Here is a 144179-nt window from a genome sequence, read left to right as displayed (position 1 = left end):
ATACTTACCTGCATGGTTAGTAGCCGCACAAGAATGCAATCTAATATATGCACGTAAGCGATTGTTACATGGACCTCGAATAAGGAAACACATAGGTTTTGCAAAAGTTGTTTCTTTATAAAAGTCGTTTAAAACTTGTTCAAAGAAATTTGTCGTTTGTAATGCGTTATACATACTCAAATGGGCTTTAGACACAGGACTTGACATGACACATATCTACTAGGACGCAACGCGAAATGTAGACTTAGGTTTGACTGACGCGACACTAACTTAGATTTGACGCGACACAGGGATGACTTTGACAGACTTTGCTTAAGTATGCGCAACCCCTAGCCAAGTGTGGGTGACAATGCGTATCAGTTCCAAAGGTATAAGAATTACAAGAATGATGAAGGCATATAAAGGCAAGGCATGAGCCATGGATCATCTGTCTACTAGGACTTCTTTCACCACCGTTTGCTGTAAAAGAGACCCCTCTTGAGGCACGATGACTTGGAGAATTGATCTAAGATCTTTGTCATTGTCCAGACCGAGTATTAGCTGGACTTAGAGGAATAAAGGAAGGGTGGCATCTTGGAAGAGAAGCCCCCAGGATGAGAAGATGACTCTAGACTTTGTAAAAAGAGACTGTGTGACAATAAGGAGCCCCCAGTATAAAGGTGTTGGTTGTGGAAGGGATGTTAATTGAGGTTGAAAGGTTGGGAAATGGAAAGGGCTGGTATTTGAGGTTGAAAGTTAGGATGGTTGTGTCCTTGAGGACTGCCTACGTATTCACGTGAAGTGAAATCAAACCAGATCGTAGTTCTGAGGCTTGGCTTTGAGAATTGAGGTTTAATTTTGTTTGGGTGTTGTGGTTGTATCCTTCTTGTGTAAGACCCTAAAAATTTCCTTGTCAAGTGAGCACACTCGAAAGTGGACCCTAAAGATGATATGGGTATGTCCCGTTCTGGGTAGCAAATTATTGAAGACTCCGTGTCTGGGTCAAGGCAAAACTGGATTGGATATTTGGAATATGGAGCTTGGTAATAAGAGGCTTTGATGAATAAATCTCAGGAGCTTGATTTTGTGGAGTTAAGGCTTTATGGGGCTATGGCTTGTAACGTGGCTTGGAAATGGAGTCTCTTGGCTTGATGTAGCCTGATCACATAAAGGTAGGTTAAAATGACGTGGGATCAAGTTTCCATGTCTTGGCCCTAAAGGATGGGTATATTTGACGAGCTTGAGAGGATTCTCAAAATTCCTAACCACCTCTTTATAACGGTCTCGGGAAGGACTTAGGGAGTGTGATGTGTGAAAGGCTAAGTGAGGGTGCCAGCTGACCATCTTCATCAATGTCTTGATTCTATATATACTTCCAGCATTGTTCTGTCTAGCCTTGTTCTTGATTCAGATTCACATTCTTGGTCTAGAATATATCTCGGCTTTTGCTCAGATACTTGATTCTGGTTTTTTGAAGATAACATTGACTTTGGATATTGACAATGACTTGCTTGATTGAGCCTTTTTCTTTGTCTTGGATTACGGGCATAATTGTGGCCTTGGATATTGACCTCGGTTTCTCTTGATTGAGCCTTTGTCTTTGATCACGGCTCGTATTTGATTGCTACCATGGATTTGGGTTAGACTAGCACCTTTAGTGTGAAACGGGTTGGTCTTTTAGTAACACGGGTTGTTTATTGTGGGGAATGGGCTCGCCTTCCGTCATGGATTGTTAACAAGGGAGACGGTCTGGATTCGTCCTAGAATCTCTTGAGATAGGCTCGTCCTAAACTGGGTTATATTGTGGTTTCTATTGCCAGACATGGAATAGGTAAGGAAAGAACACGGAGTTTCAGGTCCTCTACAACTTGGAATGAAACATCATCTAAGTGCACTCACATCGACTGTCATGTGTTGTTCGTTTTAAATTGTCTCAAATCAATTCTTGTTGTCACAGGAAAAAGGATAAAGGATAAGATATGATAGAATATGTGGATTGAAAAGTGTGCTTTTATTGATATGTATAATGAATGTATTTAACATATATATGAGAAGACACGTGACTCATGGGACAGCCCCCAGGTTGTCACTAGAAATAGAAATGGACACAAAGAAAGACACTAGAAAAATTATGGGATAGAAAGCCTAAGACTCGGACTCGGACCTGGACTTTAACTCGATCTTGGATCTAGACTCGTAATCATCGGCCCATGCTTGAACATTTTCTCTTCCAGCAACTGGCTTCGACATCCGGCTTTGAGCATTCATCCATTTGAACACCTCGTCCTCATTATTGGGAACATTGGAAGGATAACAGTCAAGAAGAGTTTCTTGATAAGTGGTATATCCATGAGGATTGCCTAAGCTACCTTGTGGGTTAAAAGTTGAGAGGGACAACTTCCTGTTTTCGATCATATCCTGAATGACATGTCTTAATTTGTAACATTTCTCTGTATCATGCCCTTTGCCTCTATGGTATTTGCAGAAGGCATTCTCATCCCAGAACTTGGATTTCTTCTCTGGGTCAGGCGTAGGTCCTATAGGCTTCAACATTCGTTGTTCCATGAGTCTATGAAGGGCATCGGCGTATATAATACCAATGTTGGTAAATTTCCTAGGAGGTGTGCCCTTATTTTCGGAAGCCTTTGTAAATGACCTTGGAGGGTTGTTAGGTTTCATTGACGAAGGGTCCATGGGGTTGCCTTTGTTGATTTTGATTCTTGGATGAGAAGAACTAAGAATAGATTGTCCACTTGTTGATTTCTCCTTAGGACTGTCAAGTTGAGGGTGTGTCTGGATATTTTTCATCTTGAGAGGTTGGGCATCAAGCTTCTTACCCATTTCGGCGAACTGGTTTTCTATGTTGGAAAGCCGAGAGTTTAGGCTATCAATAGCTCCCTCTATTTTGGAAAATTTGTTGTTGAAGGCAATGGAAAGCATGAGCATTCCACTTTGGATATCGTCGTCTTCAATCACGTTGACATCTCCGTTGTCATAAGGATCGAGGAGATGAGAACAGTCTAGAGATGGTTCTTCGTCATGTTTAATGAATTAGACCCAAGAGGGTTGATCTTCTTAGATCGCTCGACAGAAGGTGGCATAGGAAGCTTGCCCTCTTCGATCATATCTTGGATGGTGTGTTTCAAGAGAAAACACTCTTCAATATCATGGCCTCTACCTTGGTGATATAAGAAGTATTTGTTGCCCTTCCAGAGGTTCACCTGTTTCTCTAAAGGTGGAACCGGAGTCGGTCCTATTGGATGTAGCTTGCCTTGGGCAGAGAGTCTCTTCAAAGCATCGGCATAAGACATGCCTAAATTGGTAAGCACCCTTTGATGCCTCCCAGGTTTCCTTTCGGCTGTTTTTGGCTTTCTAGGACGATGGTTATTGCAAGAGGTAGGCTTTGGACGGCCTAAGCTAGACGTTTCTCTAGGTGGCGTGTTCTTTTCCACCATCCCATTTTCAAGGGTGAGGACGCGAATGCTCAAATTTTCCACTGTAGCTTGATCTTGCAAGACCATGGTATAAATGTCATGGAGAGACACAGTGATTGTGGCTTGAACTGCTTCGTGACTTTGCTGACTGACAGAACTTGCTGGATTCCTACTGGACAGAAATGACGCGCATTACAACTCGATTCGACATGGGATCACGCATACTAAGGCAACAAACAAAGGAATGGACAAGATGACAAATCTAAACTTGACTTGTGAATTCATGAAATGTCGTGAGCGACTTCTCGTGTTTGAATTCACGGTGCTTAACTATAATTTTAGACTCGAGTGTTAACTTTGACGGAGTGACCCTCATATGATTGACTTTATTGACGGAATTGGTGACACGTGTTAATTCTAATTTGTGTTGTTTAAGACAGACTTGACTCGAGGTTCGGGTATGTGTGTCCCGAACGTGTCATTAGGAGAATTCAAGAAACGGATTTTGGAATGACTTGATGTGTTAGCCTCGAGTGCGTGAGTCGAGGTGTGGAAATGTTTAGATCCTAATTGAGTTGGGGTAGGGAGTCCAAAATGACGGCGTGACGCCTTAGGACTTGACTTGAATTTTGAAAAGACCCAAAATGTAAAGGAAGACGAGTTTATGACTCGACAGAGTTCCGACTAGGACATAGTCGGTTTGAACTTTGACTCTAACTTAGCCCAATTGAATTTACACATTTACATTTACATGTTGGAAAATATTTTGTTTTTTTTTTGTTTTTTTTGGATTTTTTTTTTTGGTTTCTTTTTTGTTTTTACGTTTTTTTTTTTGTATTTGGTTTTGAAATGGGTTTTAGGCCCGAAGTTTGACTCGACATATGGACAGAGTTTAGGCTAATTTTGCGCTATTTTGAAAATATTTATATTTTGAAAAGGATTTTATTTCACAAAATGGTTTTGTTTACAAAATGGTGATCACATATGATACAAACATATATACAGGCATTATAACGGGATGCTGAGTGCATTTAAAAGGGTTTTGGTTTAAAGGGTGGGTTGCCATACCGAACAATCAAACCCGGGGTCTGTGGAGAGGCTCGTACCAAACAAGAGTAAGGACGATTCCTAGTCCATTTTCTCAAGTAGTGAAAGTCCTTGATACAAACAAGAGTAAGTACCATGGTATGGATGACGTCAATCGCTATCCATCATTAGGCCCAAATAAGAATTAGGACCTTCTAGACGGGACGATTGGTCGAATGGGTTGGGTTGGGCCTAGGAAGGCCGAATGAAACGATCTAGGAAGACCGAGTTATGAAAACCGACAATTGTCTTGTACAAACTATTCCCTAACCTTGTTCAAGTTTCACCCTTTTGGCTACACGTAAGTGTATTATCCCCAGCGGAGTCGCCAAACTGTCGACATGGGCCATGGGGGCGCTTGGGAACAAGCGTTTGCATTTGTGGAGTCGCCACCAATTTATTATGGAAAATTGGAAACCGTTCGAATACCTCGTGTCATGTCAAGACACAAAGTAATGACATGAACACTAAGCACTCGTTACCCTTAGCATTCTATGTCTAGAATGACTCTCGTGGATGCCAATGAACACGGATGTTCACAGAGATCTGGAGTAAGGGGTAAGGGTACGTATTAGGAAGCTCTTTTGATCGAACGCCTAATCCCGCCCGCCTCGATAGCGGCCTCTACTAATGATTAGGGAAGTTATTCATACTCGATATATTGTCGATTATATGCATGCAATGCAACATTCATTAGATTAATCCTAGCATGTGAATTAACTAAGTCGGTGAACAAGTAATTAGCACATAAATTGGGGTCGAAGTGAATGTTAGATTAATTACATGTGAATGCCAAGTAAATAAATCATACATAATAAATACGAATACGAAATAAAGAAATAAATTACAATTGATAAACTTGAATTTACGTCATAAAAATGCCCAAAAGAGTTTTAGAAATAAAAAAAAGGATAAATGAAAATTAAAAAATTGGAAAAAATAAGGAAATTGGAAATTGATTTAAATTAGGAAAATTGGAAAATAAGGAAATTTGAAGAAAAGGAAAATTTGGAAAATATGGAAAATATGGAAATTGTGGAAATTATGAAAATTATGATAAAAATATGGAAAATTTGGAAATATGGTGATAATAAGAATAATGGTTAATTGAAATCCTAATTAGAAACCCTACGTCAAAATGAGAAGAGTTCAGAGGCAGAAACCACCTCAGAACAGGCGCAGCATCTGCTGCGTCCTCTGGAAGAGGCGCAGCACTTCCTGCGTCTATTCTTGAGTTTGGTTCTGACTGTGAAAGTCAGACTCGCGGTTTTTTAATGTTCGTTGGTTAATTTACATTGATTTATTGATTGGTAACTCGAGTAGAAGTGATTAATTGATTTACATGCATGTGGGATCGTCATGAAGTGAAAGAAAACAATTTAAAACGAATTATTATAAGTTAGATATTATTTACGATGTTGGAATTGATTTATTTACAAACTTGAAGTTAATGGTGGAAACAAAAGATTACGAATTGATGAAGAAAACAGATTTAAAACATGTATCAAAGATGAAATCAAGGGACTTGATATGAACGAATCGAGTCTCTAAAATCCGAGTTTGAATTTGTGACGAAAACCCACAAATATTAATTATAAGGGATTTAAGTCAAAAATTAGTGAAATGGATTCATAAAAACTAATTTGAAAATTATTAGGTGAAATAAGGGAAATAACGAAGAAAGAAAAATAAAAGACGAAAGGAACAAAAACCCGAGGAAGAAGAAGAAGTGCATCAACTGAAAGCAGCCCTTGGAAGAGGCGCAGCAGATGCTGTGCCCTTTCCAGAAGGCGCATCAGTTGATGCGATTCTTCCCCACGTCAGACTCGATGTTAGCGTCGCGAGATTTAACTAAATCGGTTTTTAGTGGTAACTCGACTCGATCTATAATGCAAATATGAAAGTGCCCTTGAAAAAGGATTTAAAAGCAAATTGAATTGATTAATTGAATATGGTGTAGTGGAGTTGGTCAAATTGGTCGGTCATGGAAAACGAGGCTGGTACTTGGAAGGATCCGAGCTTACGTGGTCGAAAGTTCAAGCACGTAGGCGCCAATAAGCAAGAGCGTGGACTAGAATGCAAAGGGAGAAGAGAAGGGCGGACACTCGCATGAGAAATATGAGGAACGAAGGTCCCTATTTATACTAATCACGGAATTAGGGTTTAGGAAAGGAGAGAAAGATCCGAAAATAACCGACTTAGGTTAAACACGGAAACTTGGACAAAAAGAAAACCTTGAGGAAAAGGCGCAGCAGGTGCTGCGTCCCTTGGAAGAGGCGCAACACTTGCTGCGTCCTTTCCTCAGCGGGTTCCTTCTGCGCAAGAAAGCGCGTTTGACAACTTCTGGTATTTTAGGCATAACTTTCTCTAAAAGACTCGGAAGAAGGTGATTTTGGTGGCGTTGGAAAGCTACGAGAAATATCTAGAACTTTCTGTGAAATAGGCCCGACCCAAAAACGTCGTTATCACCTCGTAAAACGGGCCTAAAGGTCGGGTTATCATTTTAGCTAAATGAAATGCACATTTTGTAATGTAAAATTTTAGTTTAGCCCAAAGAAGTGACATGGGACTCAAAATGAGATATACTCACAACATTTTATGACATCCTAACCTTTGGTAGACAAGCACATTGCTTTGACTCGAGATTTGACGGTTTTAGGAAATGAAGACGGTTTTTGACCCGGACTCCAAATGAACTCTAATTACTGCCAAAACGACCGTAATGACACCTAGATGACGACCATGAGGTAGACACAAGTGTGTGAGTTACCTTTTATTAACCGATTTACGAAACGTCATAAAATCGCGACATATGCTAAACATGCGGCCCAATCATCACTGGTTGTTTGGCGGGAGGTGCAGAAACGAGGTGTCTACACACGGACACGCCAATTTTTTAGCGTCCGCGTGTCGGACACCGTGTCCGACATGGACACGCCTTGGACACGCCACAAAATGTCCTGGACACGCCATAAACTATGTCCGTGGTTTTTATTTAAATAAAAAACGTGTCAGACACGTCCCAACCGCGTTGGACATGGTCCATTTTCAGTCGGACACGCCAATTAGGCCTTTTCCAGAACAAAAACAAGGCCTCTAAGGGCCCTGACTTTTCATTTTTTTCAATTTGTCGACATTATTTACTAATTGCAACAAAACCAAAACCCCTCAATCCTTATCTCCATCATCCACCATCGATACCTCGCCTCGTTTCCGGTCGCCGGTCTCTTCTCACTGCCGTCCACATCCAGATATGGTGCCTTCCTTTCTTAATTTCCCTAATTTCTCAATCTAGGGTTTCTTCCTGATTTTTTTTCTCGGTATAATGAGTATGCACAAATAAGCTTTTTAGAGTTGTGGGAGAAGTCAGAGGATGAAGATGGACGGCTGGTATGATGTGGGTTTGGATCGGAATAAAGTAATTGGTAGTATTGAAGAGATGTGTGTAGGGAAAGAGGTGGAGATAAATTCGAAATATTTGTGGTAAGGATTTAGGATTTTGTTGGTATCCTTCTTAAAAATTTGTCAAACATGAGATATAATATTTGTGGTAACAATAGGGTGTTAATGTTGATGTTGAAATCTTGGGTTTGTAAATTATAACTTCTAAGATGTATAATATTACATGAGATATAATTTTTTGATGAGAACGGGATAGTGACCGTTAAAGTTATCTTATGGGCTTTTATGACTTGGTTGTCTTTTAAGTGAGCAAAGTTCATGTTGGTTATAAAGAAGTCTAAATTCCCTTTATTTTAATATGTATATTGAATTTTTTTGCCGTGTACCGTGTCCTTAAAAAATCGGAGTGCCGTGTCCGTGTCGTGTCCGTGTCTGTTTTCGTGCAACCTAGCTTGAGAGTCACTATGACTGTGAAAAGTGTGGGAGTGAAATGGAGGAATTGAGTAATACGAAGTACTCGTAACCAGTAAAAAGAGAGTTTTAAACAAAGGTAACCGATAGAATAGGTAACCCTTCCATCTGTTCTATTATACGGGAAGGGGTGTATTAGTTGGTAGTATTCCTAGTTAATTCAAAGTGTGGAGTATTTTGAGAATGACTCTAATAGTTCAGAGTATTCTTATTGAATAAAAATATATATATATATATATATATATATATATATATATATATATATATATATATATATATATAGAGAGAGAGAGAGAGAGAGAGAGAGAGAGATTTGGGATCTGGTGAGAACCACCAACATAATGAGAACCGTGAGAACTCCACCTTACGAAATATTTTTTTAAAAAATAATGACTTATTTGGATTCGGCATAGAAGTTTATGACTAGATAACATATTTCTTGGACCAACAAGTATTAAACTATGGACGGAAATCGAGGCGAAATACGTTTTATAATTTTCCATGCACCAACTACTCATTTTCATGTATCTAACAATTTTCATGCACCTAGAAGTCGTTTTCGTGCATCTAGAAACTGTTATTGTCATGCACCTAGTAATCATTTTCATGCATGTAACAATTTTCATGCATCTAGTATTCGTTTTAGTGCATCTATAGCCGTTTTAGTATACCTAGTTGTATTTTTGTACATTAAGTTTATATTGTTCATAAAATCAATAAATTTTATTTAGTCATACTAAAGAATGTGTTTGAATAAAGGGATAATTCACATGGTGCCCCTGAGGTTTGGCTTAATTCACGTGGTACCCCTGCCTTTAGGAATGTGCACATGGTACCCCTGAACTTTCACTTTAGTGCACCATCTACCCTTATTTGTTTTTCTGTTATAACACCGTTAACCCCACCTTTTCTTTTCCCCCTCATCCTAACACCTTTTCCCTTTCTTTCTCATCCTAACCCCACCATTCACAAATTGATCCATAATTTCATAAACTCCATTAATAACCACCAAATTCACCACCATGGTTCACACTTCTTGGCTCACGACATCAATCACCAATTCAACTAATCACCAATTCAACTTCTCACCTCCGTGTTTCGTTTATATTGTAGGTAATAAATGGAGCAAAATCCGAGTGACGAAAATTGGGTCAAAGAAGGTTAAAAGAAAGAAACAGAGGAGCAAAGCAAATCAAAGGTTAACCTTGACCTTTAAAAACCAATTCACCAAACCATTTCAACCTTTGCTACTTTCGTTGCCATTTTCTTCTACCTGCATTTACCATATAACACCAATAACCATTCACATTCCCCATTACCCATATTCTCCCACTATCAAATACACCTCTCATGGCAGCCCTCTGTTACGACATGCGACATCAACCAGCCCGGAGTTCAACCACCACAAGTTCCCACAACGCAATCCACCACAATCGCCAATTGACCACTTTGATGCGGTGCTGAAACCGAACCCAACATCAGCTACTAAATTCACCACCAGATGCGTCAATTCCTAGCATCCATGGCGACAAACCCCACTATCAGTCACCATGGCTCGAGTTGGCGCACCAGCAGCAGTATCGTCATTTCACAATCACCATGGCTTAATTAGAGCCCCACAACAGCCACCTGCATTCACCATCTCCATCTTCAATACTGAACTCGGAATCAAAACCCGAGTCAAATTCACCAACAGCCACCGCATCACCATGACAAGTCTCCTCCGATCCTCCCCGTCAACAACAACCACCTAAGAGCAGCAACACCGTTCTCCGTCGCCACAGACTCGCACCACCAGAAGCCCATTGTTGCATCACCAAGCCGAGACCACCATGGCTCCGTATTTCAACCGTCGCCACCACTCATCCTTACTCTATTTCCCCCCATTTGACTCATGAAGAAATAAAAAGACGGGCCAACTTCATCAAAAATTTCTTATTCAATCAATCAAAAATTACGGTTTTGATAACCATCTGCTTGCTTAATAGTTTTCTTCCAAAAATCAAAGAAAATATCCCACAATTTCATAAACCAACAACTTAATTAATTCTTCAAATCTAAATTTTGGGATTTCAATAATTACCTAGTTCCTCAAATAATCAAATAATTGTTGTGCGAGGATGGTGGTGGATGGTTAAATTTGGGGAAGTCTGGTGGAAGTAATTGCGGAGATTGTAGAAAAAACGAAGGAAGCAAGGAGTCAGGGAGTCTACAATTTGGGTGGATTGATTGGAATTTCTTTATGAGTGTGAAATGGGGGGACAATAAAGTAAGGATGAGGGGGAAAAGAAAAGATGGGGTTAACGGTGTTATAACAGAAAAACAAATAAGGGTAGATGGTGCACTAAAGTGAAAGTTCAGGGGTACCATGTGCACATTCCTAAAGGCAGGGGTACCACGTGAATTAAGCCAAACCTCAGGGGCACCACGTGAATTATCCCTTGAATAAACTAAACTAATGGTAAATGATCCTTCAAAACTTTCGAAATAAGATTTGGTGGGGATTTAGTGAGGGTTCTCACGGTTCTCATTATGTTAATGGTTCTCACCGGATCCTGACCCTATATATATATTTATAGAGAGAGAGAGAGAGAGTGAGCATCCGGTGAGTCCAGCATCTTAGGTGAGTCCGTCCTATTAATCTCAACCATTGGATCTAAAGATATCCAAGGGCTTTCGTTGAGCCACGTCGCCCCAAATAATTTGACACAATAATAAAAAGCAAAGAGGCAGGTCATCGTAGTCTCATAAAATCAGAAATTTTCTCTCTCTAATAACCTACTCTCTCTCTAAACATTAACTGAAGCAAAACAAATCAGACGCTCGTCAAATCTTTGAACAACTTTCTCTCACCAGGAAAAACAACCTCCAAAAGCAACCAAATTGTTCAATAAATCTTCAAAAACATCAACTCAAGATCTTCAAGTTGTTCAATCGCGAGTCTATCTAATACTTCCGTTTCAAACATAATAAAGAGGTATAAATCGATTATCTTTATGCGAATTTTTTTTTGTGTTTAATGTTATCACATAATTTTAAATTTAATTTGTAAGTTGTTATTGTCCATTTTGAAGGATATGAAGAAAAAATTTAATTTGATTGTTGTTGTTGTAGATCTACGGTTAATATTTTGCTCGAACTGAGTAATTGATTTTTCGCCAAAAAATTAGGTTTAATTTGATTGTTGCTATTCTAGATCTATAATTATATAAATAAATTGTCAATTGATTGTATGTTCATTTTTTCTAACTTAGAAATTGAGAAATTAATTCTCGTTTCATATTGTTGTTATTGTTGTTGTTGTTGTTGTTGTTGTTGTTGTTGTTGTTGTTGTTGTTGTTGTTGTTGTTGTTTTTGTTGTTGTTGTTGTTGTTGTTGTTGTTGTTGTTGTTGTTGTTGTTGTTGTTAATGTCGATTTTATGCGTTCCAACTGTTTGTGCGAAAAAATTAGGGTTAAGACATGATAAAATTTAGTAATAATGTTCGTTTTATTTTGTACTTGTTAAATTGCGATTTATTAAATTAACTTTCGTAAAATACTCGACACCTATTACTGTAACATTGTTACTGTAACATTTTTACTGTAACATTATTACTGCATTCCATGGTGTAGTTATTATTGAGAACTCGTTCATTACTGTTGAACTGAACTTGAAATTTTGTTATAACATTGTATATTTGATATTGTGTGATTTAATCCAATTAAATTTGTTGGTATAACAATGTCATTAACTCACAAGAGATGTTGATCAATAATGATGGATTATTGACTTTCACATATATTTCAATCATTAATGGTCCAATGTTTTGTTTTGAATGTCAGGAAATTTGAAGAAGAAGGTTTGAGAAATGAACCAACATAAAACAAGTCGCACAAAGAGACGGTGTATACAAAGAAGTGAAAGACGCTGACAAATCAGTTATGAAGATAGGAGTGAAAAAAAAACTTTATTGAAGCTGAAATGCTAATAGAGACTTTTAACATTATGTGTGATTATGATGTATATTTGCTGTAAATGTTTCCCATTATTGTGATGTGAGAATGCAAAAACATTTTAGCATATCATGGTCGGCTGGACTGGTGTATATTCACTTGTGTTTTGTAGTGGAAATAATTTAAGTTTGAACTTTAAACATTATTTTCGTGTTACTTTGTTGAATCAATGTTGTTAGAGTAACATAATTAGTGTATCATTGTTACTTTAATGAACAAATGATGTTACAGTAACATCGTTACTTTAAATATGTTTAAAATAATCTTTACCATTACATTCAAGAACTACATTATACACTGTCTTATGTAATAAACGAAATAATTAATTTTTATTGTAATATTAATACAGTAACACTATTACAGTAATGTTGGTCTACCTTTGAAGAATTAAATAATGAAACGTAGATGTTATAGTAACATTGTGTTACTCTAATGAATGACTTGACGTTACTGTAACACTATTACTGTAACATGGCAGAATAAGGATTGGTTGTATCAGAATTAAGACGAACGCACAAAGTTCTCTAATAAACTAAAACAACAAAGCGGTATTGACCATACAATAAGCAACATTAGATTATACGGCCTGTTAGAAAAGTTGAAATACAATCTTAACGTAACTAGATAGGCCCATCATCCACTTTTTGGCGACATTCAAAAGAAAACATTATTTAGAGAGATGAAGGAAAGAAATTTGAATAATATCATCTTCTTCACGCTTATCTTCTTGATGACTTTTAAACGAAGAATATGCCCCAATCTGTATGTTTCTTCCGTCTTTCTTGCATTGCTATGTACCGTCTCTTTACACAACTAGGGTTTTTTGTCTGTATCGTCTCTTTGCTCAACTCAACTTTTTTGTTGGCTGATTTTCAAACCTGAATAATAACTATATTATTCCATGAAGTAATAATGTTACAGTTCGCAATGAAATCCACAACGAACTTAATGAACAGGTAAGTAACAACGCTAAAAATAGTTAAAAACTGACAAATCAAACAAAACGAGGACAAAGCAATTACATATATCAATTAAAAGTCAACAAAATCCAATCGCTGTAATTGTATAAGCATTTTAAAAGCAACTACAAGATCTAGATCTAGAAATAACCTATAAATTAGTTGAAGGTATGCGATCAAAATATGCAATTTTAATTAAAAGATCTGAAATCAGAGATTGATTAAGTTGTTTAAATCACTAAACTTATTCAATCTTGGATTGATTGAATCATGAATTACTTAAACTGATTAAACTAATGGAATCATGAATTGCTTGAATTGATAAAATCGACATTCTAACTTGAAATTAAAGAAAATGAAATTTAATAATAAAAACAATTAGTTGTAATTGAATAAGAATTACAAAAGCATATAGAACAAACCTGGAAATCGATTGAAGACGAGCGATCGAAGTTTGCGAAATAAGAGCTTAATTAAACTCGCTTCTCGATTTATTGAATCGTAAATCATAAATTGTAAATCCAATGATCTGAAATGCGAGTTTGATTGAATTGTTCAATTGATTGATTCTTGAATTACAAATTAACAATAGGTTTGAATAATTTGAAGGAATTTAAGTTACAGGAGAACGAAATATGGGTGATTATAATTAGGTTTAAAATTTTGGGGGAGTTGAGTTACTAGAGAGAGAAAAAAAGTTAAAGATCGTAATTAATTTAGAGAGAGATCAGAAGAAGAGAGAAAGTGGGAATCGGTTTATGGGTGCTAGGTTATAATTTTAGGTTTATATAGTATGAGATAGGATTAATCTCAGCCCTTGATTTGTGTTAGATCTGATGGTAGAGATTAATAGGACGGACTCACCTAAAATACCTGGAGACTCACCAGATGCAATTTATATATATATATATATATATATATATATATATATATATATATATATATATATATATATATATATATATATATATAGCGGGATCCGGTGAGTCCACCTAAATATTTGAGTCCATGAGTCCATCCACAATATCACGCGTAAGGCAAAAGAATATCACGCTGAATATTTGAAAAATGGCGCTTAAACTTCTAAAACCAAACAAAACCGTTCACTTTTTTTAAAACTGTTTCTCTCTCTAAAAATCACACCAAAACAAAGACTCCCTCAAAAATCTCACTAAAAATCCGCAAAAATCTAAAAATTCAAAGACGATATCAACTTGATATCAATAATATAGATTCAATCGTTCAATCCTTTGCATAATATCGTTGAATTTGAAATTAGGTTGAAAAATCGTCGAGGTACGCTCTAATTAGTTTCTATTACATTTTTGCGATTTTTGTTCATCTTTTGCAGTTTTAATTTGATTATACATATTGATTTTGTTCTTAATTACTGCAAATTGAGTTCAATTATATGATAAAAATAGCATTTAAGCACAAATTTTCGACTTGTTAATGAGTTTAAATGCTTACTTTCAAGTTGTTGTTGTATATTTATACAATGTCTTAGTTGTTAATGAGTTTAAACAGTATTCCGTGGATAACATGGATGCATTGAACAAAAAACTATGATCGATTGTAGTTGTAGAGGATTATTAGTTGTTTTGTTTGTTTCAATCGCGAAAAATAGGGTTAGCTATTGTTCAATGTGAAATTTAGTGTTAACCAAAGAAATTTGGACTTGTTAATGAGGAATGTCTTGTTTTTTTGTTGATACTATTAAGAGTAGGTAGTGATACTATTTAAATTGGATAGTTGTAGATGATTATTAGTTGTTTTGTTTGTTTCAATTGCGAAAAATAGGAATGTCTCGTTTTCTGTTGATACTATTAAGAGTAGGTAGTGATACTATTAAGAGTAGGTAGTGATACTATTGTTCAATGTGAAATCTAGTGTTGACCAGTAAATTTGGACTTGTTAATGAGGAAAGTCTCGTTCTCTGTTGATACTATTAAGTGTGATACTATTAAGAGTAGGTAGTGATACTATTTAATTTTGATAGTTTAGGTCAACTGAGAAACATTTCTTTAACCAAAGTGATATCTTGTACTGACATGAGGTGTGACACTGTTAAGAATTGGTAGTGATACTATACTGTAACTTGATACTGTTGTTTATATGATCTTATACTATTAACCACAGAATGTGATACTAATAAAATTTTAAATGCAGATTGTTACTAGCAAGAAAATGGAACTGGCAGTTACAGATGAACCTAACATAACCATTAGCGAAAAGAGGCCAATAGCAGCAATTCAGAATGTTGAAGAAACAATATTAAAGCAGTATAAACGTAGGAAAACAAAGAATAACAAGGAAAACAATACTATGGAGCTGGTAGAACAAAAAACGAACAAAGAGGTCGCAATTCAAGAAGTTGAGAAGACTAAACTACACAAAAAGAAGGGAACAGAATTTGGACTAAGTGTAGGCCAAAAAAATTGGTTGAGTTGATTAAGAACTTAAATGAAGAACAACAGAACGCTGTAAGGGATATTGGATTTGGAGGTTTGTTAATGTTAAAGGTAACTCAACTACCACATGGAATCCTGAATCGGGTCTTGAAAGCTTATGACTGTTCTAGCAATATGTTTAGAACAAAAAAGTTGGATTTTTCGCTTTCAAAGCATGATGTCCATGACATGTTTCTACTACCTAGGACAGGTGATAAAGTAACCACCACAAAAAGGGGGAATGCCACTACTATGATTGACACCAAAATGAAAAATGATTGGAGGATGAAGTTTGGTGTGAAAGGTACTTCTGCTCCAATTAATGTGAAGGATGTGCATGATAGATTGATGGCGTGTCGAGGTGGTGATGAGTTTAAGAGAATGTTTGTTCTCTATAGCATGTCCATTTTCCTAGCGCCAAATACAAATAAAACCCTAGATTTAAAACTTGTTAAGTCTGTTGCGGATGTGAATAAAATTAGAGACTATGATTGGTGTGACTATGTCTTTGAAGAGATGACTGCTAGTATTAAGGGATGGAAAGAAAAAAAGAAGTCGAATATCACCGGTTGCCTACTAGTGATTATGCTAGCCTACTTCCATAGGTTCAATTTTAAGGGCAATGCTATGAAATACACTCTACCGCTAATCCAACATTGGGATGATCGGACTCGGCATCAAGAGTTGAAGATGAGAGACAAACAACAATATTGGGGAATGCACCAATTTCGAAAATTGAGTACCCAATCTGTTTATCACATCAAGGTCAGGAGACAATGCAACATTCCTATGTATATTTATGATTAAGTACTCAAGCTGTTACAGTATGTTTCTTTGAGTCTTTGATGAAGATAAAATTTCATTGCTAACAAGAGATGATTAATTTTTCGGAAGAACCTAGGAAATGAGACTTACACAAAACCTCGAGAAAGATGATGGTGAAGTGAACCTGAAGCAAAAGAGGGCTACATCATGATTAAGCTGCCTAAAGGAGTTGAAACTGGTAAAGAAATCAAAGCAAGAGCAATGGATGTAAGTACTAATGTCTTTTCGTTGTCCTTACAGTTACATCTATTCCTTTTCTTCTTACTTTGATATTGTTTTGAACACATTGTGATACTTTTGTTTACCCAAGTTGATATTGTTTTACCATAATCTAAAAACTGCCAGGGAGACTAAATTTTGTTAATGATAATGATATTTTATCAAACTGTGATATTGTTCATTTCGAACTGTGATATTTATGGTGGCTATTTGTGATATTTTTTCATAATAGCAACCAATTGTAATGCTTATGATATTGATTCACAGTAAGACAAATAGAGTGATATTGTGACACATAAAGTGTGATATTGTAAAACAATATCACATGGGACACGTGATATTGTTTTAAGGAGCCACTGAATTTGAATTCAGATATGGTGAGACATTTCTACTTTTATCATTGATATTGTTATGTGTTATGTATGATATTGTTAGCAGTTAGTATTGATATTGTTCCTAAAAACAATTCTTAAATTCAACTGTGATATTGTGCATACTATTGTCTGATATTGTTACTTCTTAATTGTGATATTTTTTCATAATAGCAACCAATTGTAATGCTTATGATATTGATTCACAAAGAAGACAAATAGAGTGATATTGTGACACATAAAGTGTGATATTGTAAAACAATATCACATGGGACACGTGATATTGTTTTAAGGAGCCACTGAATTTGAATTCAGATATGGTGAGACATTTCTACTTTTATCATTGATATTGTTAAGTGTTATGTATGATATTGTTAGCGATTACTATTGATATTGTTCTTAAAAACAATTCTTAAATTCAACTGTGATATTGTGCATGCTATTGTCTGATATTGTTACTTCTTAATTGTGATATTGTCTCCCAAAGAATGAAAATGAATCACTTTTTTTCCCTAACATCTACAAGCAAGTGTAATGTTGTGATATTATTAAAGAATAATGGTGATATTTTTTCAATAAATTATGATATTGCTGTGATTAAATATTTAATACTCTTGTTTAATATTTTTATTATGTCATTTGGCAGAGTGCTCATGAAGCTTATCTGCGTATAAAGAGGGACAACGAGTTGTTCTTTTCAAGATTTGTACATAACATGAAGAAGTTCATCAACACGAAACCCAGCAATTCAATAGATGAAAGAACTACTTCTACCCAAACTGCTGCCACAAAAGACTGTAGTAAAGATGTTGAAACGAAAAAGAAGTCTGAAAAAACAACACCGATAATTGTGATACATCGAGAAGCAAGAACAAGATACTCCCAATACACAAACTTTGCCTTTCATGAAAGATATTGGATATCATGCCTTTATGGATGGGTTGGTAGCAAGGTCTTATGAAAGGGCGAAAGCAAGAGAAGGGCTTCCCTCGTTTGATGTACTAACTGACATGTTAAAAATTCAGTACGCGGAATTGAACAAAAAAATATGGAGGATGTACAGATCAAGATCTTCAAATCAGCAGTGATCACGAGGAAGAAGGTGAAGAAATTATTGATATTACAAACTTGATCTGCTGATGATGGAAAAAAAGATGATGAGGATTATGATATGTATTCAAATTTGAATGACATAGTAGACAATATTGTTTTTGGAGGAGGACGAGCTAGAGAGGATATGAATCGTGTTACAACTCCTAGAGCCAGCACCGAAACAGATAATGAAACCATTAATGAAGAGACAAATGTGTTGACTCGGTTGAATGAAAACGTTAATTTGGAAACAAATGAAGGTTTGGGAGTTATGAAGACAGTCCAAGAGGCACACAATGAGGTGGGTAATAATGGTTCAACAAATCAGGAGGACATTGAAAGAGAGGCTGGAAAAAATAACGAGAATGTTGAAGATGAGGTTATCAATAAGGAGGTAGATATTGCTACGGGGGAAAAAGCGAGAGAAGGAGAAGGACAAACAGGTTACAAATGTTGTGACTCAATTGGAGGAGGTTCTTCCAAATGTTGATTTTGGAGTAACACAGCCTGTTGAAGACAAAACAAATGAAGACGTTCATCATGATACAACATATCAGCATTGTGTTGAAAAAGAGGCCGAGAAAGAGAAGGCCAATGAGGTTCAAGAAGTGACGACTCAATTGCACAAGGCTGTTAATCAGTTGAATTCAGGGAAGGGAGTTGAAAAAGATGTTGTGATTGATAAGGAGCCTGTTAAAACAGTTGTTGTGGTTGATAAAATGAATGAGGATAGTAATGTGGTGACTAAATTAAAGGAAACTGGAACAAATGCTGGTTTAGATGCAGCAGGGAAGGGAAGTATCATTGAATATTTGTTGCACTCAGACAGAGTACCTGCTTCAGCCGATATGGTACCTCACAATTTGGGGTGTACTTTTCAGTGTGGTTTGCCAGTCAAAGATGATATCCTTGTATCGTAATCGATGTTGAAGCAGCAATTTATTTGAACTTGTCTTGAAGAATCGGAAGGACGTCATGGATTATTGCTTCCTTACGGACCATACATTCAAAGAATTTGTAAGTCACTCTTTAAACAATTTTTTAAATGTAAGACATGACTTAATTTGCACCATATTAGTACTTTAAAAAAATAACTAATATGCTAATATTTTTGCAAAATGGAATAGAGAAATATCGCAACTTTGGAACTTTCCATTGTATACAAAGGGAAGATATTGAGTCCTTGTTGCCTAACACGAAGATAGAAGCAGTGGTAATTGAAGCATGGGCAATATTGCTCAATGAGTTCCAAATTGCTCAAAAGGGAAACGACAAATTGACAAGAATTTTCTATGGCATTGCCCACTCGATATGGAAACACACACACATTTATCATCTTTTAAATTAGGTATTGTAGAATGTGTTTTATGGAGACTAATAAGATGCCCTTATGAACAACAGGGTGATATAGAAAAAATCTTAAAATTCGATGAAGATAATATTGATGAATTGGCAAAACTTAAGCAAACAGTATATGATACATGGGACACATGGTCAGCTCTTTTTAAGGAGCCGCTGAATTTAAATTCAGATATGGTGAGACTTTCTACTCTTATCAGTGATATTGTTATGTGTTATGTATGATATTGTTAGCAGTTACTAATGATATTGTTCTTAAAAACAATTCTTAAATTGAACTGTGATATTGTGCATACTATTGTGTGATATTGTTACTTCTTAATTGTGATATTGTCTCCCAAAAAATGAAAATGAATCACTTTTTTTTTCCCTAATATTTGACAGTGTGATATTATTATGTACAATGGTTGACATTATTTTATAGCTTCTTAAAAATAACAACAATCGATAGGGATTTAAAAGTCTGTTAACATTGATATTGTTTTAGTACAGACTCTGATATTGTTGGATACACTGGTTGATATTATTTCACAACATACAAAAAAACTTCAGAGGGACAAAAAATATTATTAAGAATGATATTGTCTAGTATGTCTTTGTGATATTTTTATTGACTTTTTGTTAAATTGTTTCCTAATATTATTTTCATCTAAAGGTGTTCATACCTTTGGTCTACGAAGAGCACTACGTCTGTATCTGTGTTGATTTGAAGAGGCGAGAAAATGTTCTATTTGGACAACGAGAGAGTATGATGAATTCCAAGACGAGAGCACGTACACATGGCTCATATGGTCGTAAGTACAATATTGAAAACAAAGAACTAATGGTATAATGGTTTTGTTCGATAAGCTTGAAATTGAAAAGTTGTTTACATTAATCATATACAGGCGAATCTTTATGGTGACTACCTCAACAAGAAAGGTATTGAAAGTGGGCTAAAGGTGAAGGACTACGAAATGAATAATGTGAAGTTTCATTGGCAATCGAAAGAGTTGAACCTGGATCGTGGACTATTCATGATGTTTCACATGATGTTCTTTGTTGGTGAGCCTTTCGATTGTGAACTAAGCGATGCAAACATGAGACAGATTATACGGGGAGAGGTGGCAAAGCAACACTCGTATTGAGTGATTTGAATAAAGATAGGAGTCGGTCCGGAAGAGAGTTACGACCTTTACGCCACAAAAGGTATACTTGTTAACTAAGTTCTTGGCAAAAAGACAAAGAGGGAAAAAACAAAGCAAGAGAGAAAAAGGTGGGAAAAACAAGGTTCGGACCCGCTATCAAAGATAAAAGGTTATATTTTTAAACACCGACTTCTACATTGAAATTTTTTATTATTATTATAAATACAAAATATATATTAAATCTTTGTAATATTAAACGTTTCTAGCTACCGGAGAAGATGGTTCGCGATTGTCGTTGGTAGCGGTAAAAGGGGAAATCCGATGGCCTTGGATGCACGTTGAAGCGTGGTGTGGTGATCCTAAATTTGAGTTCGTCTCAAGATTTATGAAGTTAAACAAGTCGCTGTGTGCAAACATGTTGACTACGAGGAAAGAAGTGATTGACTACTGCCTATTGGAGGACCCCGCTATCAAAAATAAAAGGTACTTTAAAACATATATTTTTCTGCAACTTTTTTTATTAATGGTCTGATAATATTTGCAATGATATCTAAGTTTGACAAAAGAATTACAAAAGGTGATATTGTTGCTAGTGTCATGTGATATTGTACGTTAATGGGTTTGATATTGTTTTAGAGTAGAAAGCGGTATAAAAGCATGATATTGTATATAATCAAGTGTCACATAAAAGAAAGTTGTTGTTCTGATTTTTGTACACTTTTTTTTGATATTGTTGTGGTACATAGTGTGATATTGTTACATACACAGTATGATATTGTTAAATTGATTTTGAAAAATAAGTAGGGCTTTTAAATTTATAAATGTTGCGGTGACATGTGATATTTTTTTAAATGATTGTGATATTGTTTCAAATTAGACACCTTTTAAATAAGTGATATTTTCTAGTATTGGGGTGATATTGTCTACAATCAAGTATGATCTTCGATAGTGGTTGAAGGGCACCGATATTATTTAGCGTAATTTGTGATATTATTTAGTGTGGACTGTGATATTTTTTATCGGGATCACCTTTTAAATATATGATATTGTTTAATTTTGATATTGGTTATCAATGTCACAGTTCATCTGACAATTTTTGAACATTGGTGTTAATGTTTTGAGCAGTGAGGTTGTTGCCAAGTTCAGTGATGATCAATACCTTGCAAGACGGGATATATTATCGTTGCTTCCAATCGTACATGTCAACAACAATGTGATTGAATGTTGGTCACTAATTTTGAATCACATTGAGCACACAGAACCCTGTGAAACAAGTTTATTGTTTTTTGGAATTCGACACATGGTAAGTTGACATTCTGTTTTGATTTATACATATTCACGCTTTGATTAAAAATATCAGTTATTTAAAATGTGATATTGTTGGGGTACATAGTGTGATATTATTGCATACACAAATTGATATTGTTTAATTGATCTTTGAAATTAGATAGGGATTTAAAATTGATAAATGTTGCCAGCGACAAGTGATATTGTTTTTAAATGATTGTGATATTGTATCAAAGTACACACCTTTTAAATAAGTGATATTTTTTAGTATTGGGATGATATTGTCTACAATCAAGTATCATGTTCTGATATTCGTTCACATCCTTACTGATATTATTTACCATGGACTGTGATATTTTTTAGTATGCACTTTGTGATATTGTTTATCGGGGCACACTTCAGAATCGTGATATAGCAAACGTAAAAGTGATATTGTTTATACATATTCACGTTTTGATTAGAATGTAGTAAATCTTAAATGTAAACGATTTCTTAACTTATATATATACATATATATACACTACAGGAATCAATAGTAGATGTTACTAAAGGCAAAGAAGCGAAGAGGGAAAAGATATTCGAAGAATGGGACAAATTCATAAGAAGAAACACAGTTCCATGTACCATGGAAGCAGATTTGGTTTTTATTCCGATGGTGTTGCAAGAACACTACTTCTGTGTTTGTGTAAATTTCAAAACCGAGACGATTGAAGTGTTAGACAATACAGAGTACGACAACGGGAGCAGATGAAATATACAAGGTCTGCAGATTCGGTGGTATGGTTTATTGATATTCTTGCTAGTGACATGTCATACAATTGTCTGATATTGTGGCTAGGATAGGTTTAGTGTATACAAAGATAAATGAATATGGTTCTTTGACAAAATAATGCCTAATAGTATAACTAATTATTGTAGGCCTATCACATGAGTGATTTCCTAGCAGGGAAAAATGTTGACAGAGTGCATAACGTAATAGATTTTGATGTTGTCAACACGAGTTTCAATTGGCAAAAGAAAGAAGCAAACAATACTGAATCGGGAAACTTCTTAATGATGCACATGATTCGCTATGAGGGGCGATTGTTTGAAGGCGATTTGCGGTCAAAAGTGCAGAGGCGCTACTATCTTTTGGTTAGAAATAGCAGCGGCATTACTTTTAGTGACATAAATAACATGAGGACAAATTGATTGGGAAAGTTAAAGAATTTACAAGGGAAAGGGAGAGCTTTTAAATAGATTGAAGGAAATGAGGAAGAATAACGAAGATGCAAAAGGCAAGGGCAATAAGATAAAAGCCAAAGATAATGTTGTTGAGAAGGACAATATCTTTGTGGAACAAGAAATAACAAAGGCGGAAGGTCCGCCAAAAGAGAAGCCCATTGTTCAAACAAAAGCCAAGGAGGATGCTACTAGAATGCCAACAATTAACACAGAAATACCCATTCTTCGCAAATCTCCAATCAAAAGGTAAAAACCAAAAACCCGACTTGTACATTTCTGATATACAATCATAGCATTACGTTTATGCTTTTATTTGAAACAGACACAAAGGTAAAAATTTGACATAGAACCATAACATGGCATTTGCATTTTTACAAAGGCTACCGAATCCAAACAAGATGGTGAAGATGATGCGAGAAAAAACCCCAATCCAAAGACAAACGATCAAGCAATCTGTAAACCCTAATAATAGAGGAAGAGGGAGAGGTAGAGGTAGAGGAAGAGGACAAAAGTAGGGCTAGGAATGTATTCTTTGGTAGGATGGACATGTGATATTGTTCGAAGTTGTGTGATATTGTTGTAGGTACAATGGTAGGAAATAGAACTTTTTTTTGATCAACTCTTAGTAAACTGTGATATTGTTTCAGGAGTTGGGTGATACTTTGCTTAAGTTGTTGTGATATTAGTTCTCGTAATAATAAAAGCAGTCAAGGTTCTTAAAATCTTTTTCTCTTTGATATTTTTTGGTACCCCAGTGTGATATTGTTCGCAAACATGTTGATATTGTGGTATTTATTCTCTAAAATAAATCAGGGGGTAGGGTTTGAAAATTCTGTTTAGTTGGATAAGTTGTGATATTATTGCACTCACTGGTTGATATTATTGCACTCACTGGTTGATATTGTCTAGTATGTCTTGTGATATTTCAAGGGTTTGACAAAGTATAACTTCTTTTTGTTCAACTTCGGAAAACTCGTGATATTCTTTCAAGGGTTGTATGATATTATGTTTTAGTTCTTGTGATATTAATCCTCGGGAATAACAACAAGTGGCTAAGGATATAAAAATCCTTTTGTTGTTTGATATTGTTGGGGTACATATTGTCATATTTTTGAGTACACGTGTTGACATTGTTTGAAAATTGTGATATTATTGCACTCAGTGGTTGATATTGTCTAGTATGTACTGTGATATTTCAATCATATTTTTGTAATATTGTTTCCTAAAAACATCCAATTGTAGTGGTAATATTTATGAATACTGGTGATATTGTTTCACTTGAAATGTGATATTCCTTAGAAGTATTGTACAATATAATACAATATAATAAAATACGTATACAAGCAAGTGTAATGTTGTGATATTGTTTAACTATTATGATGATATTGTTTTTGTATCAACTGTGATAAACCTTCAAATGAGGTGGGATAGTATTTAATAATGGAAACAAAACGACATTAGTAATTATGCGGTTTTTATAACGTTGATACCCAAAATGGAAAGAATACAAAATTGATGCCATTTGGAATGACATACAAGTAAAAATTGAATAGTATAAACAATGAAAATTCGATTCTGAAAGTTGATGATGTTAAATAAACTTCCTCAAAGATGTAGAAGCCCTTAATCACTATCAACAAGTGAAGAAATCTGCAAAACAAACGGACAAAAACAATGACATAACGTTAGTAAGAAGTTTGACAAAGTATAACTTCTTTTTATCAACAAGTAAGCGTGATATTGTTTCAAGGGTTGAATGATATTATGTTTTAGTTGTTGTGATATTAATACTCAGGAACAACAACAGTGGCTAAGGATATAAAAAACCTTTTGTTGTTTGATATTGTTGGGGTACATCTTGTGATATTTTTGAATACACGTGTTGATATTGTTTGGTTGATTCTGAAAATAGATAGGGATTTAAAATTGATAAATGTTGCAAGTGACAAGTGATATTGTTATTAAATTATTGTGATATTGTTTCAAAGTAGACACCTTTTAATATTGGGATGATATTGGTTAACAAGGCATCGATATTATTTACCATGGAATGTGATATTTTTAGCGTGGACTCGATATTGTTTATCGTGGTCACACTTCAAAGAATCGTGGTATAGCAAACGTAAAACTGGTATAATAAAAGGTGTAAGACAAATTACTTACATCGGATTCATGATCCAACGAGTGTTGTGATGTATCAACTTGGTGGATTAGGGCAATTCCGCTTATCATGATGTGCCATTTGTTTACAATTATTGCAAAATCTTTTCGGCTTTTGTGCCTTTGCAATGATCGATCTTTCTTGGACATCAACCTCTTGCCAAGTACCCTTGTTTTTTGATTGAACAGAGGTAGTATACGGACCTCGAGATGAAGACTTAACCCCAAGGAGCATCTCCAACTCTTGGTGTTTAGTCAATTTTTCAAAGATCGACTTGAAATTTTCGAAATGTCTTGATAATGAAGTCAATTCATTTATGCGATTTTCAGCAGAGATTTGAGCAGTGTTAATGTTGAGTAGAATTCAGACAGCAGTCGAAATCGAAGCTTAGTGACATCCGACGAAGTAAAATCATCCAACAATTGACCGTGAGCATCATACAAGGGCATTTTTTTAGTGTTCTTTGTCCACCCTCGAGAAGATACTTATCGGTATCTTTTTGATCCCTTTACGATAAAATCCAGATGATGTGTTTACATATGTAGCCCTTCCTCTCAAACAGCTTGCAGGAACATGTTGCATCAAATGTTGAAGGATTAAATGCGACAGTGTAACTCTTATTGAAGATAGAATCTTCAACTTCTAGGAACCTCAGATCGCCCTCCCTTGAAGAATCACCAAGACTACATGAGTTTAGAGAATCAACGATTTGCTGTTGGAATTCATAAAAGAGAGCGTGCGTATAAACGGTCGATGCATGAACCTCAAGGCTAAGAAGGGTTTTGGTTTGAGGTAGGGAGTGATCACTATCTCTGTCAAGAGATTTTGGGGTGTAGCGTTGCTGATCCATAGCACTTTGAAAGCGCATCCAAAACTCAACAAGTGTGCCATGAGGATTCTCAAACCGCTTAAAGAAGCCGTTTGCGCTCTCGAGCGTTGCGTTGTTCTTAAAAGACAACCAAGAGGAATATCACGATAATACGCTGGAATCCAACGTTGCCGCTTGGAAAACAGATATTGCAACCATGTATTATCTTCCAATTGAAATTCACTGATCAACGAACACCACCTTTCTTGAAGTCGAAGGCTCTAACTCGAATCCCAAACAACGAGAACTCGGACGAGTGACGAAGTCGATTTCTTTGGTCAATGTCGTGCCTACCTTTTCGGGTAATTTCTTCATAATATGCCACATGCAATAGCGATGGGCAGCATTCGTAAAAGCAGCAGGACGCAATTTTCATAGCAGGACATTGATCGGTAAAAAAGAAATGGGGTTCCTTCCCACCCATACAATCTAAAAATTTTGTGAAAATCCATTTAAAATTCTGGTCATTCTCCCTAGACATAAGCGAAGCACCAAAAGTGACGGACTTCTTGTGATGATCAACACCAGTGAAGGGAGCAAAGATCATGTCGTACTTATTAGTTGAATAGGTTGGGTCAAAAGTCACCGCCTCACCGTATAGAGCGTAATTACGACGTCGTTCACGCATCACCCAAAATACACGAAACAAACACTTATTTCGATCAATATCATAGGCAAAATAAAAACCTTCCCGGGTTTCATGAAGGTGTTCCAACTGGTCTACAAACATTTGAGCATCCTTAAGACCTATAAAACACTTGATTTCCCTTCCAAAATTCTTAAACTCGGTCAAAGAAGCTCCAATATTTTCATAGCCGTCAACATATTCCTTGACGGACCTGAAAGTAGAGGTTGGGCCAATATTAACCTTGCAATTATCAACGATGGTTTGTTTATGTTGCAAAGCAAGGTTCCTACATTTTTTCTGAAATTCTCTATACTTGAGTGGAGAAAGACGGTGGTTATGGGCAGCATGAAACTGATCAACAACAAAGAGTGGCACTTGAACTTGGTCAATTTCTTTAATAACAAATCTAAAGAAAATCCTAGCTTTACAACCAATCCTAGTAACCTTAGTCTTCTTCGGATTAGAGGCCTTGACCATTGGCTCCTCCTCCTCACCAGTAATGGGTAATATTGTCGGCTTAGAATCCCTAAATCCTTCCCGGTGACACACAATCAATTTTGTCCTAATATCTCCACTACTACGAAACCTTTTCGTTGAAGATTTCCTTGGTTCAAAACCACATGCTATTGCATAAGTCTCATAAAACTGTATACCCTCGTCTAACGTAGCAAAAGTTTGTCCTATTGTAGGTGTAAATTCAGTTGCAATATTTCGACCCACTCTTCGAACCTCCAGGCGTCACCATCAAAGAAAGACGATTCCCAACATGCACCTCATCAACGTCTATGCATTGTGGAGAAGGAACATGTACCACAGGGACAACAAGAGTATTTTCTACAAAGAAGAGAAGTTGAGTAAACAAATTATAACAAATATAACTAGATTATAACTATGACTATGATATTGTGAAGGAATGCATGTGATATTGTGCAACATAAAACGTGATACTGATGAATATAAAATAAATACGCAACCGTATTGCAGCCTATGATACTGTGACGGAATACATCTGATATTCTGGAGCATAACATGTGATACAAATATAACAAATATAACTAGATCATAACAAACTATGATATTGTGAAGGAATGCATGTGATATTGTGCAACATAAAATGTGATATCTTGATGAATATAAAACAAATACGCAACCGTATTGCAGCCTATGATACTTTGAAGGAATACATATGATATTATTCGAGCATAACATGTGATACAAATGCACATAAACCGATTACAAGTCATGTATCTTTGCAAAGATATGATATTGTAAAGGACTAAATGTGATATTGTGAAGCATAACACGTGATACTAATGCACAGAGAGTAATGACCAAGAATGTATGACCTTTGATACTGTAAAGAGTTCAATGTGATATTCTAAAGCATAACATGTGATACTAATGCACAAAAAGTAGTTGCGAGTCATGTACTAAAGCCTGTGATACTGTAAAGGACTCAATGTGATATTGTATAAGGGAAACTGATTCTAATGAGCAGTAATCAGGCTAACAAAAACTACAAAATGTGATACTTTTCATAATTAGTTATGATACTGTACTGAATAAAAAGTGATACAAAAGGAAACTGTTAAATAACGATTTAAACTTGAAGTAAACACAAGCAGTGAATGCAAAATAAACTTGATGATTAACAAAACTGACAATGAGTACATTATTTGTTATACGTCAATTAGAAGATGAAAAAAAAACAGATATTAAATTTGAACGCAACAAAAATAGCAAAAACTACATGTTGAATAAAGTATATAACCAGTACATGATTTTAATACATAAAATAGCACGAATTGATGAATACGTGACTGATGTTGATGAATTATAACATCAATTATAACAAAAAACCAGTAATTACACAACGAATTCAGTCGAATATACAATAACAATTAAACATCGTGCAATAAAACAGGAAAACAGAATGAAAAAAATTAAAACATAAAAATAAAGAAGCATAAAACGATGAATTACCTGACATTGAATATATTAAAACTGAGGAAATAATAGATGAAGACGAATGATGAAGAAAAAGTGAAGGACAATAAGCAACTGAGACGAATTTTGAAGAAATCGCTGGAAATCAATCACGAATGATGATGAACACAGGTGAAGATGACAGCGAGAGCGAAGAAGACAACTACGCGCGAAAAATTGACGGCGTGAGAATGAAGAGTGTGATTGCGGAAGAGAGAGAGAAGAGAGAGAAAGTAAATGAATTCAAATGGTGAATTTGAGCTGATAATAGGGTTTATATAAGAACTTTAGGAAATTACGAAACTACCCTTACTAATAGCTTGATATAAAAAAAGTATTGTTATGACTCATGTGTGATATTTTTGATGGACTCATGGACTCAAATAATTAGGTAGGACTCATGTGATCCTAATTATATATATATATATATATATATATATATATATATATATATATATATATATATATATATATATATATATATAGGCAAGATCCGGTGAGTTTGCCACTTTTCGTGAGTTACCCCCGCATTTATATACCAATGGATCTAACAAGATCAAGGGCTGAGATTAGACCCAAAAAAATACACACACTCCTTTTTTTCTCTCTCTTCTACATAATCTTACGTTTTCCCTTTTTTTCTACAACTTTCTTCATTCTTCACCTCTTTATTCTTATTTTCTTCAAATTCATGGCATAATCCAGTCAAATCTTTACGAAACCGGAGTAATTCAAGTCGAAAACACGAAATTAATTCATTATCTTCATTCAATTTGATTGATACACGCATCAATCGTCAGTTTTTGCCCAAAATTTGCAGAAACCCTAGCGCAAATCGACATAATAAAGGTAAGAGTAGATTATATAACTCAATATATGTTATTTTGCGAGTTATTTCAATTGCTACTCTGTTAGTATACTTGTTTATCATACCTTTGGCATTTGATTGATGATTTGTTATCATTATTCTGAAAGTTTGTTGGTAATCTAGAGTAGCACACCAAGTGCTTGTTAAAATGTCTAGTTGAATATAGAAACCCGGTTATTGTAATGAAGAAACGTGATTATTTAATAGTTATTCAAATGCGAGAAAATCGCTTTATTGTATTAAAACCCAATTATTGTAATGTAGAAGCTCTGGTATGTTTAATTATTGTAATGTAGAAACGCAGTTATTGTAATGAATAAATTGTGCTATTGCATTGAGATGAAACTCAAATATATTCAAATTTCTTGTTCACTCGTTACTTGTTGTAATATTACATCTCGATTATTGTATTACTTTAAGCCAGTTATTGTATTATTAAAACTCAGCTATTGTATCTTCCAGTTACTTCTTGAGTGTTTTGATAACTTATATTCTGCTTTTTGGTGATTTGCAGGTCAAATCATGATAGACGCGGGCGGATAATTGACGTTCAATGGAAAAATTGATGTATATACTTGGTCATTTTAATGATGAAATGTAGTTATTTTATAGTTAACTCGATTTGTTTATCGAGAATAATATTTTCTAGTATTTATAGTTATTGTAATGTAGAAACTCGATTATTGTAATGTAGAAACTCGATTATTGTAATGTATAAATTCTACTATTTGTAGTTATTGTAATGTAGAAACTCAATTATTGTAATGTAGAAACTCGGTTATTGTAATGAACAAAACATGTTATTTTATTGAGATGAAACTCAAATATATTCATATCTTTTGTTTGTTTTCATCTTATTTGATTGAATAACTAGTCATTTCCATTCAATCAATCATTGAGATTGATTAATGCAATAGGAAGATCTGAAAAATGAAATTATCATATATAACAAGGTTAAAAAAATCACTTACTCTCATTATATAACTATTTTGTTCCCAACACATTACACTTAAACATCTCCAACAAATTATATCTAAGCATCATCATCAACATTACAACTAAGCATTTCAAAATAATATATCTAACAATAGTAACATTACAAATACTACATATATTTATCTCCAATACTATGTCTAAAAGTAATTTTCCATCGAGAATTGTGTCTTGTCGTTGTTTTCACCCTTCTTCCACGAGTATTTCTTCCCGACGAGAAACATGTTTTGCCGTGAAGGAGAGGGTTGCACCAAAGAGAAAACAAAAGCTCACCGAAAGAAATAAAGCAAGAAAGGGGGTAAGTTATAAATAACTATGCAACTATAAGCAATTATATAAACCACAACCATAACTCAGAATTGAAATAACTAAGTTAAGACAATACAATAATTGAGATATAATATTACTATAACTAACTGATTATATAAGAAGACGCCATCTTACAACAACTTTAATTTGAAATAACTAAGTTAAAACAATACAATAACTAAGTTTGAATAATACAATAACTCGATTAAAGCAATACAATAACTTTTGTTAACAGATTAACATAACAAATAAAAAGTAACTACAGCATACAATAATTGAGTTTGAATAATACAATAACTCGATAAAAGTAATACAATAATCGTTGTTACATGATTAACACAACAAACAAAACGTAACAAATCAAAAAAAATGAAACGGATATTAGATAAGAACGATTATGAAAACGCACAAATCGGATCAGAAAAACAAAATTAGTACTTACATATATTGAAATTGAAGAGAAATACGAAGATGAAGCGAAATAGACAACGAAATCAAATGACGAAATCTCCTTAATTGATGACAAATTCGAACGAAGATGATGAAGATTGAGTATGAAGATTAAGTTTGTAGCCTGCAACTTGAACGAATTTGATGAAGACGAAATTTGATAATTGAACAAAATCAACGAAAAAAATAGTATAAAAGAAGAAATTTATTACCTAATTAGACGAAATTGAAAAGATGAAGTAGAACTGAACACGAAAAACAAGAAAGGCGGATAAGATCGAAGAAACAAGCACGAAAATCTGGAATTGAAATCGCAGTAGACAAATTGATGAAGATTGATTTCATAATTTTTATCGATTCTTTTTTTTTTGTTCTGGTTTGTTACAGGGTGGAGGGAGGAGAGAGAGTGCTTTTTCTAATAATAGGGGAGATTGAGGGAAAAGGGGGTATTTATGGGTTAAGTAAGATCTAATCTCATCCATCCATCTTAGATTAGATTAGTGGTTCAGATTCAGAGGGGTAACTCACCAAAAAAACCAAACTCATATGATCCTATTTCTATATATATATATATATATATATATATATATATATATATATATATATATATATATATATATATATATATATATATATATATATATATATATAGGATCCGGTGAGAACGATCTTTCGGTGAGAACGGTGAGAACGAAGTAGGTACATTGAAAATATATGTTAGATACACTTTTTTTTCTTTTTCTTTAAATCTCAGATACACTTTATAATATCATAAGTATGCTTTTTACAAGAATTCTAGATACATTTTATTACAATGTAGATACATTTTTTTACAATTTTTTATATACATTTAAAGTCGCTAGATACATTAGAATATATTGTAGATACACTTTTTTTTACCAATTCTTAGATACACTTTGTAATATTGTAGATACGCCTTTTTCCATTCTAGGTAAATTTTTCCCATGTGTAATACAAAAAATACGAACTACTTAGAGATGCAAAATATTATTTTAAATACGTAAATAACATGACTCATATTAAAAACATACATATAAAAATAGTACAGTATACTAAAATTACAATCCTTATTCTAAAATTACTAAAGTACACTAAAAGATCCTACAATTTATTCGATGATTTCATCAATTCCCTTCTTTAATTAATGAGAAGATTAACAACTGGGTTCCACTGACATTTTTCATAAAGCTAACTAATCTCACACTCCTTTATCAACATCACAAAACAACAAAAATTCAACCAAAAAAATTGCAATAACTTGATTACAACAACATTTACCACCAAAATCAAACAAATCTCAAATATTTACCTGATAATATCAAACTAATCACAGAAACATCGAAAAATTTACGAATAGATTTACATTGCAAAAGCTAAGCGATATGTTCCTTATAATGCGAGTTAAATTTCTGAATAGATGCCAGTTAAAAGAAGGAGTTGAATCAAATGTCGCCTTCATGAATGTTGTTTTTGTGGGTGGTGGGGACGATGGAACTCGACAGTGAATTAGTACAGTCGATGGGTAGCTAGTGATGTTAACGTTGTCGGTGATTTCTGGGGTAGATGGCGATGTCAGCGGTGTTGGTCGTGGTGGCTGCCGACGATGGGTGGTTGTGGTTGTGGCCATGGTAATAGCTTAGTCGGGTGTTAGTGAGTTATTGAGGAAAGCATTAAAAGTGATTTGTGGGATGAAAGAAAAGATGTGGGTAAATTGGGTGTAATCTCAGCCTTTTATGTCACCCTCATCCAACGGTGTATGAATGTTCTCACTGTTCTCACGAGTGGTCGTATATATATATATATATATATATATATATATATATATATATATATATATATATATATATATATATAGAGAGAGAGAGAGAGAGAGAGAGAGAGAGAGAGAGAGAAGTTCTTATAAGTCCCTTATATTATTTGAGTTTCTAAGTCTTTACTTGAGCATTTGGATCATCTAAATAGACCGTGTAGATTTGGAGCAAATATAGGCTTATTAGGCGTGTAAAAAAAGGGAAATAGGTTGAGCGTGAGAGAGAGAGAGTGTGTGCGTCAGGGAAATAACTATTACCCAATGTATACACACATCAATATACAGACTTCTTAAACTACCTTCCTCAACACAATACTACACAAACCCTACCAAAACATAATTTAAAAAAACCTCAACTTAGAAAATCCTCCTTCCTAACGATAATTTTTAGCAAATAAATATCCTACTTTCTTCCTTCATCTTGAATTAAATAAGAGGACCACGAAAACATACTTCCAACAACAACAAGTAGCCAAACGAAGACCGTATTCCAACATCAACAATGGCTGACTTGAAGATGATACCTTTTATCGATGGTAATTATTGGAACATTTATTCGTTTTAACTGCGTTATATATTCCTTATTTTTTTTATAAATAAATTAGGTTAAATATCAAAACTAGGTTAAATATGAAAACTCTCTGTAATTTAGGTTATTTAAAAGCTCATTTTTTTTTTATTATGTGAACTCTTTAATTTTTAGTTTAGACAATTTTGATTTTTAGGATTAATATTTATATGATTCACAATGTAGTGTTCAAAGAATACAAATATTTCATCGTTGAAGCTTATATGATGAACATTTATATGATTCATGATATAATTGGTCGTTAAAGTGAAAAAATGTAGAGAGTAGTGTAGGTTTTTTATGTTATCATAATAGTCATACTAGATCAATGAAGTTCTACGTTTAAAGAATTACACTGTTTGAAAGTGAAAGTTAGACTTATTGTATTAAAATCACAACTATTTTGTCCTATATAGTTAAAGTTACATTATTGTCCTATATAGTTACACTTGTTTTAGTTAAAGTTACATTTTGTTTTTGATATTTGTTAGAGTCACACTTTCCTTTATTAAAATTACTTGTTTTTTTGTTTAAAGTTACTGTATTGGCCGTTACAATTACTTTTTTCCTAGATAATATTAGAGTTGTTTGTCATCTGTTAAAATTACACTTATCCTTGTTGAAATTATACATTCGTTGATTGAAGTTACAATATTGTCCTATATAAATATTTTTTTTTTCCTAGATAAAATTACAGTTGTTTGTAATCTGTTAAAATTACACTTTTCTTTATTAAGATTACAGTCAACATAATAATCATTAAGGTACAGTTAACTGACTACAACAACACAAATAAAGTGTAACTGTAACAGACGAAAGTGTAATTCTGACAAACAAAAGTGTAATTCAACATGAAACAAAAAGTGTAACTGTAACAGACAAAAGTGTAATTTTAACAAACAAAAGTGTAATTTTAGCAAATAAAGGTGTAACTTCAACATGTTATAAAAAGTGTAACTGTAACCCATATGAAGTGTCCCTCTACGGGACTATTGACAGATAGAGTTGTTAATCATTGGACTATTAACAGATACAATTGAGGACAATGGAAAAAGAAAGCCGAATGAGGAAGAATTTTGCAGGGAAGTTGAACAAAAGTTTACCACATATGTTGGACAGGAATTTCTGGAAATCGTGGAGGCAGTGACATTTTATAAGATTTATGCTATTGCTTGAGGTTTTGATGTACGGAAATACACGAAAAAGAAACGGCATGGCGGGAAAATAAAATCTAAACAGTTAGTTTGCAACCGAGAGGGATTCACGCATAAGGGACAAATGGAGAGTAGTGGTCGCCAGGATTCGATTAGGAAACACAAAGTCAGATGCGTTGGGTGCAAAGCGAGGATTAGGCTATTTATGAAGAATGGCGAATTTTTGATTGACCGATTTCACAACGGCCACAACCACGTGCTCATATCTGCCAGGGACAGAGAGTTTCAAAAGTTGACATGCAACATAACTGATTATCACAAAATGATAATCCTTTATAATTCAAGGGTGAGTATTCTAGTTATTTATTACTTTGGCTAAAATTATTGGTGTTACAGTATTATGAATTAATGTTACACTTTGTAGGGTTTGCTGAAGTTACACTTTTCCTTCCTAAAATTACAGTTTTGTTGGTTAGAGTTATACGTTTATGGGTTTGTTGAAATTACACTTTTCTTTCTTACAATTACAGTTTTTTTTTTTTTTTTGCTTAAAGTTACACTTTTAAGAGCATGTTTGGCCTCGATTCTCAAAAATGAGTTTTTGTTTTTCAAGCTTAATTTTTCAAAAATGTTTTTCAAATGCAGAAACAACAAATATCTGCTTCTATTTCTATGGGCAAAAATATGGATTTTTAGCTTTTGAGAATTTTTGTTTAACTTTTAGAAAATGTTGTGTTTGGCCAAAAAGTGTTTTTGAGTTCAAAAACACTTTTACAAACTAGGCCATACACACACTAAATATTTCTAAAAGTATGTCATTAATTAACAGCTGAAGATAGGAGTAACAAAGACTTACAAAATGCCGAAGGAACACGTAAATGGGTTTCAAAACATTGGAAGCTTAAATGATTTTAGGAACTTTCACAGAGATATGAAATGCTACATTCATGAACGGGACGGTCAGATGTTCGTAGACCACTTTAAAGAGATGGCTGTTAAGGCAAGGGTTTTTCTTTGACTATGTTGTTGACTCTAACGGTAGCCTGAGTAAAGCTATATGGGCTGACGGTATCGCTAGAAGGAATTACTCTGTTTTTGGTGATGGAGTGTCGTTCGATCCGACCTATACTACCAATAAGTATGATATGACCTTCACACCGTTCAGCGGGGTAGATCACCATAAACGATCAGTCACGTTTTGTGGAGCGCTGGTTGCACATGAAGACACGGAATCATTTCAATGGGTTTTCAGCCGTTTTTTGGCTGCGATGGGTGGAAAGGAGCCTAAGTATATTATCACCGATCAGGATCCTGGTATTCTTAATGTGGTACCCCTCGTGTTCAAGACAACGCGGCACCGATATTGTATGTGGCATATCATGAACAAAGTGCCAAGCAAGTATGGAGTGACGAGAGACGATTATTCTGAATTTCTAAAGAAATTGAATGCCATTATATGGGATGAAGACATTGAAGCAGCAGAGTTCGATGCCAAATGAGAAGAAATAGGCAGAGAACACGCAGTTAATAACATTTATTGGTTTAAGGAAATGTACGCTAAAAGGAACCAGTGGGTTATGGCACATTGTAGGGACCTAGAGATGGGGGAGTGTTATGAGGACAACCCAAAGATCAGAGTGTGAAAATAGTTTCTTTAAGATATTTAAGAGCAAATCGGGAACGTTAGTTGAGTTTTCGTTGTGTTTTGACAGCGCTATGGACCAATAGAGACATACGCAGAAGAAGTCGACAACGATAACAAGCACACTTCCCCTTGAATGTCGACGCATCTGGCTATTGAGATGCGCGGGGCGAAAGTGTACAGTCATAAAGTATTCGAGGAATTTCAAGAAGAGGTCAAGTACTCAATCGATGCTTGTAAAAGTAGGGGGTTTGCCAAGGGAGACTCTATAGAGGTGACAACTGTAAGAGATGCAAACAGAGACAGGAATTATCATGTTACGTATTGCCCAGGTAGACTTGTCTATTGAAGTACAACATATCTGTAACTTGTTGGAGTTACACAATTATTCATTACGGTTACCATTTTCTTTATTAAAGTTACACATCATAAAGTTACACTCTTTGTTCATTAAAGTTACATTTTGTTTGGTTAAAGTTACACTATTTCTAACTCTGTAAACTAATATTTTACTCTATATTGTTGATCTAGTTACATTTAAAGCAAGTTGTAGCTGCAGAATGCTTAGAAGGAAAGACATTCTATGCCGGCATGTAATATGGATTTACTCATCTAACGGACTGAAGACTATACCGGAGGAGTGTGTTGTGAACAAATGATGTAAAGATGCAATCCGCTCCAAAATGTTCGATCGTAATGGTGAAGCAGCGGAGAACATTTGATATAATAGATGGAAAACAGATTACGATGTCAGTAATGTGCTCAAAGGTTCATCAGACAGTTGGGATGTTTTTGGGTAAATGCAGGCTGATCATTATAGACCTGGCAAAACGGGTCAACGGGTCGGGTCGGGCCAATTCGGGCCGGGTCTGTTCGGGTCTCTCGTTGAGTTCAGGTTAATTCGGGTCAGGACGGGTCTTTTCGGGTTTCGGTCCTGTTTCGGGTTTGTTGTTGTCTGCATTTCGGGTCAAGCGGGTTGGGTTGTTTGGTCGGGTCATTTTCGGGTCAATGAATAATAGAGAAATAGTCATTTCAGGTCTTTTCGGTTCAATTAGAGTTATATTTTGTCGGGTCATTTTCGGATTTGGTGATTTCGGATCAGGTCATTTTCGGGTCGGGTCAGTTAGGGTCAAGAAAACACGGGTCATGTTCGGGTCGGGTCGGGTCAATTCGGGTTTTTGGGTCACATTCGGGTGATGTAGTTCGGGTCACTTCGGGTCTCGGGTCAGTCTTTTCGGGTCGGGTCAATCGGGTCGGGTTACTTTTGCCAGGTCTAGGCTGATGCCGACAGCTTTTCTACTCTAATTAGAGAGTTTAAGGAGAAGCTATCACCCTGAGAATCACCATTGACTAAAGAACAACAATTGGAGCAAATTCTTTGTCGTTTTGCTAGTCAGGAGGTAACAATTTTTGCCCCCAAAAAAATCAAAAAACAAGGGAAGTGGAAAGAGAATGTTGTCGCTTAAGGCAAAAGCAGTTGCCTTGGCAAGCAAGCCAAAACGCATGTGTGAAAATTGCAAGCGATTAGCTAATCATGACAAGAGGAACTGCCCTAACCCTTTTGCAGAGCACCCACCATTGTCACCATCATTAGAGGAATCGTCGGGAGAAGATGAAGAAGAAGTGGAGGAGGAAGAAGATGACATCTTAGAATAGGAACTATATTAAGTTATTCCACTGATTAATTTTTTTGGATGTATTATGTACCATTTTCACGGAACATCAAACTGCACTGAAGTCTTTTCTTTAGACATCAAGCTACAGTGAAGTCATTTGATACCCGTTGGTACTAAAGCTGATTTTGTTGAGGTCTTATGTTTTTGACAAAACTATTATTAATTGTAACATCAAATTACTGTAATTTGCAAAATCAGAATTACCTGAGGTATCACTTTAATACATAATCTTACATACAATTTAATGTTATGCCAATTACAGTTACACTTTATCTGATTAGAGTTACAGTTTGTCTGGTTAGAGTTGCAATTTATATTATTAAAGTTACACTTTGTCTGAACTAAAGTTAGATAAGACAAAGTTAGATACACCCACATAGTTCTCAGATAACTTATTGAAGTACCCTGACAATTTTATGTTCTACAAAATGTTAATTACACTTTTATGTTATAGCAATTAGTGTTATACTTTATCTGATTAAAGTTATAGTTTATATGACTAAAGTTACACTTTATCTATAGTAAAGCCTTTTGACAAAGCTTGGTAAAACTACATAAATATCATTTAGAAACATGACATTGTCTTACAAAATAAGGCAAAGATACCAAGAAGGATCTGCTATCTTTGTTTAACGAAATTAACCGCCCAACGATACCATATATCAGCAAGATATTTACATACACAAGGCATATTACAAAAAATGGTTATCCACTAGCTTTGGATTGTTATTTTTTTTACAACGACCCTGGATATTTTGCGCTTGAGTTGTAATTCCTTCCATAATTTGTCTTTGTTGTTAATAAAAGCTTTGACCTTTTCCAGGACACCTTCACGTAAGACGTTCATGTCAGCTAGAATAAGGGTAGCTATTAACTGGATCACCAAATAATGCCTTGCTTTCTTCTTCTCTAGGTTCTCATGCTGAAAAGGAACACCCTGATACAATGGCATTGCCATCATGGGTGAACAACCCAGACTCTTATAGGTTGAGAGTAGGTGAGCCTCCGCTAAAAGGTATCTGGCGGACCGCAAAATCGGGAATTTCTCTTTCTCTAGTGTTATCTCTGGTTTGATCTCGTGATTCCAAATAATCACTCACTGCACTAGCCTACATATGTACGAATTTACGTCAAATTCTGATCAGGGAAAAAACATTGTTTTAAAGAAGATATTGGACGAGAACTTACAATTAAACGCGTCGTCTTGCCCATGGGTGACTTCTGCAAATCAGAATGCCGCTGGTGGTCAAGCAGGTCGATCGAACGTGATTTTTAATTTATACATACGCATGAAAAATGGTCGTTGATGCAGAATGGGACAAAGAGGAAATTCGTTTTCAAGTTGACGGTTTGCCCACTGTCCACAATGAAGGTGTCCCAAAGTTGGTAAAGCTTATCATAGATACTGTCGTATTGTGTGTCTGGCTGCTAAAACGTTCCAAAAAATACCAATAGAAGCTCCTAAAAAGGCAAGGAGTGAACATGCTTAAAGTGTTAACTTGTAAACAGGCAAGTAGTGAAATAATAACTCTGACGAACGTAAGTGTAACTCTAAATAACTAAACTGTAATTCTAGTGAGAGAAAGTGACACTTTAACAAAGTGTAACTGTAACAAAGAAAACTGTAACTCTAACAAACAAAGGTATAATAGTAGTGGATATCAGTTTAAAGCAGTTCTTTATCAGTACCAACATGTCACATTAATTTCCAACCACTATAATCAAGCTATTATGCAATGGTTAATGGCAGTACCATGTGACGTATACCAAAGAATGACATCCTTGCAAGATCGCCATACTCCCTCCTTTTCTAAATGGTTCAGCAATATCGACCAGAACTCGATGACATTCAACGACATTACATTTTCAGGGGCCAGGGACATAATGTCAGCTCTCCGTAGCATAGCGTGTCAGCTGAACTAAACCAGTTGTTCACTGCACTTATAATATTAAAGCACTCTTTGATTAAAACATAACTAAATGTGGAAAGCGTATTTTAGAGTATTATTAATTCAGAACAACTGACCGATCATCAAAATTGTGGTCATCTAACAAGCAATAGTCAGCAACGTCCTTTCTCTGCGTTTTAATATCATTGATTAACGCTTGGTTGTTCCGGAGCAGCTTCTACACAACATGAGTACTGTAACCCCCATACCGCAGTGGAGCGAGCAGCCCAAACCGCCCCCTTTCCACGAGGCTAGCGCTTAACAGAGGAGAGAGCTTTACCAGATAGAGTCCGCATGGTAACAGGCGTCGCTTTCATGGCGAGCTCTTCAGAATAAGGAGCGCGGGCACGTTTTGTGGGACTCGTTCCTATGTCACCATCTGTTTTTATCTTACCAACATTCAACTTCCTCGTCAATGGATGCCCAACAACCTCTCTGAACACATCAATCCAACGCAATATGTCTCGCCTTTGAGTGTTAATGTCACAAAGGACTTGGGTCGCAGCAATCTCAGCACGGTAAAGGTTCATAGCCTCCTCTTTACCGATGTCACATTGAAAAGGCTTCCCGCGGTAAAACATCATATGTAGCATCATGTAAACACCACAGTTATTTCCGGAATACCCGATGCCTTGCCAATTGAACTCAATGTTGATGATCTTAAACACGCTAACCTTTGAGTCTTTAGACAGACCTTCCGACAACAAATACTTCCCCATTAAGTTTGCCTGAACATGAATATACGTCTATGTGTTAAGAATATGTACCTTCAAACAAATAAGAAAGAAGTCCTAAATATTGGACATCGAAAACTTACCGAAATACGTGCAATTCCTCCGTAAGGTAGCTTTTCTATTGGATCATCGTATTTTCGGTTGTAAAGGTAGCCAATCTTCTCGGTTAAGAAGTTTATACAGCCACAACTGTAATGATCACCATCACCAGATAAGACAGGCAGGAAGACCTGCATCATATATTGCGTTAAATCAAACATTGTAGTCCGTTAAAATGCCACATATTATCTATTTTGGTATATACCATGTCCGTGTCAAGCTGAAATGGTGTAAAACAGGATTCAACCCAATTATCCCAGCCACCAAAAATGTCTTCATCTTTCTTCAACACTTTTCCAAGCTTTTGGGCCTTCCAAATATCCCGCACGGGGTCCTTTTTTTTGAAAAAATAACAGTGTTTTAGGGGGACTTATCATAAAGTTAGAGTTAATTGGTTACTATTATAATGAAGGTATTTGTTAAGTGTAACTGTAACAGACGAAAAGTATTACTTTAACAGGGAAAAGTATCATTTTAGCCACAAAGAGGAGTGTAACACCCCCGTATACCAAGGTGCCTTACCAAGGACCACCCCAGTGTATGAAGGTGTTACCATCTCGGTTGCCCGAGGTAGTAGATCAAATAAACAATAAAAGAACAATTACTAAAATAGTTTAAGTCTTTACAACATAGAACAGCGTGGCAAGATACAACAGGAATAACTATAAAGACTACTAAGCTTGAGTGTCAGAGACATCTACTCCGGTAGCGTGGTAACTCGATTCCCTTCCAAGCCCGCAAGCAACAAGACCAACTGTACCTGCTAAACCAACTGCTCAACATCCCGGAATAGATCACCACAGTTTTGAAAACACAATACGGGGTCAGTTTACTGAATAACCAAAAATAAGACAAGTACGAAAACACAAACAGCTGCTCTTCATCCACCTCCAACTCCCAATCACATAAAGTAACTGACTACACACTAAAGTGTGTAGCCCTGCCAGATTACCCATCGCAACGGATAATCCTCACCGCCAGTGGGGGACCGCAGCCTTTCCCACCTAAGCCCCGCTCATCAACGAGCGATAACCCTGTTAATTAATGTGCACATCCCCTTCTGTGGTGGGTTCCACAGAGTGCGAAACTATGGCGTGAAGCCACTCCCGTAAGTGATTCCACTCAGCCGAGGACACACCTGGTAAACATCATCATCAACCATCACAACACCAACAACAATTACCACACAATCTTATAACATTTAAACAGTAAACCGAGTAGGGAAACCCTACCTTATCGCTAATCCATAAAAATGCACCCAACAACTAGCCAGGCAAGAGTCCGAGATGAATCCTACAAACGATAACCACATCCTATTACAAAACTACCCCAAAGGCCTACTGAAAGACAGCAACGAAAGGATAACTTACCTTGAGACGCGGACCGAAGTCGACAAAGATGACATCCATACTTGAATACTCGACGCATAAACCATTCCCCCTTCTTGGGCTAAAGTCTAGGCTAGGTGAGAGTGTATAGAGAGGTGGGTGATAGGTGAGAGAGAGTGGTGTTAGGGTTAGAGAGATAGGGAACCGTTGAAAAATGGAATAAGATTTACCAACTTGCGTTTTATAATAACGCGTCGACAGCGGCTATACTCGGTCAAGTACTCTCATACTCGGCCCAGTATGCCTTTCTCGGTCGAGTGTTACCACTACTCGGCCGAGTAGTCTCTACTAGGTCGAGTAAACAGATATATAAGTCCCTTATCCTCTCACCTATCCCCTCCTAAGGTCTTCTCTGATCAAACGGTCGGTCAAGGGGTCCTTAAACAAGGCGGGTATTACGAGGAGAACTTCATCAGTGGCTAAAAAGTGTAACTTTAACAATTAAAAGAGTAATTTTAATCAGAAAAAGTATAACTTTAGCAGGTAAAAGTGTAATTTTAGTCACAAATAGTGTAACTTCAGCAGCTCAAGATAAATGTAACTTTAACAGGAGTTAGAGTAATTTTAGACAAAAAAAGGATCACTTACAGTGTGATTAAGGCCAAAGAAACAACAGGGAATGTCCGAAGGTTTCATGATATGGTTGAGAAGTAAGCACCAACCATCAATAACACTAGTCATGATTTGCTCCCCAGGATTCAAAGTTCCAATCTCTTCCCGGCTTATGAAATAAACTTTGCTAAATGATACCAATTTTTCCCTACAACATAGTTATTTAATTAGCAAACCAAATTTAAATAATAAGGAATGATAAGGACTCTTTGCATAAAATAATTGACTTACCATTTGTTAAACGCATCTGATTGATTAAACACATAGTCAATAACATATTTCCTTTCACTAAACACTGGCGCGACGAGCTGCTGACTAAATGTCAGGCTTCTAGTAGGAAAGCATTGATCAAGAGCAGGTGCCCCACAGTCAATCGAACACCCGATGTTCTCAATTCAAAGACGTGATCCATGCACAATAAGGGCTCGCTTGAGTGAAGTAAGAATGGATGGTGGTAAGATCACTATGAGGGACGTACGGTTTTGGGATAGGAATCTCCACATGGTCTGACTCTGGTAATACAGCAGAAGTTGCCTCGCCATGATCCAAAGCCCCTTTATTTTTTTCCGCAACCCCATGGAAAGCCTCGTGTAATTCTGTAGCAAAATAAATTGTGCTTGTAAATTTTAGAGACTTGACGGCCGCATCCTCCGCTGCCGCATCTGTAACAATAAAGGAAAATGTCAGCAGACCATAAATTGTATTTTCATACAGAATTGAATTTTCAACCAGGGAGAAAAAGTGAAATACTAAATCCAAAGAGTATAACTTTAACAAAAGAAAATGAAATTTTTAACAAAGAAAAGTGTAACTTTAACACAAACAAGTGTAATTTTAAGACAGAAGAGTGTAAATTAATCTGTCCAAAAAAGTGTAACTTTAACAACAAAAATAGTAATTTTAGTGGAGAAAAGTGTAACTTCATCAGGAAAAAGTAAAGTGTCACTTCAAAACTCTAAACTTCAATGGATTACCTCCATGATCCTTCAGTGCCGCATCAACCACCACATTCTCCACCACCTCCTGAGAAGTTACATCCATGCTTGGTCAACATTCTGCCCCCTGGCTAATCGAGAGCACAACAAGATTTTGGGGCCCCTTGATAAGAAGCGTTTAATTTCGCACTAGAATAGAGGGTACTTGTCTATTCTAGGTCCATCACATCCTTTCCCTACACCATATTCGTAACTTCCGGCACCTCGACAACCTTTACCGACAACTCCCTGGACACGTTGCATGGGCCGGGTACATGTACCTCTCCAGATCCTTGAGCTTTTGCTACGGACAGTTCAGCTGTGCGCTGTGCTTCACTAAGCTTAGCAGATGAAAATAAGAACTGAGTTACAGGGGGCTCAGATTCCGTGGACTTAGCCTTCACAATTCCATTGTCCGCTTATTCAGAGTCCACCACAACAGGCCCCATTAAAATTACAGATGTTGGGGCCCCTTGATAAGCCTCGTCTAATTGCGTACTAGAATAGATGGTACTTGTCCATTCTAGGTCCATAATAGCGTTATGTTCCCCAATCTGGTCGACATCCTTATCCATCACAACATTCGTAACTTCGGTCACATCATCAACCGTTCCCGACAACTTAGCGGACACGTTCCAAGGGGCTGGTACATGTACCTCTCCAGTTCCTTACTCTTCTGTTATGGGTTGTTCAGCTCCGCGCTCTGCTTCATTAATCTCAGCACTCGTAAATAAGAACTGAGTTAGAGGGGGCTCAACTTCCGTGGACTTAGCCTCCTCAATTTCCTTCTCCGATTTTTCAAACTCCCCAACAACAGGCCCCTTCGTAATTACAGGTTGCTCTTGTTCCTTCTGAGCCGCAGTAATCGCAGCGAACTTCTTCTCATCTTCATCAACCTCTTCTTTTGTATAATATTCTTCATGAGTGTCACGATCAAATAATTGTGGTGCGTGTGAAACTGGTTCTCCAACATCCACCGATTTTTCAACTACTTTCGGCCTTTGATAAATGCGATGAATTTCCCGAGTGTTATAAAAGTCCAACGAGTGCACGTTACTCTCCTCCACTATGTCATCGGCTTCGTTAAATTCAGCCGTGTTGTAAAATTGCACCGCCTCCATAATCTGTTTTGTAGACACTTCGCACGCTTTAGCATTGACTGCTTCATCACATCCAAGTGAAGCGGCTACGCCGCCTTCCAAATCTCTGCCATCATCTACATGAACCTCTTCCTCCTGCTCCTCATCCTCATCCTCCACTTCCTCACCCTCCTCCTCATTCTCCCCCGCCTCCTCTTCCTCCTCATCACCCTCCTCTTAACCCTCCTCCTCACCCTCCTTAACGTCGACCTCCTCATCCTCCTCCTGCTCCCATGTATTCACAGTTCCTGACCCACCTTGTTGCAGCACATGTGCTGATTTCACTGAATTATTTATTTGTTCAGCTTTCTCTTTTCATTTCCACAGCATATTCCTTCATCTTTTGGCTTTGAAAGAATGGTTGGGTGCATTGTGTAGGGATGGGGTCACTTGAAGAATTAACACCAGATGTTAACCCTTTGAGCGTCATGACTGCATCTGCATACCATGAATAGAAGACGATAGCATTCCTCTGCATCTTTAAATAATGCTCATGGACATCCTACATTCAAAAAGAGACCAGAAGATTAACTCCAAGAGGCTTGATTCAAATAAAAAAGTACAGATAAATTAAAACTGTAATAGAGAAATAGTATAACTTTAACAAAAAAAAAGTGCACTTTTAGTGCAGAAAATTTTAATTACAACACTCCTAAAAAAGTGCAACTCTAACTAAAATAATTGTAATTGTAGTGAAGAAAAGTGTAACTTTAACCATGATAATTATAATTTTAATGAAAGAAAGAGTAACTTTAAATAATAAGTGTAATTATAATTGACAAATGACCAAAGAACACTTACATCAATAGTCCGAGCTTTCAACTCTTCATCATCTTCAACACCCAATGGGAGTTCATTCTCGAGGAACTTTTTCTTTTAGGAAGTCGAAGTCAGCTGTTTTGCCGCATCAGTAACCACATTGCCGATGGCCAAAACTTTGTTATCAATGGGCACACCACCAATGGTTAACACTTCGTTTTCCAGGAATAGAGGATACTTCACCGCGGACCAAGTTTGGCGACCAAAAGGATTATTGTCTAGCTCACCATGTAACCTTGCAGAAAGCTTTTTTCGGTCCCAGTGCTTAATGAGAGGGAGGTCGTGGGGGCAGCTCTTACCACGGAAATCAAAACGTTGAAAATATGTAATCATTAAGAAAGGGATACAGCCAAGCAGGAACACTGTTTTTTCACCAACAGATGCCGTGGCCTTAAAAATGTTTTCTCGAATATAACTACACTAGTCATACTGCGAAATAGCCTTCATATCTTCAGTGGCTTTCAAAAGCTTGAAGTCAATCCCGCTGTATGAAGTTGGAGTGAGGAATGATGACATGGTGAGCATAATAAACAGCCTGTAAAATTAAGGACCTCCATCTTTGTATTTTTTTTGTAAGATATCTTTGAACACAATCCCTAAATTTACCGAGTCGTTACCCCTTTTAACATAGTACGCTTTCAGCCATTTATCTTTCAAACGCTTGTTCTCCGGAGCTTGAGAATCCTTTTGGCGGCCCGTAGGTACTAGTTCAATGGTTTTAGGGCCAAGCGGTAACATGAAACAGTCATATGCACCATGCTTCGTGACCATAAACTCTTTCCGTTTAGAGGCCCGAAAAACATACGACTCATCACTAAATGCATTGAGAAATTCTCGAACATAACCCAGCGGATATGATTTGAGCTTAAGATCCAAAATCCCTCCAAAACTAATCCTCTGTACCGCCGCTCGCTGAGCATCATTAAGCTTTTCAACTAGCTCAGCAAGCTGCTTCGGGCGGCACTTGACAAACACCCTAGAAGTAGCTTTTTTGACTTATTTCGCCTCCTCATGATCTGACATCTAGTGAAGAAAACAAAAATTAAATTACAAGGTAAGAGATTGAAGTTACATAACACAGAAAATAACGTTTTCAGACGAGCATAATCATAAAGTTCTGATTAATCGATTACTACAACACAAATAAAGTATAAATTTAACAGACAAAAATGTAATTTTTGCCGACAAAGTGTAACTTGAACATGTTATAAAAACTTTAATTGTAACAAAATAAAGTATAACTTTAACAGACAAAAGTGTAATTTTAGCCAATAAAAGTGTAACTTCAACATGTTATAAAAATGTAACTGTAACAAAAATAAAGTGTAACTTTAACAGATAAAAGTATAATTTTAGCCAATAAAAGTGTAACTTCAACATGTTATAACAAGTGTAACTGTAAAAAGAAGAAAGTTTAATTTTAACAGATAAAAGTGTAATTTTAGTCAACAAAAGTGTAATTTTAACACTTAAAAGTGTAATTTTAAAAGAAAAAGTGTAACTTCACGGGTTATAGTTATAAAGTAAAAAAGACCAGTGAATTGTTCTGACATCATCAACTAAACCAATAATAATGAACCTAAACTGAGAAAAACTGATGTTCATAATGTATAAATTTGCAAGTAGACTAAAATTAATAGAATAAAATTGAAAATGTATCAAAATTGGAATAATGGCTATAAACATAACAATGGCTAATGAACATAATCAACTTTCAAAATAGTACAACAACGAGTATGAAAATGTGCTAAACAATCTGTGTAATCTGAATTAATATGAACATAACAATGGCCAATAAAGTAACCCAATAAAATAGTACAAGAACGTGTATGAAAATGTGCTAAACAATTTGGGTAATCTGAATTCATATGAACATAACAAAGACCAATAAAGTAAAACTACAAAATGAGCAATTATTAAAAATCGATAATCAAAATAAATGAAGAAAAAAACCCATAAAACTCTAAAAAGCAAAAAACGATTACCTTTATAACCTAAAAAAAGAGTAATCTGAATGGAGAGGTTCTTTAGTGAGAATACGAAAATGGCAAGTTGCAAGTGAGTGAAGAAAATGAAGAAGAAACCGGTACTCAAGTAAGAAAAATGTGATAGAGTGAGGAGATTTTGAGAGTAGTTTATTTTTTAGAGCAGTAGAATTTTATTGGGGTTTAATTTTGGAAGGAGTTTATTTTGAATAATTGAGTGAAATGAGAAAGCAGGGGGAAGATAATGGGACGTGTATGATGGTTGATTGACAACTTGCATGCATGCTCATGACCTATGAGAGGTAGGATGAGAGAGGTAATTACAATAGCCATTATAATAACATTATTAGTTGCTTTTTACTTTTCAACTAAGCCATCCATATCCAATATCCAAGGGTACACAATGGTATTTATGGACTCACACTTAGTAGAAGGAGTTAGATGATCCTAATACTATATATATATATATATATATATATATATATATATATATATATATATATATATATATATATATATATATATATATATATATATATATATATATAGATAGATAGGGGCGGGTTCAGGTACGAACCGAGTTACGGTGCAAACCGTACGAACTAGCTTTTTGTTTTTCAGATACACTTTGTGTAAATTGTATAAAATGTATCTAAGAGCTTTTAACACATACACTTTTTCCACACTAAAATTCTAGATGCACTTTTACACTTTTTTAATACTAATTTTTTTGGGAGTTTTAAGATTAACTCCCAGATACGCATAACAGTATTACCAGATACACATGTCAATACTTCTAGATACACATATTGTATGTGTATCCATACTTTCAGATACACATATAGTATGTGTATCCAGTAGTATTCATATACGTATCTAGTAGTATTCATACACGTATCCACCCCAAACACTACTTCCCACCACCATGCACCACCACCACCAACCACCAACACCACCGACTGCCACCACTACCACCCCACCACCGCCACAACCCCACCGCCACCACCACCACCGTCATCGCCATCACTACACCCCACCATCAGCTCGTACACCAGTGACACCACAACCTAACCTGCCGCCACAACCACCACCAGCCCTACACATTTCGTATCCAGCACTACCATTGACTCTCTCATACCAGAACAGTCACGCCACCAACGGCTGCAACAACACCAACACCGGCACACGACTGATGTCGCTCAAGACATCAGCAACCACCGCCATACAAACTCACCATACACCACGACTAATCGGTATACACCACGACTAATCGGTATACACGCCGGAAACTTCACCGGTAATAAAAAAACATGAAAACATACCACCATCATCACTTTGACTGGCGTCGGTGTGTATACTGAAAATGAAGTAGAAATTCGACTCAAAATGTGCCGACATGGCCATAATTACAACTTGTTTTTCGAATTTCTACTTCATTTTCAGTAGATCTATAGTTAAAATTACAATTTTTTGACTCACCTTATCACCGCTCCCCTCATCTTCGCCGACCATCATTACTAACTCAACGACGACCACCCAGATCCGCGACATCCCAAGAGCAGTCAACCTAGGACCTACCTCACCACAACGAAACCTTGAACCACCCTACCACTGACCTTATCACCATCCTTCATCGTTTCCGACCACCCCTGCTTATAAATTAGTAGATCTGGTAATTGTAAATCATGGTGGGATGTCGGTGTGGGAAAAGGTAACGACGGCGTTGTAGGTGGTCGAAGATCGAAGGTTGAAAGACGAGAAGTGCTTTACGTGCGAAATGAGGCACAATATCGGGTTGAGATGTGCACCGGTGATGTCGCCGGGGAATTGTGGCGGTGGTAGACAGCGTCTGATAGTGGTGGCCACCGGTCTCTGGCAGTGGTGGTGGTAGAGGTATATGTGAGAGAGAGTAAGAGAGGTTTGAGTTTTGGGGTAGTGTGACTAACTGTGTATATGTGGAAGGAAGAAAATGCGGCTTTAAATGGGGACCATCGATCAACATTAATCTAGGGCTATTATTGAGTTCGTACAGTTCATACCGTAATTTAGTTCACGCAGGATCCTGATTCTATATATATATATATATATACATATATATATATATATATATATATATATATATATATATATATATATATATATATATATATATATATATATATATATATATGTATATATATATATATATGTATATCGGGGTCATCACTGGAATGGGCAACCTACGTGTACTTGGTTATATCTTTGTTAGTTCTGGATACTATTGGTTACAGGGCACACACCCCCCAGTCCAATGGTACTCTGATGTTTGGAGTCTATGGAATATTCCTAAGCATGCTTTTATAGGATGGCCGGTTCGGAGGAAGGCTCTTAATACTCGTGTTAAACTAGCAAGACCGAGTCCGTGCAGCTACGATAGGTGTTTTTTGTGTGAAGCAGATCTTTGAAACTCATGAGCATCTTTTCTGATGTATTTACACTTCTAAGGTGACTGCTGGAGTTGAGGAATGGATGCATCTTACTCTTCTTGGTGGTACTTGGTTATACCAAGCTTCGGTGGAAGGTTTGTAGCTTGGCTAAGATGGCAACGGTATAACATCCGGTATATCGGGAACATGTGCAGATTGGACCATAAAGTGAAGAAGCCTGAACATGTTGTAGCTGAGATCATAGCACAAGTTCGTCACAGAATCATTCACAAGATAGATAGCATAGAGAAGTTAAAGAATAGAGATTGGTTAGCCAAGTTAAATCTTTATCTCATGTAATGGTGTTGGTTTTCTTAAGACTAACACATGAATGTTTTAGCTTGTAATATCTTTTTTATTAATACAAAAGCTCACATTTAACCAAAAAAAATATATATATATATATGCACTTAAGAATAAGAAAGAGAATATACACATAAGATTCCTCTTTCTTATTATATATATATATATATATATATCTATATCTATATCTATATATATATATATATATATATATATATATATATATATATATATATATATATATATAGATATATATATAGAAATAGGATCTCGTGCGAACTTAAAGTTCGGTGCGAACTGTGCGAACTGATAAAACCAATAGACTAATTAGACTAAACAATTTAAAGGCCCAAACCACATCTTCCCCGTACTCTTTCCTATCTTTTTCAAACAACAACCACCCAAACAATTAACCTCGTCATCACCGGTCACGCGATAGCCGACGACCAAGTTGGGTTGCCACCGCCGTCACCCCTCCGACAACCTTGACGTCGGCGCTCCTCCGACGACCCAGATGCCAGCAACGACGAGCAGTGTCACCGAATTTATCACGCCGACGCACTTCTGGTTCCCATCATCACCGACGAGTCACCTTAGCTGTATTTGTCACCGGAGTTTCACCCTCACACACACTACCATCATAGATATGTGATTTCAATCACAATTGTTTTATAAAAAAACGAGATCTATAGTAGTTGTGACTTGTGAGGCGCGTCAACTGGAGTGGAAGGTAGTGTGGTTGATGTTTGATGGAGTTGTAGGTTGTGGTGGAAAAATGAGGGCGTCGAGGTGGTGGTTTCGGGATAGTCATGAGAACGACGCCTTCTAGTAGCTGGTATTGTTGTCTAGTTGTTGTTGGGCTGGCCGGTGGGCGCGATTCCGGGCGCCGTTGTCGGCGGATGCTTGATCGTCGGCGCTCCTCCAACGACCCAGATGCCAGCAACGACGAGCTGTGTCACCGAATTTATCACGCCGACGCACTTCTGGTTCCCATCATCACCGACGAGTCACCTTAGCTGTATTTGTCACCGGAGTTTCACCCTCACACACACTACCATCATAGATATGTGATTTCAGTCACAATTGTTTTATAAAAAAACGAGATCTATAGTAGTTGTGACTTGTGAGGCGCGTCAACTGGAGTGGAAGGTAGTGTGGTTGATGTTTGATGGAGTTGTAGGTTGTGGTGGAAAAATGAGGGCGTCGAGGTGGTGGTTTCGGGATAGTCATGAGAACGATGCCTTCTAGTAGCTAGTATTGTTGTCTAGTTGTTGTTGGGCTGGCCGGTGGGCGCGATTCCGGGCGCCGTTGTCGGCGGATGCTTGATCGTCGACTATGACGATGCGGTGGTGGTGATGTTATTAATTGGTGTGTCAGTGGTGGTGAATGTGTGGCGGCTTTGACTGTGGTAGTGAAACGAAGTTCATGATGTGATGGTGGTGGCGGTTGTAGATGGATCTTGTGGTTGGTGGTGGAGGCGATGGTGGTGGCAGTGGCCTTGATGCACAAAATTGACCCTAGATACACTTGGTCTTATTACCGGATACGTTTTGTATTACTACTAGATACATGTGTATGACTCGGCAAATAGAGGGGTGGAAAAGTCTCGCTTTACCGCTGTGGCGATAATGGAGCAATTTCAGGGTGTAGGCTTTGATTTAATGTTACATTTTTTTCGGGATTTTCCAGACCATGTTGCCACTGGAAGATTTAGTAATGGCTTACTTTCTAGTGATTATATTGGTGAGTACATAGTAACATTATTTTAAGCGCAACTTAAAATAGTGTAATTTTAAAATTGCTTGGATTAATTAACACCCTCGAGGCCTCGATCATATGTTGTCTTGAAACTTACTGTAATTTTAAAATTGCTTGGTATAGGATCTAATTTAGGTAAAATGTACAAAATCTTCATTTTCGTTTCATCTCCCTCACTGTTTGATCTTTAATAGCTTCTCTCAGTCTCTCACGAATCCTCTAAGTACTAATGAATTAAGTGTGTATGTGAAATGAAAGCCATGGAACAACGGGAAAATGCGGAATTTAAAGCATCGGGTTATATGTAAGGATGTTGGGATACGTATGTCGATTACGATAATCATAACACCACCGACTGATGAGGACATGAAAGCTCATCAGAAATTCATAGAAGGTGACAGTCCACCTGAATACGTTCCCTTCAATTATGCAGAATTCAGGAAACTCCGAGCTGCAAACAAGTTGTATGCTGGTGAAGCCCTTGAACTTCTGCGTTTGAAAAACTAGCTAGTTTCTCAATATTATGGATGCAGGATCTTAGCTATAAGCATATTTTGGCCCGTTTCTCTTCACATAAGTGCGGTCCGCATCGTTTTATAGTATCCAAAGTTGAATGTGTGCCCTCATTTTTAAAATGACAACCGTTGTCTATCCGCTTGTATGTATAATACAATTATATGATACTCGTACAACATTTCTTTTTTGTTACTTAAAATGCACAACATAGAGCAAGCAATTTTCATTATAGAACGATCTTCAATTGATTAATTTTACATATTTAATAATTTTTAAGTTACTAGATACACTCTTTTAAGTTAATAAATCAATCGTTAGCCGATATTTATCTTGGAAGCTAGATACACCCCCTTTACATTACTAGATACATACATCTACCTTACTAGATACACATCTTTCACAAGGTAGATACACTCTTTTACCTTTCTAGATACACTCTCTCACCTTATTAGATACACTCATTTACCTTACTAGATACACTCAGTTACCTCGTTAGATACACATCTCAAATAACCTAGACACACTCTTTTACCTTGCTAGATACACATAGCTAGATACACTTTTTTACCTTGCTAGATACACTCCTTTACCTTACTAGATACACTTATCTTGCTAAATATACAACATTATAGGCGGTCCTTATATATTTATACTCATTAAATTGTACATTTTTTTTCTATTTTGGAAAATACTTGTGGGAGTACTAAATATACAAAATATAATAATCGTGCAATAATTATTTTAGGACTGAAGTTTTCTTCTTGTTCTATGAACACATTTTATCAAAAATGTTCTTTGCAAGAAGTAGGAACAGAACTGGGCTAGTTTTGCACGCAGATAAAGGTAAATACTATTCAATACCCGAATTCGAACTTTGTGTACTAGGTGTAAAAGGCTTGAATCACGAGCTTCATGTCAATTAATGTCGGAATTCATACACCACAAACTCGGTCCTCGCGGTAAGAATACCGATACTCCTTCCACTAAGAGCAGCAGAAAGTGTTGTAAATAAACTAGGTCATGAGTACCATCATACAGTGAAATTATCGGCTCATCTTTATTCGATTTAGAATGGCCTTTAAATGAGTTTACAAGATACAAACTTTCATTCAACCATCTCGATCAAGTATAAGATTCATAGTACTCCGTATCCGACTAGCTTAATAACCAAATGGTAATTACTTCTTTTTGTACATTGATTAGCTTCCTTAACTAAAGCTCAACCCCCTCGACTATCCGCAGTGAAACCTAAATAACATCTCTCACAGAAGTCACAACTCACTGATCTTTGCCAATCAATATTCTCCAGAAGAAGGCCGCGGGGTGCTCTCCTCATGCATGGATCGCTTTGTTGCTGGTGGTATATTATACCGGTTTGAGTACAGTGTCAATCCCGCCTCTCTCGTGGCAAAATTGCGTGGTGGGACCTGCACTCTCGCAGATCGATCCCGATGACGTCGTTGTACGTCGAGCTAAGTACCTACTCGACAATGGCTTCGGCTGTTACAACGTTTTCAAGAACAAGCGTGAAGATATCACTATTTATCGCAAAACCGGGCTTGTAATTATGGACCAAGTGACGATGGGCCGAGTGGATAAGCGATGTCGCTAATTGGCGGTCCCCTTTCTGCTGTTATCTCTTCACCTTTGCATCTTTTTACTAGCAATGCCTACGGGATGGCGGTGATGGCAATGAGTGTGTATTGCACAAGCAGGGTGGCGGTGACATTAGCATGAGGAAGGATGTTGTGAACTTGGAACCAGCAGACTTAACAGACGTCCGACTCTTGGGCTTCAAGTTTTCCGCCTTCATAAGAATGTTAATTTAATCGAGTTGTTATACTCGTTTCAACTACACGGAATAGCGAAATTTCAGATATTGCTTCAAATAAAGAAATACACAAAGTTCTTACAGGACTAAATCCATTAGACATGCTAGTGATGTATCAGAGTATCTCAGTATAAAGCATGGAGTTGTGCCGCCGTTATGGTAATATGATATGTTGTTATATTCTGATCATGCATGAGATTTGGTGTACCCATCATCCGTAAAACAAAACAATTAAGTGTTCCTTGGTCAGGGGCTCCAGCCTTTCCTCTTTTATCTGTGGAATTTTTTTCACAAGTTTGACATGTTGGCGCACACATGTTCAACTATCTAAACAAGCGCATTAACCATGAATATAACACCGGTCTTTCTAAATTTGTTTAACATAACTGAACTGAACTATCTACAATAAAGCTCTCTATTACCTACAAAGGTACGAGAAAAATACATCGACAAATAGGATAATTGTTTACTTCTATACCATGCCAAGTTGCTTGGTGCCCAGATTTAGCTGAACTACATTCTCAGTCATTGAAATAGGAATGTTGTACAAGTCGATGGCCCAAGTCCAAGCATGGCAAAACTAGAGCGACAACAAGTTATTACTTGACTAGTACAGAAATAGAAAATATTACTTTATATGAAGTACATATTACCTGTGTCAATTTGTACTTTCAAGTCAAGTTAGACTCGGCCGCAAGGAGCCGAGTTTCGCTGCAAGTTTGGCAGACTTGTAATCCTCCCGGAGTTGAATAAATCTGAAATAAAACCAACGGATAAGTTTTACAAAGAGCGCAAATGAAAGTAAGTCAATAAATAGTTATTTATTTATGAGAACAAAAAAACACCAGGGACTTTATTATCCGTTGACTAAGCTATAGTGCTACGCTTGCAATGCAATAGTATATACTTATTTACAGACGCGAGGACAAATGGGTAGAAGTTGACACACACAATTAAGAAATTTAACGCGATTACCACGAACCTAACCATCGTTTTTTGTGATGTATTAGCCAATCATAGATCCTGGACATGAGCCTCCACCCCTCGACATTCCCCGGATGAACAATTACATCTATCTTAACTAAGGAGATAAATGAGCAAATATGACAAGGATGCAAAAGAGAAAGATAAGTGGAAATTTACATCGGAAACATCCTCTCCCACCAACGATACACAACCTGACCCTCTGCACTTTCCCCTTCACTAGTGCATCCTTCATCCCCAACATGACATGCCTCAACGTGCCACCATCGGAAACCACGAGACCAAGCATTGATATTTTTTTTGCATAATTCAATTGAAATCGACGTATACAATAAACAAAGTAAGATTCAGAAAAATAATTGCACCGTAGAAATCGGAAAACTTAGAGCCGAAATTGCAATTCATGGAAGTTGTCATAAAATTCATAATTTGGTTGCTAGCAATAAGAGCGACAAAAGATCGGCGGCTTGCCACCGCCACACTTATCGCGGATATACAATAGATACATATGTATTACTCGGATACACATGGTATTACTACTAGATACACAAATCGATTTGTGCATCCAGTAGTAATATCATGTGTATCCATCGGTATTTCGTGTATCCACGATCTAAATATCAAATACAACCACCAAACTGGCCACCACAAATGTCAATAGATTCTCAAGCAACTTGACAAAGCGGTCATCATGAAGTACGAAACGAAGCAGCTTAAGAACAAAAAGCAAGCAAGAAACAAAGATACTATACAAAACTCATACCCACCCATTATGTGCTAAATAGAAACTTGAATGATTGGACAAAAATGAAATAAAAAATCAATTAAAAAAATGAAATTTGTAATGAACAAATTTTATAAACCCTAATTTTTTTATTTTTTTTTATTATAATCTTCGGTTTTCTCATAAAACTACTTCTCAAATCTTTACAATGGAATAGATTCAAAATATGAAACAAATCTTCAGAGATTAAAATAAGAACTGAAGCTAACCTTTCTTCTATAATAGACTGAAATCGGTTCTTGGGAAGGGTGGTAGAAGCGGCGGTGGAAAATGATGGCCGACGGTGGAATTAGCGGCCGACGGTGAGATTGGTGCCGACAGTGGAAGGGTGAGAGGCAAAGGAAGTAGAGTGTTTGTGGTGGGAGGGTATGAAATTGTTTTAGTTGAGTAGAGGAATAGGAAGCGCGCTTGAGAGGGACTTTAATTGGGTAGTTCGTACGGTTCGCACCGTACTTTAGTTCGCACTGACCCCGGCCCTATATATATATATATATATATATATATATATATATATATATATATATATATATATATATATATATATATATATATGTGCGATATTTACATGAAATTCCTCTTCCTTATTCTTAAGTGAGTTCCCGAGAGGGCTTAGTTGATCCATGATATCTCTTTCATTTATTTCGAGAAAAGAAAGATATTGATCAATTCCGATTCATTCTTTTTTCTATTGATTCTTTTCTGGTCGAGATGTATGGATCCATGGATCTAGGTGTCTATATAGATACTGTTCATGGATTAACGAAAATGTGTAAAAGCTCTATTTGCTTCTGCCATTCTATTAGTCTCTTCCTTTTTGCGTATGGCAGCTGTTGGAAATCTATATCTCATTATATAACATATTCTTATATGTTTCAAATTTATTTAGTCATAAAATAAATTCTAGATCTTATGCATGCAAACTTTAATAAAAGGAGATAAGAAAATCAATTTCTCACCATGTGAATTTCGGTCAAATGGGCACCAACAAGATCTCCTTCTTGTTAGTTCTTGAGCTTTCCAATATATTAAAGGATGATCCTCCAAAGACTTCAAGTGTAGAAGCCACTCCTCTTGATAGCACCCAAGATTATCCCATATCTCTACTAAATAATATGTGCTAGATATTTATTTAATAGTTTACCTTAAAATTGATTACTAATACTCATATATTACATTAATAATTTTAGTAATCTTTTATGAACAATTTGGATCAAAAATCTCATGTTTTGATGAAGATAAAGAGAGAGAAAAAGAATAATGCATGAACTTGCATGTGTTAATGAATGAATGAATATAAGAGAACTCATATTCTCAATAAGAGGAGGAGGAGCACGGTTGGAGGAGACAAAATGCCAAGGATGGCATCTTTTCTTTATGCTTTTTCACTTCTCCAAATTGTAGGCATGTAAGTCTACTTAGTGTAGGTGTGTAAGCTAGTGTAGGTTAGCCATGATTAGGTCATTTTATCTCATAAAATAATTCACCCACTAACACCTTCCACCTCCATTATTTCGGTCCATATTCATAAAAAAGACTACCATTTTATTTTGTCAATTTGTCATTTGTCACACAATATGTCACATGTAGTATGATACATGTTATTAATTAATTAAATGCATATTTATCACATAAATATCATTTTATAAATTAATTAAATTACATTCAACAAATTGACTAGTGATACTTGATCACATAAATAAAATGGGTCATTTGATTATAATTCACAATACCTTGTAATTATAATTAACCATTCATTCCTATCTCTATTGTTTCTCAAACAATAAATAATTTTAGTAACAAAGCATTTTATTACTAAAATAAATCTTATTTAATGCCATTACAATAAGATATTTATTCTCTCTCATAAATCGAATTGTTCAATTTTAAGGAATTGATCAACTTGCATCGTCATACAATTAATCAACTTTATAGATAAGGGCATCATCCTTTAGGTGTGACCTTAAGGGATCAACTGACCACCACCGTCCCACGACAGTAACGTCAAACTCTAGCAAGCCAATCGTTACCGATTAATGTTGATCAGTTGACTATATAATTGAATAATCCCTTACGTATTCTTTATATGAGATTTAATAATGATATTTAAATCATGTGATCGCACTATTGTTGAGGACACATTTCCCAACAGCAGCGCCACTCCCTTTGACAACATCCACTAATTCAGAACTTAATTTGAAAGCCATATTTCGACCCGGGCATTTTCGGGCTGCCCCTAATAACCAACGAATGACAAGTGCTTTTCCTTGTGTGGATCTTATTTCAATGGGAACTTGATGAGTCGATCCGCCTACACGTCTTACTTTTAATGCTATATCGGGAGTTACTCCACGTATTGCTTGACGTAAAACAGATAGTGGATTTGTTTCTGTTTTTTTGTTAAATCTTTTTCACGGCTCGATAAATAATTTGATAAGCCAATGATTTTTTTTTCCGTGTTTCAGAATACGGTTAACCAACATGTTAACTAATCGATTACGATAAATTGAATCGGATTTTGCAGTTTTTTCTTCTACAGTACCTCGACGTGACATGAGCATTAAAGGGGTTCAAGAGTCACTTTTCTTTTTATAAGGGCTAAAATCACTTATTTTGGCTTTTTGACCCCATATTGTAGGGTGGATCTCGAAAGATATGAAAGATCTCCCTCCAAGCCGTACATACGACTTTCCAAAGAATTTGATATGTATCTATGAGATCGAGTATGGAATTCTGTTTACTCACTTTTAATTGAGTATCCGTTTCCCTCATTTTCCTGCTAGGATTGGAAATCCTGTATTTTCCCTATCCATACAATTAAGTCCTTGGGTTTCCGAAATAGTGTAAAATGAAGTTCTTCGAATCATTGCTATTTGACTCAGACTTGTTCTAAGAAAGTCGAGGTATTTCTAATTGTTTGTTGACACGAATAAAGTCAGGAAAAACCTCTGAAATTTTTTCAATATTGGACCTTGGACATATAATAGTTCTGAATCGAATCTCTTTAGAAAGAAGATCTTTTGTCTCATAGTAGCCTGCTCCAGTCCTCTTACGAAACTTTCGTTATTGGGTTAGCCATACACATCACATGTTTCTAGCAATTCACATGACATCATCAAATGATACAAGTCTTGGATAAGAATCTACAACGCACTAGAACACCCTTGTTGACGATCCTTTACTCCAACAATATCTAGGGTCCCTTGAACAATGTCATATCTCACACCGGGTAAATCCTTAACCCATCCCCCTCTTACTAAGACTACGGAATGTTCTTGTAAATTATGGCCAATACCGGGTATATAAGTAGTGATTTCAAATCCAAAGGTTAATCGTACTCTGACAACTTTACGTGATGCAGAGTTTGGTTTTTTGGGGGTGATAGTGGAAAAGTTGACAGATAAGTCACCCTTACTGCCACTCTACAGAACCGTACATGAGATTTTCACCTTATACGGCTCGTCACTCAATTCTTTCGAAGCAATTGGAGATTCCTTCCATAATTCTTTAAGTCCCATAGGTTTGATCCTATAGAATATGACCCACTTTCTCATTGACCGAAGGGTACAAAATAAATCTGATTTATTTTCGATTAAAAGTACTATGTAAAATCCTCGGGTTTCGTCTTCCTCTATCCCATAGGTAGAGCGTTTGAATCAATAGAGAACCTTTTCTTCTGCATGAATCGATTACATCCCAATTCCTTCCCGATACCTCCCAACAAAAATCCTGAATTGGATCATCCCAAATTGACGGGTTAGTGTGAGCTTATCCATGCGGTTATGCACTCTTCGAATAGGAATCCGTTTTCTGAAAGATCCTGGCTTTCGTGCTTTGGTGGGTCTCCGAGATCCTTTCGATGACCTATGTTGTGTTGAAGGGATATCTATATGATCCGATTGATTGCGTAAAGTAAAACCCGCGGTAGCAAGAGAACCGGGGAAAGTATACAGAAAAGACAGTTCTTTTCTATTATATTAATATTTTTTTCTATTAGATTAGTATTAGTTAGTGATCTCGGCTCAGTGAGTCCCTTCTTTCGTGATGATTTCGTGATGAACTGTTGGCACCAAGCCCTCCATTTTTTTTTGTCTCCGTGGGCCGAGGAGAAGGAGGGCTCGTGTGTGTGTATATATATATATATATATATATATATATATATATATATATATATATAGATTTAGGATCCGGTGAGAACGATCACTCGGTGAGAACGTTATTAGTCTAGGGTCATTATTATATTATATTCACAAACGTTTCCATTCGTACAAGAAAACCAAACATTTCCATGATTAAACAAATAGTAATGCTCCATCATCATCACCATACACGACATCCATGATCCACAACCAGTCCCACTCCGGCAACAACCCCCAACAACAACTCCGGCAACCTCCACCGACACCCACCCTAGCAGCCGCCGCTGACACGACCCTGGCAGCCTCCACCATTCATTTTCACCATAACCTCTTAATCCGTAATCACCCCTCATCTTCTCCGGCCCCATCATCACTCATCGTCCACCGTCGCCGTTAACAATAACCAGAAACACACCTGCATCTTCGTCGTCGGCGACGACCTACCTCACCTCCCCCTTCGTTGGTTTCCGTATATTTCAATGTATGTACACTACTTTTTTATGAATCTACCCACTATTTTAATGTATCTTATCATAAATACACAAAATTACATACTAGGTACATTAAAATTTATATGAGGTACATCAATATAGAAATCAGATACATTAATTCTGTGAACCACAAATTGTATCAGGGATGTTCGTCAGTGATTGTCGGCGTTGCTAGTGATCGGCAGCGGCCAAAGTAGATGATGGATGGTTATAGTTTAAGGAGGGAGGGAAAGTTGGGGTACTTAACTTTTTCATCCTGGAGGCGTCATGGTAGTGCGACGGCGTCTGGGTGGTCGGGGATGATGCGGCGTCTGGCTGGTCCGAGGTAGGTGACGACGTCTGTTGGTGGTGAGCTGGCATCGAATGGCAATGGTGGAAGATGAAGAGGTATCGAGAGTTGAGAGAGGACAGGGACATTGCGTTTGGAGTTTGGGCTGGGTATTTTTTAGATTTGGGTTTTATCGTGTGATCTAAATGGATCGTGGGTCATTTATTAAAGTTAAAAGGGTTATTCTCACCGTTCTCACCGAGTGGTCGTTCTCACCGGATCTTGACTCTATATATATATATATATATACATATATAGAGAAGAGATCATGTAAGTCCATGTATATAGATTGAGTCCATAAGTCCTATAGAGAGCCATTGAATGGAGGGAGATGGAGGGGTGAGATGAACTCACCCAAAGGTGGTTAAAAGCCTAATTAACACACTTCACTAATCCACCTAATTAAACACTAATTTGCTATATATTTGCTTACACTCACTCATTTCTCTCTCATCTCACACATTTCACCCACCTCCTGTCTAAAACCCCAAAAAATAAAAAAATCCAAAAAATTCAAATAAATAAAAAACCCAAAAAATAAAAAAAATAAAAAAAATCCAAATAAATCAAAAACCCAAAAAATCAAAATAAATCAAAAAACCCAAAAAAATAAAAAATCCAATTAAATCAAAATTTTTTTTCCTTATACACCACTACCTCACCCAACACCACCCACCCACCGCCACCCGTCTCACCACCCGATCTCGTTTCACATTCAGTTAACGTTTTTTTTTTTTTTTTTTTTTTTTTCCGATTTTGTGGTAAATTATTTGTTTGGAGTTGTTTTCTTCTATTTGTTAGTATTAATCTTAGACATATTAAAGTTATTATAATGCATATTTTGACATTTCAAATATCGTCTTGTTTTTTATTTTTTCAAATGTCGTTTCTTTAAAATTCGCCTCGTTATATAAATTTTTAAGTTTTAGTATTTAAATGTATATTTATTTATTTTTCTCAAATATCAATGTTTATAACTTCAACCTCTTGTTTTATAAAATTATTTAAAATCTTGTCTTGTTAAATTTCGTCTTATTTTATAAAGTTTTCAGTTTTAGTATTTAAACTTCAACGTGTATAACTTTACTGACATTATGTATAACTTCAATCCACATTATGTACAACTTCAATGCATATTATGTGCAACTTCAATCTCATCTTCTTATTGTGTTGGTTTCAAATCTGAATTTATATTTATACTAAAATTATACAATTTTGTACTAATGTTATACAAAAAATCATTAAAGTTATACTATTATGGACTAAACTTACACGATTTTGGATTAAAATTATACAAAAAAGGACTAAAGTTATATTATTATGGACTAAAGTTACACAATTTTGGACTAAAGTTATACAAAAAATGACTAAAGTTATACTATTATAGACTAAAGTTATACAGAAAAGGATTAAAGTTATACTATAGGTAATATACAGAACAAGTTTATATAAATAGTCATACTGTAATTGTAGTTTTTTTTTTCTGTAACTTTAATACAAAATTATATTACCTTAGTAAAAAATTGTGCAACTTTAGTCTAAATAAAAAGGAGAAATGAGAAGAATAAGAGATTTAATATTATAAATTTATGACTTTAATCCATAATGATAATAACTTTTATCCTAAATATTGTAACTTTAATATTTAAAGGGTACAACTTTAGTCCATAATAGTATAACTTCAGTCATTTTTTGTATAACTTTAGTCCAAATTTGTGTAACTTTAGTCCAAAATTGTATAACTTTAGTCCATAATAGTATAACTTCAGTCATTTTTTGTATTACTTTAGTACAAATTTGTATAACTTTAGTCCAAAATTGTATAACTTACACAAATTTGTCAGTGAAGTTGCATAGTATAACTTCAGTCATTTTTTGTATAACTTTAGTCCAAATTTGTATAACTTTAGTCCAAAATTGTATAACTTTAGTCCATAATAGTATAACTTCAGTCATTTTTTGTATAACTTTAATACAAATTTGTATAACTTTAGTCCAAAATTGTATAACTTATACAAATTTGTCAGTGAAGTTGCATAGTATAACTTCAGTCATTTTTTGTATAACTTTAGTCCAAATTTGTATAACTTTTGGATTATTCTATAACTTTAGCACAAAATATGGAACTTTAAACCAAAATTGTATAACAGAATTTATGACATTAATAGATTTATTTTTATATTGGTGATACGGTTTATTTTGATATTGGTAATACGACTTCAGTCATTTTTTGTATAACTTTAGTCCAAATTTGTATAACTTTAGTCCAAAATTGTATAACTTACACAAATTTGTCAGTGAAGTTGCATAGTATAACTTCAGTCATTTTTTGTATAAATTTAGTCCAAATTTGTATAACTTTAGGATTATTCTATAACTTTAGCACAAAATATGGAACTTTAAAAAAAGTTAAATAAAAAAACCGAAATACTGAAAACTAAATCTGAAAGTTTTGTAACACTGAAAAAAACAACAATATAATTACAAATAAAAACCCATCTAAACTTTAGTCCAAAACAAAATTTAAAATAAAAAAAAAACGACAAAAAACCAAGATCTAACAAAAAAGAATTAAATAGCAACCAAAATTGCACATAATGCGATTGTAGTTCCACATATTGTCAACAAAAATTAACAATTTAAAAAAAAAAGTAAATATAAAATAAATAGATCTAAAATTCAACCCTTAAAATATTAAATCTCTTAACTTTAATTTTTCAAGGGTGTAACTTTAGTACTAAATAGTATAACTTTAGTGGTAAATAATGTAACTTTAATGTTTAAAGAGTATAACTTTAATCGTAAATGGTATAACTTTAACCGTAAAGAGTACAACTTTAGTCGGAAATAGTACAACTCTAATTCCAACAAAGTTCTAAAATAAAAAAAATTATCAAATTAATATATAGTAAGACTAAAATCTAAAATAAAGTTACACTAATTCATATTTTTATATAAAAATATATAAGCAAGACTAAAATCACAAATCGACGACAACAACTATATTGAATCTACGACAACTACACATAATGAGAGAATATAAAATAAGATGATATTTAATATAAGAGATATGAAAAAAATATACTAGATCTGAAAATACGATATTTTAAAAAAGAAAAAAAAATGTAAAAAACCGGTTCTGAAAATAATAACAACGAAAACAACAACCCCGACAACAATAACAATAACAACACCAATTAAAAATCTGAAAAATGAACAAATAACAAAAACAAAACAAACAAAACAAAACAAACAAAAAATAAACTGAAGAAAAACAAAGAAATTGAGGAGGTAACAAAATATCTGAAAAATGAATAAATAACAAAAACAAAACAAAAACAAAAACAAAACAAAACAAAAAATAAACTGAAGAAAAACAAAGAAATTGAGGAGGTAACAAAATATCAGATCTGAGACGGAGGTGACGCGTGAATGGTGGCGGTGGAAATCTGGTGGTGGGTGTTTGTCGTGGTTGTGTCGAGGAGGAAGGAGGATGGACTGCAGGGGGCGGCAAGGAGGAGAGGAGTAGGGAGGCGGAATAAGGACGGGGGAGTGGAGGCTGGTGGTCGGCGTGGTGGCTTCAGGAGGGGAGAACGATGGTAGGGTGTTGGTGTTATTGTCGGCGTGATGGCTTCAGGAGGGGAGAACGGTGGTGGGTGATGCGGTCGTGCAGGGGGGTGGTGGCGGGGTGGTGGAGTTCCGGCCGGTAGACGTGAGGTAAGGAGGGTGGTCGTGAGGTGTGTGGGGTTGTGGTGTGTCGGAGATGTGGTTGTGGGTGGTGAGGTGTCGGTGCGGCGGTCGTGTTGGTCGGGTGTGGTGGTGGTAAGGGAGGGAGGGAGCATTTTCAGTTTTAAAATTTTTGTTTTGGTTTTTTATTGTTTTTTTTGTTCTTTTTGTTTGTTTTTGTATTGTTTTGTTTTGAGAGAATGAGAGAAAAAGAGAGATAATGAGGGAATGAGAGAAGTGAGAGAGAAGAATAATGAGGAAGTGAGTAGGGAGATTAGAATGTGGAAGAAGTTGTACATAATTAGGAGTTATACAGGATTAGGGAGGGAGATTAGGGAGGGAGATTTGTGGCCCTTAAATGAGATGTAATGTCATCCCTCCATTCCCCTCATCCAAAGGCTCTTATGAGAACTTAGGGACTCAATATATATGATGGACTTACTAGAACCCTTCTCTACATATATATATATATATATATATATATATATATATATATATATATATATATATATATATATATATATATATATATATATATATATATATATATATATATATTTATATATATATATACATATACATATACATATATTTATATATATATATATACATATACATATACATATATTTATATATATATATATATATATATATATATATATATATATATATGTATATATATATATATATGTATATATGTATATATATATATATATATATATATATATATATATATGTATATATATATATATATATATATATATATATATATATATATAGATTCGGGATCATATGAGAACCACTATGATGATGAGAACCATGAGAACCACTAATAATACTACTAATATTAACATTACTAATTAATAATACTAATAATATTACAATTTTACGCGCTCAACTCCCAAACCCTTCAACTTCAATCATTTCCCAATTTTCCCTTTCTCACTCATCTTCTTCTCTCTCTACCACCCTCATCATCCGCGTTTCCAACCGTCGCCATTTCCGTTCGTCTTCTCCGATCGTCGTCGCTGCTCATCTCTACCCTACCTTCATCGTTTCTGATCATCTGCTTCTCATATTACGGTTCAATCCATTCATCAGGAGCATTTTCGCGAGATTTATCAATCTCATTCCTACAAATTCGGGTACTATGCTTCCGATAATGGCGATTGTACTGTAATTTTATCATGCATGTATTTTTTCCTTCGACATTCATCAATTCCCCTGAGATTCATCAATTCATATTAAACTATTAACCCACCAAACCCAACAAACTCAACTATAAATGATGCTGTTGACGAAAGTATGTTGTAAGAAAACCTGCATAGTTTTGTCTATTTTTATGTTTCATCCCTTCCTTACCCCAAAATAATGATAGGCTACATTTTAATGCTCTCTCTAAACTTGGATGCATTACCTGTATTGTTTGCTTAATGTGATATTTCCTGAATTTATCTTAGTGTTTTTCGGCATGCTTTATGTGCTTTTCAAATGACGGACTGCTTGTACTCTTTTCCTTACTAGTTCCTATTTCTAGTTTTTCATTCGAGAGTTCAATTTGTGATGCTTGTAGGTCATTCTCTTACTGGTCAACTACTTATACATAGCCAAGTATGGCCAATTGGTGTAAGGGGTGGGTAGTCAATATTCATGAAGAAGATAAAGCACTTTTTGTCAAGAATTACGTAAGTGAAAAAAAAGAGGCTATGGGTTTGTCATTTGCTCCCTTAGCCAAAGTTCAGTTTACCGACAACTGTTATCAAGCCCTACTTGATGATGTTTTCAATAATCAAGATCTAGTGACTAACATATTTAACCAACTAGATTTTAACGAAGATAAGGCAAATATGGCGTTGGCAGTAGGAATTGGTCTCGGCTTTTCCTCATACACCCAATCGCACCTCGCATTGAACATGCATATGGCATTTCTCTACGGACCAATGATATCAATGGTGTAAGAATTGTTCGTAGGGGTCCTAAAATAATTTATAAACGATGCAAATGCTATATGACTGAAGATTTGGCAGCTAAATTGCTCATGTATCATCAACAAGAGAAAAATATTTTCCAAAGAGAACATCTAAATGCTCTTGATGATGCTGAACGTGCACATGTGAATGAGTTGCTTCATGCTTTAGCCACGCCATCTCCCGCACGTGACACGGCGATTTGCCATTTCAACAGACTTAGCAACTCGGGCCGTTTGCCTTTTTCGGTTTTTCCTCTATTTAGGCCTTTAACGGTTCAGGTCTTAAAGTTGCCCTATTTTCAGTCTTTTGTGGTACTCTTGTATAATTCCATGTATTAAGCCACCTTTGTATAATTATGTAGTCGGGTTTTCCCATTTTCAATGTTGTAAAGCTTTGTCATGTATGGATGATATATGTTTTATTAATGAAGTTTCTTTTCCTTATTTTGTTAATCATCGAGCTTTTCATTGTTTCATAATTACATGAAGTTTTTGGATCTATGGAACAGCCTTGTAGATGCATCAAACAATAATCTCAGTGCATTAAAATACCCATGTATATGCCTCAAATAAGCTGCCTTCTTAACCTACTTACTTTGTCAGATAATCCTCCCAACCCAAGTACTCCAGCTGCAAAGCCAGACCAAATTCCTCCTCCACGTCGACGAGTCCACGTATCCAACCAAGAGTTCTCGAGCAAGTACTACCGGATATGCTTTCTGGTAACAACAATGGTGAGGGTTTACCTTTTCTTGTCCGTTTTAAAGATTTCCAGTATATGTCGTTTGTTCGAATATTAATGGTGATGGTTTAAGGTGCAATACCCTTATGAATGCATCAAGTAGCCTTGTAGATGCATCAAAAAACAATCCATATGCATTAAACAACCATGCCTTGCGGTTTTCTTCTTGTTCGAATGACAATAGCAAGGGAAAGGGTTTAGGGTTGGATTAGGCGGACCCGCGGTAGCGGTCCGCCTAATCCAACCCTAAACCCTTTCCCGTCCCGTTTTAGGACAGCCGGTCCCCTTTCTAAAATCCCGTCCCCAAAAAAGGGTTCACTCGTCCCTTTCTAGGGTGTATTTAGGTTTTCGTGTTCGAATTACAATAGCAAAGGAAAGGGTTTAGGGTTGGATTAGGCGGGACGGGAAAGGGTTTAGGGTTGGATTAGGCGGACCCGCGGTAGCGGTCCGCCTAATCCAACCCTAAACCCTTTCCCGTCCCGTTTTAGGACAAGGTCCCCTTTCTAAAATCCGTCCCCAAAAAAGGGTTCACTCGTCCCCTTCTAGGGTATCTTTAGGTTTTCGTGTTCGAATGACAATAGCAAGGGAAAGGGTTTAGGGTTGGATTAGGCGGACCCGCGGTAGCGGTCCGCCTAATCCAACCCTAAACCCTTTCCCCGTCCCGCTTTAGGACACCCGGTCCCCTTTCTAAAATCCCGTCCCCAAAAAAGGGTTCACTTGTCCCCTTCTAGGGTGTCTTTAGGTTTTCGTGTTCGAATGACAATAGCAAGGGAAAGGGTTTAGGGTTGGATTAGGCGGACCCGCGGTAGCGGTCCGCCTAATCCAACCCTAAACCCTTTCCCGTCCCGTTTTAGGACACCCGGTCCCCTTTCTAAAATCCCGTCCCCAAAAAAGGGGTCACTCGTCCCCTTCTAGGGTGTCTTTAGGTTTTCGTGTTCGAATGACAATAGCAAGGGAAAGGGTTCAGGGTTGGATTAGGCGGACCGCGGTCCGCCTAATCCAACCCTAAACCCTTTCCCGTCCCGTTTAGGACAGTAGGTCCCCTTTCTAAAATCCCGTCCCCAAAAAAAGGGTTCACTCGTCCCCTTCTAGGGTGTCTTTAGGTTTTCGTGTTCGAATGACAATAGAAAGGGAAAAGGTTTAGGGTTGGATTAGGCGGACCCGCGGTAGCGGGTCCGCCTAATCCAACCCTAAACCCTTTCCCGTCCCGTTTTAGGACACCCGGGCCCCTTTTTAAAATCTTGTTTTCCTGAAATAAGCTTGTATATGCATGAAATAAGCTGTCTTCCTGAAGCTAATCGGTGTTTTGTTTGGTGTGCACTAGTCTTATGAATTAATGGACTAACCTTGTGTATGCATCAAATAACTGTTTAAGTGCATTAAACAACATTCGTGCATGCATGAAATAAGCTGTCTTCCTGAAGCTAATCACTGTTTGGTTTGGCGTACAATAGTCTAATGAATTCATGGACCAAACTTGTATATGCATCAAATAACTGTTTAAGTGCATTAAACAACTTTTGTACATGCATGCAATAAGCTGTATTCCTGAAGCTAATCACTGTTTGGTTTGGTGTACAATAGTCTTATGAATTCATGGACCAACAGTGTATATGCATCAAATAACTGTTTAAGTGCATTAAACAACACGTACATGCATGAAATAAACTGTCTTCCTGATGCTAATCACTGTTTGGTTTGGCGTACAATGGTCTTATGAATTCACTGACCAACCTTGTATATGCATCAAATAATTATCTATGTGCATAAAACAATTTAGTATATACATGAAATAAGCTACCTTACTAATGCTGACTACTTTGACAGATAATTCTCCCAAACCAAACCCTACAGCAGCAGAGGCAGAACAAATTTCACCGCGGCAACGGAGTCCGCGTGTTAAAGCCAAAGTTCACGACGAAGTTGCACCAGAGTTGCCTCCTAACAAGAACAAGAGGAAAGCAGCATCAACAAGCAAAGAGCCAACGCAAAGTATAAAAAGAAGAAAGCGTTCTGACAAGTATAAGCCTCTCCTCACTCGGATGAGTCCTTCCTTGATCACTAATTTCATCAAGTTGGGGCCATCCGAACAGCAAATTGAAGCCATACACAGTATAGGGTTCGGAGGGTTGTTACAACTTAAGTCAGAAGAAATCAATGGCCATCTGGCCAGATGGATTGTCGAGACATTTAATCCGTTCAATTGTTCATTGATGAACCGCGATCTTGTTATCTCTAATGAGGATGTCCACGTTGCAACTGGACTTCCTATGGGACCGATTGACATTGTTGCAGCTGGAATGTTCTGTAAGGAAAAGGAGTACACGGAGGCTGTCAAGAGGTATAAGGCTCAGTTTACCACCTCAGATATTACGAAAAAGGTTCTCTTAGATAAGATGATGGAGCAACGGGATGGTGGAGACGATTTCAAGAGGAATTTCCTCATCTATATCGTCAATGTTCTCTTGATGGGGGTAGTAGGTGATCATCCTAGCCCTCGGATATTAAGCTCCCTTTCAAATCTCGCCGATGTCCCTAACATGAATTGGTGCAAATTTGCACGGACCCATATGATCAACAACGTCATGTCGTGGAAGGCGGCTATAGCTAATTCCCCTAAAACTTATTTTAAGGGACCGATTCTGATTTTCCATATTATCTACTTGGATAGATGTGTTTTCATGACGAGAACGGTGCGTCGATCATTTCCCTTATTAGCGAATTGGACGGATGATAAAATTAGAGAAAGGGTTAAGTTGGAGAAGCAGAAGGGGGGTGGCTTTGGCAAGGGCTCTGTTGAACCCATATTTGCTTATGTTGCACCTCAACATGAACGTGAACCTGCACTGTACGTTTACGAACTCGAACACGAATCTCAAATTGAACCTCAACCTCAACTCCGAACTCGAACTCGAACGAACTTGAAGTGAACCGGTTGATGAGAGGAAAGAATCCATCAAGGTTTTGGAAAGCACAGCCATTTGACTTGCAGACATTTATGGTGACTTTACCAAAGCAGTTAGAAATGCTAAGTGTAAGGCTCCCGCATTCCCGGCTGTCACGCAAATGTCAAAGTTGGCAGATTGTTTATTTGAAGGATTTTCCCTTTCAAGCAGAGTACGAGAAGAAGGTGAAAGGGAAGGTCTTGATTGTGAAAAGGAAGGTCTTTGATTGTGAAAGGGAGGGTGCTACCATGGAGAACATGGAGGAGGATGAAGTGGAAAAGGACAATGAGAAAGATAAGAATGTATTGAAGGAGAGAAAGGAGGAAGTGGCAGTGGAGAAGGAGTTGAAGAAGGATGAGGGTAAAGTGGAGGAGGAGGAGTTGAAGGAGGAGGTTGACATGAGTTGTGCAGATGATGCGTTTCTAGACAATCCCACTATCATGGCTGAATTAGAAGGGATCCTTAATAATGCATACACTCATGTTGGCAAGGTGTTTGATTCACATCATGAAAATATGTGGAACGAAAAAAAGAAAAGGAAAAGAGGGATAAGGCGCTTCTGGAAGGACCGTCTTTCAGCCTTTTTAGTGGTGATGATGCGCCATATAACTCTCAAGAGTTCCTTGAGTCCAGGTTGCAGGCTTCTTCAAGTGTTCCTCATTCAAGCACAACAACTACGACGTCTGTTCCAGTAGTTCGTCCTTTATCGCCAATATCGCCAATTCTGATCTCATCCCAACCATCCCAACCATCGCCTGTAGTTATCTCCTCTCAAGTATCGTTGGATGAATCGCCAATTGAGCCTTCTTGTCCAACTGCCCCCTCAGATTATGCCATTGAGAGGCAGGTGGCTGGTAGATGGGTGCTCCCTAAGAGGTGTGTTGAGGTAGCGAATGTTTACCGGTCACCTTACTTTATCAGAAACGTGGACATGGTTCGTGACTTGAGTCGATCGGAAAAACTGGTAGGAGACTATGCATTTTCAGAGGACTTAGATGAAGAGTATGTATCACTCTCCTATATTTTAATTTTATTCGGCATATATGTATTACATTTTCTTTGTATAACACTAAGTTTCATGTTATCATAACTATATAGGGAGGTTTTATTTAGCTGTGCGGGCAAGACTCTCACACGAAGTCATATGAAGAGTTTGCTTCTTGATCGTCGAGTTCATACAGATGTCATTTCTGTGTGGTGTGATTATTTGAATGAGGCCAACAAATTCAGAAATCGTAAATGCCCTTGCCGTCTATTTATCACAGAGACAACTGACGTAAGTGTTCCATGGATGTTCTCAACCTTAGGCTGCATTAGACTTTCGAATGCATGAAATAATCTTGTAGATGCACGAAATACCAATCTAAGTGCATTAAACAACACTGAACATGCATCAAAGAAGTGCCCAATTATTACAAGTTTTTATTCTCTAATACGTGTCACCTAATTTAATGAACAGATTGACTCATTGGATGTCAAATTTGCAGACGTGGAGTTGGTAAGTCCTTCAAGATTTTCACATTTACATGGTTGTTCTCAACTAAGTGTCTTTCTTTTCATTATTGTCTTTGTTTTCAATGTCGTACAGGTTTTCATTCCTATAGTTACACCCTTGCCATTTGTCTTCTGTTACCATGTTAGTAAGAAGCTGTTAGAAGTGATGCACTTGATGCCTCCGTCAACCGACTATTCTGCCATGTTAGACTGTGGTATATCTTGAGATCTTTTTGCAATAAAGTGCCTGATTTTCGTCTAATTTTTGTGAGAGATTATTTACTTGTCATTGTTTTACCTTTATCAGAAGAACTTGTTGGGTACGCTTTCAAGTAAGATTCCAAACTTGGTGTCTTCATGGCTTTTGATTCCTAAGTTGTACATTCCGCACGTTGCCGTTGATGTCGAGCATGATATTGGAATCTACCTCATGCGTCATATGGAGATGTACAACGGGGCTAAGGGACGCTTAGGTTCAAAGGTGGGTCGTAAAGGGAGTAAGTCTGTATTATTTAATTCAACTTTTCCTTGTATGTGCATTAAATATGAAGTCACTGATGTTGATTTCTTTTGTTGTTATTGTTCAGAGAGTTGATGTTACACGTTATGTTGTGAGGGTTTGCAATGAAATACTAACTTGGCGATACAACTCTTATAAACTTCAAGTGACGGCTGTGACAAAGGACTACAAGAATGGCGTTGATTCGGTAATGCGAAATCTTAAGTAGCTTTGTTTTCCGTTTTCCGTTTTTCCATGTTAATAAAGGAGCTTTTATTTTCCCCTTTTCTCAGTAATCAAGCGCCACATGATGATTTATCATATCTGATTCACACTTGATCAATTATATTCGGAATAATAAGAAGAACAAGGAGTAAGTTCTAACCCGACCATACGACTTTCTAAAAACTTCAGTTTTTGTCCACACTCTGATGTTCCGTGTTTTCTAATCTAATTGCAACATGTGCATCATTAGTGAGGTCGTTGTAGAAACCGATTGGTTGCAAGTTACCCAACACGCGCTGCAGACCTTGCTACCAGGAAATTGGGTAATGGATATGGTTATTGATGCTGTTGGTATTCGTACTACAATCGAAAACCCGAGTGTTGTGTATTTTCCGACAATCATAAAGGTATTCATATTCCTTATTGTGTCAAATGCTTGTTTTTGGTTTTTGAAATGACAAAGAATTTTGACAAATGTTCTCAAATTTCAGGGAGTTGTCGGTAAAAAGGGGTTTCGAAGTCAATACGTCCTACTTGACTACTTGTCCCTCAATCTAAACACAACCCAACTGGTAAATAAATATTCTCTTACTTTTTTTTTCCTTCTCCTTTTTTCCAATGCATTCTTTTTTCATTTGAAGTCGATAAATCCTACTTGACTAGTTTGTAATATTTCAGGCTTTCTTTCCTTATTGTGTGGAGAGATCACATTGGTTTGCATGCGTTGTTGACTTTGGGAAAAGGATGAATTTCATACTCGACTCCAACCTTCCCAGGCGCCGTGAAGTCAGGCAAAAATTTTTAGTTGAACAGGTATGATTTAGTTTTTGCACAAAAACATGTTACCGCTCACTTATTATATCTGAAGGCTGCTCAACAGTTTTTGACTGCCCAAAATGCATTGTCGAATTAAACTACTGTTGGTGATCTTTATGTGCATGAAATACCCTTCTACGTGCATGACATACCCTTGCATGTGCATTAAATAGCCTTATACCACAATCACAATTACTCACTGACTTGTTTCTGTATAGCTTCTGCCTGCTTTGGAGATCATCGCAAGAGACTCTCCAAGATACACAAGGTTGTTGGAGATCAAGACTTTTCAATGGGAGGTTGTGCAAGTGCCTCAACAAAATAATGGGTATTCTTGTGGAGTTTATTTGTTAAAGTGGCTACAAAATTTGTGTGATCAAGCATCATGGAGTGATGAGCGTTCTTACGAGGTATAAATTTTTCAACAAACTTTTGTAAACATTATTCAGTATATTTTATTTCAAGCATTTCAATATTTGTTGTTAAATAAAATTTTTACGCAGGATTTGGATGAATATGGTACGAGTATGATTGCACGTCTCATCAAATGGAAGCGAAACAAGAGAAAGGTAAATATAAAGAACCTTGAATGCCTAATTTAAATTTTGCCTAATTTTAATCTTCTTTTCATTAGATTCTGTCTCGGAGTGACTTTTACGCAACATGATATTTTCCCCCGTTTTTTGTAGGATTATCCCTAGGTGATATTTTCTAAACACTTGAGTCGAGGGATGTGCAAAGGGAGTGGCAGATGACCTAATCCAAAATTCAAACTCTTGCCATTTTTTGATCGATTCCTTGAGTCGAGGGATGTACAAAGGGAGTAGACCCTGGAATATTAGATTCTTGTGGAGTTTATTCTGGAATATGTAGTACACTAAGTCTTGAGAGTACATATTATATTTTGGAATATGTAAGGCGTGTAAGACATGAAGTCATGTTTCTGGACTAATTCTAAAAACATGTTACGGGGCAACGAAAACGAGAAACAATTTTCAAAATTGGAAAACGAACATGTCACGAGGCAACGAAAACGAGAGACAATTTTCAAATTTGGATAACGAACATGTCACGAGGCAACGAAAACGAGAGACAATTTTCGAAATTGTAAAACGAACATGTCACGAGGCAACGAAAACGAGAGACAATTTTCAAATTTGGACAACGAAAAGGCTGTAATGCAATCTGAAAACATAGTAAATGCATTAAAAACTGTTCCACATGCATGAAATAACAGTGTGCATGCGTGAAATATGTAACTCATGTGTCCAAGGTCAAATCTTAAAGTAATCTCAAGTGAACTTTTAAAATGTTGCATTTTAATTTAGATTTTGGAATTTTATTATTAACTTTGATGGTTGGGTGTAGATCAAATTAATCGCGGTAAGGTTCCTTGATACTCGCATAATGTGTGCATGAAAAACTGTTCCACATGCATGAAATACATGTGTATGTGCATGAAATATCGTTGTATGTGCACGAAATAATGGTGACAGAAACACTCAGGCTTTACATTCTATAAGTGTTACATTCATTCGTTTTAAGAAAAAAAGTCCAACATCTATCAAATAAAATAAAAATTCCCGAATTATTCAATAAGGCAAATGTCCAATATCTATCAAATAAAATAAAATTCCCGAATTTTTAATTAAGGTAAAATAAAAAATTACTCTACTCATTGTCGGTTGTCCTTCGGTCACAATTCCTACTGTCGTGGTTCGCCATCTCCCCACAGGCCCTGCATTTTCTTAGCGGTTTCTTCGTCACTTCCCCAGCTCGTTCTCTTTGTGAGATCAGCCTTTTTCCCGAGCCTTTGTTTTTGCACTGCCTTGGAGGCAAAACCTTAATCTCACTAGGAATGTTTGTTCCTAAAAGCATCCCAATTTCAGCATTCTTGTCCTTTACCTTTGAAATACCAGTATTTCCACTTTTATCAGGGGTAATTTTTACCCTTTCCTTGAACTCACGCAAAATCCCAAGCAACTCATCACAATGCCTAAGACTCTGTTCAACAAGTGCCACACAAGTAAACAACTCTGACCATAACTCGCCAACTTTGTTTTTCTGTACATCCATTGATGTACAATCAGCAAGCAACTGGCCATTAGGGCCAACGATTGGCTGGAAGGTTGCTAGTTTGCTCCACCGACTAAGCAGGTAGTCACTTGGAACTTTCTGAATTCCCCGATCTTTAAAGACACACAGAGCATGTCGACAGAGCATTCCATGTCTTTCAAACTTCTTGCATGTGCATACCACTGAAACATCATTCTTCTTAAAACCAACCTTATACGTTTTATTTCGAACTTGATCTATGATATCTGTGTATAGAATTGGATAGGTTTTATCTTTTTCTTTATCCCCAATACCACATGAATAGCAAGATGCTTCGACTTCCTTTTGAAACTCGCCGAAAATTGTTGGAGTGTAGATTTCTGATGCATGCTTTTCTAGGGCTAATGGAGTCGACATAAAGGGGGAAGGAGTTTTTGATTGTGCAACAAGTTTCGAATGAGTCCATCTTTGAGCATCCATTGCACTCTCAAATCTCATCCAAAACTCAACTAGGGTTAAATTAGGATTAGTGAAGTTCTTTGAAAAAGTGGTTTTCGACTCGACACGGAGGTCGTTCTCATCAAGCCTCCTAAAAACAGATCACGAAAGTAAGCTGGAACCCACATATTTCTAATGTTGTACTTCTCCTTAAGCCACTCGTTATCCGACAACCCATGAGATTCAACTACTGTTGTCCACCTTTCCTCAAATTCAGGCGGCTCCACATCTTTGCTCCAAACACATCGGTTTATCTTCTTCAGGAACTCAGTATCTTTACATATTACAGGCCCTACTTTCTCAGGCAACTTTTTTAGTATGTGCCACATGCAATATCTGTGTTGCACCTTGTCTTTCCAGGCTAATTTCATTCCTTCTTCTATCCCCGCATCTTCATCAGTTATCATACAAACTGGATGACGACCCCCCATAGCCTCTACGAATTTTGTAAATAGCCAAGCAAAGGACTCCTTACTCTCATTTATAATAAGTCCAGCCCCAAAGGTCACGCATCTCTTATGATTATCCACGCCTGTAAAAGGACCAAATATCATCCTATACTTGTTTTTTCTAAAGGTCGTATCAAAAGAGGTCATATCCCCGAATAGCAAATAGTTTTTATTACTAATAGGGTCAGCCCAAAACACATGTGACAATCGACCTATCTCGTCTACCTCAAAATCAAAATAAAAAGATGGACACATGTGTTTTATCTTCATAAAATGCTCAATAAGCATTTGTGCATCCCCATCTGATAAATAATTTTTGATATCTCTAGAAAAGTTCTTAAAGTCTTCCAATGACACACCCACATTTCTATAACCTCTAACATACTCCTTGAACAACCTATACGACTTAACTGGACCTATGTTATTTTTGGAGTTGTCAATTATCATTTTTTTGTGAACTACATTCAACTCTCTCGTTTGTGTCAAATGTACCATTGTTGATGGTGTTTGTGGCATATGATTATGACCTTCATGAAAATCATATATTTGGTATTTACCCATATCAGGACCTTCCTCCAAAATTCGCTTAAATTTAATACAAGAAGGACATTCTATCCTAGTCCTTTGCCTCCTGTGATTTTTCCCTTTCGCTTCACATACTCCAGCCTTATTACACACAACTTTTTTATGCGCAACGACACCATTTTTAGACTTTTGTGAGCTTAATCTAGTCACAAACCCACATTCTTTAGCATATGCTTCATAAAACTCAACACCTAGTTCAAGCTTATCGAATAGCATACCAATAACAGGCTTAAGATGGTTGAGACACTCAAAAACCCGATTCGTGTTGCTTGAAGAACCTTCTGCTGCCTCCTCGTCCTCTGCCTCCTCTACTATGATATCTGCATATGTGGTGCAATTAAAGTAAGAAAGGCGAGGGATACAAAAGCATATGAAATGTACCTTTAAAAAGCTGAAAACATCAAGCAACTACCAGGATGAATAGAATTGTACCTTCAACAAATTCGAAAGTCACAACTTCAGGAACATCATGTTCAACTGCTATTGCAGATATTTCTAATATAGGCTGACATGCATTAGCTTCAACATTCGCTCCTTCGTTTGTAATGACATTTGAAGAAGTTTGTGATAGTATTGAGGAGTTGTCTTTGTCATTATTGCTGCAACAAGAAATGTCAAAAATTAAATAAGCAATAATACAACAGTATAATTCATGAAATTGAGTCCCTGATTTTAACAAATGTAGGCAATTTCACAATTTCTCCAACCCTAATTTCTCAATTAAGCCAATTTGATTCACAAAATCACATTTTGATGCACCTAAACAGGAATTTGATGCACATAAACAGGAATTTGGATGCACATAAACAAGATTTTGATGCACATAAACGGTCTCCAACCCTTATTTCTCAGTTCCCCCAATTTAATTTATGAAACCCTAATTTCTCAATTAGGCCAATTTGATTCACAAAATCACATTTTGATGCACCTAAACAGGAATTTGATGCACATAAACAGGAATTTGGATGCACATAAACAAGATTTTGATGCACATAAACAGTCTCCAACCCTAATTTCTCAGTTTCCCCAATTTAATTTATGAAACCCTAATTTCTCAATTAGGCCAATTTGATTCACAAAATCACATTTTGATGCACCTAAACAGGAATTTGATGCACATAAACAGGAATTTGGATGTACATAAACAAGATTTTGATGCACATAAACGGTCTCCAACCCTAATTTCCCAGTTTCCCCAATTTAATTCATGAAACCCTAAATTCAAAAGCATGATTTATCAATCCAGAAACTTAAGAGACGAATCAAACCCTAATTTCATGGTTTCAACAAATTTCTCAAATCCCCTAACCCTAATTTCTCAGTTTCCCCAATTTAATTGACGAAATCCTAAATTCAGAAGCATAATTGTTCAATTCAGAATTCTAATCGGTTAATCAATCCCTAATTTCACGAACAATCTAATTTAATCGACTGAATCAACTAATTTCACAACAAATAATCATAAAGATCGAAATTTTACCTCAAATTTAAAGGCGTCATTGATTGAAGCAGCGTCGAAAGGTTGATTGTCGAAGAATTTATAGTTCGATTGTAGAGAAAGTTAAGGTTTGATTAACGAAGAGGCGATGGCGGAAGGTTTTAATAGTCGACAGATGAGTTGAAGAGAGAGAGAAAGAATGATGAGAGAGAAAGCAAAATTTAAAAATGACTGAGATTAGGTGGGTTTGGGAGGGACGCGCGAGAAAATTTGGTTTGTCTGAGATAATACACAGCGTGTGTATTATTGGATTGTAGTATTATTAGTGGTTCTCATGGTTATCATTATATGGGTAGTTCTCATCGGATCTCGACTATATATATATACATATACATATGTATGTATATATACATACATATGTATATATATATATATATATATATACATATGTATGTATATATATATATACATATGTATGTATATATAGATACATATGTATGTATATATACATATATATGTGTATATATATATATATATATATATATGTATATGTATATATATATATATATATATATATATATATATATATATATATATATATATATATATATATATATAGAGGCGGGATCTCGTGAGTTGGGGTCTTATGGTGAGTTGTGAGTTGGGAAAATCTGGACCATTTGATAAGTAGAAATAGACGGCTGAGATTCAACCTATAAAAAAAACAAAATCACGCGTCTCCTGGACCCATCTCTCCCTCCATAAACTCAACTCTCTCTCTCCATAAACCAAACTCTCTGTCAACAAAAATCCCAAAAAAAACTCCACATATCAGCTATGGCGTCCTCAACCAAAGACAAAGCCAATAATTCATTGAAATCTTCACCTTTATCCACTTCCTTGTCCTTTCCGACAATCACAAAAATAAGTTAGGAATTAACTTTTACTTCAACGATGTAAATGACAATCACAATCGAAGTCGATCTGTCCGACAACGAGAAGCAAAGCGACATCGCCGACGGAGTGTTCGAGCTCGAATCGTTCGACAACAATGGCGATTCCTCCGCTTTATCCTCCTATTCCTTTATCGTCGTCATCTTCTTCTCGCATCAGATGATTCTCGCACAGATGATGAGGACGGCGAGTACGGTGGAAAGAACGTCATCTCCGGCAACGGTGTCGACGCTAATTGTTATATGTAATCTATTCGCTAAGCCGAAATGGAATCCGAGAGGTTTGCTAATTTTATGTTGATGAAATTAAATGAGATTTTTGTTTGTGCTTAAAATTTGATGTGAATTGTTGGATGCAGTTACTGATTTGCATTTGATACGTATCTTTAAAAAACGTATACAATCAAATTGAACGAAGTCAATAGATGCTTAACAGATGAGCATGAGATTGATAATAGATGCTTTTCAAATTTAATTACTCCGTAATAAATTGATCGCAGTTTTTGTGTGTGTGTGTGTGTGAAATTTGATTGCAAATTGTTGGATGCAACTAGTGATTTGGAGTGTATGTTATAGGATTCTGAATGATGAGAATGATATTTATAAAAGAGTATTTTTTAATTTTATTGTCATCATCATCATCATCAATGACAATCACCCGACTATTAAATGGAATAATGCTGTCGTGATTCGTGTCTTGGTTTGGGCGTTGACATAATGCTCTAGCTGGTTCATCTTCACATGCCACTTTGATTAAAGTTCTTTCACTTTCAGTTGGTTCAATTTTAGGAATATTGGCCGCTACACACTCCGAGATCGTATTCATTTCCACATTGGGCTCGGCCAAATTTTGTTCCTTGTTTTGCTCCCTAGCACCGTCCTCAGACTTTCCTGACCCCCCTTCAGGCGCTATCAATGGACTCGTAACCTTAAGCTGCCCAACTTCATTGCCTAAATTCTGATTTGTGAATTTTGATGCAAATTCTTGGATGCAATTAGTGATTTCGAGTCTATGATACAGATGCCGAGCAGACGAGAGTGGTGAAGGAGGCATTGCATGTTTTGACATCTCCATCTGATTGTTTGCAGCAGCTCTCAGTCCGTCGGGGTGTTCATGGTGGATGGCAAATGAGTAAAGGAGATGCTCGAGTAGGCCTAGAGACAAGACATGGACTCTAATTCCGACTCCTGAAGAAATAACATCACAATAACAGTAGAATAACAATAGAATAACACCTGGTAAAAAAAATCAAAGTGGCACCGGAATAACATCACAATAACAAAAAAAATCAAAGTAGTAAAAAAATCAAAGTGACACCGGAATAACATCACAATAACAGTAGAATAACAGTAGAATAACAGCACAATAACACGGGGTAAAAAAATCAAAGTCATAAAAAAAATCAAAGTGGCATAGGAATAACATCACAATAACACCAAAATAACAGTACAATAACATGCGGTAAAAAAAAAGTAAAAAAACAAAGTAGTAAAAAAATCAAAGTAGTAAAAAAATCAAAGTGGCACCGGAATAACATCACAATAACAGCAGAATAATAGTAGAATAACAACACAATAACACGTGGTAAAAAAAAATCAAAGTCGTTTAAAAAATCAAAGTAACAGCAGAATAACATCACAATAACAGCGGAATAACAATAACATGTGGTAAAAAAAGAGAAAAAAAATCAAAGTCGTAAAAAAATCAAAGTAAAAAAAAAGCACAATAACAGCATAATAACACGAGGTAAAAAAAATAAGAGGAAAAAAAATTCAAGTAAAAAAAAATCTGGTACAAAAAGAAAAAGAAAAAAAGGTAACATAATGAGAAAATAAGAGAAAAACATAAGAGAAAAAAATCAAAATTTTTTTTAAAAAAAAGCATAATAACACGAGGTAAAAAAAAAGGAGATAAAAAAATTAAAGTAAAAAATAAAAGAGTAGCACTAGAAAAAAGAGAAAATAAATAAATGACAATGATTTTATATGACAAGTAACATTAGATCTTGACCACCCATCTCTAATATAAACTAGTGGCTAAGATTCCCCCAACTCACAACTCACCATAAGAACCAAAATCACCAAATCCAATCTATATATATATATATATATATTCCTTGTGAAATTGTTTGATGGAATGAAGTAAATGATTGCATATATATTGAACATTGTGGTACTTGAGGCATGATTATATGTTATTACTTGGATTTCAGATAGTAGTAACATGTTTAGGGGCGGTATATCTATGGCTATATACGTTTTTCAGTCAATGGGTAGCTCGTTTTGGCATGATTCGGCCGAGCAGGGCGGGTACTCGACCGAGTAGGGGATACTCGGCCGAGTAGCCAAGTACTCGACCGAGTGTGGGTTCGTGTGTTTAAAGCAGTAGCTACTGGTTGTGATCACTTGGCCGAGTAAGAGGGGCACTCGACCGAGTAAGGCATACTCAACCGAATACCTTGTGTACTCGACCGAGTATGTTTTATGTGATTTGGAGGTCATCTACTGGAGTGGGATACTCGGCCGAGTAGTCTTAGTACTCGACCGAGTAGTCCTTACTCATCCGAGTACTTTACAGAACTCGGCTGAGTACTTTACAGAACTTGACCGATTACTTCTTTGGCGGGTGATTTGTCTATTTTGAGCCGTAGGCTTTGTGCTTACGTTTTCTTGGTTATATCAGCTAAAAATGCCGTCAAAGAGATCAACTGCATACATCCAAGCTACTGAGATGAATTTTGATGAGATTGCCAGAATGATTGAGCAGCAAGATGCGCTCATGGAGACACTCAAGAATGTGGGTAAGGGAGGTGAGAAACCGATGGATGCATCTCAGCTGAGCATCACCATTTCTCGCTTCCACCCCTCTACATATGAGGGCGTCGGTGAGCCGAAGATGCTTGACAATTGGCACCTGGAGATGGAGAGTTTGCTAAAGGTGGTGAAGTGTCTGAAGGATATGATGGTGGAACACGATGTGTTGTCCCTATGGGATAAGGCCGGGGTATCGTGTCAGAACATGAGGGAGGAGGCTCGGGCATACTACAGAAACTGGGGACAGATGTTATCCCATGGGCAGGTTTCAAGAGCGCTATGAGAGAACACTTCGTGCCGGAGAACATTCGCCATAAGCTGAAAGCTGAGTTTGATTCCTTTTCCATGGCTGATAACATGACCGTCAAAGATTACTATCACCGTTTTATAGAGTTGTTACGGGATGCAGAGGATATGCAACTGGGTCAACGGAGTTTGGCTCTTCGCTTTGAAAATGGGTTGGCACCGAAGATCATGGAAAGACTACCAGTTGGGGTACTCATAGATCTGAAAGAGGTATATGAAAGAGCAGGGCACGCTGAGAGGTTAGTGGACTTTGCCAAGGAGGCTAAGGAAAGGAATGCTGAGAAAACAAAGGCATAGAGTGAAGGTGGCAACTAGTCGAGTCACAAGAAGGGCAATCACAATCAGGCTAGGACCTTTTCTGGTGGATCTAGTTATGCAGGGGGATCTTGAACTTGGGGAAGAGGAGGCGACCGGAGTATTAGTGATAACTTCAATCTTACCTGCTTCAACTGTGGTAGAACGGCTCATAAGAGGTATGAGTGTACCAGTGCTGCTACATGAGGATGGGCTTTTCCAGGGACATATCAGGGAAACGTTTCCCATGATCCAAGCTAGAGCTTTGCTAGCAACAGGCCAGCAGGGTTGTTGAGTAATCGTGGAGGACAGAACAACAACAGTTGCGGCTACAACCGCAATAATGGAGGATCATATCAGCGTCCAAACAACAATGTGACGCATAACTCAGCAGCTAAGCCGACTACTTCGGCTACAACGGTTCAGGGTGGAGGCTAGAAAAGTAGTTGGACACCCTTTATGATGGGCAAGGAGGAAGCGGAGGATGATGCTCACGTTGTTATCGATACTTTTATTGTCCATAACACGCCATCTTTAGTACTGTCTGATTCGGGGGCAACCCACTCTTTTGTGTCTAGGAATCATGCCTTAGCTATGGGTTTGGGAGAATATGAACTGGTGAAAGATAATGTGTTTATACCTTCGGGACAGTCAGTGTCATGTTCTAAGTTGTATATGGATGTGTCCATGTTAGTGGGAAAAGTAGACTTAATATCTCGGCTCTCGCATCGATGAAGAACGTAGCGAAATGCGATACTTGGTGTGAATTGCAGAATCCCGTGAACCATCGAGTTTTTGAACGCAAGTTGCGCCCGAAGCTTCGGCTGAGGGCACGTCTGCCTGGGCGTCACGCATCGCGTCTCCCCCAAACCCACCCCGAGTGGAGGGGAAGGAGGATGGTCTCCCGTGGCTCACCGGTCGCGGCTGGCCTAAAATCGGAGCCCTCGGCATCGGGATGCCGCGGCGATCACTTGTTAGAATTTCCTATGGATTGGTTTGAGGTTATCGTCAGGATAGAATGGTTGGGCAAGTATGAGGCTAAGATAGATTGTCGGCAAAAGAGGGTGTCTTTAAAGGGACCTAAGGGAGTCAAGGTATCATATAGGAGGTTCATAGTAAGACCTAAGATGAAGTTGATCGTGGTAATGACTTTAAAGTCATGTTTGAGGAAGAAGTGGCCTTTAATCCTTTGTCATGTGAGGGATATGCGTGTGTAGGAGTCGTCAGCCTCTGACATACCAGTAGTTGGGGAGTTTGGTGACGTTTTTCTAGATGAGATACTGGGGTTACCTCCTAAGAGGGACATCGACTTCAGTGTTGAGCTCAAACTGGGGACGTGACCTATATCTAAAGCATTGTACCGGATGGGGCCTAAGGAGTTAGAAGAGTTGAAGATGCAGCTAGATGAGTTGTTAGACAAGGGGTACATTCGACCTAGTGTATAACCTTAAGGTGCCCCAATTTTGTTTGTGGAAAAGAAAGACGGGATTATGAGGCTATGCAACGACTATAGAGAGTTGAACCATGTCACCGTGAAGAACAGGTATCCTTTGCCAAGGATTTATGATCTTTTTTACCAGCTGAGTGGCGCATGAGTGTTTTCTAAGGTTGATTTGAGGTCGGGTTACCACCAGTTTAGGATAGGAGATGAGGATATTCCAAAGACAGCTTTTGGTCGCGGTATGGTCACTATGAGTACGTGGTGATGCCTTTTGGGTTGACTTATGCACCAGCAGTTTTCATGGATCTTATGAACCGGATTTTAAGCCCGTTCTTGGACATGTTTGTGGTCGTCTTTATTGATGACACTTTGGTCTACTCTAAGACTAAGGAGGATCCTGAGGAGCACCTAAGGTTAGTATTGCAGACTTTGCGAGATAATTAGTTGTATGTCAAGTTATCTAAGTGAGAGTTTTGGTTAGAGAAAGTGGCTTTTCTGGGCCACGTGATATCAAAAGAGGGTGTGTCGGTGGATCCTAGTAAGATTGAAGCAGTGACAAACTGGGAAGCACCGAAAAATGTAACCGAGATTCGAATTTTCTTGGGTTTAGCTGGCTACGACATGAGGTTCGAGAAAGACTTTTCTAAGATCACCAGACCTATGACAACTTTCATGAGGAAAGAAACCAGATTTCGTTGGGATGAGAGTTGTTAAAAGGTGTTCCAAACCTTGAAGGAACGTTTGACCACAACTCCTTTTCTAGCTCTACCTGAGAAAAGTGAGAACTTTGAAGTATACACCGATGCTTCAAAGAATGGGTTGGGTTATGTGTTGATGCAGAATGGGAAGGTTATCGCTTATGCGTCGAGACAGCTGAAAACGTATGTGGAGAACTATCGATGCAGGAGCTTACTCGGAACAAGCAAATGAAATCCTTATTAATCGAAATGTGACTCAACTAGTAAAAGGGTTTGAGCTTGGATCGAATCATGTGTTAATGCTGAAATGGGAAGGCGTTGGAGCTGCACATCACGGCTCCTAGGTCGGATAGGATACACGATTTCCTAAATCGTGTAGGAATAATAAATTAGTTTTATTTACCGTTTCCAAATAAAGTTAGGAAAGCTAGATTTTCCTAATCCTAGTTTAATTAGAATACCCTAAAATCTGATTGTATTCTAATTATTATCATTTTAATAACTTTCCTAGTAAGTTTAGGAAAGGGGAAGATAGCTTGGCTTGCAAGCTGAGGAATTAGGACTCGGGTCAAATTGTGACCTCGATTAGGAATTATAAGTAGAACCGTGTAATCAGAATTACACACATTGATTTCCAGAAATAAGATTGTTTACAATTGTGAGCATTGATCGATTAGGTTTGCGAGCATAATCTTTAGGTCATCCTTGCGAGGTTGATTGCGTGAATCTGCGTTTGATACCTTGCGAGGTTAGGACTAGGAATTTACCATACTATCCGGTTACTTCAATATTCACGAAATAAACAGTCCAAACAACTCAATTTCCGCTGCAATTTTACTAATTACATCAACATACACATCCACGAATTTATCAATCTCAAACGAACAGTTCCACGATCTGTTCAATCTCGTTTTCCATATAGTTTTACATCAAATTGTTTACCAGAGCTTGGTTCAGATTTATTCCTTAATAGATCTGTCTTGGGACGTTGCTAATCATGGTTAAAGACGGTGATGAAGCTCCGAAAACATGGGAAGACGGTCATAATGAGTTGAAGATTGAGATGACTCAGATGGCTTATGTGTTGAAGAACATAGCAGCCATGTTGAGGATAAAGAGAAGAAAAAGAGTTCGGACATCCCATCCGAATCTGAGGAAGACGAGCAGCCAAAGGGAAAGTCAAGAAACAAGAACGATGATGATCGGGGTATAAAACTCGATATTCCAGACTTTGATGGATTCGGAAAAATTTCTGGATTGGATAAGACAAGCTGAGAGGGTTTTCGAGTATAAAGAGTATGATGACAAGAAGCAATTTAAAGTTGAAATCTTGAAGCTTACAAAGTATGCATCTTTATGGTACGAAAACCTGAAAAAACAAAGGAAAAAGGAAGGCAAAGAAAAGATCGAATCTTGGCTGAAATTAAAGAAGCACCTAATGAGACGATTCCTGCCCAGAGACTACGAGCAAGAAAACTATCTAAAGCTTCAATCTTTGACGCAAGAAAGTATGTCGGTGACTGAATACATCAAAGAATTCGAGAAGATGTCAATTGTGTGCGATTTAGAGGAAAAGGAAGAGCTAAGGGTGGCGAGATTCATCAAGGGACTAACACCCGCACTTGCAACGAAGGTAGAAATCCAGAATTATGACGGGTTTAGCGACGTTTGCAGATTGGCATTAAAATTTGAAAAGCATGATAAGGCACGAAAACCTTATGCTTATTCCAAGGGGTCGAGTTCAGGAGCAAGTTCTTATTCCAGGCCAGCTCCTAGCAAGCCTAAAGAAACCCCGAAAGAAGAAACTAAAGACAAAGGGAAGGGTGTTGTCGAGCCAAAAGGGAATTCTTTGAGGCGTTGTTTCAAGTGTCAAGGCTATGTTCATATTGCAAACGAGTGTCCTTAGAAACGAGCCGTAACAGGTCAAGAATTGTATGATATGATCCTTGTATTTGTCACGCAGTAGGAGGAAACGGTTCAAGAGAATGTTGGAGCTGATGGTGAAGGAACGGTCCATGATATGGAGCCGTTAAGTGAAGAGGAATGTCTGGTGCTGCGTAATTTGCATATGGGAACGGGTTCAGCTAAAAACGAACAACGAGAACAGATCTTCCACACTCGGTTCAAGGTAAACCGTAAAATTTGCAATCTTATTATTGATAGTGGGTCGTGTGCTAATATAGTATCTAGGGACCTTGTTGATGAGCTGAAATTGCAAACTAGAGACCGAGTTAAGCCATATAAATTACATTGGTTGAATGGGGAGAATGGGATACAAGTAAAGAAGCAGGCCTTAATTTCGTTAAGTTTAGGACCCTATACTGATGAGGTGTTGTGCGATGTAATTCCTATGGATGCATGCCACATTCTATTAGGTAGACCTTGGCAATTCGATAGAAGGGCTGAACATGACAGGAGATCCAATGTGTATAGCGTGATGAAGGGTAATGTGAAATATAATTTGAAACCTATGTCACCTAATAAGATTAAAGAGTCAAAACTAAAGAAGGGGAGTATGTTTATGGAGGCTCGGGAGGTTGAGAAGGCTTTACCTCGTGGGGAACGAACCTATGTGCTGATGGTTCGTGAATTGGGGTCCGTTGGTGTTAGTGATAACCGTGGAGTACAGGGGCTATTACAAGAGTTTCGGGACGTGTTTCCGGATGAATTACCAATTGGGTCGCCTCCTTTACGTGGTATTGAACACCAAATAGATCCGATTCCAGGGGCGGCATTGCCTAATAAGCCGACATATCATTGTAATCCAGAGGAAGCAAAGGAATTACAAAGACAAGTCCAAGAGTTGATGGATAGGGGATATGTACAAGAGAGCTTAAGTCCGTGTGCATTACATGCGTTATTAGTGCCAAAAAAGGAAGGGACTTGGCGGATGTGCATTGATAGTAGAGCGGTAAATAACATTACAATCAAATATCGCTTTCCTATGCCAAGACTTGATGATATGCTCGACGAACTTTCTGGTTCGAGTGTCTTTTCTAAGCTAGATTTGAGGAGTGGTTATCATCAAATAAGGATTCGAGAAGGGGATGAGTGGAAGACCGCGTTTAAAACGAAGCAGGGGTTATATGAATGGCTCGTGATGCCATTTGGTCTTTGCAACGCTCCTAGTTCGTTTATGAGGCTGATGAATGAAGTGTTAAGGCCTTTCCTTAACAAATTTGTGGTGGTCTATCTTGACGACATCCTAATTTATAGCAAAGATGAAGAGTCGCACAAACAACATTTGCGAGCTGTGTTTGAAGTTTTGCGAGATCAGAAGCTCTATGGTAAACTAGAAAAATGTACTTTTATGGTATCAAGTGTTGTTTTTCTTAGTTATATTGTGGGTAAAGACGGAGTAAGTATGGACCCATCCAAGGTCGATGCTATTCAAGCCTGGCCGGTTCCTAAATCAACTACAGAAGTGCTAAGCTTTCATGGTTTAGCATCATTTTATAGACGATTCATCCAGGGTTTTAGCTCGATTATGGCTCCAATTACAGAGCTAACCAAGAAAGGAGAGTTCGTGTGGACTAGCAGCGCTCAAAAGGCGTTTGAAGACGTGAAGCACAAGCTGTGTTCTAGGCCTGTTTTAGCTCTACCTGATTTTAATAAGTTGTTTGAAGTCGAGTGTGATGCAAGTGGTGTTGGAATTGGTGCTGTGTTATTACAAGAGAAGAGACCTATTGCATACTTCAGCGATAAATTAAACGGTGCAAGGCTGAACTATTCAACCTACGACAAAGAGTTTTATGCAATCGTGAGAGCATTGGACCATTGGAGTCATTACCTACGTCCGAAGCCGTTTATATTACATTCTGATCACGAGGCTCTTAAACACATTCATGGACAGCAAAAGTTAAATCCAAGACATGCTAAATGGGTCGAATTCTTACAATCATTCACGTTTTCTTCAAAATACAAGACGGGAAATTCTAATGTCGTGGCTGATGCTTTATCACGAAGACATTCGTTGCAGATTGAGCTGGATGCAATAATTCTTGGTTTCGAACATATCAAGGAACTGTACAAATCTGATCCAGAATTCTCGAAGGAAATTATTGATCCAACAGGTTTGTATACTGTTCAAGATGGCTATCTTTTCAAAGGTAATCGGTTGTGCATTCCAAATGGGTCGATTAGGGAGCTATTGGTACGTGAAGCTCATGGCGGGGCTATTGCTGGGAGCTTTGGATTTAATAAGACAAGTGACATCCTAAGTGAGCACTTATACTGGCCGAGAATGAATAAGGACGTGCAAGAAATCGTGGCGAAGTGCGTGGTATTTCAAAAGGCTAAAAGCACGTTCAACAAAGGCTTGTATACACCTCTGCCCGTACCTGTGCAGCCTTGGAACGAGGTAAGCATGGATTTTATCCTTGGTTTACCGAGAACTCAGCGGGGTAAGGACTCAATTTTGGTGGTAGTTGATCGATTCTCGAAGATGGCGCATTTTATTCCGTGACACAAGACTGATGATGCAACTAAAGTGGCTGATTTGTACTACAGAGAGATCGTTCGATTACATGGAATACCTCTTACTATTGTTTCAGATCGAGATGTGAAGTTTTATAGTTACTTCTGGAAAACGTTATGGCGTTTGATGGGAACTAAGCTTCTTTTCAGTACATCACACCATCCACAAACAGATGGTCAGACCGAGGTAACCAACCGTACTCTGGGAGTCTATTACGGGAATTGGTTAGTAAAAGCACGAAGGATTGGGATATCAAATTGGCTCATACTGAATTCGCTTATAATCGTACACCATCGATGACTACTGGACGAGCTCCATTTGAGGTTGTCTATGGCGTGAATCCATACATGCCATTGATTTAGTACCCATTCCAAAGAAAGATGTGTTGAGTTTTGAAGCCAAGGAGAGGCAAGCAGCATTTCTCCGAGTGTGTGAACAAGTTCGAGCTCAAATTGAGAAGGCAAATGCTAAATACAAGGAGAAAGCTAATAAACATCGTAAGCAGCCCGTTTTCAAAGAAGGTGATCTTGTGTGGTTACATTTGAGGAAGGAACGATTTCTGTCCAAAAGGAAGAATAAGTTGATGCCACGAGCAGATGGTCCATTCAAGATCCTCGAATGTTATGGCTCTAATGCGTACAAGCTGGAATTGCCGAGTGAATATAGTGGGGTGAGCGCGACATTTAATGTAGGCGACCTGTCACCGTATTTAGAAGACGAGGATTTGAGGGCAAATTCTCAAAAAGAAGGAGAGAATGATGCAGGAGCATACTCGGAACAAGCAAACGAAATCCTTATTAGTCGAAATGTGACTCAACTAGTAAAAGGGTTTGAGCTTGGATCGAATAATGTGTTAATGCTGAAATGGGAAGGCGTTGCAGCTGCACATCACGGCTCCTAGGTCGGATAGGATACACGATTTCCTAAATCGTGTAGGAATAATAAATTAGTTTTATTTACTGTTTCCAAATAAAGTTAGGAAAGCTAGATTTTCCTAATCCTAGTTTTAATTAGAATACCCTAAAATCTGATTGTATTCTAATTATTAGTATTTTAATAACTTTCCTAGTTAGTTTAGGAAAGGGGAAGATAGCTTGGCTTGCAAGCTGAGGAATTAGGACTCGGGTCAAATTGTGACCTCGATTAGGAATTACAAGTAGGACCGTGTAATCAGAATTACACACATTGATTTCCAGAAATAAGATTGTTTACAATTGTGAGCATTGATCGATTAGGTTTGCGAGCATAATCTTTAGGTCATCCTTGCGAGGTTGATTGCGTGAATCTGCGTTTGATACCTTGCGAGGTTAGGACTAGGAATTCACCATACTATCCAGTTACTTCAATATTCACGAAATAAACAGTCCAAACAACTCAATTTCCGCTGCAATTTTACTAATTACATCAACATACACATCCACGAATTTAGCAATCTCAAACGAACAGTTCCACGATCTGTTCAATCTCGTTTTTCCATATAGTTTTACATCAACTATCCTACTCACGATTTGGAACTGGGCGCATTTGTGTTTGCTCTAAAGATTTGGAGGCACTACCTTAATGGGGCGACCTTTAAGGTGTTTTCGGATCACAAGAGCTTGAAGTACATCTATGCACAGAAAGAGCTGAACATGCGACAGAGGCGATGGATGAAGTTGATTGGGGACTATGATATGAAGATCATCTATCATGAGGGGAAAGCTAATGTGATGGCAGATGCCTTGAGTAGGAAGAGTGTACATTCGTTGTGCACTGCTATGTCTTTAATGAAACTGGGGGATGAAATGACTAAGATGGGGATCCATATGATTCGGAAGGGCGACGCCATCGGGGACTTGACTATCGAACCATACTTGTATGATGACATAAAGGGAAAACAGGAACTTGATCCCAAGATTCAAGAGTGGAAGTCAAGGGTAGAGAGTGGCACAGTTTCGAGGTTTTCTATCCACACTGATGAGTGTGTTCATTTTAATGGGAGATGGTGTGTACCTAGTGACGCGGACTTGAAGAAGTTGATCATGGCGGAGGCTCATTGTACTCCTTATTCAGTTCATCCGGGTGGTGACAAGCTCTACAAGGACCTAAAGAAAATGTTTTGGTGGCCTTACATGAAGAAAGATGTGGCGGAGTTTGTGGCTAAGTGTTTAACCTGTTAAAAAGTAAAAGGGGAACAACGAAGACCACAAGGTAAGATTCAGTCACTTGAGGTACCAAAGTGAAAATGGGAGTCGATTTCTATGGACTTCATCGTGGGGTTACCAAGGACTCAGCAAAGTAACAATATGATTTGGGTGATCGTCGACCGTCTAACAAGGTCAGCTCACTTTATTCCGATGAAAGATACTTGGACTAAGATGTTGCAAGCGTTGAGATACAGGAAGCATGTGGTTCGGCTACATGGGGTGCCAAAGGATATAGTGTCAGATCGAGATGCGAGGTTCATATCACGGTTTTGGCAAGAGTTGCAGGACTTGATTGGAGCTACCTTGAATATGAGTACATCATTTGATCCTGCGACAGATGGTCAAACTAAGAGGACTATCAAGACTTCAGAGGACATGTTAAGAGCTTGTGCCATGGAGTTTGGTGGAAGTTGGTGTAACACCCCCTCATACCAAGGTGCCTTACCAGGACCACCCTGCCATGAAAGTGTGTTACCATCTCGGTTGCCCGAGGTTAGTACATATCAAAAGCGTCTGAACTGAGCACATTGATACGTGCATAATATATAGTCTTTTTAGCCTATTTCAGCACGAATTTCCATGCATTTTTATACTGTTTTTATGGTATTTTGCCCCGAATTGGCTACTTTGGTTCGTTTTGTCCATTTTGTAGAAATGAATGCGAAAGTAGTGGAATCGTACTCTTTTTCGTCCTTTTTGCATGCATTTAGAAGAGACGGGATTTTCCAGAGTGAGATACTGCGTTGGGAGGCGTCAAGGCACGCATTACGAGGCAGTCGGGCACGGACTTGAGCTGATTTGAAGACTAAGGACTCGATCGAGCAGTTTTACCACTCGATCGAGTGGTTTTTACGTCCATGGTTGGTCGATCGAGTAGTTTTCTACTCGATCCTTAAGTTGCTGAAAGATGAGTTACTCGATCGAGTAACTATCTACTCGATCGAGTAGATGTTGCTGAGGTTTTGCTCGATCGAGTGGTTTTATTCCACTCGATCGAGTGGTTTCGCTGTTATGGGCTTTAATTAGCCCGTGTTATGTTTTATTTTGCAAAACTTAATTATTTTCTTATTTAAGCACGCATTAGTTAGGTCATTAGCATGAGAATTTATTCACTACTTAGTTTTTATCAAACTTTACTGCGTTAAACATTCTTCTTCACTGTAACCTTGTTCCTCGGATTTACTTTGCTCGGATTTTGTGTTCTTTACGCCAGATTCGCTTGATTGTAATTCCTTTCTCTTCTCTTAATAATAATTAATCTTTTGTTTGCCTTAATTCTTCGTTTCGTTACATTTAATTTCTGCCCTAATTTCTCTTTTATGCATTCTATTTGTTATTTCAATATGTTTATTGTTAATTCTTCCTTTATTGTTAGTTTTGATGTTATTAGCGACATGAGTAGCTAAACCCCTTTCATGTTGGGATTAGGGGATCTGCGGTAGGAATGTGACGATGTAGTAAATGAATTAGATGAATGAATTATGAGATTCTGTCACCATAGCAATTTAATTGTATTTATCGACTTAGTTGAGTGCACGCTTCTGAGTTATTTCTTTAATCTGGCTAAAATTAATCCTAGATCGAAAGATTGGACTAAATAGGCCTGCTATGAACAGTAGACTACCCTGACGAGAATGAAAGTTAAGTTAGTGGTATTTTAGGATAGAAAGTGGACCGAAAGGACCTTTCCGTATCCGTCTCGCATATAATTCGTCCGAATCATTTACAGCTGAGTCACTGGACTACCGTAGTGAACCGAATTCCCGACATGTCCCTTCTCTATTGATAGTTTAAACTTATTTCTCTGCCTTTACTGCTCTTATCTTTATTTCTGTTCCTTTAAACTTTGTAGTTTAGAAAACAATTCAAACAACCCCCCCCCCCCCCCCCCCATATTTGTGACCAAATAGACGGACTTCTACAGATATCTTGCCTCCCTGAGGAGATCGACCTGACTTCCCTAGCTATATAGTTAGTTTAGTTAGTTTATTTTTGACAGGTACACGACAGACGTGTCAAATTTTGGCGCCGTTGCCGGGGAGGCAATTGCCCTATTTGTTTTCGTTCCGTTTATTTTATCCGTCTCGGGGAATTTCTATTCCTTGAGGCGGTTCTTATTTATTTCCTTTCGGTGTTGTTTATGCCCAGGTCGACAGGTTTGAATTAGTTTGGTGATTTGAACAGAGAGATTATTCAGGCATAGACTCCGTCTGCAGAGGAAATCACGAAAGGAAGACTTGAGTACTTTCGATCCAGAGCTAGATCATTCTCTTTTCGCAGAAGACATTCATATTTCTGCCGATCAACCAGTAAAAATGCCAAAGCTTTCCAGTCATTCGGTGCCTAAAGCATCCTCTATTCCAAAAGGTTTCAATCTCCAGACTGAAGATGGGAACACATTTGATATCCGACCCTCTTATATCAATCTGGTGGAGAGAAATATCTATAGAGGTGTGGCTGGTGAAGACCCGAGGAAGCACATGGAGGTCTTTACAGACTACTGTTCTACTATCCCCGCCACTAAGGGAGTAACTCAAGATAAGATTAAGGAGGTTTTATTTCCTTTCTCTTTAGCTGATTCAGCCAGGGAGTGGCTGACTGACTTGGACCGCACAGCTGCAGGGGTTACGGACTGGGAATCTCTTGCTCTTGCCTTTTACAAGAGATATTTCCCTCCACAGCGCACCAATCTGCTGAGGGCCAAGATTACTAGTTTTAGACAGGCTCCCGATGAGACTTTCTATGAAGCGTGGTCACGATTCAAGAAGTTGGTGAGGTCTATTCCTCACCTTGGTTTTGACCCATGGTTCATATCCAATCAGTTCTACAATGGGCTGTATGATGACCACATAGCCATACTTGATGCGGCATCTAGTGGGAGATTCCAGGAGAATACAGATGATGATAAGGGATGGTCCCTTATTGAAGAGATGGCGAATCATAGTGCTTAGTATGGAAACCCGAGGGATGGGATTAGAACAGTTCATGCAGTAGACAAGCAGGCTGTGGCTCAGCTGGAAGCCATGAATGCCAGATTTGACAAGTTGGAGTTACAAGCTGCCGGGGAGCCTCAGACGATCCATGTTCTTACTATAGGAGATACCGTTTCATGTAAGAGATGTGGGAGTAATGATGGCCACACTGCTGTTGGCTGTCTTGTGGAGAAGGAACAAGTCCTTGCCTTTCAACAATATAGGCAGGGAGGGGGTTCCTATTACAACAATCAAGGGGCAGTCCATCCCAATTTGAGATGGACTAGTCAAAATATGCTCAATCCTACACCACCTCCGCACCAGCAGCAGCCGTATGTTCCTCCATATAAGAATCAACAAGGCTTCCAGAAGCCTCCTTCCTTCACTTCTCCTAATCACGGTGCATCATCTTCCAGTGGGGTGAGTGAAATTGGTGAGCTTAAGTCTATGTTGCCTAACTAGCCACGAATCAATCCACAAGAAAGCAGGGCCAATTACAGACTCAAAATGAGAAGAATCCACATGAGAGGTAAATTTCATCAATTTAAGAAGCGGTCGTTCATATGAGGGACCGGAAGTGTTGAAATCAGACCCGAGGAATGTTATAACTGTCGATGAACAGTGTCCTGCTGAAGAAAACGAGCACACGGCTAAGAAAGTGCTCGATCGACTCGTTTCTGGTGGTCGATCGAGCAGAATTGGTGAAGAAAGTGGTCGATCGAGTGGATTTTCTACTCGATCGAGTGAACAGGAAAATGGAGTTGTTCGATCGAGTGAAAATTCCACTCGATCGAGTGATATTGTTGAAGATTCTACTCAATCGAATGGGTATTTTGGTCGATCGAGTAGTTTTGATGACGGGAAGCTTGATCGAGAGCCTGCTAGTGCTCGATTAAGCGAGAAATCACCGGAAAGACCTCGTTCGAGAGGCAAGAAGCGTCCAAAGGATACAGAACTTGCTCCGGGTGACACATTGGAAGAAAGAAACAAGGGACTCGAGATACCCATCACGGTTCCCTTCCCGAGGCGTCTGCAGAATACTAAAGCTACTCAACAATTCGGCAAATTTGTCGAACTTCAAGAAAAGCTTAGAAGTCATTTGTGCCATTCAGGAGTTCTTTGACAAAGGTACCCTCTTACCTTAAATTTATGAAAGAAATTTTATCGCGTAAGAGGAATATTAGTGATAGTGAGACAGTAGCTTTAACTGAGGTGGGGTCGGCCCTATTTCAAAATAAGTTACCTCCAAAACAGTCAGATCCGGGTAGTTTTTCAATTCCGTGTCATATCGGTACCCATTTGATTGATAACGCGCTATGCGATTTAGGCGCTAGCGTGAGTGTCTTACCGTTGTCTCTAGCCAAGAGACTTGGTTTGACAAAGCTGAGTTGCACCAACATGACAGTCCAGATGGCCGACCGTAGTATATCACGGCCCCTAGGTATAGTATAAGACGTACCTGTTCAGATCGGGAGGTTCTTTGTTCCTGTCGATTTCGTTGTTTTAGACATCCCCGAAGATGCACACACCCCTATTATTTTAGGGAGACCATTTTTGTCTACTGCCCGTGCAGTAATAGACGTCGGGGGTAAGACTTTGACCTTTCAGGTAGGGGACGAGGAGCTGATTTTTCATCAGTCTAAGTTCCGAAGGGCTCCCATGCAAGCTCAACCTTGCAATGCCCTCTCTTCTATTGACCCTATTATTGACACTCCAGATGAAAATTTGGAGTATTGTGCTGCAATTGTTACCCCTCCGCCTCAGATTGAGAGCAAAAAGGAGGAAAGTTCGTCTGTTTTCCTTCTTGCGCAGTACGGATGAAAGCAATGAAGAAGTTGTCAAGGGACATGGTGCAATTACTGTCAATCAAACTGGAAGCGAGGATGCTAAAGACGGTGATAGAGGAGCAAGGATGAGGAAAGTTCGTGTTTATGTGGATGTGAACTATTCCCCTCCTAGAGAATTAAATGATTCAAATTCAAGCTCATGGAAGTTGAGGAGGACAATCAACGTTGCTGAGATGACGTCCTCCGATCGGGGAGCCCTCCCGGGGGCTCTTGAATTGCTTTGGGAATTGAGCGGGAAATGCCCCGTGTAACACCTTGTAATAAATAATTTTTGAATTTCTGTTGAATTTCTTTTATTGCTTTTAATTAGGATAATTAGTTTTTAGCGTAGATTTAAGACTATAGACTGTTCTTATGCGTATTTGGTATTTTGGGATATTTTTGCACGTGTTTTTATGCAGGTTTGGGGAAGTTTTACGCATTCCAAAGAAAGAAATGACGAAATTAAAGAGCTTACGCGAGAAAAGAGCTCGATCGAGTACCTTTTATACTCGATCGAGTGAAAAAATGGTCGATCGAGTGCTTCTTCCAGTCGATCGAGTAAAGCAATAAATGGGAGTTCTCGATCGAGTAGAATTCTACTCGATCGAGTAGCTGGATCATCAAAAGTCCTCGATCGAGTAGTTTAAAACCACTCGAACGAGTAGATTCGCAAAAGACGCAGGGAGTTGTTCCTTAAACTCTTTTTTTTTGGTTTCTATTTCATTTATCCCTAATTTTCGTCTAACCCACCCCTATTTGCGATCAAAAACTCCCCCAAATCCCCAATTTTCTTGCCTAAATACCAAATCCGCCACCTACAATCTGTTGCTTGCTAATTAATCTCTCAAAGCCCCTTAATTTCCCCTTGATTTGTGCTCGTTTTCACGGTTTTAAAAAGGGTTAAGGGTTTGCGATTTTTTCGATCGAAAAATCGCCTTTTCTTGCTTGTTCATTGAAGATTAATTGCAATTTGTAGGTTGTTCTCGTCAAGTAAGTGATTCCTTCATCCTCTATGCATTTTAATTTCGATTATTTTGAATTTTATGAGGAAAAATTGGAATTAGGGTTCGAAAATCCATTGTTGGTCGAATTTTTCGACTTTAATTGCCTTTGTTCGCCCTTACTTGTCTTGCTTGATGATCAATCCCCTTTCCTCGCTGTTGTTGCATGATTAATTCGAATATTGCGCGAAATTTCGCGACTAGGGCTGTTTCAGTCGAATTTTTCGACTGTCAGACGGGTTTATATGCTTTCATGACTTAATTAACCTCAGTTGTTGTTAATTACTGCTTTTAATACCTGCTATCCCGTTCCCTATCCCTGTTTACACGCTATAATTCGAAATTTTTGAGGATTGTTGGGAATTTTGTGCTGTAAGTCAAAATTTTCGACTGGTAGGGGATTCACATGTTGCTTTCTGCTGGTTTTTAGTGCTGTTTTAGCCACTGTTAGCCGCTCTTTTCTTATCATACCCCTGCCCCTTGTTACAGGATGGAGTCTAGTTCATTGCCTTCTACCAGTACCACTTCTAGCCCATCCTTGAGTGAGACGGTGGCCCCTGCTGTTGCCACCGCCTCCGCTTTAGTCACTACTGCAGCCCCAGTGTTCCTAGTTTCAGCTGCATGTACAGTTTTCGCTCCAGCTAGCTCTGCTGCTAGCTCAGTTCAGGCTGCCACCTCCTCTACGGTCACCACCACTGCTAGCACTGCTGCTAGTCTCTCTTCAGTGGTGGCCACAGCAGCCACTACTTCTACACCAGCCGCCGTTTTCCCACCTGTGGTGGACTCCCCAGCAGCCGCAACTGCCTTTAGAGCAGCCCTGGTTCCTCACACCGTCACTGCACGGGCTTCTGCTTTGAGTTCCAGAGGCCGGGGTCGTAGACAGTCCCGTTCTACGCCAGCTCCAGTCACCTCTACTTCTGCTACTACTTCTACAGCTGCTGCTCCTTCTACTTCTGGCACGGTCACGGTTCGAGGGGACACTTCCCTCGACCCTCACCCAGACTATCCGCAGGTACATTTTGTTAACGCTTTACATCGTAAGAAGTTTTATAACCTGCTACGCTGCGTGTTTGTACCTTCCCGATTCTTAGAGAAATCGGCACTTGTGAGACTCGGCATTTACGAGTCGGTTTGTGACTTACTACGGGGCACGGGGATGGCCGGACTCATCACTATGAGCGGCCGTACTTTTCTGGAGTTGAGCCTCGAGTTTCTCAGCTCCTTTACCTTCTCCTCAGGGGCACACGATGCTGACCCCACTAGTTCTTCAGTGTCCTTCCGGTTGTTTAACCGGACTTTTCCGATGACCTTAGAGGAGTTTGGTAGGATACTTGGCCTTACCTCTACGGGCGAGATTGCCGCCCCTAGGAGGGTCTTCCGTCAGCTTTGGAGGACCCTGGCCCAGACCACTTTTCGGGAGCGAAAGCTCCAACAGGTCCACCTTCCCCATGTCCGTTGTTTCCTTAGACTGATGGGGAGCATTATTTTCGGCCGAAAGGAGCCGAACAACATCACAAACACCGAGCTCTCCATCCTGGGCGGTTACCTGAACATCGACTATGAGGGTCCTTTTACCCTCAACATAGCTTACTTGACCGCCCAGTACCTTCAGAGCCAGGGGCTGAAGGAGACGGGAACCATTGCCTGCGGTGGCATAGCCACCATTCTTGCCCGTTCCTTCTTCCCCGTTTGGCCTCGTGACTTGCAGTACCTCGAGGGAGAGAGGCTACTGAGTCTGGATGCCATGCTTTCTCAGCATTGGCTGACCCCAGACTACCAGACATGTAAGATAGACGGCTTCCTATCTGTAGACTTACCATGTGAGACTCTCCCCCGTCTAGAGCCCCTTCCTACTATTGCTAGGGGCGCCCGTCTGCCACCACTGCCTGACCTTCACCTTCCACTCCGACCTACTCCCGCTGCACCCGCCGCCAAGAAGCGGCGCCTTGAGACTGGAGAGGGGTCCACACCTTCAGGGAGTACCCAGCCTTCCACGGCTACTCCCATCCCGACCCCTACTCCCACCACTACTACTACCACTCCTGCTCCCACTCCCACTGACCAGACACAGGCTCAGCCGGTCCTACCGGCTACTTTCGTACCACCTCCTCCCTTTGTGGGCTGAGTGTCAAACCCCGTGCCCGACACAAAAGACTCAATCTTTGCCTAGGCAAGGGGTTTCTGAATTGTTCAGAATGCAACGAGACTTAAGAATATAATTAAAAATACCAAATGGCCTGCTAAAATCGTGGAATTTGGTGACAAGCTAGTTAATTGATTAAACTAACTCTGAGTAAAATTCCAGGAATTTTGAGACACTCTAAGTATTTTTAGTTGAATAAATAAGATAGGGTGTGGGAAGAATCGATCGCTTGACACGGGAATGTTATTTAATGACCGAGAGGGAACCCAAGGATATAATTATCAACTTAAATCCCACAGAATACTCACAGGGAAACAAGCTAACAATTTGGACAACTTAACAGGGAAATTATCACAGCCTAGCACAGATAATAACCAACTCAAGTTAACAAAGAAGACCACACAACCCACAGTCGAGCACGGGATTGAATGAACCTTACCAACAGACTTTGTTCAACATCTACAGTCTAAGCACAAGATGTTAACAGGCCCGACTCTTAACTACAGACTAAGCACAAGTTATAGAGATTTAAAATTGAGAGAAAACTCAGGTTTAATATTCATCAAAAAAGCTGCCTCAATGCGGTTGGAGGAGAGGTCCTTATATAGGCCTTCCTCTTGGAGATCTGGTACAAAGTTTAACCTAGTAATCTCATCCAAGGGCCAGGATTCGTTCTTAGGACATAATTAAAGTACTGGAAATATTTTACAATGATGACAAAATGATTTAAAAGAAACTGCAAGAAAACAACGAAATCTGCACCGATAGTGACATCGCTTTCTAGGTGCGGTGTTGCTTTGGCTGGGAGTGTAAGGACGAATGGGTGCAGTGGGGGTCTTGACTTTGGCTCTGAGGTGGTATATGAAATATGGAGAGACAGGCAAAAGTTTTTCAAAGAATGACTCCTTCTTTGTTTAGCCGAGAAATGGCAATTTACTTTATGCTTTATGTCCCTTTCAGTGACTTGACTTTCGGTTGGAATTTCTCTTGATTGCGGGGTGAATTAGGCCTGGCTCCTTAGGACTTTTTCGATCTTAGTTAGTCAATGTTTCAGCTGGCCAGGGTGGCGGTGGTGGTTGAGCTTGTCTTGATACCCGAGACTTCTCAAAGCGAGCGCGGGCGGGGGTTGTTGACGGGGTAGTATGATTGGAATTATCGCCTCTTGCCGATCGGTGTTGCCCTCGATCCCGGCTCTGCTGCAGCCTCCCTGGTTGAACAGGGCTTGTCCTCAAGCTTGTAGCCTCCTCATCATCTGAATCATAGTAAGGACTGAGATCTCCCACATTGAAAGTACCATGTACCCCATAATCACCAGGTAAATCCACCTTGTAGGCATTTGATCCAATCTTTTCAACAATTTCAAATGGGCCATCAGCTCTTGGCATTAACTTGTTCTTTCTCTGGGTGGGAACCTTTCTTTCCTTAGATGAATCCGGACAGATCACCTGGTATGAATTCCTTCTTCCTTTGAGGACCTTAGACGCTTCCTGTACCTTTCATTGGCTCTTTCAATTTGTTTCTTGACTGATTCATGAAGTTTTAGCATTTGTTCACTACGGCCTTAGCATCAAGGTTCATCTCCTCTCTTGGGACACTGGATAAATCTAAGGGCATGAGTGGATTAACCCCATAGACTATCTCAAATGGACTATGACCGATTCACTGCGATGGTGCCCTGTTGAATGCAAATTCAGCTTGTGACAGATTTCAAATCCCAATCCCTCAAGGACTTGCGACTATGCATCTCGGGATCCCGCCCAATGTCTTGTTGGTGACTTCGGTTTGTCCATCAGTCGAGGGTGGTGAGATGTCTTGAACAATGACCTTGTTTTGAAGCCTCCACAGGTTTTCCAAAAATGACTCATGAACTTGGTGTCCCCTGTCGGACACTATGGTCTTTGGCACTCCATGTAACTTCACAATTTCTTGTAAATAGAGCTCAAGCAATCTGCGCGCAAAGCATCCTCGGTCTTCTTGCATGCCACAAAATGAGCCATCTTCTTTGAACCTATCAACAACTACCATCACAGAATCCTTGCCCCTCGAGTCTGGGTAAGGCAACAACAAAATCCATGCTTACATCTTCCCATGGCTTATCGGCACTTTGGTAGAGGAGTGTAAGAACCCGGACTGGGAACGAGCTTTTGGCCTGCCGACACACTTTGAACACCTCCTGAGAGTAATCTAGACATCTCCCATCATCCTGGGCCAATAGAACTGATCTTGAAGGATGTCCAAGGTCTTTTGGACTCCAAAGTGACCTCTTAAGCCTCCTGAGTGAACTTCCCTTATTAGTAGATCCCTGTAAGATCCTCTAGGCACACACTGTGTAATACTCCGTATTTATAAGTCTTGGGGTACTCTATCGAGTAGGCCTTACTCTGTCGAGTAAGGGTAAGTTGCGAAATAAAATAGTTTCTGACCTGTTGGGTACTCGATCGAGTAGCTGGGGCACTCGATCGAGTAGGGGGGTACTCGATCGAGTAGCCGGTTTTACGGGAAGTTTTCTCGGGTTTTGTTAATTATGCGATTAAGGTATTTAAGCATCGTCGTCATTGTTCTAAATCACTTTTACAAAACCTAAATTCCTGTTTAAGAGAGAAAGCAAGCAAGTTCATCTTCTTAATCGCATTCTTAGCAATTCCCGGAGTTCAGACGGTCAGTTCTTGTCGTTGTTTATACCGTTGAGTTCCTTGCGTCGAGGGTAAGATCTATGTACCCTTTTTAGTGTCTTTCCTTTGTTTTGGTTAAACCCTAATTTAGATATTTGGGGGTTTTATGTGTAGTATGTGATTGGTAGCCTTTATGTGTTGTATGATAGGAGGAGGGTTCATAGAGGAGGCTTTTTGACTCAGCAGTAGAGACCGTCTGATTGTGTGCATACCAGGTAGGGTTTCCTACTCAGTATTAGTCCCATAATGGGATATTGGTTGATGTATTGTATTTGGTTGTTTGATATGATAATTGTATTGTGATTGTGGTGGTGATCGTTGTTGATGGCTCTCGAGATGCGTTCTCGGCTGAGTGGGGTCACTTGCGGGAGTGGCTTCACGCCCTAGTTTCGCCTTCTGTGGAACCCGCCACAGAAGGGATGTGCACATTAATGGACAGGGTTATCGCTCACTGTTATGTGGAGCGGGGATTTGGTGGGTACGGCTGCGGTCCCCCACTGGCAGGGCTGGTCCAGTGGACAGTCAGTGATTGAGATGGTTGGATTTGGCGTGATTGTGTGTGTGTGGCAGTTAAGCTGTTTGTTTACCTTATCATTATTGTTTATATTGAATTGTGTGATTAGTCGACCCGGTGTTGTTTTGTAAACTGCGGTGATCCATTCGGGGATGGTGAGCAGATATTGAGCAGGTATTGAGATGAGTACTGGGATAGCTGGGATGCCACGACATGATGATAGGAGTCTTCCGCTGTAGCTTTTAGTTTTTTTACATTTCAGTTAGAACAGTCAGTTTGAGAATAATGTATCGTGCTTTTGGTTTGGTTTTGAGGATTGTAACTATTCGCTAAATTATTTATAATAAACGTTGTTTCTTCATTGTTGTTTGATTATCATTGCCTCGGGTAACCGAGATGGTAATGTCTTCATACCTGAGTGGTCCTGGTAAGGCACTTGGAGTATGGGGGTGTTACAAATGGTATCAGAGAGACGATCCTGAAACCTGTAACCAATGAACCTAACGAACATAGGGAGTCAATTAAAATGAACCCGGGGTAAAAGGTTGTAGGAGCTAATGCAAAGGCTTGGGAGACGTCCTAAAGTCGCGGGGTTGCCCTACAACTTTGAACCGGTCACATGGGGAAAGTGTTTGTCAAGTCATATGTGTGCTTGGTTAACTTGTGTAACAATGTGATGAAGTGTGTGATTGTTGCGTGTTGAAGGAGAAGTTGAGAATGTGAAAGAAAAGTGATATATGTGTAGACTTGTTGTTGGAATAACATGTTGGATGTTTACAATGTGGCTTTAATAGCATGATATAATGATTTCGTGGATCGTATGGAAGGATGCGTAGTAATATATGCGTAATTATGATATAATGTTGGTTTTATAAAGTTTATAGCATGTTAGAATATGATATAGCATGCGGGTAGCGTTTCTGAGTTAGCATGACTCGATCGAGTGGGACTGACTTGATCGGGTGGTTTTTTGACGATTTTGAGTTCAGAATCGAGTTTTAGGGTACTCGATCGAGTAACTAGGGGTACTCGATCGAGTAGGGGGTCACTCGATCGAGTAGCCTAGTTACTCGGTCGAGTAGGTAAGAGATCAGAAGGTCTGTTTAGGGTCTGATGTTTGGGTACTCGATCGAGTATGTAGGGTACTCGATCGAGTAGCCCGTTACTCGATCGAGTATGTTTGGGCACTCGATCGAGTAGGTCCTGGGTGGCGTGTTTTCGTGTTTTGAAGTTTAGTACGTGTGTTCATATCTACCCTTTCTTATATGTATAGTTTCAAGATGCCGCCCAAGAGAACTGCTTTGTATGCGAGAGCTGAGCTTATGACCACGGATGACATAGTTAAGATGTTAGAGCACCAGGATGCTCTTACTGAGACCCTAAAGAAAGTGAATGAGGATAAGAATAAGGATAAGGAGAAGGAGGTTGATCATTCTAAAATCAGCCTCTACATAGCAAGGTTTAACCCGAAAGAATATAAGGGAGTTGGGGAGCCTAATCTTCTTGATAGTTGGCTGAGAGAGATGGAGAACATATTAGACTTGGTTCACTGTCCCGATGAGATGAGAGTGGAACAGGCTGCGTTCTATCTGAGGGAGGCAGCAGGCAAGTGGTGGGATTCAGTGAAAGTGAGTGCTAAGGAGATATATACAAACCAAGGCTTACCTGCTATACCTTGGGAGGAGTTTCGTAGGGCTGTGAGGAAGGAGTTTGTACCGGAGCATGTGAGGAGTAAGTTGAGGGAAGAGTTTGATGGTTTTAAGATGACCATTTGAGATGTACGTAATTTGAGTACTACAGTTGTTCAATGAGAAGTCTAGGTATGTTGAGGATATGGGTTTGAGTGAGGAGAATCTAGCATTGAGGTTTGAGAGGGGGTTGACCCCTAAGATTATGGATAAGTTACCGTGGAAGTCCTTGCGATGTTAAGGAAGCTTATGAGAGGGTGGGAGAGCGAGAGGTTGGTGGAAATGGCTCGGGAGAGGTTAGGTGGTGAGAAGAGGAAGTCTGAGAGCGAGGGTGGTGGCCAATCTAATCACAAGAAAGGCAACCACAATCAATCTAAGGGATTTTCTTCTGGGTCTGGGTTCAGTGCTGGCGCTTCCTTTGGGCGTGGCCGTGGAAGTGTGAGTAATAGTTGGGGAGTGACCTGCTATGGTTGTGGTGGTGTAGGCCACAAGAGACATGAGTGCACAAGTGCACCGGGATCTTTCCGAGAGACTCGCACAGAGCTTCGCGAGCAACAACCAGGGCTGGATCATGGCCAAACCGGGGAGGTCAGAGTTACCAGAGTGGAGGCAACCGCAACGGCGGTAATTCTTATCAGAAACCACCAGCGAACAACAACAACAATCAAGGGTCGGGTGCTAAGATGACTACTTCAGCCAGTACTGTCCAGGGAGGTGGGCAGAAGACCAGTGGCAAGTTATTCATAATGGAGAAGAAAGCAGCTGAGGAAGATGCGCACGTTATCACCGGTACATTCCTTGTTAATGGTATTCCTACCTTTGTTTTGTTTGATTCGGGGGCTTCTCAGTCGTTTGTGTCTTCGAGTCATGTTAAACAGTTGGGTTTGAGAGTATATGAGTCTGTTAGTGAGCAAGTTTTCATACCTTCGGGTGAGTCTGTATCTTGTGGGATATTGTTCAGAGATGTATCTTTGATAGTTGGGCAAGTTGATTTCCCTGTAGACTTGCTAGAGTTTCCTTTTAACGGTTTTGAGATGATAGTTGGGATGGATTGGTTAGGGAAGTATAAAGCTAAGATAGACTGTCATCAAAAGAAAGTGTCTTTAAGAGGTCCTAAGGGTGTTAGTGTGTCTTATCGTGGATTTCTAGTCAAACCCAAAGTTAAGTTGATTGCAGCTGTCACCTTGAAGTCTTATCTGAGGAAGGGGTGTCCTTTGATCTTATGCCATGTGAGAGATGACCGGATAGAGAGTCTGACAGTTGATGAGATACCAGTGGTGCAACAGTCTTTTCTAAGATTGATTTGAGGTCGGGGTACCATCAGGTGAAGATTAGAGAGGTGGACATACCGAAGACAGCTTTCACGTCGAGGTATGGCCATTATGAGTATGTGGTGATGCCGTTTGGGTTGTCTAACGCGCCGGAAGTGTTTATGGATTTGATGAATAGAATTTTCAGACAGTTCTTGGACCAGTTTGTAGTGGTGTTTATCGATGACATCTTAGTCTACTCTAAGACTAAGGAGGAGCATGAGGAGCATCTGAGGATCGTGTTGCAGACTTTGAGAGAGCATGAGTTGTATGCTAAGCTGTCCAAGTGTGAGTTCTGGTTAGAGAAAGTTGCTTTTCTGGGGCATGTAATCTCTAAAGATGGAGTAGCTGTGGATCCGGCGAAGATAGAGGCAGTGACAAAATGGGAAGCACCAAAGAATGTTGCTGAAGTTAGGAGTTTCTTGGGTTTAGCTGGATACTACAGACGGTTCGTGAAAGATTTCTCCAAGATAGCTAGGCCTATGACAGCGTTGATGAGGAAAGAGAACAGGTTCCGTTGGGATGAGAGTTGTGAGACGGCGTTCCAAACATTAAAGGAGCGTTTGACCACGGCTCTAGTCTTAGCATTACTGAAGGGAGTGAGAACTTTGAGGTTTATACAGATGCCTCGAAGAATGGGTTGGGATGTGTGTTGATGCAGAATGGTAAAGTGATTGCCTATGCTTCTAGGCAATTGAAGCCTTATGAGGAGAACTACCCCACTCATGATCTGGAGTTGGGTGCGGTGGTGTTTGCTCTCAAGATTTGGAGACATTACCTTTATGGAGCAATCTTTAAGGTATTTTCGGATCACAAGAGTCTCAAGTACATATTTACGCAGAAGGAGTTGAACATGAGACAGAGGAGGTGGATGGAGCTGATTGGCGATTATGACATGGAAATCATCTACCATGAAGGGAAGGCCAATGTTGTAGCTGATGCTTTGAGTAGGAAGAGTGTATATTCTTTGTGTACAGCTCTATCTTTGATGAGGCTGAGAGATGAGGTAGCGAGTTTTGGGATACATATGATGCAGAAAGGAGATGCCATGGGTGATATGACAAAGATCGACTTGAGTTTTATGATGATATTCGAGGTAAGCAGGCTTTGGATCCTAAGATAGTTGAGTGGAGAGCTGGAGTAGAGAAAGGGACAGTGTCCCGCTTTTCTATTCATACAGATGGTAGTTTGAGGTTTGACGGTAGGTGGTGTGTTCCTAATGATGAGGAGTTGAAAAAGACTATCATGATAGAGGCACATTGTACACCATATTCAGTTCATCCAGGTGGAGACAAGCTATATAAGGATTTGAAGAAAACGTTTTGGTGGCCTGGGATGAAGAAAGAGACAGCTGAGTTTGTGTCCCGTTGTTTGACATGCCAGAGAGTTAAAGGGGAGCAGCGACGACCACAAGGTAAGATTCAGTCTTTAGAGGTACCGGAGTGGAAGTGGGAATCCATTTCCATGGATTTCATTGTGGGTTTGCCAAAGAGTCAACAAGGTAACAACATGATTTGGGTGATAGTGGATCGTCTGACCAAGTCAGCTCACTTTGTTCCAATGAAAGATACATGGACTAAGGCACAATTGGCTATGGCCTATCGAAAGAACGTGCTTAAGTTACATGGAGTCCCTAAGGACATAGTGTCTGACCGAGATGCGAGGTTTATATCGAGGTTTTGGAAAGAGTTGCAGGAATCGTTGGGAACAACTTTGAAGATGAGTACAACATTTCATTCTGCGACAGACGGGCAGACTGAGAGAACAATCAAGACTCTTGAGGATATGTTGCGAGCTTGTGTGATGGATTTTGGTGGTAGCTGGGAACAGAGGTTGGACTTGATAGAGTTTTCTTACAACAACAGCTATCACACCAGTATTGGTATGGCACCGTTTGAGGCTTTGTATGGGAGGAGATGTAGGAGTCCAATATGTTGGGACGATAGTGCTGAGTTAGTGGTTTTAGGACCAGAGATGGTACATGAGATGGTGGAACAGATTAAGATGATCAGGGGACGGATGAGAGCAGCTCAGGACAGGCAAAAGAGTTATGCAGATCTACATCGCCGAGATATAGAGTTTCAGGTTGGGGATAAGGTTCTTCTGAAAGTGTCTCCTATGCGTGGGGTTATGAGATTTGGGAAGAAGGGCAAGCTGAGTCAGAAGTTCATCGGTCCTTATGAGATCTTAGAGCGAGTTGGAGAGGTTGCTTATGAAAGAAATGTAGATTCATATACATACTAACATACTCATATATGTTTAAATTAATTTGTCATAAAATTAAATACGGATTTTATGCATGCAAACAATGAAACAAATAGAGAAGAAATCATGTTCTTACATTGTTGTTTTCGGTTTTATGGGCACAAAAGAAATCTCCTTTTCTTTTGTTCTTGAGCTTTCCAAATGGAAGAACAAGGATTCAAGAGTAGAATCCCTCCCAAAAGCATATACCCAAGGAATACATCTTAATAAACCAATACTATTTAGATCTAGTAATAATAATGGTTTTACAATAAAATTGATACAAATAAATTGTATTTGGGCTCTTGATTATTTCGGTCAAGAGGGGTGTTTTTGTGTGATTTTATTTCTCTAGATTTCACAATATTTAGAGAGTATATTAATTTTCTCACACTTGAAAATTATTATGTTGAATGAATGAATTTATCAAGAAAAAGGAAACCATCTCTTTTCTTTCATCTTGGCCGAAAAAATGGCATTGGGTAGGTTGCCCAATAGCTTTCATTTTTGCTCTTCACAAGAGACCAAGCATGCAAAGCCTACTACCTAGTTTCATGATTGTGTTTCCATTTAAAATAAATAACACAATATAAACTATAAACCCACCCATATTTTCGGTTTTAAGTATAAAATGGAGAAACCATTTTATTTTGTCATTTGTCAAATTTGTCACATGTAACATGTTACATGACATGTTACAATGCAATGTATTTTTATCATATTAAAAATCAACATACTCATAAAATATGTCATTTACAAAATTGACTAGTAATTCGTAATTACTCGTACCAAAAAGGTTTCCAAATTATAAACTACAACATTCTGTATTTATAATAATTTATTCATTCCGTTTCAATTGTTTCTGTAAACAATAATTTCATCCAAGTAATAAAATAATTCGATTACTTAGACCGTGTCTTATTTAATCATATTTACAATAAGATACGTAAATTATACTCACAAAATCATCCGTCAATTTTAAGCAATTTAATTAACTCGTATCAGTATACGATTAATTAAATAATCAATTAAGAGTATTTCCCTATAGGTATGACCTAAGGGGATCAATAGATCACCACCGTCGCACGACAATAATGTCAAACTCTAGTCACCAATCATTACCGATATGTGTGGACCAGTTGATTGTAAAATATTACATCCCACATGTATTCTTAAAATGATATTTAATAATGATATTTAAATCATGTGATCGCACTATTGTTGAGGACACATTTCCCAACAATCTCCCACTTGTCCTCGACAAGTGTGCGCCACCAATTCTCTTGTCCTATTACTATCTCCCACTCAATGCAAGGTGTCTTTCGGGTCGTACTTGCAAGTTATCATATCGAGAGTGGTTTCCTCGATCCGGAGAATAAGCGATTGACCGGATTTATCCACTCGGATACCTTCCGAGCGTGGCCACGCATTTCGATTCATTACTCCTCTAGTGGCCCCGAGATATTGTTTTAACCACGACAAGGGGATGGACAATTCTATCGCACTCATTCCTTCGACTAGCCACGACCATCATAACCCAAAATATGCCCATTTGACCCCATTTACGAAGGTCGTAGTAACACAAATCAAAGTTAATGCAGAATGTGCCATCTTAGGTGAATAGTCTTTAGTCAAAAGAATCGACTCATTAGAATACTATAGTAGCTCTCGCCACGACCAGGCTATATAAATTGCCAGAACTCTATAAGCGGTCATAAGGCCCGACAAAGTGTTCCTAACAGTCTGCCTATGTGATCGACTAGTCATCTCACATGACTGTATGGCACTTGAACTTGCCATCAATCGCATCACACTCTAGTCACTTCGAGACGTCACCTCATACAAGTGACTATGGCCGAATACAATGCTAATCCGTGTTCACTTTAACGGGGTTCAATTGTCTCCACAACCCGTTTGGATATAACAAAGTATAATAAAAGAGTTTTAAAGTAAAACTCGAACGACAAATGCGATTATCACATATGAATAGTCAATGCCTGATTACTATTCATGTTCTATAATCTAATTTGATCTTGTACGTAGTTGTTCATTTCAATTCAATTGAAATGACATGACTCATCATGTTTAGCCTTTGAGAAGGCTTTGGTTAGTAGGTTTTATCAACTTCTTGTACCTTACTCAACCTTACTACATACTCGTTTTCCTTTGTAATGTATACATTTGCATTATAAAACTTTCTGAGTACGTGTCGAGATCCAATCAAGACATAGGCCCTCTTAGCCTAATAATAGCTCCCACTGGTTTCATAGTGTGTGGGACTCATCCTCTTGCACATCTCATGATTGCAAGTGTACTCAATTTCCGTTATAAATATCTCTCATTATTCTTTATTGCCTAGAACGATTCTAGAAAATCTACTTCTTAATTAACATAGCCGCAATGGTCTCTTAACCATCTTGATGTGTTTTGATTATGGTTTTGTCGGAAACCATGCGCAATCTCAATTGTCAATTGTCACTTGTGTAACACCCTTACAAAAAATTGCATCATAAACACTTTGCTTTACTTCCTTAATGCTTCTGCAAGCACTTAAGGGTAATCTTTAAATACTAGGTAAAGATTACTTAAATTCGATTTTGAAAACAGTTCATCATAGTCAAAGTATATGAAGTGTTATACATCATTACTTATTTAATTGATCCGGCAGCGGAAGCAAATGGAATCAATCAAATATGTTCAATTTAATTGAACTAGTCATGAATCTTATCAACATAAGACTTCTTACTGACGCTGATATCATGTGGATTTATCTTCATAAATCCGGATATTCAAGATGTATTGTAATACTCCAAAAGTCTTAAATCATTCTTGATGATCAATATGTCATCCACATATCGGACTAATTAAAATTTCCGTAACTCTCACTAAACTCCATGTATAAACACAACTTCTCGACTTATCGAGAAATGTTTTATCACATGATCCAAAAATGTTGATTCCAACTCATTGATGTCGTACTTAAGACCCTCTCTTAAGTTTCACATTATCTTAGGATTGCAAGAATCTTCAAAACTCAAGATATGTATTGAATACATTCCTTCTAATTGAAGAAGTGGGTTTTAGATTCACTCGCTATGTATTTCATAATAATGAAACACAATCCCTAAGAAGATCCAAATAGACTTAAGCATTTCAATTGGTGTAAAAACCCTTTGCAACCAATCAACCTTGAAATCTCTCTTTATTAGTGCAAAACCCTTTGCAACTAATCAAGCCTTTTTATTTCGGATTTTCATGGCTCTAAGCCTTATATTGACTTGTGACTTAAACACTCTTATGTAAGTCATATGTTCATTACTTTCTAGAAGTAATCAATTTGAATCAAACGATTTCTTTGTAAGTTTTGAGCTCTTTACTTTCTTAAAAGTAGCATGAATCCATCATTTTCAACAATTTGACGAATTTAACCTCCTAGGTTTTAAAGAAACAACATCTTACACAAAACGTCTCATGTAGCCAAGAAACGTCTCATGTAGCCAAGAAAGACCAGTTTCTTGCGACATAACATTCTTTGTGGCTCTTGAATAAATTCTCCCACTCTGTCTTCTAGAAATAAACTTGTATTTTAGAAAGACAGCTTCACGAGCCGCAAACCCGTCGTACTCGTGATAATTGAAAAGGGGAAAAATGAGCATTTGTTTCTTGTGAAAACTTACAAACATGGTACCCTTACCATTTCATATCTCATATGATTGGTTTTAGTGGAAAAATAATTTAGACAAAAATGATAAAATCCCCAAAAGGATCAAGTAACTCAAAGTAACTTGATTGAAGTCCAAACCATATCGAATAGCGTTTGAATTCATATCCAACCACACATTATTCCATGATGCGTGCTAAGAGAGATTAACTTGTGATGCTATATCACATTTCATTTGGCTTATATCAAAGTCTTCACTTTGATAATCCCACCACGACTAAATCGTGCTTCTTTGAACTCTTCAAAGATTTCTCTATTTACCTTATTAAGTGAACACATTAGCGTAAACTTAAATCATTGGTAAAGAAAATGATTAACCTATTTTGGATCAATGATTTACAACCTCGATCTCCTTTTCAACCAAAAGGCACGAGATATCTTGCTTTGAATACAAGATACGCATATACCATTAACAATCTAATGGTTTCAAGAGTACTCGATAACTCTTTGCGTTCATTATTCCATCTTTTAAGGTTTAATCTTGGGTTACCAATTTGAATCTTACATCATCTACATGATATGTCATTCAAGTTTGGTTTAGAATATAATCACCTTGATAATGGGCTAGCCATTCATCAAATCGTGGTGAATAGGGTCACAAAAGTGAAAAACCTCTTTTGTCTCTTAACAATTTTATATTCTTATTTAGAGTTTATGCACTTAATAGTCACAATTAAGTACCACTTTAAATCCAAAAACTAGATTGAGTACACAATTACTCTATCTCTCGACATTATTGTTGCTAGTCGTCATATTCTAAGCATCCTATGTATCAAGTACAATGATGAAAACCTCCATTGGTTTCTAATATTGATGAAGTAGTACTAGCAAAATTTTATGTTTAATCAAATAAACATTTTAAAGAAGAAGGTCCCATTAGATGTCCCACAACTAACTTGTTGATTCTTCAATAATTTGGGGTAGTTTCCTTTTCTAGTGTCCAACATTTAAGACAATGGAAACTATATCGGTCGGGATTGATAAGTTTAGTATCGTCATTCTCAACAACTTTACCTTTAACATTACCTAGTATCAATTCCATTATAATCTTTACTTCTTGAACCTCGTCCTCATCTTAACGGTTTAAGAGAATGCTCCCACTCATTTCAATGAGTCTTTGCTTTGAGAAGCAAAATTGAATTCATGAAGATTACTCTTCATTTGTTCGTTTTAGTCTTAAAACTTTCATCGAAGTGGTTGCGTTATTTTGGTCAATTACGAATTCAGAAAATCTAATCACCAAAACAATATTATCTTTTCAAGGTACTTAATTCATTTAAGTATATGAAAAACAATCCATTGTAAGTAGATGTGTTAGTCAAGAATCAAAAACCTGTTTGATAATGAATAACTTTTATCTATACTCTTTACAAGAGATCCTTAGCAACGGTTCATTTGAGGTTTTAGAAGCAAATTCATATTTGTCTTTAGTTACGAAATTTTAATGGAGATTTGAATCAAAAAACGAAATGATATCGTATATGAATGGTGGTAAAGAAATAGAACAATATTATAACGGAATAATGGAAAACTTAACATTCATCGTTTTATTAATACTTGTAAATAACAAGTAAGGCATTTACATAGTGACCTCTACCCAACTATGATAAATGATTCCAAGACCCAAATTCATATTAACTTGGGCACGGTGTGGCCGATGAAACCCTTATCAATATAACTCGGTGGATTAACGCTTTAATCGATTCTACTTTTAGAACTCTTGGTCGATAATATTACATTAACATATATCTTTAGCCCAAAACACATTCAACAAGGGGACGGTGTGGCCGATGAAACCCTTATCGAAAAACTTTTGTTGAGTTCAATCCAAATTTCGAATAAATGTGTCCATGATCCAAACCCACATTAACTTGGGCACGGTGTGGCCAATGAAACCCTTATCAACATGAATTCGGTGGATAGACATTTATCACCCACTTCCCCTACGTAACAAGGTTTGTACCCCGGTGTGGCCGAGTGCACTCCCTCACGAAATAGGTTTTCATGGTTTCTACTCTTTGGTAAGGCTATGTCTCAATTAATTGTTTTAGCGAGAGGTCATGTCAAATTATTATCTATCACGTTTTAAGTGAACTAAAGCGGTGAACTACGATAATTATATTTGACACGGTCGAAAAACTCGATGAGACAATGCATGTTTAGTTATGGCGATTTAGCGATGCATGTGACATAAAATAAAATGCAAGCATAAAAGTAAATAAATCCTAGTATGGCCTTCCTAAAATAGAAAAACTATTTAACTATTACATATTCGGAAACCAACTCCATTGGTCCCTTGAACTTCGGTTGTGGCACACATCTCGAGGTAACACCGTCTTTATGTATCGTCATTCTTGAAGAAATCCGTCTTTTGGAACTCCGGAATGAATAAAATTACATAATAAATTACATAATTTCCTATTATACATTTGTAACTAAAATAAAATAAATCTATTAAATTACAAAACGGTGATACGAGATCACAATAAAAAAATTACAACCGAATCGATATTCCCATACATTTCGGGAAATACCAATTAAAATCTAAGGCCATACTAAGTAAAAATATACATAATTCAAAAATTACATAAATTAAAATTATGACAATCATAAAGAAAATGCAGCATTATTATATGTATGAACATGCTCAATTTTATGCTAAATCGCCTTTAATTAGCCAATATCGCATATTACTCGGTTTTTACGGATTTGCGTGATTTCAACATTTTATAATCACAAAAATTACATAAACTCATATTTATGCATAAGTTAATTACCCTAACCTCTTAGGACTCAAAATATAGTCTTCACTAATAATTGACCATAATTAACCCATATCTTATAAAATTGTTCATAAATGGACTAAAATTACAAAAATAAGCTATTAAACTTCAAATAAATCACAAAATTTCAAATAAATTCAAAATTTGAAATTTAAACTCATGAACATTCTGAAAAAATTCCATGACACTCATAATGTTCAAAATTTTAGGTTAAAAAATTTCGAAATTTTTCCGGAAAAACAATGTTGCGGTTTATTGATTTTTAATAAAATAATCATAAAACCATGGAAAAAATTATTTTCACTAACTTTTCAATTTTAGATCTGAAAAAGATAATAAAATGCAACATTAGACGTTTTTCCTAAGTCATAGATTATGTTTTATTAATTTTCCACTAATAATGTCACTATTTATGCTATTTTTCTTCAAAAATCCATAAATCATGCAAAAAGACTTCTTTATAGCCAATTATTTTACACACATCTTGTAAAATTGCATGTGACAACATATTAATTTTCTATGACCAGATTCGAAATTTAACTCATATTAACCTATTTTTCACTTAAATCCGAATTTAATAATGAAAAATTCATTTTTCGAGCATAACAAGTCCAAAAATTATGAAAATTTACAGGTTATCTCAAAATAATATGTGTCACAACATATCCAAAAATCAATGAAAAATTCGAAGTATAGCTATTTTTAGACCAAAAATGACATTTTTACTCATAAAATCACATTTAAATGTCATTATTGTAAATTATGAACAATAAAAATCCGAAAAATAACCAAAATATCCTAAAACACTTTAGGACCAGAAATATTAACATGCATGTAATAATTTCGTGATATATCATAATAACACAAATTTTACAAGTTTTATTTGTTATTCTTATAACTCGGAAAAACTTTTAACCAATTTGCATGCAAACAACCGTGGCTCTTGATACCGATTGAAAGAAATGTAGATTCATATACATACTAACATACTCATATATGTTTAAATTAATTTATCATAAAATTAAATATGGATTTTATGCATGCAAACAATGAAACAAATAGAGAAGAAATCATGTTCTTACATTGTTGTTTTCGGTTTTATGGGCACAAAAGAAATCTCCTTTTCTTTTGTTCTTGAGCTTTCCAAATGGAAGAACAAGGATTCAAGAGTAGAATCCCTCCCAAAAGCATATACCCAAGGAATACATCTTAATAAACCAATACTATTTAGATCTAGTAATAATAATGGTTTACAATAAAATTGATACAAATAAATTGTATTTGGGCTCTTGATTATTTCGGTCAAGAGGGGTGTTTTTGTGTGATTTTATTTCTCTAGATTTCACAATATTTAGAGAGTATATTAATTTTCTCACACTAGAAAATTATTATGTTGAATGAATGAATTTATCAAGAAAAAGGAAACCATCTCTTTTCTTTCATCTTGGCCGAAAAAATGGCATTGGGTAGGTTGCCCAATAGCTTTCATTTTTGATCTTCACAAGAGACCAAGCATGCAAAGCCTACTACCTAGTTTCATGATTGTGTTTCCATTTAAAATAAATAACACAATATAAACTATAAACCCACCCATATTTTCGGTTTTAAGTATAAAATGGAGAAACCATTTTATTTTGTCATTTGTCAAATTTGTCACATGTAACATGTTACATGACATGTTACAATGCAATGTATTTTTATCATATTAAAAATCAACATACTCATAAAATATGTCATTTACAAAATTGACTAGTAATTCGTAATTACTCGTACCAAAAAGGTTTCCAAATTATAAACTACAACATTCTGTATTTATAATAATTTATTCATTCCGTTTCAATTGTTTCTGTAAACAATAATTTCATCCAAGTAATAAAATAATTCGATTACTTAGACCGTGTCTTATTTAATCATATTTACAATAAGATACGTAAATTATACTCACAAAATCATCCGTCAATTTTAAGCAATTTAATTAACTCGTATCAGTATACGATTAATTAAATAATCATTTAAGAGTATTTCCCTATAGGTATGACCTAAGGGGATCAATCGATCACCACCGCCGCACGACAAGTAATGTCAAACTCTAGTCACCAATCATTACCGATATGTGTGGACCGATTGTTGTAAAATATTACATCCCACATGTATTCTTAAAATGAGATTTAATAATGATATTTAAATCATGTGATCGCACTATTGTTGAGGACACATTTCCCAACAGCTTATCGTCTGGCTTTACCTGCTGCTTTAGAGAGAGTGCATAATGTGTTTCATGTATCGCAGCTGCGGAAGTATGTGAGTGACCCGTCACATGTGTTAGAGGCAGAGAGCTTAGAGCTAGATGAGTCCTTATCATATCTTGAGGTACCTAAGCAGATTCTTGACCGAAAGGTTAGAAAGACTAGGAGTGGTGAGACAGTTCTGCTCAAGATCCTTTGGTCTAACCACGAGACTGAGGAAGCCACATGGGAGGCAGAGGATATCATGAAAGAGCGTTACCCTTTCCTTTTTGATCAGGTATGTATGGTTACGGGGACGTAACCTTGTTTCTTTTAGGGGGGTAGGAGATGATCGCGAGCAGTTTTTAAGAGTTTCATACCCCTTTTTGTATGTTGTGTCGGGATGAGTTGGGTTAGTATCATGTTTTATGTTGAATTTTGTTTAATGGTTGAGTCGGGAATGTTGTGGGAGTACCTTTGTTTAGTAGTGGTTTGAACTTTGGGGACGAAGTTCCTTTTAAGGAGGGAAGACTGTAATACTCCGTATTTATAAGTCTTGGGGTACTCTATCGAGTAGGCCTTACTCTGTCGAGTAAGGGTAAGTTGCGAAATAAAATAGTTTCGACTGTTGGGTACTCGATCGAGTAGTGGGGCACTCGATCGAGTAGGGGGTACTCGATCGAGTATCCTTGGGTACTCGATCGAGTAGCGGTTTTGAGGAAGTTTTCTCGGGTTTTGTTAATTATGCGATTAAGGTATTTAAGCATCGTCGTCATTGTTCTAAATCACTTTTACAAAACCTAAATTCCTGTTTAAGAGAGAAAGCAAGCAAGTTCATCTTCTTAATCGCATTCTTAGCAATTCCCGGAGTTCAGACGGTCAGTTCTTGTCGTTGTTTATACCGTTGAGTTCCTTGCGTCAAGGGTAAGATCTATGTACCCTTTTTAGTGTCTTTCCTTTGTTTTGGTTAAACCCTAATTTAGAGATTTGGGGGTTTTATGTGTAGTATGTGATTGGTAGCCTTTATGTGTTGTATGATAGGAGGAGGGTTCATAGAGGAGGCTTTTTGACTCAGCAGTAGAGACCGTCTGATTGTGTGCATACCAGGTAGGGTTTCCTACTCAGTATTAGTCCCATAATGGGATATTGGTTGATGTATTGTATTTGGTTGTTTGATATGATAATTGTATTGTGATTGTGGTGGTGATCGTTGTTGATGGCTCTCGAGATGCGTTCTCGGCTGAGTGGGGTCACTTGCGGGAGTGGCTTCACGCCCTAGTTTCGCCTTCTGTGGAACCCGCCACAGAAGGGATGTGCACATTAATGGACAGGGTTATCGCTCACTGTTATGTGGAGCGGGGATTTGGTGGGTGCAGGCTGCGGTCCCCCATGGCGGTCGGGTCCAGTGGACAGTCAGTGATTGAGATGGTTGGATTTGGCGTGATTGTGTGTGTGTGGCAGTTAAGCTGTTTGTTTACCTTATCATTATTGTTTATATTGAATTGTGTGATTAGTACTGACCCCGGTGTTGTTTTGTAAACCTGCGGTGATCCATTCGGGGATGGTGAGCAGATATTGAGCAGGTATTGAGATGAGTACTGGGATAGCTGGGATGCCACGACATGATGATAGGAGTCTTCCGCTGTAGCTTTTAGTTTTTTTACATTTCAGTTAGAACAGTCAGTTTGAGAATAATGTATCGTGCTTTTGGTTTGGTTTTGAGGATTGTAACTATTCGCTAAATTATTTATAATAAACGTTGTTTCTTCATTGTTGTTTGATTATCATTGCCTCGGGTAACCGAGATGGTAATGTCTTCATACCTGAGTGGTCCTGGTAAGGCACTTGGAGTATGGGGGTGTTACACACAGTTTGTTGCCTTGGAATAAGAACCCTTCCTGCAAGAGATACCTCCTCCCTGGAACCCTTTGTCCTTCAGTCTGAGTTATCCATTCTTCAGAAAAATCAGGGTCATCCTTGTACATCTCTTTCATAAATTCAAACCCAAGGACCTTGTTTCCCATGACTGATAGTAAGGTGTGTCTCCTTGATAAAGCATCTGCTACCACATTTTGTTTTCCCTCCATGTACTTGCTGGAAAAAGTGAATGATTGCAAGAACTCCACCCACTTAGCATGCCTGTGGCTTAATTTGTGTTGACCATTGATATATTTCAGTGCCTCATGGTTTGAATGTAACACAAATGGTTTGGGCTTCAGATAATGATTCCAGTGCATCAGGGCTCTGATGATAGCATAAAACTCTTTGTCATAGGTAGAGTATTTCAGTTTAGCTCCATTTAGCTTCTCACCGAAATAGGCTACTTGGTTTCGAGCCTGAATTAAATCGCTCCAATGCCAACTCCACTGGCATCACATTCTACTTCAAACAGCTGATCAAAATCTGGCAGCTTCAGGATAGGGGTTTCACACATCAACTTCTTAATTCTTTCAAAGGACTGTTGAGCATTGTCAGTCCATTGAAACTCTCCCTTCTTCATGCACTCAGTGATTGGTGCTACAACTGAGCTGAAGTTTTTAATGAATCTTCTGTAAAAGAAAGCCAATCCATGGAATCCCCTAACTTCGTGATTGTTTTAGGGACTGGCCAGGACTGGATTGCTTTGAGATTTTCTCCTGGTCTCGATATAACCCTTCCAGAGACAATGTATCCTAGAAAGGTCACCTCTTCAACCATGAAGGTGCACTTTTCCAACTTGCCAAATAGTTTTCGCTCCCGAGAATCTTAAAAATCACTTCAAGATGCCGAGATGTTCTCCTCTGCTCTTGCTATACACCAAAGTATGTCATCAAAGTACACTACAGCAAATTGGCCTAAGCATGGCCTCAACACTTCAGTCATCAACCTCATGAAAGTGCTGGGTGCATTTGAGAGGCCAAATGGCATCACAAGCCACTCATATAACCCATGCTTTGTTTTGAAGGCAGTCTTCCATTCATCTCCTCCCCCCGATTCTCACCGATGGTATCCTTGCCGAGATCAATCTTGGAAAAAATTTGGCACCACTCAGCTCATCAAGCATGTCATCCAACCTTGGAATTGGGAATCTATAATTGACAGTAATATTGTTGATGGCTCTACTGTCAGTACACATTCTCCATGCTCCATCTTTCTTAGGAACAAGCAATGCAGGGACTGCACAAGGACTTAGAGACTCCTTGACAAAGCCCTTGCTCATAAGCTCCTCAATTTGGTTTTGTAACTCCTTGGTGGCTGCTGGATCACTCCTGTAAGCAGGTCTATTAGGCAGTACAGCACCTGGTACAAGATCAATATGGTGCTCAATTCCCCTCAAGGGTGGCAGTCCACTAGGTAGTTCTTTTGGAAAGACATCCTTGAACTTATGGATCAAAGGTTCAATTTCTACAGGCAACTCTGAACCTTCTCTTTCAATCACTTCCTTGGACAGTAGGATGAACACAGGTTGTTCTTGTTTCATTTCTGAATCATGGCGCCTCGAGATAAGAACAAGACACACCCGATCTCTTCCGGCATGTTTGGGCTCCCATAGTTTCTTTGATTTGGTGGTAAGGGGGTCAGGGTGACCTTCTTACCTTCATGCTTGAAGCTGTAAACATTCTCCTTTCCCTGATGAGTTATATTCCTGTCAAATTCCCATGGCCTCCCTAACAGCAGGTGGCAAGCATCCATGAGCACAACATCACACAGTACCTCATCCTTGAATACCTTTCCAATAGAGAATGGGACCAGACATTGTTTGTCAACCTTAACCTCTGCTCCCTTGTTTAACCATCTGAGTTTGTAAGGATTTGGGTGATCCTGGGTCACCAGATTTAGCTTGTTAACCATGATGATGGAGGCCACATTGGTACAGCTCCCTCCATCTATGATCAAGTTACAAACCCTTCCCTGAACTGTGCATCTACTCCTGAAGATCAGGGATCTCTGGTCAGCTTCTAAGGGTGCTTGTTGTGAATGCATAACTGTCCATAAGACCAAGTTGTGCCGTGTGTCAGGGTGAGCTACAACCTGATCTTGGCCTGATTCCTCCTCAGCTTCCATTTCCTCCAACACTAGGCTCTCATCCTCCTCATACTCAACCAATCCTTCCCTTTCCCACTCTTCTACTTCCATTGCTGTCAGTGCCCTCTTAGAAGGACAATCCTTCCTGAAGTGGCCATATCCCTGACATTGAAAGCACTTGATCTTTCCCTCAGTCACTGGTGGGTTGGTTTTCTGGTTCATGGGGGCTTTCCCTTTGTCTAGTGTAGGTGGTGCAGCTGGTTTGGGTGTACTACCAATCCTGACACCAGTATAAGGCCTGAATGAAGGTCTAGTGGTAGTTTTAGGCACTGCAGGCTTAGCCTTTCCCATTTTTTCAACTCTTAAAGACAGGTTAACCACATCATCATAAGACCACAAGGGTTGCATCCTAACCTTTGTAGCAATATTCTTATCAAGACCCTCCAGAAACCTAGCAATCCTTTGCTCAGGTTTTTCATTAATCTCACATTGCAGGGTCAACTGCTCAAACTCCCTCAGGTAGGTCTCAACTGGTCTCTCATCTTGCCTAAGTTTGGACAGTTTAATAAAGAGATCTTGAGTGTAATCCTTAGTGACAAATTTACTCAACATCTTTTTCTTAAGCTTAGACCAAGACCTAAGTGGTTCTTTTCCTTCCCTAATCCTTTGGTGTTTCAGGTTATCATACCAAAGAGAAGCATATCCCTTTAGTTTCAAGACAGCAACTTTAAAGGCCTTAACATCAGTGTAACCTTTATACTCAAAAATTTTCTCAACATCCCTAATCCATTCTAACAAATCATCAGGATTTAGGCTACCAGAAAATTCAGGGATTTCTACCTTTAAATGCTTGTCTGTGTGCTCAGGAACCTCCTCTTGTGTTCTGACGCTCTCCTCGGAATCAAGTTCCAACTTCTAGTTCCAACTTCGCAAAAGTCCGAAGCAAGCATAAACATGAAAATGTTTATTTAGCTTGGTTGGTTGGGGGCAAAGGGTTTTGCACGCAACAACAATGCTTCATTGCATTCGGATATGATTTGATATAGTTGGATTTTAAAATTATCTTGTATGAGTTTTGTAAATCGCAACTATCCTAAAGTAGGATGCGAACTTAAGAGGAAGTCTTAAGTAGATGTCAAAGAGTTGAATTGTATGTTTTGATCAAGTGATAAACATTTCTCGAATTTTCGAGTAGTTCTGTTTATACATGAAGTTTAGTGGGAGTAATGTGGTGTTATTAGTCTTATATGTGAGGAACATATTGATCATTGTGAATGATGGAACACTTAGGAGAAGAATAATACATCTCTAAGTTATCTAGACCTATAAAGATAGTTTTGAGAGGATATTAGCGTTAAATGAATATTCTTATATTGATAAGAGTCTAGTCAAGTTCAAATGTATTGAACATGTAGGAATTGAATCCACTTGCTTCCGCTGCAGGATTAATTCATTACGCTTAGATGTATCACCATTCTTAAATTTCGTATACTTGGAGTATGACAAAAAGTTACAAATCAAATTTTTTGAGAAGAAATCTCTATATAGCCATATAGTTCATTGGTTAGTACTCTTGGAGCACTAAAGATATGAAGCTAAGCATTTAGAATTGAGATGGATTTATGTGCAAGGAGTTACACTAAAACCATGTTCTAAAACCATATTATTTAAGGAGGATATCTGTTAGAAATGCTCTAGGCAGTAGAACAATGAGAGATTTACAACGAAAATTGAGTACACTTGCAATAATGAGATATGCAAGAAGGAAGGGATGATATTAGGATTCGGTTTTATGAATTGGAGGAACCATGGTAGTTCGTTCCAATAACCGAAGGTCCTATCCCTATACACTTTGAGGACAGTGGGAGCTATCCTAAGGCAAGAGAGCCTATGTCTAGATTGGATTTAGACACGTACTCAAAAGTTTTATAATAAAGATTATACATAACAAAAGGAAAAGCATATAGCAAGGTTAGAGAAAGTGCAATGTGTTGCTGAGACTTACTAACCAAAAGCCTTTTCATAGTTTTAACATGATAAGTCATGTCATTTCAATTGAGTTAAAATGTGCAACATATACAAAATGGAATATGGATTATAGATTATGTTGTAATTGATATTGTATCAATTATATATATATGTGATAATGCATTCATCGTTTGAGTTTTATATTAAACTCTATTATTACTTTGTCATATCCAAATGGGCTGTTGAGACAATATTGAAACCCATTAAAGTGAACTAGATTGACATAGTAATCGCCCCTAGTTACTTATATGAGGTGACATCTCGAAGTAACTAGAGTGTGATGCGATTGATGGCAAGTTCAAGTGTCATAGAGTCATGAGAGATGACTAGTCGATCATATAGGCAGACTGTATGGGACACTCTGTCAGGCTAATGACCGCTTATAGAGTTCTGGCAATTTTTATAGCCTAGTCGTGGCGAGAGCTACTATAGTATTCTTGTGAGTCGATTCTTTGACTAAAGACTATTCGCCCAAGAATGCACAGTTTCAGAGCGACTTTGATTTATGTTCTACGATCTTCGTAATTGGGGTCTAATGGGCATGTTTTGGGTCATAATGAGCTGTGGCTGTTCAAAGGGAAGAGTGCAGTAGGAATTGTCCATCCCCGTCAGGGTTATCTTATATCTCAAGGCCACTTGAGGAGAAATGAACTGGAAATGTGTGGCCACGCTCGGAAGGTATCTATGGTAGATAATTCCGGTCAGACAGTTATTCTCCAGATCGAGGAAACCACTCATGATATGATCAAATGCAAGTACGACCTGCAAGACACCTTGCATTGAGTGGGAGATAGTAATAGGACAAGAGAATTGGTGACCCACACTTGTCGCGGACAAGTGGGAGATTATTGGAGTATGTGTCTTCGACAATAATGCGATCACATGTTTAAATATCATATTAAGAATGCATGAGGTAAAGTAATATTTTATTGTCAACTGATCCACATTAATCGGTAATGATTAGCTGACTAGAGTTTGACATTACTGTCGTATGACGGTGGTGATCAGTTGATCCCTTAAGGTCATACCTCTAGGGTAACACTCTTAATTGATTAATTAATTAATTGTATGTTGATACAAGTTAATTAATTCCTTAAAATTAAACAAATGATTTTGTGAGTGAGAATACGTATCTTATTGTAATTTGAGTAAATAAGATTCGTACTAAGTAATTAAATTGTTTTATTACTTAGGTTTTATTATTGTTTATGAAACAATTATAATAAAAATGAATGGTTTATTATAAATACAAGTTGTTGTGATTTATAATTCAATGACCCATTTTAAGTAATTGTAATCATGAATTACTAGTTAATTTGTGTATGTGATTTATTTTGTTAATATAATGATTTTCAATAAGTTAAAAATGCATTATTTAATAACATGTCTAGTAACATGCCCAATATGTCACACTACACAAATTGAACAATTGACAAACTTAAAATGGACCCTTATTAACATAAGGATGCCGTGTAAATGGGGTGGATTGTGAGTTGGTTGTGTTTTTGTTCATTTAATTAAAAGAAACACAATGATGCTCTACTATTCATAGGCTTGCATGCCTAAATCTTGAGAAGAACAAACTTGAGCCTTGATAGGGCATTCCTACCCATGCCACCCGGCCACCCATATGAAAAAGAAGAGTTTTCTCTTCTTTTTCCTATTCATTCATTCTAACTAAGAATTATATAGATAATTTTTATACATATTCTCTCTAGATCTTATGAAGAACTAATAAGAAAGAAAATCTCAAAATCACTAATATTATTCCTCCATTACTAGAAGTAGTAAACTATAATATTAGTTGTTAATTTAAGGGCACTTTCACTAATTTCTAGTAACACATTAGTACTTGTATTAAGAGGGTTATCTTGGTACAAATCCTTAAGGAGTAGATTTCATTATTGAATCTAAAGTTTTCTTGGAGCACTAGGATTTTATTAAGAAGACTAATTTGGAAGGTGTCCAATTAGTATAACCATTCGGCCCTCTTTATAAGATTGATCGATTTCTTCTTACTTTGTGTTGTTTTGTTATGCATGCATAAGATCTAGATTAGTTTATGTCTAAACTATATATTTAAAGTTATTAGAAATGTCTAATAAGAGGTTAATGAATCTTTCACTTCCTTTGCGGGCTATTCTTCAAAGATGATTCGACAAGGTTAACCTCATCAGTCTTGCTAGTAGAGCCATAAGAACGGCTCGTCGAACCTTGATATCCACGACCTACCGTTTTGGACAAGAGTCCTTTACGGATGTCATCTTCAATTCTTGTCCCTAGCACAGTCAGATCTTTGAAAGACTTTATATTTTTGTACCTCAAATGGTTTGCATAAATGGGTCTCAGGTTATCCACGAACTTTTCCACAAGAGTGGCTTCGTCCGGACGTTCAACAAGTTGTATGCTAGTTTTCCTCCACCTACTCAGGAAGTCGGTGAAGCCTTCTTTTTCATTTTGGGTAAGAACCTCTAGAGTGCGCATGTTGACTTAGATCTCAGCATTATCCGCGTATTGTTTAGTGAATTCAATTGCGGCATCATCCCAAGTGGCAATTTTCTTGTGCTCCAAGGAGTAAAACCATTGCTTGGGAATGATGTCGAGAGATGAAGGAAAGATCCTTAGGAACATCTCAGGTTTGATGCCTTTGATAGACATATAATCTTTGAAGGCACGAATGTGGTTCAACGGGTTTTCATGCCCCTCGAACTTTGGGATGTCAGTCATGTTGAAGTTGGTTGGAAATTGAGCATTTACCGCCTCATACTTGAGATTATTCTCCCTGTAGATGTCATCTCCCTTAAGGTACATTAGTTGCTCCTCCAAGTATTGGAGTCGCTTTTCAGCTTCAGTAGGACCTAGTGGAGGGTTGGTTTCTTGTTGTCCAATAGAAGGTGGAAGGTTATCATGCACATTTGCGTTAGGAATATCATTCTCTGCAGGAGGAAGCCTAGTTTCTACAGCAACAATTCGGCCTTCAATAGCGTTGAGGGGAGCATAAGCTTGGTCTTGGCTTGTTTGGAGACGGACGAGCGCAGTTAGGATTAGATCATTACCATTTTGGGGTTGTCCATTGACACTTTCGTGACTAGTTTCAGGCATCTTAGAAACTAGATAAGAGATCGACGACGAATCAAAACAGGATCGACCATTTTAGCACAACTACTCAAAAAGACTCAACTTGTGAAGTGGGAGTGTGCCACTATGTTAAGTGAGGTTTGAAAATGACAAAGTTTTGAAATGTTTGTTCTAAGCAACTGTAGTGTAGTTGTAGGAGTGCTGACTCAAAGTGAGGTTTTGAAATGGGTTTGAGGCCCGAATTTTGACTGGAGATTTGGACAGAGTTTCGACTCATTTTGCGCTAACTTAGGCCTTTTTTTGAAAATATTTACATTTTAAAAGGATTTTATTTTTACAAGAAATTTTTGTCACGGTTTTGTTTATAAAATGGTGATCACGTATATGATACAAGCATTCATACAAGCATTATAACGGTGTGCTGACTGCATTTATAAGGGTTTTGGTTTAAAAGGTGGGTTGCCATACCAAGCAATCAAACCCTGGTCTGTGGAGAGGTCCGTGCCCAACATGAGTAAGGTCGGTTCCTAGTCCATTTCCTCGAGTAGTGAAAGCCCTTGATACAAACATGAGTATGCATCACGGTATGGTTGACGTCAATCGCTATCTATCCTTAGGCCCAAATAAGAATTTGGGCCGTCAACACGGGACGATTGGTCGAAAGGGTTGGGTTGGGCCTAGGAAGGCCGAATAAAACGACCTAAGAAGGTCGAGTAATGAAAACCGACAACTGTCTCATATAAACTACTCCCTAACCTCGTTCAAGTTTCACCCTGGGTAACACGTAAGTGTATTATCCCCAGCGGAGTCGCCAAACTGTGGACACGGGGGCCACGGGGGCGCTTGGGACCAGCATTTGCATTTGTGGAGTCGCCACCAATTTTTATGGGAAATTGGAACCGTTCGAATTCCTCGTGTCATGTCAAGACACAAAGTAGTGACATGAACACTAAGAACTCGTTACCCTTAGCATTCTGTGTCTAGAATGACTCTCGTGGATGCCAATGAACACGGATGTTCACAGAGATCTGGACTAAGGGGTGAGGGTACGTATTAGGAAGTCCTCTTACTAAACACCTAATCCCGCCCGCCTCGATAACGGCCTCTACTAATGATTAGGGAAATCGTTCGTATTTGATATGTTGTCGATTATATGCATGCAATGTAACATCCAACGTTTTAATCCTAACATGTGAAAATTAACTAAGTTGGTGAACAAATAATTAGCACTTATTAATGTCGAATTAGGGTTTAGAATTGATTACATGTGAAAAATGAATAAACATCCATAATTAAATACAATAAATAAATAGCGATAATTAAAATTATAATAAATTACAATGATTTAATTGATTTACGTCAGAAATATACTGAAGACGGACAATTTGAGGAAAATGAAGGAAAATAAATAAGGTTAAAAAAATAAAGGTAGCCAAATATGGCAGATTAAGAGTGATATTACGGCTAATAGTCAATTAATTACTTAATTAAAGGATTAAGTCAAAGCAAGAACGAAAATTCAGAGACAGAACTCATCTCCGGAACAGGCGCAACATTGCTGCGTCCCTTGGAAGAGGCGCAGCTATTACCGCGTCTGTTCCTGAGGTGAGTTCTGGCTGTGAAGTCAGAATTGCGGGTAGTTAGTATTCATTGGTGTGTTTAATGATTGATTATCAATTTTTAACTCAAGTAAAAGTGATTTAACATATTAATTACATATAAAGCCATCATAAAAGCGATAAACACGAATTAAAACGAGTCAAAACGGATTAAAAACGAATAAAAACGAGTTAAAACTAATTAGGTTTATATACGAAGGACGGAAACGAATTTGAAAGAACTTGATAAACTGGAAATAAACAATGGAAACATGTACAAAGGTCGAATTCCATAAACTTGATATGAACGAATCGAGTTTCTAAAATCCGGGTTTGATTTAATGACGAAAACCCGCAAATATCGATTATTAGGGATTTAAGTCGTAATATAACGTGATTATTAAAAAGAATGCATTAAAATTTATTTATGTACGAAGAAAAGAGAGAAAATAAGAAAGTAAAAACAAAAGGAACGAAACAACAGAAAAACCGAGGAAGAAGAAGAGCAGAAACAGCGGCAACCTCTGGAAGAGGCGCAGCAGATGCTGCGTTTCTTCTCGACGTCTGTTTGCTGCTAATCCGTAAAAACGGTTTGATAATAGGGTTTTAGAAGTCGGTTTTAAACATACTTTTGACGTAAATCTTACAATAATTAGTACAAAAATAAAATACAATAAAAAGATGGGATTACACCCTCAGACTTACATGTTTGACGAAACGGGATTAACTAAGTTAACGTTTTAGTGATTGCTCGACTCGAATGTATGTAGAAAGTGCCCTCGTTAGAGGATTTAGATTAAATTGATTGATGTGTAGTGGTCAAATTGGTCGGTCATGCAACGTGACTGGAACTCAGAATGATCTGAGCTTACGTGGTCGATTGATCAAGCACGTAGGCGTCGAAAGCTTAGAGCACGGTCTTAGAATGCAAAGGGAGAAGAGAAGGGCGGACACTCGCGTGAAAAATATGTGGAACGAAGGTCCCTATTTATACTAAAAAATATGAAGAGTTATAGAATGACTCAAACTTTGGAAAGAAATCACGAAAAAATCTGAAAACAGGCAGAAACGAGCTGGGGAAAGGGCGCAGCAGCTGCTGCGATCCTTACAAGAGGCGCAGCAGATGCTGCGTCTTTTCCCCAGAGGTTTCCTCCTGCGGAAGAAAGAATTCCGCGTTTCTTTTAGGGAATTGCGGTAGATCTCTACTTCCTTATTTCGTAAAATAAGATGTATCGGATATATTTTACTAAAAGATATAAAATTAATTTATGGAATAAATATCCGGAATATTCTAGGACATTCCGACTCGGCATTTTAAACGGTTTCTTAGAAAATGAAGCGGTTTTTTACCCGGACTCCAAATGAACTCTAATTACTGTCAAAACGACTGTATCGGTGCGTAGATGACGCCCAAGGGGTAGACACAAGTATTTAAGCTATCACTTGATGATAAACTTACGAACTGTCATAAATCGTTCTGCGTACCAAACATGCGGCCCAATCATCACTGGGTGGTTGGCGGAAGGTGCAGAAATGAGGTATCTACACTATTTTGGTGCTACTTATACTTTTGTATAGCACATGCGCAGATTTATGATCAGTTGCTAAGAGCTTTGAGTTGCTTTGATTGTGACCAACTGGAGCACATGGATGAAGAGAAGAAGGTCGAGTTGGGACTTGTCTGAAACTAGCGCTGACCGGGAGGCAACCTGAAGTTTTAAACTTTTCAGTTGATTTTCAAACATTTCAGTTTTTGTTGGACATGTAATAATTGGTTTTCAGACGATAGACTGGATCGTTTGGATTTATTTTGTTAGTTCTGTAGGTTGTTCTGCAGGTACCTCTCTATCAAGCTATATTCTCTCGATCAAGTACTCTTTTCACTCGATCGAGTGACTTTATTTACTCGATCGAGCACTTTCATGGCCATTTTTGATCGATCGAGTGCCTTGCTTTCTCGATCGAGTTCGTTTGTTTTGATTCGCTTCCAGTGATGCTGTTATGCAGCTGTTTGCGACCTCCCTTGTCGCTGGCTGGTTTGGGGAGGTCCCTACTTCACGTACTTTTGTAAGTTTTTCGAGCTTCCCTCTCCTTTTTAGTTTGCATTTCCTTTCCCTATTTTTGGTACAATGAGGGCATTGTACAGTTTGGTTTGGGGAGGGTATATGCATCCATATCTGTGTCTGCATACTGTTCTTATTGCATTTCTGTTATCACGTTTAATTTTTGTATGCATTGTCTTTAGTTTTCAATAATTGAAAAAATACAAAAAAATTCTAAAATTCGAAAAATTCAAACAAATTTCACGTTTGTTTTAGCATATAGGTTAAGTCGGAACGGTGTATTTAGATGATGAAATTGCACTACTTTTAGTCTTTTTGCTTAAGCCTTGCATAAATTAATATCTTTTAGCTTTGTCTTCTGCATATCTACGAGTTAATGTTGAAATTTAGTTGAACAAATAGACTTGAGCTAAAATTTTGGCAACCCACTCATATATTCTAAGTTTTAGAGCCGTATAAACTGGTGTCATTTATCACCAGTTTCATGTAGGATTGTGAGTAGTTACTCCTTGCATAACATGTTCATTAATTTCCACGTATATGAAATTCAATTGCATACATTCGGGTTAGTGGTTGGTGTCACATGCAGGGAGGTGCTTACATTCCCTTTTTCTTTCATTTTACCCATTAACTCCACATTTAGCCAAATTTGCCTTTTGACCCTTTACTACACCCAAATTTAGCCTGCCATGTCAAGCTAGTTTAGTGTATGCTTTTGCGGTATTTTGTCTATTGATACTAGTTTGGTTGTATTATATTGATTTGGAGTTGGTAGTAAAGGAAGAATGAGGATGAGGAAATTGAAAAAAGGAAGTTGAGAAAAAAAAAGAATTCGAAAAAAAAAAAAGAAAAATGAAAAAAACCGTGAAAAAAGAAGAAAAGAAAAAAAAAAAAAAAACAAGAGGTTGAATAAGAACGGTTTTTCTCCTATGCATTATTTTTATCTTATGAGGAGTACTACTTTGGTTTGGTGAGTTTGTATGCCAATTAAAGGGCATAGTGCTTAATTTTGATGAGTTTGAGGCGGATGTGTTTTATTTGGTTTTGTTAGGTAGCTAGCTTGGCTATTACCCTCACATTTTCATAAAGATTTTGCCTTTTCTTATCCATTATCTCACTTTGCCATACATTTGTAAGCCCTCGGCTGTGACAGGACCTTGTTTGGTTGGAATGTATGCAAGGTAGTTACAATTGTCTAACATATTAGTTGCATGCATGTTTATGTGGGTCGTAGTTTAGGTGAGTGACTATTTTTCTTTCTCTCTTATATTTAATTGCTTACCTTTTGCTTCATGAGAGAAGAGTGACCCGTGAGAGTCCATTATCAAAGGTCTTGCAAGGTCGATGGTTGAGCTTTATTATAAACATCCTACAACTTGTTTGCATTTGGCATTTTTGCTTTAAGTGTTAGTTTGCTGCATTAAATTGGTTTAGGTGGACGATTTGTAGCTAGCTCTGAGCTTTACTCCGTTTCATTAGTTAGTTGCATTTAGTTTGCTTGGGGACAAGCAAAGGTTTGGTTTGGGGAAGTTTGATGCGTGCATTTTATATAGACTTTTTGTACCGTATTTACACGCATCTCTATGCATTTTGTGTAGTGTTTAGCTACAAATGTCCCTCGAATTGTCTACTTTGGTTTGTCTTGTATCATTTGCAGGAATGAACCAGAGAGGAGCATAATCAAGCCTAAAACATGTCCCTATGCATGCATTTAGGAGATGATTTGAGTCGGAGCTTGAAGACTACTATTTTGAGAAGCGCATAGAAGTAAGGAAGCTTAGCGGACAAAGGAAGAGCTTCATATTGCTAGTGCCTATTTTGAAGAGCCATATCTCGAATTATGCAAGGGATTTTCAAGTGACTCCAATTGGATATGAAATAGTGTCCTCTTAGCTTTCCAACGCCACCGGAAACGCTCAGTTTGCCCAAGTAACGAAGAAATGACGGCCGTTTGAAATTCAGTGCGCGAAGCAGGAATTGTGCGCTGGGAATCACTCGATCGAGTACTATCTTGCTCGATCGAGTACCCAATGTCCTCGATCGAATGGTGCCTTTTTGACAGTGTTCGATCGAGTACCCAAAGTCCTCGATCGAGAGGTTTTTGCTAGGAGTTACTCGATCGAGGAGTTCTAAATTCCTCAATTGAGTACTTTTCTATCTGACGCAAGATTTTAATATCTTGTCATCGTATCTTAGGAAAATAAATATCTCTCCTATAAATAGGAGAGACTTAATTAGGTTTTAGGATCTTATATACAACTTTTCCTCTGTTTCTTATTCTATTCGACGTTGCTCTTCCCTTTCCGGATCCGAACTCTTGTAATTTCTTCTCTCTTTTATGTTATTTCCCTTTTGCACATCTATTTTTATCATGTTGTTTGTTATTTCTTTATCTTTCGTTCTTGTTTTATTTACCATTATGCATAGCTAATTTACTTGCTAGGATTTAGGGGATTCAATGATTTGATGTTAGTTGCTAATTAGGTTTGCAGATCTGTTGTTGTTAATCACTGCATTTAATTGCATTTAGCTGCTTGAGTCGACGCATTTAGCTAGTTGATTTGGTACACCTTGACCTAGATCAAAAGATTGGAAGGGGTAAGACCTGCTATGAACATTAGGACACTCTAATGAGCGCGGAAGTTAAGTTAATAGTGTTTTAGAGTGAATAGAGGACCGAAAGGACGTATTCAGTGCCCCTTAGATTGATACAAGTGACCAATCTGTGACCTTAGCTGCAATTATCTGACATTCATTGGTGACCCGACAATCCTAGTTCTCTCTCTTTATTGTTAGTCCCTTTTATTCTTTTCTCTGCTTTAGTTAGTCAGTTTAGATAACAAATCAACGAAATCCCCAGTTTAGTGACATTAGACAGACTAGAGTAACAAGTAGATAGTGACCGCCTCCCTGTGGATACGATACCCGACTACCTCTGCTGCATAAGTTAGAGCCGGTTGGTTTTATTTTTGATAGGGTTGCGACAGCCGTGTCAGGTCCTACACTCAAGATTACTCCTCGAGGAAAAGGTCTTAAGTATACAAAGAGGCAACACAAGCAAACGAATCCAGCCGAAAAGAGCACTAGGAGAGTGAGCCACATCATCTAAAGCCCCTTTTAAAACCCGAGCAAACCCAAGGCGACACTTAGGAGGGAAAGATTTTATAGTGCGTAACCCCAAAGAAAGCAAGCGATCAAGCAAAGAGACAGTGCAACCAAATGGCTCAACCTCAACATTAGACGAGACAACCGACGGAGACGGAGCAGAAAGCCGGGGAATACTAGAAATAATAAAACGGACAAGGCCATCACCACAACTTGGAGGCTCCACAACATAATCATCCTCACTATGCCGACATCTAGTACGAAAGGTATGAGTGGAAAGATACACCCCGCATAACCAGACCCCCATCCGCTTCAAAGTAATCTCAGCATTAGAAAAAACCGTCAAACAATCAGAAAGAATTTTACGAGTAAGTGCCATAGCTTCACCACGACAATGACGATCCTTAAAGTGCCGTAGTAAGGAGGCTTTAACGAGGCCCTTACCATTACCATCACGACAACCATGAAGACCAACGAAAACGCAGTGATATCAAACCAAAACAAGCATGGCACGAAAGATGCAAAGCAATCAAAATGCCAGCAACCCACAGGCATACCCGAGACACAAGAAGCCACCACCTAACAACCAAACATCCACCACACGGACACGATCAAGGGGCAGCAACCCACAACCGGTGACAGCCCACTAAATCACGGTGGCAGGCCAAACGAAAATAGATATGGCTTAAAACGGCAAGAACCGTGACTAAGAACCCACCACAACCGGCAAACAACCACTCTTGAGCAACCACTTCGGCAGTCGTAAGACAGAAAAGGAGAAACAGACGGCAGCAAAGGCAACCTACAAATCGCAAACAACTAGGCAAAAACAGAAACCCTACGAAAACAGCAAAATCGATGCAACAATGCAAACGACAACAACCCCAACTGCTGGCAGAGATTTGCTAGTGAGGGAAGCACGGCTGACGGCGAGAACGCAGGGCAAACGTAAAAGGCGGATCGAAACAGTCGAACCCTAAAAGAGAAACAAAAGGAAAACGAAACTGATATTATTATTATTATTATTATTATTATTATTATTATTATTATTATTATTATTATTATTATTATTATTATTATTATTATTACTACTATTACTACTATTACTACTATTACTACTATTACTATTACTACTACTACTACTACTACTACTACTACTACTACTACTACTACTACTACTACTACTACTACTACTACTACTACTACTACTACTACTACTACTATTATTATTATTATTATTATAAAATGCGCGCAGCTTTCATTAAAAGAAAAATAAAAGTTTACATGAAATTGGTGGGGAGCCTGTTGGAAATCTATATCTCATTATACAACACATATATGTTCTAATTAATTTAGTCATAAAATTAATTCTAGATCTTATGCATGCAAACTAAAATAAAAGGAGATAAGAAAATCAATTTCTCACCAAATAAATTTCGGTCAAATGGGCACCAACAAGATCTCCTTCTTGTTAGTTCTTGAGCTTTCCAAAATGGATGAACATACATGACTTCAAAATAGAAGCCCTCCAATTAGTAGCACCCAAAACTATCCCTTAATCCCACAAACTAACATGTACTAGATGTTTGTAATGTAGTTTACCTTAAAATCTATTACTAATACTCATATACTACTTCTAGTATTATTAGTGTTTGATTTAAACAAATTTGATTCACAAAAAATGAATTTTATGAAGAACAAGAGAGAGGTTTATGTTTATCTTAGAACATAAGAGAATAATGAATTATTGAGGAAAAATCTCTCTAATTGTGCATGTAAAACCGGTGGGGTGGGCATCATTATGGGCTCTTTTATTTTTCCTTTTTATCTTCACAAGACAAAAATGTGCAAGTCTTTAGCATAGTCAAGTCACTATCAATTGTCATAGACAAATGAACAAGACAAATGAATAAGACAAAACTACTAAAAGAGCCACCCAATATTTCGGTTTACATAGTGTAATATGCAGTCCATTTTATTTTTGTCAATTGTACAATTGTATGTCATGTGACATGTGACATGTCTTATGTCATGTTTTAATTTAAAATGCATATTTAACAAATTAAATATCATTTCCAAATTAAATAAATCATATTTAACAAATTGACTAGTAATATAAAATTACTTTCTCATAAAATGGTCATTTAATTACCAGTTAGTATAATTCACAACCTCTTGTAATTATAACTAACTTATCATTCTCATCTCGCGTGTTTCGCAAACACCGATTAATTTTAGTAATATAACTTCTTAAATTACTAAATAAAATCTTATTTAATCACATTAGAATAAGATGTCATTTTCTCTCTTATGATAATAATTTGTTCAATTTTAAGGAATTAATTAATCTGTATCGGCATACAATTAATTAACCTTTTCAATGAAGGGAATCGTCCTTTAGGTGTGACCTCAAGGGATCAACTAATCACCACCGTCGCACGACAGTAATGTCAAACTCTAGCCAGCCAATCATTATCGATATGTGTGGACCAGTTGACTATATATATTATGTATCATCCCTTCCGTATTCTTGTAATGAGATTTAATAATGATATTAAAATCATGTGATCGCACTATTGTTGAGGACACATTTCCCAACAGAGCCGAGATACAATCTGGGCTCCCACACCCCTAGCAATAGCAAAGCTAAGTCTAGTAAAAATGTAAGCGGCCACCCGAGCCCCCGCATCCTGAGATACCGAGAATTTCTGGATCCGCTTGAGCAAGGCAACAGCATTATTATTATTATTATTATTATTATTATTATTATTATTATTATTATTATTATTATTATTATTATTATTGATGTTGTTGCTGTTGTTGCTGTTGTTGTTATTGTTGTTATTATTATTGGTATTGTTACTAGTATTGTTATTATTATTATTTTTGTTATTGTTGTTATTGTATTTATTATTATTATTATTATTATTATTATTATTATTATTATTATTATTATTATTATTATTATTATTATTATTATTATTATTATTGTTGTTGTTGTTGTTGTTGTTGTTGTTGTTGTTGTTGTTGTTGTTGTTGCTGTTGTTGTTATTGTTGTTATTATTATTGGTATTGTTACTAGTATTGTTATTATTATTATTTTTGTTATTTTTTTTATTGTTGTTATTGTTATTGTATTTATTATTATTATTATTATTATTATTATTATTATTATTATTATTATTATTATTATTATTATTATTATTATCATCATTATCATTATCATTATCGTTATCGTTATCATTATTATTATTATTATTATTATTGGTATTATTATTATTATTATTGGTATTATTATTATTATTGTTGTTATTGTTGTTGGTATTATTATTGTTAGTATTATTATTATTGGTATTATTATTATTGGTATTATTATTATTATTACTACTATTATTACTACTATTATTACTATTATTACTATTACTATTATTACTACTATTATTATTACTATTACTATTACTATTACTATTACTATTACTATTACTATTACTATTACTATTACTATTACTATTACTATTACTATTACTATTACTATTATTATTATTACTATTATTATTATTACTATTATTATTACTACTACTACTACTACTACTACTACTACTACTACTACTACTACTATTATTATTATTATTATTATTATTATTATTATTATATTATAGAATATAATTGAACAACTGTGCATGCATTTTTTCGCATTGCATACGGCTTTATAATGGAATTTACTTTTTTCGTTAAAGAAACAAAAAAGAATCGATCTGATTCCGATCAGTAAATGATCCAATTACCACCCTTCTTTTCGTAGAACTTTAAAAATACTGTGATGGCTCCCTTGCTTTATATTTATTTCAACTATAATTCAGCAATCCCAAAGTTACGAAGGGTGAATTACTTTTCCATTATAAGTTCTCTTTGCATTTTAATATGGCGCAACCCAATTTAACCCATCCAAAAGTAGATCAAACGAGAAATAATAAAAATATAGAACGAAACCTATAATATAATAATAATAAACTATTGGGGTCATTCTCAAAATACTCTATACTTTAAATTAACTAAGAATACTACCAACTAATACACCCTCTCTCTTCTAACAGAATTGCTCTCTTGTTTACTTGGCGGAGCAGGTAATATATTTGGCGGGACCCACTATTTATGCTTATTAAGAACTTCATCTTCCTCCCTTTATATTATCCATGAAAACCTGCATTTTTCCTCATAAGATATTTTCTCATTCTCTCCTCTTTCTCCGTCAAATTTCTTCCACAATAAAAATTTAGTTTAATTGTTAAAAGATGTAACATTAAATTGAAGAATATGGGGGCGGAGGGGGAAAGCACTTAATAAACAATTAAACAAGAAGACAAACCACTGCAAAATCTATCATCAAAATTAACAAGATTGCTTATTATAATCAAAGGGCAAAGATTTCAAAATAATCCACTACAAAAGGCAAGTTAAGACTAAGCTGTAAGATTATGAAAAAGACATAAGAGAGACAAGATCAAATTATTAGTCATTGGTATAATATGAACAATTTGGGCTAATATTCAACCCACAAGAACAACCCAGATTTGCGACACTCCCAAATCCCACCATTGTCACCTTTACTCCGCCGTCGTCGCATCAACCATCAACAACCCCGCCGAATCAACCATCCACCACAAGACCATCTCGTAAAACATCCTTAAAACGTCGCCCCTCACTTATAGACACCTCTCCACAAGTACTACAAACAACCGCAAACCGCCAGATCTCAGGGGCTCGACTTATTAGATTTGTTTTGTGATCGACTTATAACATTTGTTTTGGGCTCGGGATGGTGGTCCGATGGGGAATGCATGCAGAGGGCGGTGGTCCGATGGGAGATGTGTGTATGTGGAGGACGGTGGTTCAATGGCTTTGTCGGCCACCGACGCCTCTGGTGCTAGCTACGATAAGAGTAAAATAGTTGTTAATGGATGGTGGTAGTGCTGGTGGCGGTGCAATAGGGTGGTTGATGGGATTATTGTTGGGTGGAGATTGATGTGCGGGGTGAGACTTGAGAACTAGGTTTCACGGTGTGGACATGGGCCACGGGGGCGCTTGGGAACAAGCGTTTGCATTTGTGGAGTCGCCACCAATTTATTGTGGAAAATTGGAAACCGTTCGAATACCTCGTGTCATGTCATGACACAAAGTAATGACATGAACACTAAGCACTCGTTACCCTTAGCATTCTATGTCTAGAATGACTCTCGTGGATGCCAATCAACACGGATGTTCACAGAGATCTGGAGTAAGGGGTGAGGGTACGTATTAGGAAGCTCTTTTGATCGAACGCCTAATCCCGCCCGCCTCGATAGCGGCCTCTACTAATGATTAGGGAAGTTATTCATACTCGATATATTGTCGATTATATGCATGCAATGCAACATTCATTAGATTAATCCTAGCATATGAATTAACTAAGTCGGTGAACAAGTAATTAGCACATAAATTGGGGTCGAAGTGAATGTTAGATTAATTACATGTGAATGCCAAGTAAATAAATCATACATAATAAATACGAATACGAAATAAAGAAATAAATTACAATTGATAAACTTGAATTTACGTCATAAACATGCCAAAAGAGTTTTAGAAATAAAATAAAAGGATAAATGAAAATTAGAAAATTGGAAAAAATAAGGAAATTGGAAATTGATTTAAATTAGGAAAATTGAAAAATAAGGAAATTTGAAGAAAAGGAAAATTTGGAAAATAAGAAAAATATGGAAAATATGGAAATTGTGGAAATTATGAAAATTATGATAAAAATATGGAAAATTTGGAAATATGGTGATAATAAGAATAATGGTTAATTAAAATCCTAATTAGAAACCCTACGTCAAAACGAGAAGAGTTCAGAGGCAGAAACCACCTCAGAACAGGCGCAGCACTTCCTGCGTCTGTTCTTGAGTTGGGTTCTGACAGTGAAAGTCAGACTCGCGGTTTTTTAATGTTCGTTGGTTAATTTACATTGATTTATTGATTGGTAACTCGAGTAGAAGTGATTAATTGATTTACATGCATCTGGGATCGTCATGAAGTGAAAGAAAACAATTTAAAATGGATTATTATAAGTTAGATATTATTTACGATGTTGGAATTGATTTATTTACAAACTTGAAGTTAATGGTGGAAACAAAAGATTACGAATTGATGAAGAAAACAGATTTAAAACATGTATCAAAGACGAAATCAAGGGACTTGATATGAACGAATCGAGTCTCTAAAATCCGAGTTTGAATTTGTGACGAAAACCCACAAATAGTAATTATAAGGGATTTAAGTCGAAAATTAGTGAAATGGATTCATAAAAACTAATTTGAAAATTATTAGGTGAAATAAGGGAAAGAACGAAGAAAGAAAAATAAAAGACGAAAGGAAAAAAACCCGAGGAAGAAGAAGAAGTGCATCAACTGAAAGCAGCCCTTGGAAGAGGCGCAGCAGATGCTGCGCCCTTTCTAGAAGGCGCATCAGTTGATGCGATTCTTCCCCACGTCAAATCTGTGTTACTTCCGTTAAAAAGGGATTTAAAAGACGGTTTCGAGCATGCTTATGACATAAATTCTTACATTAATTATAATACGGAAAATAAATACATTAAATAAAATACATTAAATAAAATTGGGATTTTACACCCTCAGACTTACATGTTAGCGTCGCGAGATTTAACTAAATCTGTTTTTAGTGGTAACTCGACTCGATCTATAATGCAAATATGAAAGTGCCCTTGAAAAAGGATTTAAAAGCAAATTGAATTGATTAATTGATTATGGTGTAGTGGAGTTGGTCAAATTGGTCGGTCATGCAAAACGAGGCTGGTACTCGGAAGGATCCGAGCTTACGTGGTCGAAAGTTCAAGCACGTAGGCGCCAATAAGCAAGAGCGTTGACTAGAATGCAAAGGGAGAAGAGAAGGGCGGACACTCGCGTGAGAAATATGAGGAACGAAGGTCCCTATTTATACTAATCACGGAATTAGGGTTTAGAAAAGGAGAGAAAGATCCGGAAAAAACCGACTTAGGTTAAACACGGAAACTTGGACAAAAAGAAAACCTTGAGGAAAAGGCGCAGCAGGTGCTGCGTCCGTTGGAAGAGGCGCAAAGACTTGCGCGTCCTTTCCTCGCGGGTTCCTCCGCGCAAGAAAGCGCGTTTGATGACTGTCGTATTTTAGGCATAACTTTCTCTACAAGACTCGGAATAAGGTGATTTTGGTGGCGTTGGAAATATAAGAGAAAGATCTAGAACTTTCTGTCAAATAGGCCCGACCCAAAAAAGTCGTTATCACCTCGTAAAACGGGCCTAAAGTTCGGGTTATCATTTTAACTAAATGAAATGCACATTTTGTAATGTAAACTTTTAGTTTGGCCCAAAGAAGTGACATGGGACTCAAAATGAGATATACCCACAACATTTTATGACATCCTAACCTTAGGTAGACAAGCACATTGCTTTGACTCGAGATTTGACGGTTTTAGGAAATGAATACGGTTTTTGACCCGGACTCCAAATGAACTCTAATTACTGCCAAAACGACCGTAATGACACCTAGATGACGACCATGAGGTAGACACAAGTGTGTGAGTTACCTTTTATTAACCGATTTATGAAACGTCATAAAATCGCGACATATGCTAAACATGCGGCCCAATCATCACTGGGTGTTTGGCGGGAGGTGCAGAAACGAGGTGTCTACAGAGCCCCCACTTTGACTGAGGCTTGGACAAGGCGAAAGTCAAAGTATAGCCATCAGGTCAATCAAATATTACAACATGGCGACTATGGCGACGCGAGGCGGTTCAAGGGGTCTGAACCAAGGACCTGTCGTCGGGAACATTTTAGAGTCTGTCGACTATCGGGGAGGGTCGTTTAAACTCCATTAGACTACGTAAGGAAGCTCGCCAGCCATAATAAGAGACCATACCTGAGACTTCTTCCTCGAGACGTTTCCGGAGTTGCGTGGGAGCTAAGGTTAAGCGTAGGAGCTAAGGGTAAGAGCTAAAAGTTATGTAAGGATTTGTGCTAGGGTGTGGGGCCCTAAAGGAAAGCATCGACGGGAAGGAGGCCAAATATAATCTCAACCTGAGGGGTAACCAAGGTTTAGGTGTAGGAACTCTAAGAAAAGATGATCCTAAAGGATGTGATCCTAAAGGGAAAAGGTGATCGTAAAGGAATGTGATCCTAAAGGGAAAAGGTGATCTTAAAGGAATATGATCCTAAAGGTAGAAGTGTATGAACTCTAAGGAGTTTGGGAACCTAAAGAGCTAGGCGTGTGAACCTGGGTGTACGAACCTAAAAGGACGGCTGGTATGGGAACTTAAAGGCTTATGAACCTAAGAGGAATGAGATCCTAGGGTTAAGTTTAGGAACTTATTGGGTTACTAATTCTTGTTTTAAACGCCTGCGCTTAAGCTTTCTGAGGTATGAGAACTCCAAAAGGATTTATGGGTTTATGAACCTAAGGACGTTGGTGTGGGAGCTTAAAGGTTTATGAACCTAAAGGCAGCCATTTTGGGATCTAAGAATCTAGGGGTAAGAATCCTAACTTTGGGTTTACGAACCTAAGGAATGAGGCTCTGGTTTGGGAACTTCTGGAGAACGACAGCTTTGCCGAACTCTGTGAGGAAACAAAAATGTCAAGGGTAGCAGGACGTAAGCGGGAACCGCTGGGGAAGCTGCTTGGGTCGTCTTCAAACAAACTTCAGAAGAGTTTGGGGTTGATGTTGATCTCCACGTATTGAGAGGGATGATTGTCTGTCGTGAACTCGCTGGGGGAACATAATCGGGAACTGATCTCCATGTCTCGAGAGGGACGATTGTCTGTCGTGAACTCTCGCTGGGGGAACATAATCGGGAACTGATCTCCATGTCTCGAGAGGGAATGTCTATCCGTGTACTCTCGCTGGGGGAACATAATCGGGAACTGATCTCCATGTCTCGAGAGGGAATGTCTATCCATGTACTCTCGCTGGGGGAACAGAATAGAGGTGTGTCGAAACACCTGTCAAAGAATATTCGCTCGTTGTGGCAAGCGAGGTCTTGATAAAGTACTGCTTCTGATACTTACCTGCATGGTTAGTAGCCGCACAAGAATGCAATCTAATATATGCACGTAAGCGATTGTTACATGGACCTCGAATAAGGAAACACATAGGTTTTGCAAAAGTTGTTTCTTTATAAAAGTCGTTTAAAACTTGTTCAAAGAAATTTGTCGTTTGTAATGCGTTATGCATACTCAAATGGGCTTTAGACACAGGACTTGACATGACACATATCTACTAGGACGCAACGCGAAATGTAGACTTAGGTTTGATTGACGCGACACTAACTTAGATTTGACGCGACACAGGGATGACTTTGACAGACTTTGCTTAAGTATGCGCAACCCCTAGCCAAGTGTGGGTGACAATGCGTATCAGTTCCAAAGGTATAAGAATTATAAGAATGATGAAGGCATATAAAGGCAAGGCATGAGCCATGGATCATCTGTCTACTAGGACTTCTTTCACCACCGTTTGCTGTAAAAGAGACCCCTCTTGAGGCACGATGACTTGGAGAATTGATCTAAGATCTTTGTCATTGTCCGGACCGAGTATTAGCTGGACTTAGAGGAATAAAGGAAGGGTGGCATCTTGGAAGAGAAGCCCCCAAGATGAGAAGATGACTCTAGACTTTGTAAAAAGAGACTGTGTGACAATAAGGAGCCCCCAGTATAAAGGTGTTGGTTGTGGAAGGGATGTTAATTGAGGTTGAAAGGTTGGGAAATGGAAAGGGCTGGTATTTGAGGTTGAAAGTTGGGATGGTTGTGTCCTTGAGGACTGCCTACGTATTCACGTGAAGTGAAATCAAACCAGATCGTAGTTCTGAGGCTTGGCTTTGAGAATTGAGGTTTAATTTTGTTTGGGTGTTGTGGTTGTATCCTTCTTGTGTAAGAAAGGACTGCCTACGTATCCACCTGAAAAGGTGAAATCAAACCATGCTCGTAGTTCATGTGTGTGTCTAAGTTATGTTGTCAGGACCTTAAAGTGCAGGGGTCACGAGGGTATATTCCTTTGGTGACTCGAAGAATCGATTTGAGAAAACTCCCTCTGATCATAGACGAAAGAGGTATAATAAAGTTTGTAAAAATTTCCTTGTCAAGTGAGCACACTCGAAAGTGGACCCTAAAGATGATATGGGTATGTCCCGTTCTGGGTAGCAAATTATTGAAGACTCCGTGTCTGGGTCAAGGCGAAACTGGATTGGATATTTGGAATATGGAGCTTGGTAATAAGAGGCTTTGATGAACAAATCTCTGGAGCTTGATTTTGTGGAGTTAAGGCTTTATGGGGCTATGGCTTGTAACGTGGCTTGGAAATGGAGTCTCTTGGCTTGATGTAGCCTGAGCACATAAAGGTAGGTTAAAATGACGTGAGATCAAGTTTCCATGTCTTGGCCCTAAAGGATGAGTATATTTGACGAGCTTGAGAGGATTCTCAAAATCCCTAACCACCTCCTTATAACGGTCTCGGGAAGGACTTAGGGAGTGTGATGTGTGAAAGGCTAGGTGAGGGTGCCAGCTCACCATCTTCATCAATGTCTTGATTCTATATATACTTCCAGCATTGTTCTGTCTAGCCTTGTTCTTGATTCAGATTCACATTCTTGGTCTAGAATATATCTCGGCTTTTGCTCAGATACTTGATTCTGGTTTTTTGAAGATAACATTGACTTTGGATATTGACAATGACTTGCTTGATTGAGCCTTTTTCTTTGTCTTGGATTACGGGCATAATTGTGGCCTTGGATATTGACCTCGGTTTCTCTTGATTGAGCCTTTGTCTTTGATCACGGCTCGTATTTGATTGCTACCATGGATT

The 144179-nt window shown here is 37.7% G+C and overlaps 3 protein-coding genes and 2 pseudogenes across 3 annotated transcripts; 3 read left to right on the top strand and 2 right to left on the bottom strand.

Annotated features, from left to right (window-relative positions):
- Positions 1-26495: 26495 nt before the first annotated feature.
- Positions 26496-28926, bottom strand: LOC141655009 (protein FAR1-RELATED SEQUENCE 5-like). Its single transcript, XM_074462116.1, has 3 exons — positions 28920-28926; positions 27666-27770; positions 26496-27616 (listed from the first exon to the last, which is right to left on the bottom strand). The coding sequence occupies exons 1-3, from the start codon at positions 28924-28926 to the stop codon at positions 26496-26498; spliced, it is 1233 nt and encodes a 410-aa protein (XP_074318217.1).
- Positions 28927-54402: 25476 nt separating this feature from the next.
- On the top strand, positions 54403-54983 carry LOC141655001 (protein LEAD-SENSITIVE 1-like; annotated as a pseudogene).
- Positions 54984-75795: 20812 nt separating this feature from the next.
- Positions 75796-77006, bottom strand: LOC141654995 (protein FAR-RED ELONGATED HYPOCOTYL 3-like). The gene is made up of 2 exons (XM_074462102.1): positions 76822-77006; positions 75796-76768 (listed from the first exon to the last, which is right to left on the bottom strand). Exons 1-2 carry the CDS (start codon positions 77004-77006, stop codon positions 75796-75798), a joined length of 1158 nt encoding a protein of 385 aa, XP_074318203.1.
- Positions 77007-83978: 6972 nt separating this feature from the next.
- On the top strand, positions 83979-84856 carry LOC141654988 (uncharacterized). Its single transcript, XM_074462095.1, has 3 exons — positions 83979-84205; positions 84529-84610; positions 84734-84856. The coding sequence occupies exons 1-3, from the start codon at positions 83979-83981 to the stop codon at positions 84854-84856; spliced, it is 432 nt and encodes a 143-aa protein (XP_074318196.1).
- Positions 84222-84366, top strand: LOC141623985 (5.8S ribosomal RNA; annotated as a pseudogene).
- Positions 84857-144179: the final 59323 nt, after the last annotated feature.

Source organism: Silene latifolia, chromosome 1, assembly GCF_048544455.1.
Source record: "Silene latifolia isolate original U9 population chromosome 1, ASM4854445v1, whole genome shotgun sequence".
Taxonomy (NCBI): Eukaryota; Viridiplantae; Streptophyta; class Magnoliopsida; order Caryophyllales; family Caryophyllaceae; genus Silene; species Silene latifolia.
The sequence above is the reverse complement of the archived record's forward strand: the minus strand, read 5'-3'. Positions and strand labels throughout refer to the sequence as shown.

Bases quoted from the DNA above. Each gene is read 5' to 3' on its own strand.
- LOC141654988 (XM_074462095.1), top strand. From the start codon at position 83,979: ATGGGCAAGGAGGAAGCGGAGGATGATGCTCACGTTGTTATCGATACT. The intron at 84,206-84,528 runs GTTAGTGGGAAA...GGTTATCGTCAG, and splicing joins TTGTATATGGATGTGTCCAT to GATAGAATGGTTGGGCAAGT. The intron at 84,611-84,733 runs GTATCATATAGG...ATGCGTGTGTAG, and splicing joins AGGGACCTAAGGGAGTCAAG to GAGTCGTCAGCCTCTGACAT.
- LOC141655009 (XM_074462116.1), bottom strand. The intron at 27,617-27,665 runs GTTCGAAGAGTG...CACCTACAATAG, and splicing joins TTTGATGGTGACGCCTGGAG to GACAAACTTTTGCTACGTTA.
- LOC141654995 (XM_074462102.1), bottom strand. From the start codon at position 77,006: ATGTGGCACATACTAAAAAAGTTGCCTGAGAAAGTAGGGCCTGTAATA. The intron at 76,769-76,821 runs GTACAACATTAG...ATCTGTTTTTAG, and splicing joins AACGAGTGGCTTAAGGAGAA to GAGGCTTGATGAGAACGACC.